Genomic DNA, 144,179 nt, shown 5'->3' with positions numbered 1-144,179 from the left:
CATTTGCTATTACCTGTCTTGTTAATAATAGCTAATCTAACAGGTGTGAGGTGGTATCTCATTGCAGTTTTGATTTGCATTTATCTAATAGCTAAAGAAGATGAGCATCTTTTCATATATCTGTTGGCCAATTGTATTTCTTCCTGGGAGAGTGTCTGTTCATATCCTCTTCCCATTTTTTTATTGGATTGTTTGTTTGTTGTTGAGTTTTATGAGTTCTTTGTATATTTTGGATATTAGGCCCTTATCTGAGCTGTTGTTTGAAAATATCATTTCCCATTTAGTTGGCTTTCTGTTTATTTTGTTATCAGTTTCTCTTGCTGAGCAAAAACTTCTTAGTCTGATGTAGTCCCATTCATTAATTTTTGCCTTCACTTCTCTTGCCTGTGGAGTCAAATTCATAAAATGCTCTTTAAAACCCAGGTCCATGAGTTGAGTACCTATGTCTTCTTCTATGTACTTAATTGTTTCAGGTCTTATGTTTAAATCTTTGATCCATTTGAGTTAATTTTAGTACAGGGGGAAAAACTGTAGTCCAGTTTCATTCTTTTGGATGTGGCTTTCCAGTTTTCCCAGCACCATTTATTGACGAGGCTTTCGTTTCTCCATTGTGTGTTGTTGGCCCCTTTATCAAAAATTATTTGACTATATATATGTGGATTTATTTCTGGACTTTCTATTCTGATCCATTGGTCTGAGTGTCTATTTTTCTGCCAATATCATGCTGTTTTGATTGTCGTGGCCCTATAATATAGTTTGAAGTCAGGTATTGTAATGCCCCCAGCTTCATTCTTTTTCTTTAGGATTGCTTTGGCTATTCGTGGTTTTTTATAGTTCCATATAAATCTGATGATTTTTTGCTCAATTTCTTTAAAAAGTGTCATTGGAATTTTGATGGGAATTGCATTAAATTTGTATATTGCTTTGGGTAATATGGCCATCTTGATTATATTTATTCTTCCTAACCAGGAACAAGGTATATTCTTCCATCTCATTATATCTTTTTCGATTTCCCTTAACAATTGTTTATAGTTTTCATTATATAAGTCCTTTACATTCTTTGTTATGTTTATTCCTAAGTATTTTATTTTTTTTTGTTGCAATCGTGAAGGGGATTATTCTTTTGAGTTCATTCTCAATTGTTTCATTGTTGGCATATAGAAAGGCTATTAACTTCTGTATGTTAATTTTATATCCTGCGACCTTACTGTATTGGCTTATTGTTTCTAGTAGTCTTTTTGTGGATTCTTTGGGGTTTTCGATGTATAGGATCATATCATCTGCAAAAAGTGATAGCTTTACTTCTTCTTTTCCGATATGGATGCTTTTTATTTCTTTGTCTTGTCTGATTGCTCAGGCTAGAACCTCTAGTACCACATTAAATAAGAGTGGAGACAGTGGACAACCCTGTATTGTTCCTGATTTAAGGGGAAAAGCCTTCAGTTTAGTGCCATTTAATATGATGTTAGCTGATGGTTTATCATATATGGCCTTTATCATGTTGAGATATTTTCCTTCTATACCCATTTTGTTGAGAGTGTTAAACATAAAATTGTGTTATATTTTAGCAAAAGCCTTTTCTGCATCTATTGATAAGATCATGTGGTTTTTGTTCTTTTTTTTCTTGATATGGTGTATTACGTTAACTGTTTTACGTATGTTGAACCATCCTTGAGATTCTGGGATGAATCCCACTTGATCATGATGTATTATCTTTTTAATATGTTGTTGTATTAGATTTTCTAGTATTTTGTTTAGTATTTTAGCATCTGTATTCATTAGACATATTGGTCTGTAGTTTTCTTTTTTTGTGCCATCCTTGCCTGGTTTTGGTATGAGGGTTATGTTGGCCTCGTAAAATGTGTTTGGAAGTGTTGCCTCTTCTTCAACATTTTGGAAGACTTTGAGTAGAATAGGAATCAAATCTTCTTTGAATGTTTGATAAAATTCGCTGGCATAGCCGTCAGGTCCTGAACTTTTATTTTGGGGGAGGTTTTTAATGGTTTTTCTATTTCTTCTCTACTAATAGGTCTGTTAATGCTTTCTGCTTCTTCTTGACTCAGTCTAGGAAGGTTGTATTGTTCTAGGAATTTATCCATTTCTTCTAGATTGTTGAATTTAGTGGCATAAAGTTTTTCATAGTATTCTACAATAATTCTTTTTATATCTACGGTGTCTGTAGTGATTTCTCCTCTTTCATTTTTGATTTTGTTTATATGAGTTCTTTCTCTTTTTTCCTTGGTAACTCTTGCCAAGGGTTTGTCAATTTTGTTGATCTTTTCAAAGAACCAACTCCTTGTTCTATTAATTTTTTCTATACTTTTTCTGTTATCTAATTCATTTATTTCTGCTCTGATTTTTATTATCTCCTTTCTTCGTCTGGTTTTGTGTGGTCTTTGTTCTTCTTTTTCTAGTTCCTTAAGGTTTGAAGTTAAGTGGTTCACTTGGGCTCTCTCTTGTTTGTCCATATATGCCTGAAGTGATATGAACTTCCCTCTTATCACAGCTTTTGCTGCATCCCATAGATTCTGATATGTCGTATTGTCATTTTCATTAGTCTATATATATCTTTTGATCTCTGCACTTATTTCTTCTTTGACCCATTCATTTTTTAAAAGTATGTTGTTTAGTTTCCACATTTTTGTGGGATTTTTTTCCTCTTTTTGCAGTTGAATTCTAGTTCAAGGCTTTATGATCAGAAAATATGCTTGGTATAACTTCGATTTTTCTGAATTTGCTGATGTTGTTTTTGTGGCCCAACATATGGTCAATTCTTGAGAATGATCCATGTACACTGGAGAAAAATGTATATTCAGTCACTTTGAGATGAAATGTCCTATAGATGTCTATCATATCCAGGTGCTCTAGTGTTTTGTTTAAGGCCACTATGTCTTTGTTGATTCTCTGTTTGGATGACCGATCTAGAGCTGTCAGCGGTGTATCGAGGTCTCCAAGTATGATTGTATTTTTGTCAGTTTTTTTTAAGGTAAAAAAGTAGCTATCTTATATATTTTGGTGCTCCTTGGTTTGGTGCATATATATTAAGAATTGTTATGTCTTTTTGATTCAGTGTCCCCTTAGCCATTTTGAAATGGCCATTTTTGTCTCTGAGTACTTTTGCTGTCTTGTAGTCAGCATTATCAGATATGAGTATCGCTACGACTGCTTTTTTTTTTTGGATGTTTTTTGCTTGGAGTATTGTTTTCCAACCTTTCACTTTGAATTTGTTTTTATCCTTGTTACTTAGATGAGTCTTCTGTAGGCAGCATACTATTGGATTTTCTTTTTTAATCCATTTTGCTACTCTGTGCCTTTTTATTGGTGAGTTTAATCCATTCACATTTAGTGTAATTATTGACACTTGTGAGTTCCCTATTGCCATTTTATATCTTGCTTTCTGTTAGTATTGTGTCTTGATTGATCCTTCTCTTTCATTTTTCTATCTTTTGTTTTTATTTGGTTGTATTCCATGCAACTTTCCTGTGTTGCTATCTTTTTTATCTCATGTGCTTCTTTGGTGGTTTTTTCAATGGTGGTTACCATAAAGTAATGAAAAGTGTTCCTACCCTCTTCATTGTAGCGAACTATTTTGTGAGTACTTTTGCACTCCATCGTCCTTTGCTACTGTTAAACTCCATCTTCTCCCCCACTTTCTTTTTGTTGTTGTCACAGTTTAAATTTTGTTTTATTGTGTTCTTCTTGGAGCTTTTACTTGAGGCTCTGTTTTTTTTTTTGTTGTTCTTCGTATCTGATTGGAGAACCCCCTTTAGTAGTTCCTGGAGTGGCGGTTTTCTGATGATAAATTCCCTCATCTTTTCTGTATCTGTGAATGTTTTTATTTCTCCTTCATATTTGAAGGATAGCTTTGATGGGTATAGTATTCGTGGCTGAAAGTTCCTCTCTTTCAGGACTTTAAATATTGGGGTCCACTCTCTTCTAGCTTGTAGAGTTTCTGCTGAGAAATCTTATGATAATCTAATGGGCCTTCCTTTATATATTGTATTCTTCTTTTCCCTTGATGCCATGAGAATTTTTTCTTTGCTGTTCGTTTGTGCCAATTTCATTATGATATGCCTTGGAGTAGCTTTGTTGGGCTTTCGTTTGCTTCTTGAACTTGAGGCTTTATTATTTGTTTGAGTATGTTCTCCATTCCATTTTCTCTCTCTTCTCCCTCTGATATACCTATTATTCTTATGTTATTCTTTCTAATGGAGTCAGATAATTCTTGTAGGTTATCTCATTTTTTTTAATTTTTGAGTTTCTTTCTTCTTCTCTCTTTAGTGCCTCAATTTGCTTGTCTTCTTTTTCACTAATCCTCTCTTTTATCTGGCCTGTTCTATTAGGTAAGCTTGTTACCTCATTTTTCAGCTCGTGAATTGAGTTTTTCATCTCTGTTTGATTTGTTTTTATAGTTTCAATTTCCTTGGACATATATTTGTGTTCATTGAGTTGTTTTCTGAGCTCCCTAAATTGCCTTTCTGTGTTTTCTTGTATATCTCTGAGTATTTTTAAGATTTCTATCTTGAATTCTCTGTCATTTAGCTCCAAGGTTTCCAATATATTAAATTTTTTCTCCATAGATTTTTCCTCATTTAGCTGTTTACCTCTCTTTCTTTTGTATCCATGATATTCAATTTTCTCTTCCTTAATGGCATCTGAGGGTGGTTTTGTTGACAGTATTAATGAGATTTAATAAAGAATAAAAAGTTAAAAAAATAAAAAATTGAAAAGAGTTGTTTTTTTAAAAAAAAATTAATAATGAAATAAAGAAAAATAAAATAAAATAAAAATTTATAAAAAGGAAATTATTCCCCCCCTCCTTTTTTTTCCTCTCTTTTCCTCTGTTCTCTTTCTTGAGAAAATCTTGTGGTGAACTGTGAATTATAACAAACAGTGCCTGTAATGGAGGGCCTGAATTTGAGAAAAGTAATAAATGGGCAAAAAAATAAATAAATAAAAAGAAAGAAAGAAAGAAAGAAAGAAAAAAGAAGGGGGTATGGAACCACAAAAAGCAAAGAAGGACAAAATTTGCATCAAGAATAAAATGATTTGCTTTTAGGTGTTGGTTGACTAAGAGTTATGATGAGAGGAATGAGAGGGAAACAGAAAAATGGGGGGACAAATTAAAAAATTACTATTGTATTTAGTGGAACAAGAACTAGATAGAATGGAGAGCCAGGGATGGGAGCACTGCTAGTGAGTTTAAAAGGTGAAGTAAAAACCCCCCAAAATAATACAAACATAAGTTTGAGTCCCAGATAAGATAATTTGTTTGTTATTGAGGTTTGAATGAGAGGAGACGTAAAAAAGAAAGGAAGAAACTAATGAAGAGAGGGAAAATAAAGAGAGATAGAGAAAAAAGAGGGAACCACTGAAAGAAGAAAAAAGAAAATAGAGGAGAGAGAGAGAGAGAGAGTTAAGGGATTTGAAGTGCAACCCTCATAGAGAGAAAGGAAGAGGAAAGAAATGATAATGGGAGATGTAACACTTATGGGTAGTGTAGTTCAAGGAGAGGAGAGAGTAAGACCAGCAGAGAGTTTAACGGCCAAATTGGAGGAGGAAAAAAAATATCAAGAATGAAGAGAAGCAAACGAACAAATATAATAAAATGGGATAGGTTATAAAGTCTGCAGATTATTCTTGATTTTGAGAGGTTATCTTCTTTCTTTTTCTTTTCTCTCCTTCTTCCTGTTTGGTGACTCTGTACCCCGGATTCTGCCCCTTTGGCATGCTCAGGTAGAGGTTTGCAGTTGATAAGTCTCTATGGCAATGTCATGTATTGTGCTTTAGTCTCGTTGGCAGTCGAGGCTCATTAGCATTTATAGGCTCTGACAGTGAGAGAATCCGTGTTCCTGGAGCCTCTCTCATAGTCTTTTCTTCCTCAATTAGTAGCCTGATAATCCAGCTATGGGGTTGCTGCTGCCTCTGCCTGGATAGTAATAGGCTCAAAGAGCTGGCAACTCCCCACTCTATTTCCACTCAGCACAGGGCTCTGGGTAAGGCTCAGTCAGTCAGAGCTGCTAGCATAATCAGGCGGAGTTTCCACCCACTCAAAGACCTCTGGCTCTGCCACTCTGTCCGGTAACACAGGCGGGCACCCACTCCCGGGGTGCTTGGAGGAAACTCTCACTCACTATCTGTGCGCACAGACCAGGATATCCGGCCGACAGTCTCTCGCTCTGAGTGAAACCCCCAACCACATGGAAAAGTTCCAGCGTCTGAATTGGCTCTCACTCCATCCCTGTGCGCGGCATTTGGAAGGGGCTGGGGTGGCCCAAGATTCCGCTTTGGCCCACACAAAGGCCCCTGACTCTGCCCCTCTGTGCGTACAAATATTTTCTACAATTGTCTTTCACTTTCTTGATGGCATGTTTCCATGGACAAGACTTTAATGTTGATGACATCCAATCAACTTTATTTATTTCCCTTTTTTATTATTATTAATTTTAATGCAGTGACATTGATATATCAGGGTACATATGTTCAGAGAAAACATCTCCAGATTATTTTGACATATGATTATGTTGCATACCCCTCACCCAAAGTCAAATAGTCTTCCGTCACCTTCTATCTGGTTTTCTTTGTGCCCCTCCCTTCCCCCATTCCCTCTCTCTCCTTCCTCGCCCTGCCCATCCCCATGATGATCATATTCTTGTCTATGTCTCTGAGTCTCATTTTTATGTCTCATCTATGTATGGATTCATATAATTCTTAGTTTTTCTGATTTACTTATTTCACTCCATATAATGTTATCAAGGTCCATCCTGTTATTGTAAATGATTCGATGTCATCATTTCTTAAGGTTGAGTAGTATTCCATAGTATATATGTACGAAAGGTTTTTAATCCACTCATCTACTGACGAACACTTAGGCTGTTTCCAGATCTTCGCTATTGTGAACATTGCTGCCATAAACATGAAGGTGCGTTTCTCCTTTTGGAACAGTTCTATGCTGTTCATAAAATATATTCCTAAAAGGGAGATAGCTGGGTCAAAAAGCAGTTCAATATTTAATTTTTAGGAAACTCTATACTGTTTTCCACAGTGGCTGCACCAGTCTGCTTTCCTACCAGCAGTGCAGGAGGGTTTCCTTTTCTAGTCATCCTTGCCAGCACTTATTCTGTGTTGTTTTGTTGATGAGCGCCATTCTGACCGGTGTGAGGTGATATCTCATTGTGGTTTTAATTTGCATTTCTCTAATGATTAATGATGTTTAGCATTTTTCCATATGCCCATTGGCCATCTGAATGTCCTCTTTGGAAAAGTGGCTGTCTATTTATTTCTTTTGCTCATTTTTTGATTGGAGTGTTGGTCTTCCTGGTGTTGAGTTTTACAAGTTCTTTATAAATTTTGGTTATTAACCCCTTATCAGACATATTGTCAAATAAATTATTCCATTGTGTAGTTTGCCTTTTTATTCTGTTCTTATTGTCTTTACTGTGCAAAAGCTTCTTAGTTTGATATAATCCCCTTTGTTTATCCTGTCTTTTATTTCACTTGCCCATGGAGATAAATCAGCAAATATATTGCTGTGAGAGATGTCAAAGAGCTTACTGTCTATGTTTTCTTCTAAGATGCTTATGTTTTCACAGCTTACATTTAAGTCTTTTATCCATTTTGAGTTTACTTTTGTGAATGATATAAGTGGTGGTCTAGTTTCATTTTTTTTGCAGGTAGCTGTCCAATTTTCCCAACACCATTTGTTAAAGAGACTGTCTTTGCTCCATTGTAGGCTCTTAACTCCTTTGTCAAATATCAGTTGTTCATAGAGCTGTGAGCTTATTTCTGGGTTTTCTGTTCTGTTCCATTGATCTATGAGCCTGTTCTTATGCCAGTACCAGGCTGTTTTGAGTACAATGGCCTTGTAGTATAACTTGATATCAGGAAGTGAGATACCTCCCTCTTTATTCTTTTTTAAGATTGCTGAGGCTGGCAGTGGTACGAGATGACGTCAGCATAATGGCGCGGTAGGAAGTGATACCAATAAATCTCCCCCAAAACTCAACAAGATCTTGAACCAGAAACAGAAAAATCTATCCTTGGAGCCTCCAGATGTTTCGCAATACACCCGAAGGTATGGTAGAGCAAAAAATTGGCTAAATATATAATCAAACCCCGAAGGAAATAGGGAGTAAGAAATGCTCCACTTTCTTCACTAAACTAAACAGGGTGGCTTTCACTGGGAACTGAGAATATAGAAACTGAGGTAGGCAAATGGGGTGAATAGATCCAGGCTGCGGCACATACGGCTGAACCAGGCTGTGGCACGGAGATCCAACCCGAGGAAAAACTGTGCCTGTGGCAACCCAGTCAATACAAGCTAAGACTCGAGCCAAACCCAGACAAAGAAAGACAAGCGGGGCAGCCATTTTCCCCAATCTCCTGGTCGGCGCATGCAGATAGTGTGTGAGAGATTCCTCCGACTGGCTCAGCAGTGGGCGCACGTGTTACCCCAGAGAGAGGAAGAGTCAGGGGACTTTGTGAGTCCAAAAGCGAAATCTCTGGGCCACCCCAGTGCCCTGAGGAAGCCGCACACAGGAAGAAAGCGAGAGCCAATTCCAACACTGCAACTTGTCCATGCAGGCAGGAGTTTCACTCAGAGGTTGAGGTGGCTGGCCTGATATCCTGGGCGGCGCACACAAAGAGAGGGCAAGAGATTCCTCTCAGCACCTCAGGAGTGGGAGCCCGTGTTGTCCCACAGAGAAGCACAGTCAGGGTCCTTTGTGTGGGCCAAAAGTGGAATCTCGGGCTACCGCAGCACCCTGAGGGACCTGCACACGGGGAGGGAGCGAGAGTCAATTCCAAAGCTGCAACTTGTCCGTGCAGGCAGGGGTTTCACTCTGAGGGTGAGACTTCCTGCCTGATATCCTGGTCTGCGCGCACAGATAGTGAGTGAGAGTTTCCTCCTAGTGTCTTGGCAGTGCGCGCCCTTGTTATCCCACAGAGGGGCAGAGTCAGGGACCTTTGTGTGGGCCAAAAGCGGAATCTCCAGCCTGCCCCAGTGCCCTGAAAAAGCCGCGCATGGGGAGGGAGCGAGAGCCAATTCCAACGCTGGAACTTTTCTGAGTGGGCAGGGATTTCACTCAGAGTGTGAGACTTCCGGCCTGACATCCTGGTCTACACACAGATAGTGAGTGAGAGTTTCTTCCAAGTGCCCTGGGAGTGGGTGCCCACTCATATTACCGGACAGAGTGGCAGAGCCAGAAGTCTTTGAGTGGGCGGAAGCCCCGCCTGATTATGCTAGCAGCTCTGACTGACTGAGCCTTACCCAGAGCCCTGTGCTGAGTGGGAATAGAGTAAGGAGTGGCCAGCTCTTTGAGCCTATTACTATCCAGGCAGAGGCAGCAGCAACCCCATAGCTGGATTATCAGGCTACTAATTGAGGAAGAAAAGACTAGGAGAGAGGCTCCAGGAACTGGAACTCTCTCACTGTCGGAGCCTATAAATGCTAATGAGCCTCGACTGCCAACGAGACTAAAGCACAATACATGACATCGCCATAGAGACTTATCAACTACAAACCTCTACCTGAGCATTCCAAAGGTGCAGAACCCAGAGTACAGAGTCACCAACGGAAGAGGGAGAGAAAAGAAAAAGCAAGAAGATAACCTCTCAAAATCAAGAATAATCCGCAAACTTTAAAACCTATCCCATTTTATTATATTTATTCATTTCTTTCTCGTATCTTCATTTTTGATTTTTTTTTCTCCTATTTGGTACTTTAACTCTCTGCTGGTCTCACTCTCTCCTCTCCTTGAACTACACTACTCATAAGTGTTACATCTCCCATTATCATTTCTTTCCTCTTCCTTTCTCTCTATGAGGGTTGCACTTCAAATCCCTTAACTCTCTCTCTCTCTCTCCTCTTTTTTCTTTTTTCTTCTTTTAGTGGTTCTCTCTTTTTTTCTCTCTCTCTTTCTTTTCCCCCTCTTCATTAGTTTCTTCTTTTTTTTTTACGTCTCCTCTCATTCACACCTCAATAACAAACAAATTATCTTATCTGAGACTCAAACTTATGTTTGTGGCATTTGGGGGGGGGGGTTTACTTCACCTTTTTAACTTACTAGCAGTGCTCCCATCCCTGGCTCTCCATTTTATCTAGTTCTTGTTCCACTAAATACAATAGTAATTTTTTAATTTGTCCCCCCATTTTCCTGTTTCCTTCTTATTCCTCTCATCATAACTCTTAGTCAACCAACAGCTAAAAGGAAATCATTTTATTCTTGACCCAAATTTTTTTCTTATTTTCTTTTTGTGGGTCCATACCCCCTTTTTTTCTGTTTGTTTTTTTTTCTGCCCCTTTATTACTTCTCCCCAATTCAGGCCCTCCAGTACAGGCATTGTTTGTTCTATTTAGTACAATATAAATCACAGTTCACCACAAGATTTTCTCAAGAAACAGGGGAGAGGAGAGGAGAGAAAAAAGAAGGAAGAAAATAATTTCCTTTTTTTTTTTTTACTTAATTATTTTTTTTAAAAAAAATCTCGATTTTTTATTTTTATTTTTTGAACTTTTTATTTTTTATTAAATCTCATTAATACTATCAACAAAATTACCCTCAGATGCCATTAAGGAAAATAAAATTGAATAATATGGATACAAAAGAAAGGTAACGCAGATAGATGAGGAAAAATCTATGGAGAAAATTTTTAATATATTGGAAATCTTAGAGTTAAACGACAGAGAATTTAAAATAGAAATCCTAAAAATACTCAGAGATATACAAGAAAACACAGAAAGGCAATTTAGGGAGCTCAGAAAACAACTCAATGAACACAAAGAATATATTTCCAAGGAAATTGAAACTAGAAAATGAATCAAACAGAGATGAAAAACTCAATTCACGAGCTGAAAAATGAGGTAACAAGCTTAGCTAATAGAACAGGCCAGATAGCACATAGGATTGGTGAAATAGAAGACAAGAAACTTGAGGCACAACAGAGAGAAGAAGAAAGAGACTCAAAAATTAAAAAAAATGAAATAGCCCTACAGGAATTATCTGACTCCATCAAAAAGAATAACATAAGAATAATAGGAATATAAGAGGGAGAAGAGAGAGAAAATGGAATGGAGAACATACTCAAATAATAGATGAGAATTTCCCAAGTCTGTGGAAATAACTAAAGTCTCAAATTTAAGAAGCAAACAGAACTCTAAGTTTCCTTAACCCCAACAACCCTACTCCAAGGCACATCATAATGAAATTGGCACAAACCAATGACAAAGAAAAAATACTCAAGGCAGCCAGGGAAATGAAAAATACAACATATAAAGGAAGGCCCATTAGATTATCATCAAATTTCTCAACAGAAACTCTACAAGCTAGAAGAGAGTGGATCCCAATATTTAAAGGCCTGAAAGAGAGAAACTTTCAAACATGAATACTATACCCATCAAAGCTATCCTTCAAATATGAAGGAGAAATAAAAACATTCACAAGTACAGAAAAGATGAGGGAATTTATCATCAGAAAACCCCCACTCCAGGAATTACTAAAGGGCGTTCTCCAATCAGATACAAAGAGCAAAAAAAAAAAAAAAAACAAAGCCACAAGTAAAAGATCCAAGAAGAGCACAATAAAACCAAATTTAAACTGTGACAACAACAAAATGAAAGGGGGAAGAGAGGATGGAGATTAAAAGTAGCAAAGGACAATGGAGTGCAGAAGTACTCACAAAATAATGCACTACAATGAACAGGGTAGGAACCCTTTTCATTACTTAAAGGTAACCACCATTGATAAAACCACCACAGAAGCACATGATTTAAAAAAGATAGCAACAGAGGAAAGATGTATGGAATACAACCAAATAAAAACAAAAGATAGAAAGATGAAAGAGAAGGATCAAACAAGACACAAAACTAACAGAAAGCAATATATAAAATGGCAATAGGAAACTCACAAGTGTCAAAAATTACACTAAATGTAAATGGATTAAACTCACCAATAAAAAGGCACAGAGTAGCAGAATGGATTAAAAAAGAAAATCCAGCCTGACCTGTGGTGGCGCAGTGGGATAAAGCGTCAACCTGGAACACTGAGGTTGCTGGTTCGAAACCCTGGGCTTGCCTGGTCAAGGCACATATGGGACTTGATGCTTCCTGCTCCTCCCCTTTCTCTCTCTCTTTCTCTAAAAATCAATAAATAAAATGTTTAAAAAAAAAAAAAAAGAAATTCCAAAAGTATGCCACCTACAAGAAAATCATCTAAGTAACAAGGATAAAAACAAATTCAACGTGAAAGGTCGGAAAACAATACTCCAAGCAAATAACCTCCAAAAAAAAGCAGACGTACCAATACTCATATCTGATAATGCTGATTACAAGATAGCAAAAGTACTCAGAGACAAAAATGGCCATTTCAAAATGGCTAAGGGGACACTGAATCAAGAAGACATAACAATTCTTAATATATATGCACCAAACCAAGGAGCAACAAAATATATAAGACAGCTACTTTTTGACCTTAAAACAAAAACTGACAAAAACACAATCATACTTGGAGACCTCAATACACCGCTGACGGCTCTAGATCGGTCATCCAAACAGAGAATCAACAAAGATATAGTGGTCTTAAACGAAATACTAGAGCACCTGGATATGATAGACATATACAGGACATTTCATCCCAAAGTGATTGAGTATGCATTTTTCTCCAGTGTACATGGATCATTCTCAAGAATTGACCATATGTTGGGCCACAAAAACAACATCAGCAAATTCAGAAAAATTGAAGTTGTACCAAGCATATTTTCTGATCATAAAGCCTTGAAGTAGAATTCAACTGCAAAAAAGAGGAAAAAAATCTCACAAAAATGTGGAAACTAAACAACATACTTTTAAAAAATGAATGGGTCAAAGAAGAAATAAGTGCAGAGATCAAAAGATATATACAGACTAATGAAAATGAAAATATGACATATCAGAATCCATGGGATGCAGGAAAAGCAGTGATAAGAGAGAAATTCATATCACTTCAGGCATATATAAATGAACAAACAAGAGAGAGCCCAAGTGAACCACTTAACTTCACACCTTAAGGAACTAAAAAAAGAACAAAGACAACCCAAAGCTAGCCGAAGAAAGAAGATAATAAAAATCAGAGCAGAAATAAATGAAATAGAGAACAGAAAAACTATAGATAAATTTAATAGAACCAGGTCCTGGTTCTTTGAAAAGATCAACAAAATTGACAAACCCTTGGCAAGACTTACCAAGGAAAAAAGAGAAAGAACTCATATAAACGAAATCCAAAATGAAAGACGAGAAATCGCCACGGACACCGTAGATATACAAAGAATTATTGTAGAATGCTATGAAAATCGTTATGCCACTTAATTCAACCACCTAGAAGAAATGGATAAATTCTTAGAAAAATACAACCATCCTAGATTGAGGCAAGAAGAAGCAGAAAGCATAAACAGACCTATTAGTAGAGAAGAAATAGAAAAAACCATTAAAACCTCCCCAAAAATAGAAGTCTAGGCCCAGACGGCTATACCAGCGAATTTTATCAAACATTCAAAGAAGACCTGGTTTCTATTCTACTGAAATTTTTCCAAAAAATTGAATAAGAAGCAATACTTCCAAACACATTTTATGAGCGCAACATAACCCTCATACCAAAACCAGGCAAGGATGGCATAAAAAAAGAAAACTACAGACCAATATCTCTAATGAATACAGATGTTAAAATACTAAACAAAATACAAGCAAATCGAATACAACACATTTTAAAAAAATAATACATCATGTTCAGGTGGGATTCATCTCAGAATCTCAAGGATGGTTCAACATATGTAAAACGGTAAACGTAATACACCATATCAACAAAACAAAGAAGAAAAACCACATGATCTTATTAATAGACCCAGAAAAGGCTTTTCATAAAATACAACACAATTTTATGTTTAAGACTCTCAACAAAATGGGTATAGAAGGAAAATATCTCAACTTGATAAAGGCCATATACGATAAACCATCAGCTAACATCATATTAAATGGCACTAAACTGAAGGCTTTTCCCCTTAAATCAGGAACAAGACAGGGTTGTCCACTCTCTCCACTCTTATTTAACGTGGTGCTAGAAGTTCTGGCCAGAGCAATCAGACAAGACAAAGAAATAAAAGGCATCCATATCGGAAAAGAAGAAGTAAAGGTATCACTTTTTGCAGATGATATGATCCTATACATCGAAAACCCCAAAGAATCCACAAAAAGACTACTAGAAACAATAAGCCAATACAGTAAGGTCGCAGGATACAAACTGAACATACAGAAGTCAATAGCCTTTCTATATGCCAACAATGAAACATTTGAGAACGAACTCAAAAGAATAATCCCCTTCATGATTGCAACAAAAAAATAAATTATTTAGGAATAAATATAACAAAGAATTTAAAGAACTTATATAATGAAAACTATAAACTATTGTTAAGGGAAATCGAAAAAAATATAATGAGATGGAAGAATATTCCTTGTTCTTGGTTAGGAAGAATAAATATAATCAAGATGACCATATTACCCAAAGCAATATACAAATTTAATGCAATTCCCATCAAAATTCCAATGACATTTTTTAAAGAAATGGAGCAAAAAATCATCAGATTTATATCAAACTATAAAAACCCCAAATATCAAAGCAATCCTAAAGAAAAAGAATGAATCTGGGGGCATTACAATACCTGACTTCAAACTATATTATAGGGCCATGACAATCAAAACAGCATGGTATTGGCAGAAAAATAGACACTCAGACCAATGAAACAGAATAAAAAACCCAGAAATAAAACCACATATATATAGTCAAATAATTTTTGATAAAGGGGCCAACAACATACAATGGAGAAATGAAAGCCTCTTCAATAAATGGTGCTGGGAAAACTGGAAAGCCACATGCAAAAGAGTGAAACTGGACTATAGTTTGTCCCCCTGTACTAAAATGAACTCAAAATGGGTCAAAGATCTAAACATAAGACCTGAAAAAATTAAGTACATAGAAGAAGACATAGGTACTCAACCCATGGACCTGGGTTTTAAAGAGCATTTTATGAATTTGACTCCAATGGCAAGAGAAGTGAAGGCAAAAATTAATGAATAGGACTACATCAGACTAAGAAGTTTTTGCTCAGCAAGAGAAACTGATAACAAAATAAACAGACAGCCAACTAAATGGGAAATAATATTTTCAAACAACAGCTCAGATAAGGGCCTAATATCCAAAATATACAAAGAACTCATAAAACTCAACAACAAACAAACAAACAAGCCAATAAAAAAATGGGAAGAGGACATGAACAGACACTTCTCCCAGGAAGAAATACAAATGGTCAACAGATATATGAAAAGATGCTCATCTTCTTTAGCTATTAGAGAAATGCAAAGCAAAACTGCAATGAGATACCACCTCACACCTGTTAGATTAGCTATTATTAACAAGACAGGTAATAGCAAATGTTGGAGAGGCTGTGGAGAATAAGGAACCCTCATCCACTGTTGGTGGGAATGTAAAGTAGTACAACCATTATGGAAGAAAGTATGGTGGTTCCTCAAAAAACTGCAAATAGAACTACCTTATGACCCAGCAATCCCTCTACTGGGTATATACCCCCAAAACTCAGAAACATTGATACGTAAAGACACATGCAGCCCCATGTTCATTGCAGCATTGTTCACAGTGTCCAGAACATGAAACAACCAAAAATCCCATCAATAGATGACTGGATAAAGAAGATGTGGCACATATACACAATGGAATACTACTCAGCCATAAGAAATAATGACATCAGATCATTTACAGCAAAATGATGGGATTTTGATAACATTATACAAAGTGAAATAAGTAAATCAGAAAAAACCAGTAACTGCATTATTCCATACGTAGGTGGGACATAAAAGTGAAACTAAGAGACATTGATAAGAGTGTGGTGGTTACGCGGGGAGGGGGGAGAGGGATAGGGAAAGGGGGAGGGGCACAAAGAAAACTAGATAGAAGTTGATAGATGACAATCTGACTTTGGGTGATGTGTATGCAACATAATTGAACGACAAGATAGCCTGGACTTGTTATCTTTGAATATATGTATCCTGATTTACTGATGTCACCCCATTAAAAAATAAAATTATTAAAAAAAGAAAAGATTGCTGAGGCTATTCGTGTTCTTTTTGGTTCCATATAAATTTTTGGAATATGTGATCTATATCTTAAAGTATGTAATTGGTAATTTAACTGCTATTGCATTGAATTTATAAATTGATTTGGTAATATAGACATTTGAATGATGTTTATTCTTCCTAAACATGAGCACAGTATATGCTTCCACTTGTTTGTATCTTTCTTGATTTTTTTTATCAATGTTTTATAATTTTTCAAGTACCCCTATTTAGTCTCCTTGGTTAAATGTACTCCTAGGTAATTTATTTTTTGGTTGTAATAGTGAAAGGGATTGTGTCCTTAATTTTTCTTTCTGACTGTTTATTGTTGCCTTATAAAAATGCCTCTGATTTCTGATCATTAATTTTATATCCTTCCACTTTGCTGAATTTGTTTATCAGGTCCAGTAGTTTTTTGACTGAGACTTTAGGGTTTTCTATATACAATATCCTATCATCTGCAAATAATGGTAGTTTTACTTCTTCTTTTCCAGCTTGAATGTCTTTTATTTCTTCTTCTTGTCTGATTGCTATGGCTAGAACTTCCAGTACTATGTTGAATAAGGGTGGTGAAAGGGGGCACCCTTGCCTTGTTCCTGATTTTAACGGGATTGCTTTTTATTTTTACCCATTGTGTATGATGTTGGCTGTGGGTTTGTCATAGATGGCTTTTATCATGTTGAGGTATGTTCCCTGTATTCCCACTTTGCTGAGAGCTTTGATCATTAATGGGTGCTGGATTTTATCAAATGCTTTTTCTGCATCTATTGAAAATGTCATGTGATTTTTCTCCTTTTTTTTGTTTATGTGATGAATCACATTGATTGATTTGCGAATATTGTACCAGTCTTGCCTCCCTAGAATAAATCCCACTTGATTATGGTGTATGATTTTTTTAATATATTGTTGGATTCAGTTGACTAATATTTTATTGAGGATTTTAGCATCTAGATATATCAGGGATATTGCGTATAATTTTATTTTTTTGTGTTGTCTTTGCCTGGTTTTGGAATCAGAATTGTGCTCGCCTCATAAAAGGAGCTTGGAAGTCTTCCTTCTTCTTCAGTTTTTTGAAAAAGCTTCAGAAGGATAGAAGTTAGTTCTTCTTTGAATATTTGGTAGAATTCACTTGTGAAGCCATCAGGCCCAGGACTTTTCTTTGTTGGGAGATTTTTGATAACTGTTTCAATCTCATTTAGTGTAATCGCTCTGTTTAGTTTTTAGGATTCTTCCAGGTTGATTTTTGAAAGATTGTATGTTTCAAGGAATTTGTCCATTTTATCTAGGTTGTCTAACTTTTTGGCATACAATTGTTCATAGTATTTTCTTACAATATTTTGTATTTCTGTTGTGTCAGTTGTTATTTCTCCACTCTCATTTCTAATTTTGTTTACTTGAGTCCTTTCTCTTTTTCTCTTGGTGAGTCTAGTTAAAGGTTCCTCAATCTTGTTTACTTTTTCAAAGAACAAGCTCATAGTTTCATTGATCCTCTGTATTGTTTCTTTAGCCTCTATTCATTTATTTCTGCTCTGATCTTTTTATTTCCTTCCTTCTACTACATTTGGGCTTTACTTGCTGTTCTTTTTCTAGTTCTTTTAGATACAGGGTTAAGTTGTTTATTTGAGCTTTTTCTAGCTTCTGAAAGTGTGCCTGTAGTGCTTTGAACTTCCCCCTCAGTACTGCTTTTGCTGTGTTTCATAAATTTTGAGTTGTTGTATGCTCAAGGTCATTTGTTTCTAGGAATTTTTTTATTTTTTCTTTGATCTCATTCTTAATCCATTTATTATTTAACAACCTGCTATATAGTTTCCATGTGTTTGAGAGTTTTTGAGCTTTTCTGTTGTGGTGGATTTCTAGTTTCATGCCATTGTAATCAGAGAAAGTGCTTGGTATGATTTCAATCTTCTTAAATTTTTTTTTTTAATTTTTCTGAAGCTGGAAACAGGGAGAGACAGTCAGACAGACTCCAGCATGCGCCCGACCGGGATACACCCGGCACGCCCATCAGGGGCGATGCTCTGCCCACCAGGGGGCGATGCTCTGCCCATCCTGGGCATTGCCATGTTGCGACCAGAGCCACTCTAGCGCCTGAGGCAGAGGCCACAGAGCCATCCCCAGTGCCCGGGCCATCTTTGCTCCAATGGAGCCTTGGCTGTGGGAGGGGAAGAGAGAGAAAGAGAGGAAAGTGCAGCGGAGGGGTGGAGAAGCAAATGGGCGCTTCTCCTGTGTGCCCTGGCCGGGAATTGAACCCGGGTCCTCCGCATGCTAGGCCGATGCTCTACCGCTGAGCCAACAGGCCAGGGCCTTCTTAAATTTTTTGAGACTACTTTTGTGCCGTAACATGTGATCTATCCTTGAAAATGTACCATGAGCACTTGAAAAGAATGTATTTTCTGCTGCTGTAGGGTTAAAGGTTCTGAAGATATCTATTAAATATTGAGTTGACCTAGTGTGTCCTTTAAGTCTGCTGTTTCTTTGTTAATTTTCTTTCTTGAAGATCTATCTAGTGATGCTAGTGGGATATTGAAATCCCTTACTATTATATATTGCTGTTGATCTTGCCCTTTATATCCATCAAAGTTTGCTTTATATATTTAGGTGCTCCTTATTAGGTGCATAGATATTTATAATAGTTCTATCTTCCTGTTGGATTACTCCCTTTATTATTATGTAGTGGCCTTCCTTATCTCTTACTATATCTTTTGTTTTAAAGTCCATTTTTTCTGATATAAGTATTGCTACCCCAGCTTTTTTTTCATTTCCATTTGCTTGAAATGGTTTTTTCCATCCTTTTACCTTCAATCTATGTGCATCTTTTGTTTTAAGGTGTGTCTCTTATACACAGCATATGTATGGGTCCTGTTTTCTTATTCATGCAGCTACCCTATGTCTTTTGATGGGATCCATCAAAAGACATAGGGTAGCTATGTCCATTTACATTTAAGGTTATTATTGATATGTAGTTGTTTATTGCCATTTTATTCTTTAAAGCTGCATTCCTTTTTGCTATATTCTTTTCCCACTTTGATCTGTTTACAATAGGCCCCTTAGCATTTCCTGCAGCATTAGTTTGCTTGTAATGAATTCCCTGAGTTTTTTGTTGTTGTTGTTGTTGTTGTTTTGTTTTTTGTTTTTTGTTTTTTTTTTTTTGTCTGGGAAGCTTTTTATTTCTCTTTCAATTTTAGTTGATAGCCTTGCTAGATAAAGTAGTCTTGGTTGTAGGTTCTTGTTCTGCATTACTTTGAATATTTCTTGCCATTGCCTTCTGGCCTCAAGTGTTTCTGTTGAGAAGTCAGAGTCATCCTTATGGGGGCTCCTTTGTAGGTGATAGCTTTTTTTTTCTCTAGCAGCTTTTAATATTTTTCTGTATCACTTAACTTTGGTATTTTAATTACGATGTGTCTTGGTGTAGGTTTCTTTGGATTTCTCTTTAATGAAGTTCTCTGTGCTTCTTGAACTTGTGAGAGTTTCTCCTGCATTAATTTAGAGAAGTTTTCAGCTATGATATGATTGAACAAAGTCTCTATCCCTTGTTCTTTCTCTTCTTCTTCAAGAACCCCTATGATGTGGATGTTATTTCTCTTCATGTTGTCACAAAGTTCTCTAAGAGTTTCCTCAGACTTTTAAGTCTCTTTTCTTTTTTCTTCTCTGCTGTCTTGCCTTCATTCAAGTTGTCCTCCAGCTCGCTCATTTGATCCTCAGCTCTCTCCATCCTGTTTTTAATTCCTTCCATTGTGGTCTTCATTTCTGATGTTGTATTTGTCATCTCTGACTGATTCTTTTTTCATATTTCAATATCCTTTTTTATACTTGCTATTTTTTTATTGAGGTGTTTTTAATGACCATCCATTGTTGTTTTAAGATATCTAAGCATCCTTACAATCGTTATTTTGAACTCCAGATCCGGAAGTTTTGTTATTTTAATATCACTCAGTTCATCTCCTGAAGATTTCTCTTGTGGTTTCATTTGGATTGCACTTCTTTGTCTGCTCATTATGTCTGTGTTTTGGGTGTTTTGTTTGTAGAGCTGGTTGAGTCTATGCTTGGTGTTGTCTGCCTCCAGTTTTCAATTGTGTTATTTCTAGGTCTTCTTGGGTTGGCATCAGCTATTATTTGTAATCCACTTTCAGATTTGGCCGCTTTGAAGTCTTGATTTGTTTGTTTTTTTAACAGGTGATAGTCTTGTTTATTGATCTCAGCAGGGGACTTCCTTTAAACTGTATTCAGGAATGTGGTGGGTGTAACCTGGGACTCTGAAGGCCTCTTCTACCAGATAATCTCTCTGGGGCAGGGTGTTTTCTCAGCTTCAGTAGGGGGAGGTGTATTTCAGATCTCCATGGTGACCTGAGTTACTGCCCTTCTCCCCACTTCTTGTTTTCAGCTGTGTTTTGTTGCGCTAATTAGAACTGGAGAGATGTCTAGAGATCTGTGATCTGGAAGCACCTTAGTCTTGTGTTATGTGGAAGGATCATCCCTCCCCCAGCCATGGCTGCCTCCAGCATTGGATGAGTCAGCTTCTCAGGTTGTCCCCTGCCTTCCTCTGCCTCTCACCATCTGTCTCTCTCTCTCCCCCCTTTCTTTTTGTAAGACAAGTTGGCCCTTTCAACACAGCTCATTCCCTGGTTGCCAGGCAAGTGGCTGTGAGCAGTATTTTTTGCTCTTTTCCTTGGAGTGAGAGCCCAGAAGGGGCTCATCCCCCCTCTGTTTCTGTAAGCAGGGGAGATTCAGGTGCTCCCTACCAGGTTTGTTGTGGCTTCTTCTTTGCTTCTTGGTTTTTGAGAGCTGTTCTTGGTAGTCCAGATTTGGTTTTTCATGATGGTTGTTCCTAAATTAGTTTGTAATCCAGTTTGGTGGTGTGAGCTGGGAGTTTGTGCATCTGCTTACTTTGCTGCCATCTTCAGATCTCCCAACCACTTACTTTAAAGAAATTGAAGAAGAAAAAAAGCATTTTATATTTTCCACACATTAGACATTCCAGTTCTTTTCATTCTGATGAGTAGAATTAAATTTTTTATCTGTTAACATTTTCTTTCTACTTTAAGAACTTCCTTTTAATACTTTTTACTGTGCTGGTCAGCTAGTGACAACGTCCTTTAGGTTTTGTTTAACTGATAATGTAACAGAGAGAAGTGAGATAATTAGCTTTGGTATTTAAAATCTCTGCACTCTATTGATTCACCTTTTATAACAAGCATATTTTAATATCATTATAAGACAAGGATTTAAAAGGACAAAACCATATTCAACTTCAACAAGGCTTGAATTTATTCTTTAAGGCAATCTTACCTTTATATTAGCATGTGACTGATTACAAAGAACACCATATCACTGATTCAAAAGAAGAAATGCACCCCCATGTTTATAGTTGCATTGTTCAGAATAGTGGACACTAGAAGCAGCCCACGTGTCCATCAGTGAATGAGTGGATCAAAAAGCTATGGTATATATATACAGTGGAATACTATGGGGCCATGAAAAAGAAGGAAATCTTATCTTTTGTGACAATATGGATGGACTTGGAAACTATTATGTTAAGTGAAATATGTAAGTCAGAAAAATAAAAATAAAATATATGATCTCACTCATTTGAGGAATCCAATAAACAATGTGAACTGAGGAATGGAATTGAGAGAGGAGGGATCAAAGGGACCAGAGGAAAAAAGACAGAGGGAAAGGGGATGATAGGATAAGATGAACCTGAAGGGAAGGAGGAAGGGAGCTGTTGGGAGAGAGGCAAGGGAGATATTGAGGAGAATATCGGGGAAGGGGGATGCATTTCAGGCAACACTAGAATCTATGTAAACACAATAAATTAAAATCAATAAAAAAGAAAAGAAATCACAATATTTTATGTTTAATATATTAATATCTTGCAGATTAGAAAGTTTTTTTGCCCTGTGTACTAAATATTAGCTATTTCTTGGAAACCCACTGATAGAACATATTCTGAATAAGAAACTCACTGAGGCATTTCTGAGAGGTACAAATAAAGTAAAAACAGAGGGAAAAAAACACATCCAAAAAATGAGGTCAATAATTCTATTATTATGACTACATGTGTGGAAAGATTTCAAACTAGTACAAATTTTTTACCTTACTATTCTTCACTGTCAAAATTTTCTTACATATATTTACTGAGAATTACAAAACTCTGAAATAATGTTGATTATACAGAGTTGTTTTTTGTTTACTCTTACAAAGAATAAGAGAAAGGGTACAGAGAAAAGTATTAAAAGCAGTATTAAATTATTATAAGCTCCCCAGACACTTGACAGTTATTTATGATGTTATTTAACTACATTAACAAATCACAGGCACTTTCTGTATTCATTCTGGAAGAAGAACGAGGAGAGCAATACAGTATTTATCATTTGAGATATTTGCAGTCCTAGGTAAACAACTAGTATTTCACAAAGTGAACTGTGTTTGAACAGACTGAGGTTTTTAATATAGGCAAAGAAAAATTTTTTTAAAGTGAATTCAATCCATAGAGCAATCCATCCATACATTATAATTTAGAAGAAAGAGTTATATTTATTGTGAATTGGAGGGTATGTTTTTTTCCATTCTTTATTATGATTGGATGATATATATATATATATATATATATATATATATATATATATATATATATATATATATATTGTCAGTGTGTATATTTTATCTGTAGTATAGCAGCACTGGACATGAAATCAAAGTACATAATTTTAAATCTTGCATTTTCTATTAACTAGTAGGAGAATCTTGAACAAATCATTAAAATATTTCTAAACCTGAGATTACTCACATAAAAAATGGTGACATAGTTAAGACTTTACTTATATGTAAGAGTAATGAGAGCTCAATATAAGGTCATATTGGTAAAAGTGGTCTATAAACTACAAAGGTCTGAACAAATATATTATCAGATTCTCAACCCTCATTGCACTATTCTCCACCTGTGCACTTGAAAAAAAACTACCTTATCTCCAGTGAGGTTTTCTATTGTGTGTGAACAAGCCACACTGCTACCCCCTTCCATAAAACTTGAAGGAGAGAAAGTGAAAGGAAGTCTGGGTAATATTTTTAACATGTAATATAATCAATAGATGAGGACATTCGAGTTTTTCATGAAAAGGATAATGGCTTGAGAACTCACCTTCCTCTTTCATCTTTACTGAAACCTAGCTCAGAACCTTTTCTTTTTCCTCAAGGTTGCCCAGTAGGCATATCTGATCATTTTTATCTTAAGTTTTTTGTACCTTCTAGTCTGTTCTCCACTCTGCCACCAGATATTATGATAAGATTATCCTATGTTTGTAAATATTTAATAACTCCCATATAATATAAAATGCACACTCTTCACCTTGTTTTAAATGGCTCATATTAACTCATCTCTCCAACTTCTGAAACTTCCATAGTGAGACTTACTCAGAGTCAAAATATCCAGAATTTATGTAAGAGGTCATTTATACAGTTTGTTTCTGTTTATAATCTGAAAAATTAAGAATATTTAAATGACTTACTAATGTCTGCTACTTTTAAACTCTTACTCTATGACAACAGTGAATTTTATGAGTTTCATACCAATGACATTTGAGTTAGCTATTATATTATTTCCAAGTGAGAAAACTGAAACATAATGGAATCAAATGGCAGAACTTAGAACATACATCTCAAGTAAGTAAGCAGTAGCTCAATGTGCTAGGTTCTTGAGCTCTATAATATTTCCCTCATATTTATTTTTAAATTATTATAGTCCTTGGGATTTTTTAAAATATAAAAGTCATATTTTCTGTAAGCAAACATACAAATAATTAAATTTCTTCACCACTGATAAAATTTTGTTGCATTTCCATCTAGTTATTATTAGTATTTGTAATTTTTTAAAATTATTATTAAATATAATTTTATGACACATTATTGTATTTATTTGGTATTACACTATTTTCCCATGTAATTAACTTTGTAATAATTAAATGCATATATACATACTACATCTTTATATAGTATTTAATTTATTTAATTGGTTTTCTTTGTCAAACATTTATATTTTAAGATTTTTGTGACATATTCTCAAATTATTCTTACTGTTTCATTACCTACCTTTCACAACAGTCACTGCAATTTGTCTCTTGATGCAGTCCTCACCCAAACTGGTTATATATTTTTTCTGACTACATTATCTTAATTAATTTTAATAATTTATATGAACTATTTCAATATTTTTATAAATTATTTTCCATTTCTACACTATCAATAAATTTCCAAACCACATTTAAATATTAAATATGAAATGTTTTTAACACATTTTTTATTTAGATATAACTTATATATCATAACATTCATCATTTGAAAGTATGCAATTCAGTGGTTTTTAGTATTTTCACAGACTGAAACCATCACCACTACTTAATTCAAGAACATTTTTATGAAAGGTGTCTTATACTCATTAACAGCTACTCCCATCCTCTCAGTTTCCAGTTCTTCTTAGTGACTAATCTACTTTCTGTCTCCATGATTTTGCACATTCTGTACATTTCATATAATGGAATTATACACTATAGGCTATGCTGGAAAAGATTAGCATGTCAGGTTAGGTTACTCAAATTTTGTGCATTCTCAAGAATAGCTTATTTTAAGACCTGGCCCTTAACCAGCTCATGTGAGCTGAGCTCTGAGCCTTTGAAAAGTTTAATGTGATAGAATATTTTTGTGTACCTGAGACTTTGGGCCATGTTGTTGCAGTCTGCCCAGAGAGTTTATTCTAACAATATAAATTTTCCTGGCGGTGGTCAGGAGTCTAAGTAGATACAGATAATGTGACTGACTCCCAGTAAAAACCCTGGACACCAAGGCTTTTATCAGCTTCCCTGGTGTCCATGTTTTGCATGTATTGTCACACATTGTTGCTGTGAAAATTAAGTGTATCTCATGTGACTTCACTAGGAGAATATACTTGAAAGCTTATACCTGGCCTCTCTCAAAGACTTCTCCCCACCCCATGCACCTTTTCCATTTTTTTAAAAAATGTAATTCCTTTTGGGAAGGTGATCCATAACCATGAGTAAAACAGCTTCTGGTTCCTATGAGTTTTTCTAGTAATCATCAAGCCTGAGGGTGGTCTTAGGCTGACACAGCGGTTTTTGGGGGGCTTCTTAGATTTAGCTTAATGCTATTGAGGTTTGTTTTTACCATAGCATGCATCAGTACTCCATTCCTTTTTATTGTTGACTAAAAAATATCCCATTTACATTTAAAACCTTAATATCAAAGTGTACTCTTTATAATGTGCTGAGTCCTCCTTTCTTTATGTTTGCATTAGCTTGACAGATCTTTAAATACCTTTAGAGATTCCAAGTCAGTAGTGTGTCTCTTATAAACAGCACATTGTTTCATCCCTTTTTGGACCCTAACTGATATGGATGTATATTGTTTACATGTTCTCTTTTCTTACAGAAGGTATGTTTTGCTCTTTTCTCATGTTATTTTATGCTTAACAGTTTGATTTCTAAAAATTTTTTATTGCTGATTCTTTTATTTGATATATAATTTTATTTATTTTAATTTTTTTACTCTGATAATTTAGAAGAAATATAATGCTGTATTTTATATATTTATAAGTATATATCCATATTTTTGAATTAGTAGATTTAAAAACCAAAACAATATATATTGTCTCCCTGTACATATTTATAAAGGTACTGTATTTCCCCAGGTATAAGACATAAATGTTTTCGAAAAATTTGGGGTCTAAAAACTGGGTACGTCTTATACAGTAGTTGTAGATTTTTTTTACTTGTATTTCCTACTTTTTTGCACAGATGAGTTGTATGAATTTTATGACGAATAAAACTTGAGTTCAATAGCTTTATGTAATTCATTTTTTAAAAAAATTCTAGCCTGACGGGACGGTGGCGCAGTGGATAGAGCATAAGACTGGGATGCGGAGACCCAGGTTCGAGACCCCGAGGTCGCCAGCTTGAGTGCAGGTGCATCTGGTTTGAGCAAAGCTCACCAGCTTGGACCCAAGGTCGCTGGCTCGAGCAAGGGGTTACTCAGTCTGCTGAAGGCCCACAGTCAAGGCACGTATGAGAAAGCAATCAATGAACAACTAAGGTGTTGCAATGCGCAATGAAAAACTAATGATTGATGCTTCCCATCTTTCTGTTCCTGTCTGTCTGTCCCTGTGTATCTCTCTCTCTCTCTGACTCTCTGTCTCTGTAAAAAAAAAAAATTCTAGGCCCCCAAATTAAGGTGCGTCTTATACATGGGATCGTCTTATACATGGGAAAAGATGTGTATGTATATATAGATATATACATACACTCTCTATATATGAATAAACTTCTTTTTGAGTTAGTGTTGATAATTTATATTTTTCCCAAGTTAAATTATTTTTTAATGTTTCCTTCAATATTTTAGGAATATGTAGGTTTTTTCCTTGATTAGACTTGCATAGGGGTCTATTTTATTTGTTTTATTATTGTTTTACTATAAAAATCTAATTTCTGGTCTGTTTTTGTTAAAAATATATTACATTATTTTCTCCTTTTATCTGTTATTCTTTCTTTCTTGTTTCCTTGTTTTATATGCTCTTTTTTCTAACTTCCTTAGTTCAATGCATATTTCTTTGAAGGTTGTAAATGTGCTTCATGACAGCTTTGTTTTCAGCCTCCTGACTATTGATACATAATAACCTTATTTGGGGGATTTTTCAAATAAGTGATATTTAAAATTTTAAATTTCCTCTTTGAACAAAGAGTTATAGAATATAATATGGGAAATAAAAGGCTTATTCTTTTTATAAATAGGGTTTTTAAAAACATCTTTTTCTTTAATTAATAGTTTGTTTTCTATGGTTAAAATACGCAATCTGCTCAATTTCTACTTTGTGAAACATAGAAATTTGTCAACATTTTAAGATCATCTGAGAATATTGTACATTCTGTAAGAGTCTTTTTCCTTTCTAACAATCTTTATTAATCAAGATAGTCTAAGTGCTTTAAAACTCAATAATGGTAGTAGCTGAACTGAAATAATAAAGTTTATTTCTTGTTCCTGCAACAGTCTAATGTGGCTTTTATTAGTCTGGTGATCTGCTCTATGAAATGACTCAGGGATCCAACTTCCTTTTCCCTCTCCAGGGCAGTATTATTTAAAGTGTGTAGCAGTCTACAGTTTTTTTTATCTGTCCTCAACAAGATAAGGTGCTCATAGAATAATATAAATCAATCACATTACTTACCAATATGGTTTAGTATGGTTGATGTATTAGTCATGTAAGACTTTCTCAATAAAAGAGGCAATGCCTGCTATAGAACCTTAAAGTCTTCTACCATATTCTCTACATCTTATTGAAAGACTAGAGGAAGCAGACAGAAAGAGAATTGTCAGGATTTTTTTATAGTAGCCAGGTGGCATGCATCATTCTACTCACATTTTATTGATCAAAATTCATATGACCTTATACAACTGTCAGGGAAGCTGGGGAAAATATAAGATAGTTGAGTATGCAGGAGAAAAGAAAAATTATTGTTAACATAGTAGTCTCTGCCACACCTCTTTTTGTATTTTCTATTTTCCATTTTCCCATAGAAACATCTGCAACACTTCTTATTCTCAATCACGTTATTAACTATGTATATATTCAATTTCTTCACACCCAAGCAATAAAGGTGACTTTCTATTAATATTCATTTGTAAGGCACAGTATTGGGCTTTGCCCTCTGTGTTTTCTTCATCTGACCTATAAATAAGAAATCTTGTTTTCTCAGTTTATTTATATGTTTTGAAATATGTTATTAAATTAGTTCCTGCCAACAGTAAATAACAGTACTTGCCTTGAAGACTGGCTTCCATTCTGATCATGTGTCATACTATTGCCATTGGTACATTTCAGAAACACAATGAACATAAAAATTAATGCTTGGCCAAGACTTTTTAATAGCACACATCAATCTTTTTAAACTTATAATTTCATCCTAATTTGTGTATTTAGTTTTACTCTACATAAAATTGTGTAGTTTAGACTTTTAGAGTTTGGGGGTTAAAAATTAGATTCCTTGATTTTTTTTCTTCGTGGGGCTATTTTTGTTTTACTCATTCTGACAAGTGATTTGATTTTTTCCCTCTTTATGACCCATATAAGTCTTGCACAGCAACATAAAAAATACATTTTCAAATATGTGATTCTTAAAGACTACCCAAATCTCCAAGCATATGAGTAAAGCCATCTTGCAGAACTGTTAACTCAGCTTAACATTAAAAATATATACATAAAGATTAGTGGTTCAAAAGATCTGTGGAAGCAAATCTATTGCATATATGTATTACATATATACTTATTGCATATCAGCATTGCAAGGGTAATTTCATTTCTAAGTTCAGTTCAAACAATTGTACATTGAACTTATGTTTGATTTTGCATTTTAAAAAATAATTGTAATTATTTGTTTGACCTGTTTTTTTGCAATGTAGTATGTTTTAAATTGGCTTGCTAAATTTGAGTAGCTTTGCCAATAATGCAGATTTTTGATTTGTGGCAGAAGAATATGTGTGATAGAAGCAGAACCCCACAGTTGGCTTCTAGAAAATGCAATAAAGTCACATATCTATATATTTGGAAAACCACAAGAAATACAGAGTAATTACTCTTTATAATTTATTTTATTTTATTATTTTTTACTCTATAGCATTTAAAAGACTGATACGTGATTACTTACTGTATGCTACACATTTTTTTTCATTTTTTTTCTTTTTCTGGAAAAATTGACTAGGATATCTATATTTGGGTGCCAATCACTGGTTCTTTGTTATTACTTATTAATCTTACTATCAGAAATAATTAGGCTTTTAAATGTCACATTAGATTTTTCTGATCGACAACAACATTTTCACTAAAATGAACTAATCTTAAAAATTTTGATTACAAAATTAAAAAGTATCTCAATTTGATTCCTGGTCAGGGCACACAGAAGAAGCAATCATCTGCTTCTCCACAACCCCTACTCTGTCTCCTCTCTCTCTCTCTCTTCCTCTCCCACAGCCATGACTCAGTTTGAACAAGTTAGCCCTGGGCACTGAGGATGGCTCCATTGCCTCGTGTCAGGTACTAAAATAGCTCATTGCTAAGCAACAGAGCAGTGGTCCCAAAAGAGCAGAGCATTGTCCTTAAGGAGTTTGGCAGGTGGATCCCGGTCAGGGAGCATGCAGGAATCTGTCTCTGCCTCCCTGTCTCTCACTGAAAAAAGAAATAAGAAGTATCCAAAGATAATATGATAGAAAAATGCAGTTATCCTATAATTAATAAATCTTTTATTTTCATCCTCATTATAAATAGTATAAGAAGAATACAGTATGTCAAAAATATCTATTTAAAAGTATTCCTATCTAAACAAGTTTCAGGAGAGTAGGAATTTTAAATCAGAATGTAAAAATTATCATCTTCAATGTAACCCACCTTACTCTTTACCTGATGCTCATTGTGTTCGTACTTATATCATCTTACTATATGCATTGATTTGCAATAAGAAAACGTTTCTTAAGAATTCCATTCTGGTCATAACAAACATCTAGCATGTATCAAGTCTTCTAGCATATATCAAATCAATACTCGAACTGTTGCTGGGCAGTGATGAAAATTAGATATCATGAAGAAATATTCCTTTTGTAGTAATCTGAAAATGTATTTTTACCTAGGGAAAAGAAAACAACAGATACTTTCAGAAACACCATGATTAGTTGGCAGAACCCAACCATTCATTAGATATGAACTAAACAAATAGAAAACCTGATTTTTAGCTGACTCATAATTGTAAATAAAAAGATAAAAAAAAAAAAAGATGCACTACTGATAAATCATATATTAATTGAACATAGGTGACTAATTGAAAAATGACCAACTTCAAGTTTCTACTTTGCCTTTTCTGAAATTCTAGCTCCTTACTTACAGTGTTGATATACTGATAAATAATTTAGTGATTAAGAAACAATTAAAATATTGGTTTAAGTCTTTATATTCTAAGTAAGAAGATCCTTTTTACATTAACAAATGTTCATATAGTCTAAGCAGGAGAGAATTATTATTTTGTTGTGTAGTAGAAAAGGCTAAGGAGATATTTATCTTATCACTTGATTTCACTAAACATTTGGTATTGGAAAGCCTTATCAGTCATTTGTATATATATATTTTTATTTTTGTTTTACTTTTTTCCATCTATAAAAAATACTCAATTTATAAGTGAAAGATATTAATTCCAGAATAGAAAGTGTATAATACTGTTTTAAAAAACTCCCAAACAGAAATTTCTATTACCTTTTTGTGCTCCAAAGGAAGCCCCGTGTACTCATATCTCAAAAGCCTCTTGGTACCAACTTGTGTTTTTAACAGGTAGAGAAAAACCAATAGTATATTTTCTTTTCTAAGGGAGTTTTTTATCTAATGTTTTCAATGTTTTTAGTTTCTTCTCAATATATGAACTGTTCTGTTTCTGAAAAATTAGTTTGGGCCAAATACTAAAGCAAGCATTTAATAAAGAAAGGTAAAATGGGTTTTAGTGTCATTAATTTTCTGTTTTCTTTTTCTTGGTAAAATGTATTTTCATTCAACAGATTTTAATAACCAATAGAATGTAAAGTCTTACCTTGTAATAGAAAAATGGGATACTAAGATGAATCAGAGATGATCCTTGTTTTGAAAATGATTAGCTCTAGTAGGTATAGCAATCAAAATATCCAGTACAGTGTTACACTAAGAAGACTTATCATTTAAAATATTATAAACACCACAAAACTGTTTCATGATTGTTCACTGGATATTTTGGTACTGCTGTGCTATGACTGAGCAGCTGTTGTGTAATGTATCTATAATAGCTTTGTTGTTATATGCATATGTGATGAAAAGAAACCTTACTCTTAAAATTGTTGCTAATAAATGAAGAAGAGATACACACCAGGTATACACAGAGCTAGAAAACTAAAAAGTGTAAATAGATTGCCAAATAATATGAAGTCAATTATGAAATGGAAAGTTGATAGAAGTGCTTTGAAAATATGCCAGGTTTCTATGGTGAATCATTCAATCTCTGAAAATCTGCGCATACTCTAGGGCTTTTACACAGGTTATTTACATAGATAAAAAAAAATTTGTCGTAGTATTTTATCATTTTCTTTTACTTAGAAATAATTTTCTATTCTGTGGAATGTGCAAGGTATGATTTCAGGACAATTAAAGTTCTTTGCCTCATTATTAGTGAATCCTGTAGACAGAACCATAAACAAATAGCCTAGTCCTCTGTGTGAGACAAGGATGTACATGTTTGATTAATGGTTGGCACCAATGACACCTGAAATCCAAACAGTTGGAGTCATACCTCAGGAAATGCTTCAAGGACATGAGAAAGCACCATTTGAAACAACACAGATGCTGATAACGGAGAAATAGTTACATCCTGGACAAAAACTGTGAGTAAAGCAAGTAACTGAATTTAAATAGAAACCAGAGGGCAGAATGCAGAGCAGGAAAGGGGCTAAAAAAGAACAAAAGCAATGGGCCTGGCAAGCAGCACCTGCTCTTATGAATCATCCTGTAGTTCTATCTCTTCCTCTCCTGAGTCTATCTGGCTAGTTCCTCTTCAGGTTACCTTCGTCAAAATGGAGGTCCCCAATCACTCTTGACTTTGAACTCTACACTTCCCTTATGTAACTGAAACATCCTTGTGGCTTGCTTATTTAAGCTTTCTTTCTTGCTCATTTCTTTATTTTTTTCATTGTTTTTTACTGGAAGATAAGATCCATATTTTTATCATTTTTTTAAAAAAAACAATCTATGGATTTGTTTTTTAAAACTGAATATGTATTTCTGGATAGTGGTATTTATACTGATAACATTTTACTTATTCAAGACTTTTTTATGAAGAGGGCTTACTACTGTGAGTCCCATAGGGCACAATGATCATGGTAGAATTACCAAGGTAATAGAAATCACAGTTCTTTATCAAGGTTTATGTTGGTGTCTTTCATGAGTTTACTCCTGTTTGAAGTGGAATATTCCTATTTAAGGTGTGAAAAAATCTACCTTGCTGAGAACTGAGATGATAGAATGACTACTTATAAAAAAAAATGCCTCAATATTGGAGAGGCTGTGGAGAAAAAGGAACCCTCATTCACTGTTGGTGGGAATGTAAAGTAGTACAACCATTATGAAAGAAAGTATGGTTTTTCTTCAAAAAACTGAAAATAGAACTACCTTATGACCCAGCAATCCCTCTACTGGGTATATACCCCCAAAACTCAGAAACATTAATACCTAAAGACACATGCAGCCCCATGTTCATTGCAGCATTGTTTACAGTGGCCAAGACATGGAAAAAAAACAAAAAGCCCTTCAATAGAAGACTGGATAAAGAAGATGTGGCACATATACACTATGGAATACTACTCAGCCATAAGAAATGATGATATCGGATCATTTACAACAAAATGGTGGGACCTTGATAACATTATACTGAGTGAAATAAGTAAATCAGAAAAAAACAAGAACTACATGATTCCATACATTGGTGAGACATAAAAACGAGACTAAGAGACATGGACAAGAGTGTGGTGGTTACCGGGGGTAGGGGAGCAGGGGGAGCATGGGAGGGAAGGAGAGAGAGGGGAAAAGAGAGGCGGAGGGTCACAAAGAAAACTAGATAGAGGGTGACGGAGGACAATCTGACTTTGGGTGATGGGTATGCAACATAATTGATTGACAAGATAACCTGGACATGTTTTTTTTGAACATATGTACCCTGATTTATTGATGTCACCCTAGTAAAATTAATTTTAAAAATTGCTTCATATCTATGTCATCAAAAAAGGGCTTTTTTGATTTTTAAATATGTTTCAAACATATTCCTCTGAAGTAGCTTGGATATGCATTTCCAAGTCCTCACAGAAAGTTTGTGTCAGAAGAAACAAAAGCACATGGTTCTACTAATGATGGCTGCTGAGGAAACAGACAGAATAAAGTTATTTTATAAGACTCTCAGCTGCGTCAGTGATTTGAAGACAGGAGAAAAGGCTTCAAGTAGTTGTTTGTTTTTTTCAGAAAGTAACAACAGAGAAATGTCCACATTGATATAAAATACAATCTTATGAAAAGACACAAAATTACAGATATTTGTATTACTTGTGAGCAATTATACAATACTGCTATGGTCTCTTGTCAGCCTTGTGAATTGAAAAAATGTGGCTTCTCTTTACAACAGAGTCAGGAAGAGAGGAGATAGTGTAAATCTGGCTAGGTGACAAAGCCCTTTCAGCAAGTCAGCTTTTGATAAGAGAGTTAAAGCTCATAGTCAAAATTTCTGAAATCAGTGAGGTGGACAAGCTTTAGGAAGACCCATAGTGACTTAGTTCTACCAGGATTACAGTTACTATGTGCTATTTTATTAATAGTAGTAAAGAATTTATGACTTATTTAACTAATTTTCAGAAAGCTTGTTATCTGTATTTTAATATATAAATCATTGAGTTTAAGTTATAATTTATTTTATTAGTTAGATATCACAGGTCATGTTCACCAAATGAATTCTTAACCACTTGATAATAATTCACTTTAACTGTAGTAACTGTAGCAAGGAGGGGAAAGATTACCTTCTAACTCCCCCAAACAAGGATGTGTAAAACCTAATGTATTTGTTTTAGTCTATTAAAAATACATTTTTTATTTTAAAATTTTTTTAAATGTTATTCTTTAGTTATACTTAACATACAATTTGTTATTAACTCACCAAAAATATATTTGAGTTTATGTCTTAGGCTCAGGGGTACAATAATAAACAGGCAAAACACAGTTTCTTTCCTTATAGAGAAAAGGAGGGAAAAACCCAAAATCATGATCGATTCTAAGAAGAAAAATTCATTAAGAATACATAGTTCTGCTTTTGATACCAGAAAAAGGGATTGGTGTTTCAACAATGGGTTGCAATAAGATGCAATTAAAAATTTGTAAGCAAAAGAGCAGAGTGGTAAGATTTGCAATTTAGAAAAACCTTGCTGGCTACAGTGTGGATAATAGACTAGAGGATGACAAGGGTGGAAGCAGGAATATCTTTTGTAGTTTTTCAGGCCTTTAATGATAATAACCTGGCCTGGGGTGATGATAGGTAATGAGAGAAATAAAGAGGTTCAAGAATATTTAAAAATAAATCAAGAAGATCTGGTAATTTTTTAGATGTGAGGGAAAAGAGGACTCAAGAGTGACACTCAGACCTTGGGCACCTGAGTAGATGGTTAATAAAGTATATTCAGTAAATAGTGAAATATATAATCTGAAAGCAAAAATACAGACAATGAAGTCACCAGCACAGAGATGGTGCTATGTACTTCTGTCTATAATTAATTAACAGCCTGGAAAGCAGCATAAATACTTTTAATGGTTGTTAATGGAAGAAGATGGAAAATTAATAGTAATCTCCTGGACTTCCAAACTAGATTTTCCTTTTTTGTTAGTTTCCAGGCAAATTGTTCATCACAGAATTAATTAATTTTATATTAATTTTAAAGTAAATTATTTAAAAATAATGAGAAAACTATGAAAACTATTAACTTTATTGTGTGTATACCCTAAGGAGACTATAAATCATATTAAAAGTATACTTAGTATATTTTTCATTTTTCATTTATTGAAACATAACATTTGAAAACAATGAATACTGTCAATCTTGTATGATTTGATCTTAGATAAATTCTAAATGAGAAATCATTAAGTATTCATACTAAAACCACACGTAGTCTCCATTAATTTAGGCTTAAGAGAATTTCATAACCAAATATAAGCAGTTCATTTGGGTCATTGAAAACAGTTATGACCCCTGGCCGGTTGGCTCAGTGGTAGAGCTTTGGCCTGGCGTGCAAAGGTCCCGGGTTCTATTCCCGGCCAGGGCACACAGTAGAAGTGCCCATCTGCTTCTCCACCCCTCCTCCTATCCTTCCTCTCTGTCTCTCTCTTCCCCTCCCGCAGCAAGGCTCCATTGGAGCAAAGATGGCCCGGGCACTGGGGATGGCTCCTTGGCCTCTGCCCCAGGCGCTAGAGTGGCTCTGGTCGCAGCAAAGCGATGCCCCAGAGGGGCAGAGCATCGCCCCCCTGGTGGGCAGAGCGTTGCCCCCTGGTGGGCATGCCGGGTGGATCCCGGTCCCGCGCATGTGGGAGTCTGTCTGACTGTCTCTCCCCGTTTCCAGCTTCAGAAAAAAAAAAAAATTAAATTAAATTAAAAAAAAAAAAAAAAAAAAGAAAACAGTTATGACAAAGCTATTTTAACTTTACCTGATTGAAAACTAGACTGGGCCAATAATAAGCAAGTTATATTTAACAAACTTTCAGATAAGGTTACTTAATTAATTTTAGTTTACTTACAATAAGTCCTTTCCTAACAGTTCACTTGACCTCATCTTCAGTTTGCTCATGACCTCCCAATGTGGGAGGTCTCTCCATGGACCCATATCTTTCTTCTGAACTTTAGACAAGTTGGGTAGGGTGATATTTTGAGATATAATTTAAAGATTTTCCCTAACATTTTCTTATAATGTTTGCTCTGCTATTAATTCAGTCATAATAATTCATTATTTCAGGGAAGGGAGGATGCAAGGGAAAGCCAAAGTAAATCATAAGGCTCTCAAATCAACAGTTTCTCTTTCTCTTTCTTGAGAGTATAGAGAAGAACTCAGAACAATAACAAATGGATTTGGAAAGATATATGATTAGTCAAAGGGCACAGGTTTTCCATTCTGGAGGCTAAATTAAGTGTTTTTTGGCTGGGAAAAGAGTGAGTTAGAAAAGCAGCAAAGGAAGTTGAGATATTGATGGATCTCTGAGACAGGGCTCGGTGCCTTCTTCTCCCCCATCTCCCCCCACACACACAAACCAGGACCAAGTCCCAAGCCAGGGTCTGGACTCTTGGAGCAGAGAGAGTCTGTTCTTCAGACCATTTCCAGACATATATTATTGTACATAAACTTACTAAAAGGAGACCTATATAATTTTATTAACCAATGTCACCCAAATAAATTCAATTTTTAAAAAAATATTTGACAATATTCCAAACAGAAAAAAATAAAAATCAATATTAATTAAAATAAGGAGATACTGACTCAAAGATTGACTTATGTACATTAAAAGTTAGACCAGGGAGCCCCAAAAGTACTCATGTGGACACAGACACTTGAAAAGTGACAGCACTGACAGTTTGAGGGAAGGACAGCCTTTGCAATAAAATTACTAGGTCCATTAAAATATCAATATTGGAAATTGGAGACTTCATTTCTTTCTCAAACCAAAATATCAATTCCAGGTGGATTACTGGCCTAGATGTAAAAGTTAAAACAATAAAAAGCCTTTAGAAGATAATATAAGAGAATATCTTCATGACCTTAAACCTAAAGCAAGAAAGGATGTTAGACAACATAAAAAACACTAAACATAAAGTACAATGGTACAACCCCAATTATGAAAATGACCCTGGTGTCCTCTAAAAAAGGCCCATGGTGTCTTCACAGGATTTTCCAGCTCACTGGGCACACAGCAGCAGTCACTGTGGGTGAGGACATCTTGAACAAAAAACACGCAGCTGTTATTCATATAGATTCTGTGGGACCTCTCGCCTGATCTCTTCATTCTCAGTAGTGAAGGCTGACTTTGTAGGTTTAGGGACAGAGGTAAAGGTTTCAAAACTTCAGGAGGAAAAAATCTAAAAGTCAAATGAAAAGAGAATTTAGGAAAGGGAAGACTAATTTTCTAAGATCTAGGAAGCCTATGTTTTATGCTGCTTCTGCTGATAGCTTAGAAAATGTCAATGTTTCTGGGCTTCATCCCAAATGAGGGATGATATGTCAATATATACTTGACTACTTAAGGATGTGATAAAGAGAAATGCAGTATTAAGGCTCTTAATTCTTCATAGAAAAAGACAATGTAAATCCAGCAATACCATGTTGAAAATGTGCTCTACCTTCTGTATACTTTTAGACATAAAGGTTATTAACATAATCCTTCCATCATCTAAGGGAGTTTATATCTACGTCATTTTACACAAATTGATTGCTCGAAGGAAGCCCCCAAAATCTGTACTTTGAGTGATTTCATTGAGAACCATTGTCTTACAACCATAATTTTGACAAAGTAAATTTGAAAATAGCATCTTTCTAAATTGGGCTAAAATTGAAGTTCAGTAAATAAAATTTGACAAAAATTTATTAAATTAATTCAGGGGTATTCAGTGTTGTATTGGAAGTCCTCATTAGTGTGATACAATAAAAAAATAAGTAAGGATAAAATGTTTAGAATTTCAGATGGTGTGATTTTATGTATATAAAATTTAAACTAATAATAACTAAATTACTAAAATTGGTGAGTTTTACAAGGTTGGTGAACACAAAACAATATTGGAAAAAACTACCTATATTTCTAATACTGGCAACAAACAGTTAAATTTGAAAAACAGTATTTTCCCAAGAGCATAACAACATGAATATTTAGGGATAAATCTCACAAACAATGTCCAAGAACTCTATGCAGAAAACTATAATCATCACTAAAATAAATTAAAAAATGTCTAAATAAATGAGGGAATATATATCTAAAAGATATGAAATCGATATCTTAAAAGAATAACTGCACCCCATGTCTATTGCAGCATTGCTTACAACTGCCAAGAGACTGAAACAACATAAGAGTTTGTTGACAGATGAATAAATAAAGAAGTTGTGGTATATATACATTATTTAGCTCTAAAAACAGAAAATCCTTTCTTGGTGACAACATGGATAAAACTTAAGGGCATTATGCTAAGTGAAACAAGTGAGATAGAAAAAGACAAATACTGTATAATCTCTCTTATATGTTGAATTTTAAGAAACTGAACTCATAGAAAGATAGGTACTAAAGTTATGGAATTTGGTCATAGAGAACATTTTATGAATTTGACTCGAAGGCAAAGGAAGTAAAGGCAGATTAGTGTTTTGATTCAGACACTTTCTTCAAATGAAATTTTATATGGAATCCCAATGTGTGAATGAGATAAAATGGCACCTCTCTGTAAGGAGTGTGCAGGAAGTCCTTGGCCACACCCCACACCCAGACCTTGTTGCACTGCTAGTGGTCTTTCCTCCAAGAAACCTCAGCAGTTTGCACTGCCCCATACATAACCCTCCCTGCCTGGGGAAGGAAGAAGTGAGGAGAGTGGGAAAATCAAAGAAACAAGGATGATTATGATAAGTCAATCATCTCCACTTGCTTAGAGATCTTCAAAACCAGCCTTTTATTTTTTTCAAGATCTAATTCAATATTTCCTTATTTGTGAGGGGAGGGGACATTTGATATCTATTGCTCCACAAAAAGTTATTCGCAAAATTTAGTGGTTTAAAAGGTAATAAATAACAAATATATCTTTTTCCTCAGTTTCTGTGGGTCAGGAATCTGGGTGCAGCTGAGCTGGACCCTCTAGCAAGGCCAGCATGAGGCTACAGACAAGGTGCTGTCACCTCATTTGGGCTGCAGCTACCTCAGGGCTCAGTTGGAAGAGGGTTCGCTTCCAAGCTCAGTTGTGGCATTGTGCGAAGATTAAATTTTTTTACAGCTTGTTAGACTAAGGGCCTCAATTTCTTTCTATTAGCTAGAGACCTTCAGTATCTTGTCACCTGGGTTACTCCCTACTTTACCTTACTCTTTAGGGAAGCTGGTTTTGCTCAGAGAAAGAGAACAGAGAGTAAGCAAGATAAAGTCAAAACCTTTGTGTTATACCCTCATCTCTGAAGTGACATACCACCACTATTGCTTTGTTTATTTTTAGAAAAGAATCACTGGGTCCAGCCCACACTCAAGAAGAGAGGATTACTCAAAAACACAGATACCAGGAGGCAGGAATCACTAAGGGGAGAGGGGCATTTTAGAGGTCCCTTACCATGAGGAGGAAAACATAAAAGTAGAAGCTACTTAAATTCACATAATTCCTAACATGCCTAACTTGTACAATAATACTTATAGTCTTTTTAGTACGTTCTTCTTTCTTGTTTTACAATCTAAAAATGTGCATGTTGGTGTTTCTTTTATCAAGTACTTTAATATGGAGTCCTTGTTCTGTGTGGTATCTACTTTTACTCTAGTGTTAAGAGATAAAATTTATTTTTGAAAGGAACCTATCTAGGATTTTCTTGCTTACAAGATTAATTGTAATTTTACTTCAATACAGATAGAAATATGCTTTACAGATATTATTAAAATCCTTGACCCTTTTCTGGAAGTACATGGAAAGCCTCAGGAAATTGCTGTCAAAAATGATCTCAAGTTAGTTTTGTGGCCAAAATGAAAAAAATACTCTGGCCTCTTTTTATGTCTGATAATCTACATCATTTTAATGTTTCTGAAGTTGAGTATAGAATATTGAAGTTGAGTACATTGAAGAAGTTTGTTCACCTGTCTGTATTCTTTACTAAACCATAAACTTCTGCAGGTCACCCTTGTGCCCAGAGTGCCCAGCACATCCACGTGTTCTGCAAGCATGTGTTGAATGAGTGATGTAGCAGTGGCTTCAAGGGAGCCACAGGAAAGTTCTGCCTAAATAACCATATTTACAAAGTTTTTGAAAGAAAAATATGTCTTTATGTGATAACATACTTCAGGGAATCATTCAAGGATAACAGGCAAGAATTCCAAAGAATCCTGGAATTCTAACATTAGCTCCGTTAGTTGGTCCAAAAGTATAAATGAAGTGCTCAGTTAGTATTTTCCAGAAGCTACTCTAATGAGTGACATGTTTTCTGTGATGGGGAACTTGGAATGAAATGTGAAGGCACCAAAAAGATGGAGCAAAGAGACTTTCATTCAATTGCTGCAGAAGCATTTTACTTAGTTTACTACTCATGTTATGGGAGTTGGGTGGATTTCCAAGATTCGGTTCCATCTGGAGAGCAAAGTTTTGACATATTAGAAGTGAGAAAGGAGAAGGAACTACAGGAAGGGAGCCTTAAGAAACTCAGAGCACAAATGTGTTAGTTCAATCAGTACCAAATCTGCTCTTTCCCCTTCTGTGGACCACTAGAGAGGGGTGGGGAAGAGGCTGTAACTGGAATTTCACCTCTGAAGTCTCTGATCTTATTTTTCATCCTGTGGCACCATCAACTTTCCTCAGCCCCTTGCCAGGTATTTTCTCTGTCTTTATTTTAAGTTACACGCTGCGAGGGGATGGATTATGGAACTGGCAGGAATGATCAGCAGTAGCTAAGCTTGGCTTAGCCCTCTAATCACCAACATCCCCCTTTCTCCTTCCATGACCACCTGCACACACAAAGTTCACTCCGAGGCACTCTAGTAACTAATCAGGTTAGAACTATGCATTTTTTTCTTTTTCTTTTCTTTTATTGCCTTCCTCCCTCTCTCCCTCCTTCCCTCCCTCCCTCCCTCCCTCCCTCCCTTCCTTCCTTCCTTCTTTCTTTCACAACAATTTTTGACAAGATTTCTTGAAGCAGTCAGATGCAATACATTATAATGACAATCTGTTAAACTCTCCCTGACTGACTGATTTAAATAACGCTTTCTTTCTTTTCTTCTCTCCCTGGGTGCCTCCTTTCCAGGGCTTACCACACTGCACCGTCCTCACTGATTTCTCTTTCTCTCTTCACTGGGTTTTGAGCACTTAGCACCTTGGTATATCAGATGTGCTAGGGGCTACTAAGCACTTAGTGTTATTCAACTAAAACATGCATAAGTGTATGGGGAAAAAATGAGGATTGAATTAGGAAAATTATTCTTTTTTTATTACAAATCAGCTTATTCACTAAATTGAGTGAGGAAAAAGTGGACCAGTATCTCTGGCTGGTCTCTTCAAGAAAATGTTAATAAGCAACTATTTCCAACTCCAATCCTTACCACCAGGCAGGTTTGGGAAAAATGCCAAAGGATTAAAATCTGTCACTTTCCAGCTGTGGACTCTATGGGTGGACTCTGATGACTTGTTATTTTGGAAGAGTGAATGCAAACTTACTTCCCCAAGCTAGGGTGACTGTGACTGTTTATTATTTGATAGAGGGAATCTTATAGTATTTACAGGCAGAAGGCTTATGTTCAAGCATAGTTTTTCCACTTTAGAGTCTTTTAATCTTGGTCAGTCCATTTAATTGTGTTCAAGTTTTCTTATTTGCATAATGGAAATAATAATAATAAGAACATCAACAAACACAACACTTGTGTTTCTTTTGTGATGCAGTTGTTATGAGAACCAAGGTAATGAAGTTTGTTTAATGACTTCCTAAACTGTAAAGTACAGTGCCCACATTTTCTGCCAAGAGACTCTTTGGGGAGCAAACAGAGGAAGTAAGGATTGATTGACAAGAGTGAGGATGAGATGTTAACACTTTTTCTCTTAGGAGAAGGACTTTCCAAAACCATAATACCTTTATAAACCAGAAAAGCACTCAAGTTCAGGTCTCCTTTCACATATGAATATGCTTTATCTTTATTTAATATTTCAAGATGGCGAAGTACAAATTCTGAGTAAACACAGCAAGCAAATTCTTATTTCTTGGGTCATTAATGAGTTTTGGCTTCTGTGAACCATTAAAGATCTTACAAAAGCTTTCCAAAGCTCGTGAGTGGAGAGAAATGATTTTAAAGAAATATTCCAAAATTCCTGCCAACATTCTTAAAAAAAAAAAAAGGACATTGCATATTTCTCTAGCAGTTGATGTATCACTTCAGTATGTGATATGCTAATCTTCCATGGCAGAACTTCACCGCTCAGTGTATGTGCAGTCCACTGAGCCACACAGATACTCTCTACATCACAGCTCAGTGTATATGCAGTCCACTAAGCCACACGGATACTCTCTACTTCACAGCTCAGTGTATGTGCAGTCCACTGAGCCACACAGATACTCTCTGCTTCACCACTCAGTGTATGTGCAGTCCTCTAAGCCACATGGATACTCTCTACTTCACAGCTCAGTGTATGTGCAGCCCACTGAGCCACACAGATATTCTCTTGCTGGAGGAACACTCCATCCCTAAGGTGCCAGCTTTCTCCTGGAAAGAAATTAGCACTCTTTCTTAGGCCTTATTTTTATTGTCTTGCCATAGACTCATTGCAAACAACTTGTCTGGAAAAGAAAATCAGGAGTGGGCTTTCCACGGGGAGAAAGACTTGAAACTCAAGAGGGGTGCTTTATGCTGGGAGAAGTGTATCTTGAACATATTTAGGCTAAACCACCTTTCTTTGACTTCTCCTCTCTGAAATATGGGAATGATAAGAAATTTCTTTTACTCAGGAAAACTTAGAGGTATTTGATGGACAAAATAGATGAAGGGCTTCAAAAGATATGAACTTCCAGTTATAAAATAAGTAAGTCATGGGGATGTAATGGACAGCATGGTGATTATAGTTAATAATACTCATTGTATATTTGAAAGTTGCTAATAGAGTAAAACTTAAAAGTTCTCAAGAATAAATTTTGTAACTGTTAGAATCCATCGGAGTCCGAAAAGACCAATGTATCAGGCTTATTGAAAGGAAGAAGGGAACACTGTCGGGCTGACTCGTAAGGGAGAGTCACATGCCAGGCACAGCCTGGGACCAGGCTTTAAGGGTTTTGGGGAGGGGGTTAGGAAGAGACATTTAGCCCATTGGCTGCTGGACGAAGAATGGTCTTTATGGAAGTTTGTCAGGACTTCTCGGCTTGTGACATCAGACATTCCGTTGCAGTTGGTCATTTGCTGGGAGCCCTGAAATGAGACTTACTGGCAGGGTTAAAGAAATAAAACCTAAGAGTGAGTATATATACTGATAAATGTTAGCTATTGTGCTAATCCTTTTGCAATATACACAAATAATGAGTCATTATGTTGGGCACCTGAAACAAATTAATATGTCAGTTATATCTCAATAAAACATGAGAGCTTGCCTGACCAGGTGGTGACGCAGTGGATAGAGCATCAGACTGGGACATGGAGGACCCAGGTCCAAAACTCTGAGGTTGCCAGCTTAAGTACAGGCTCATCTGGTTTGAGCAAGGCTCACTAGCTTGAGCCCAAGGTCACTGGCTTGGGCAAGGGGTCACTCACTCTGCTGTAGCCCCCCAGTCAAGGCACATATGAGAAAGCAATCAATGAACAGCTAAGGTACCACAATGAAGAATTGGTACTTCTCATCTCTCTCTCTGTCTGTCTGTCCCTATCTGTTCTTCTCTCTATTTCTCTCTGTCTCTGTCACAAAACAAACAAACAAACAAACAAAAATAACACGAGAGTTTAGTTAGCTCCAACTCACCCTAAGATAGCAGCAGCAACTGACCAGGGTCTCAATATCCTGAATCAACCATTATATACATCTCCCCTTCCTTCACAATGTTTAGCATAGTGGTGATTTTGTACCTTTGTGAATTTTTTTTACTTAATAGCTTAGGCTCCGGAGCCTAACTATGTAGATTAAAATTCTGACTCTACCTCAGCTGGGTGACCAAATAATTTACATTGCTATTTTCTCATCTGTAAAATGGGAATAATAATAGTCCCTACCTCACAGACCTGTGATGATTAAATATGTAGAGGAGATGACAAGTAGAGTCCTTATAGCAATGCCTTCCAACATAGTAATTGCTTAATAGTTGGTAGGTGTTTGTTTCTTTTGTTTTAGCTTTCACAACTTCAAGTTTTATGAGAGTAAGCATATCACTGCTTGTGATCCATCATAGTTTTGACAAAAAAAGACCCCTTTAGTAAATGTTTGTTAAGTAAATGTATAAACAACGTAATCCGTAAGATTTCATCCAGGTTTGTATGTATTCCATTTATGGAATAATTACAGAAAATAGAAAGCAAAATCAATATAAAAGGTTGATTGTGGAACACTTGACATTTTGTTAGGTTAGGTAGCTAGTTAGACATGAGCCAGGGCAGGCAAGGGGGTGGGTAATCTGTCCTCATGAATTCCTGCACATCTGCAGGGTCTAGATAAATCTTTAAGCAAGAACATGCCTCACCATACCAGACTTGTAGTCATGAGTTCCCTGATATGATATCTGCTGCATAGGAGTACAATGAAGACATAATCCAGAGGGAGAAGCTGGAGAAATTGAAAGCAGGAAAGTCCAGGAAGTCAAAGCCCATAATACCTAAGCTCTGTAGCTGATCAGAGAACTCGTTCTCACAAGTGAGCTGCCCACCCAGCCTTTCTGAGTGTGTCCCTGCACGACCAATAAACCCTCTCTTTGCTGCTGCACTTTGTCTTTTTTTTTTTGTATTTTTCTGAAGCTAGAAACGGGGAGAGACAGTCAGACAGACTCTCGCATGCGCCCGACTGGGATCCACCCAGCACGCCCACCGGGGGCGATGCTCTGCCCACCAGGGGGTGATGCTCTGCCCCTCCAGGACGTTGTGACCAGAGCCACTCTAGCGCCTGGGCCAGAGGCCAAGGAGCCATCCCCAGCGCGTGGACCATCTTTGCTCCAATGGAGCCTCGGCTGTGGGAGGGGAAGAGAGAGACAGAGAGGAAGGAGAGGGGGAGGGGTGGAGAAGCAGATGGGCACTTCTCCTGTGTGCCCTGGCCGGGAATCGAACCCAGGACTTCTGCACGCCAGGCCGATGCTCTACCACTGAGCCAACCGGCCAGGGCCTGCACTTTGTCTTTTGACTGAATTTTTTCCTTCAAGCAGACAGGAGCCAAGGTTTCATTGTTTCACTGATAACATCTTCACCTCAATCACTTCTTAGATTAATACAAGGCAAAATGAATGTTAAAAACTGTTGACTAAAGATAGTATTTCAAAGTATTCATACATATTTGTTAAATGTGTATTATAGCTAAATAAAATATATGTGGTTTTTTGGAGGTGGTATGAAAACTAGTAGAATATATTTTTAATATTGATACATGACATCTTTAGGATCTAGTACTTAAATTTTTTAAACTGTTAAGATCTACTCTCTAAGGAACTTTCAAATATACAGTACAGTATTGTTAACTATATTTGGTTTATAGCATTAAGGTTTATAGCAGCACGTGGTTTAGATTGGTCTTGCCTTAAACAGGCTTTGGTGACTTCTCAACAAAGAATTTTCTAGGATAACAACAGAAAAGACCATATTTATTATCATCAAATAAAAAATTGTGAGGTGATTTTTAAAAATCCATGGTTATAGCATCATTTTGAAGAGAAAGAGCTCTCAGACATGAAGGCTGAAGAAAATGTTAAAGTCAGTGTACTAGAACCATTGCACACAGTTCAAAATAAGTGATTAAACAATAGTGAGTCCTCAAAGGACCTATAAATGGATTATTTTATTTTTAAAGTTTTCACTGACAGTATCTCCTTTACAATGTGCTAGTTCTGTGAGCAAAAGTGATTGTATGAGCACATCATGCTATAGCGAAGGAAAGAAGTAGGCAGTTGGGACTTTTGGCTTTCTTGTGTATAACATTAGGGCTGGGAGCATATCTTTGAAAATTGTTTTATTTTTTATTTCCTTGATAATTCTTACATTTCTTAACAGGGGCAAAGTCTATTTTCTCAACAATTGAAATGAAGGCTTAAAATGAAAATACTCATTAACTTCCAGTTAAAGTATTAATAACTGGTGTGGTCACTTTCTCAATAGATTTAGATAGGAGATTCAAAAAATAGGAAAGTATTTTGGTGTAATAAAGTAGATTAAATATCAGAAAAAGGAGGTTGTTGACCTTAGAGACAAATGTCAATATAATTTTGGCCAACACAACCTCTGTTTAAACATTGACAATAAAGACATAAATGTTTTCTGAAAACAAACTCTTTGACAGAAGAGATCTTTTTTTTTCCCCTTGACTTTCCCTCTCACTTTATTATTTTTAATCCACATTACGGGAAATAAAACATAATATTTTTATGGCTCATCAAAAGTAGTTCAACTCTTTTGCGCCTACTATTTTTGGCAGAGATGAGAAACCTCCAAAAGCATAAATATTTTCATTGCATTATTGAAAGCAAATGAAAAATTATTGAAATGACAAGTCATAAATGTTTATTTACTCAATTAGAGGATAAATGAATCGATGGCTGAATAAAAGAGTGAGGAAGGAGGAAACAGATTCTCAGCTGGGGGAAGGCAAAGCTTTCCACATAGGCGGTCACAGAAAGAAGCACATTTGCAGAGAAGAATTGGAACACAAAGACTAAATGTAAGCATTATTTATTTCACAGTTTTCTTTGGAGCAATGGTGGTTTTTACTGGCATACAGGGTTTGGCTTATACTGATAGTTTTCCAGTTTCCAGATCAAGTCCTGAAATAGTTTTTTATTTAAACTCAGTGAACTAAATAATGGTGATAAAGAAGATGCCAAAGCTTAGGCACTGCACTAAATCTACATTCTCAAAGGTCACCAATTATTTCTTGATAAACACGTTAATTCACTTTTGTTAATTCCCATCCTCCTTGACCTTTTTTGTAAGAACTGACACTCTTGGATATCCTATCATTGAAGACATCTTGTAAAGCCAGTAGCCACAGCCACCATCACAGCAGCCTGACCCATGCTGGTTCGCATTAGATGCAGACAGATGGTAATGAAACAATGGAGCCAAGAACTGGTGGGCCATTAGCTTTAATCCTAGCTTGCACCTGGCAGGCAAGTAAAAACACACACTGGGCTCCAAAACCCACTCATTCAGTGCTCACAAAGCTACTGACTTATCCGACTTTCCTACAATCAAAGGTTTCTAGCTCACCAGCCTTCTTCTCCTCTGTTCCCCATCTCCTTCTCTCTGCACAAACTCTGCACAAACTGGCTGCTCCTTCAGCACTCTGCCATCTTGGCTGCTTCTCTCATCTCCTCCACGTGGCCTTTCTCTGCTCTCCTTCAGCATGGGCTCCTCCTAGAACATAATCACTCTTCTCCCGAACAATGTGATCTCTCTTCCTTTTAAAACCTTTTGGCATGAAAAGCCTCACCCAACATATATTATAATAATCACACCCATCCCAAGCAATCACTTGGGTGATGGGCTTCCACATGGACAGCACCATCTTTAACAAAGTGAGCATAATATAATATATATATTTTATTTGCCCAACACAGCTCCTGTAGTTTCTGCATCACTTCTGTTTCCTACTGATGGCTTCTCTTTCTAGGCTGTTCCCTAATAGTGTATATTGTTTTAGATTCAGTTTTTAATTCTGCTCTCTTTCATCACCTCGAGCTCCCAATTGCTCCAGCTTTTTCAGTCAGTCCCTCCAGATTAAAGGCTATATTTTCTTGTCCTTGGTCTGCCTCCTGAACTCCTACCCCACAATTTTGCATCTGGGACAAACATTTCTTTCTGGAGATTGCTCTGGTGATTTACATTCTATAATGAAATTCATTATATTTTATGCACTGGTTGCACCATTTGACTTGTCTTTTAAATGATGCTATAGAGACTATGCCTGTCCTAGTAGAATGAGCTGTATCTGGAGTGACCAGAAAATGGAAACTATGCTGGTGCTTGTGGGTTAATCCCGAAACAAGTAGAGACAAGAAGTCTGGCCAAACCAAATCCTACATCCTTATGATTCTGGAAGTTTTTGAATCAGCTTTAAAGTTTTGTTTTGCTTAGAATTTTTTGTTTGTTTGTTTGTTTTTGGAGATTTTTTTTGGGGTTGTGGGCAAATTAAGAAGTTGAGGGCATAGGCAGTAAGATAAGGACTCGACCATAGTAACTAAAATAAAAGACATGAGAGTCTAAGTTAAACAAATTACTTAGCTTCTCTGAATGCCATTCTTCTCATTAGGTAAAAATAATGATGCAACACTTAACTTGAAAGTTTTTTAGGGATTAAAAATAATACACATCAAACATCTGACACACAGTAGTGCTCAATATATACCAGCTTTATTAACATTACCACTGTCACTTGATATTTCTAGTTTGAACCTAAATTGTTTTTAGTTGTTTTCTCTAACCAACAGCCCCATGTCTAATCAGGGACTAACTCTGTCAATTCCACAGTCTTATTTGGATATTTTCACTGACTCCATCTTAAGGCAAGTCCAAAAATGCTCCAGCCAAAGCCATCCAGGGGTATAGTTACCCAAAGATTTACTTCCAATAGGACAACTTGGATTTATAATGATCCCCTACCCAAATGCACTGCCATGGCTTACCCCTGCTTCCAAGTATAATGTGTTATTGTCAGCATGGCACAAAGTCATGCACAATGTGGTCACATCCTAATTTTCTAGCCTAACAGAATTTTTCAACTCACTGTTTTATGATTTCTCTTTACTTGCTTCTGGCTCTATGCCTTTTATCACATTTCCCCCCAAACTTTTTCCTTCCTCTTTAGCTCTCAAATCCTAAGTACTTGTTAAGTCTCAGCTTAAATTACTTCTTTAAAAGCTTTTTCCAAATCACTGTGGTTCAACTGTCTGCCTCTGAATTTATAACATTTACTGTCTAAAGCATTTAGTTGGCAATTAGTCATCTATATCAGCTTTGTCAGTTTGTGGCTCATATTATTAATTAATGATCCTACCATCATTTTTGTTTGTCATGACAAATATAATATGTCACCCACATTGTTGATGCTTTTTTTGATTTAGGGACCAGTGAAGAACATACTGAATAAACTTTGGGGTCAATACTAAACTTTTGCATTTGTTCTTCATTCAATACATGTCTGTTTTAATGACCTAACCTATTTTAATGACCTAGGTATATCATTGGCTGTGGAATATCAAATAAATCAGATACGGGCTCAAGATATTATAGTTTAATGAGTAATATAAACAGACAAACAATTAGTTAAAAGGCAGCAGAAATCCCATTAAAGGCACATGCACAGAACCTATGGTATCACAGGGATAGTAGGGCTAACTTTGGGTGGAAGGCAAGGCCAGGGGAATCATCTCAGAGTAATTAACACTGAAGTTGCAGTGAAAGAATGAGCATGGGTTCTCCATATAGGAAGTCACTCAGGGAGAGTTTTATAGAAACAAGGGACAAGAAAAACATGCACATATATGGATCCCTGAGAACAGTGTGTAAGGCCAGTGCATGCTATTTGTATAGTAATGGGGTTCAGCTATAAGACTAAAGAGAAATGCCTTAAAACCAAATCATAGAGAAATTATATGCCAAGAACTTTGATCATTATCTAGAAGACAATGGTTCAGAGGAAGAAAACAATGAAGCATCTTAAATAGTGGAGGGAAATAATTAATTTCCATTTTAGGAAAATCACTTGTAGAAATGAGAGTGTGAGAGAGCCTGGAAAGAAGAAACATGATAGAAATAAATTTTAGTAGTCCAACAAGAGACCATGGTATTTGTAGTGCAAAGAAACCATCAAATTCAAAACTATTTAGTGGCAAATTTGGGGATCTTTGGGCACAGGTGAAGTGGAAAAATTCAGACTGACCAAATTTTTTAACCTGCAAATAAATGATAATGTTATTAGCCAAGAACAGGAAGAAAAAAAACCACCCTTAGGTCAATGTTTGTTTTGTAATATGCTTCTCTTCCACTTCTTTTAAAAGGCTATATGTAAACAGAGAAGACAAAGCTATCTGGGTGAAAAAGGAGGTACATTATGTTGTATTCACATCAACTCTTGGGAACAACAGGAAGCAATGATCAGTTAGGAAAAATGTATTAAGCATAAATATTTTATGAGGATTAGTACATATAGTCATTGATGGTAACATTATATTCTGGCAGTTCTAATTTTCAATTCCCTATTTTTAATTGAGACCAAATAATTTCATGGAATAAAAAGTAAACTTTTAGGAAAATTTCACAAATTACTGTAATATTATTATACCACACAATTACACAATTATACATTTTTACAATATTATTTTGAGGCTTATCCAGTTATTCTTTGAAAAGACCCATTTAAGCCACAGTTCACAATTAAAGAAGTATTTATCCATGAGTTACCCTTCATGTTAAGAAAAAAAAGTCAGCTTTAATATTTCAGATGCTACGGCAGTTGGGAGAGTTTTAGTTAGCTTAGTATTAGAACTACATTAGCAAGCAATTAAAAACATGGGAAGGGGTTAAGGAATTATCTAGTTCTATCCTTTTATTTAACAGATGAGGGAACTGAGAACTGTAGTTATTAACTGACACAAACAGGGGCAAAACTGGGTTTAAAACCACTGTCTAATCCCAGGTTTGATTCCCAGCCAGGGCACACAGGAGAAGCACCCATCTGCTTCTCCACTCTTTCCCTTCTCCTTTCTCTCTATCACTCTCTTCCCCTTCCACAGCCAAGGCTTCATTGGAGCAAAGTTGGCCCAGGTGCTGAGGATGGATCCAGGGCCTCTGCCTCAGGTGCTAGAATGGCTCCAGTTGAGGTGGAGCAACACCACCGAGGGGCCGAGCTTCGCCCCTTGGTGGAAATGACAAGTGGATCCCAGTCTGGCGCATGTGGGAGTCTGTCTGCCACTCCCCACTTCTCATTTCAAAAAAATACAAAAACAACAGCAACAACAAAAAAGTACTGTCTAATCCAGTGCAAGTTTCCTGACATCAATCTGACATACTCAAAAGTGAAAATAATTTCAGATCAAAACAAATATATTTCAGTTCCAGCTGTGACACTAACTGTGTGGTCAAAGACAAAGCATTTAATCATCATGTCACTTAACCTCCTTATCTGTAAGACAGGAATCATATTTTTTGTTTCACAGGATCATCATAAGGAGCAGATACAATGATGTATATAAAAACTCTGTGTAAACTATAAAACATTAAAAATATAAGAGGTTATGCTTGTAGAGTAAGTCTCTAGCTACAATTTAATGGAACAAATAGCATTTATTTAGGAACAGCTTTATGCCAGGATTTTTATGAATTCTATTTCATTTCATCCATGTTATCAACCCTTGAATAGATGGTATTTTGCAGTCTTACAGATAAAAAAGACAAGGAAGCTCAGAAAGGCTACATAACCTTCTTTAGATTGCACAGAAAGCAGAGGAGCCAGCACTGGAAATTATATTTGCTTGGTATAGACTTTTTTGTTACTACAAAATGTTTGTGGCAGTCATGACAAGGAAAACCACTCCACACATTTGGGATAGCTCGGATGAAGAAGAATGAAGACTAAGAGACATTAAAGGAGCCCCTTAGGCTGGAATGCTGGCATGAACTCTACTCCAGGCAAAAACAGATAATCCAGATAAGGCAGAAATATTTAATAAAAGTTTTTGTATCTCGGCCCTGGCTGGTTGGCTCAGCGGTGGAGCATCAGCCTGGCATGAGGGGGACCTGGGTTCAATTCCCAGCCAGGACACACAGGAGAAGCACCCATTTGCTTCTCCACCCACCACCCCCCCTCCTTCTTCTCTGTCTCTCTCTTCCCCTCCCGCAGCCAAGGCTCCATTGGAGCAAAGTGGCCCGGGCGCTGGGGATGGCTCCTTGGCCTCTGCCCCAGGCGCTAGAGTGGCTCTGGTCTCGGCACAGCAACGCCCCGGAGGGGTAGAGCATCGCCCCCTGGTGGGCAGAGCGTCGCCCCTGGTGGGCGTGCCGGGTGGATCCCGGTCGGGCGCATGCGGGAGTCTGTCTGTCTCTCCCCATTTCCAGCTTCAGAAAAATACAAAAAAAAAAAGTTTTTGTATCTCATGGTCAGAACTAGGGTTAGATGAAGTCTCAAGGGCACACAGGAAGGATAACAAGTTGGTCTCCTGGGTGGATTAATAATTGGTGTCCTTTCAAACTTTTATTCTTTAAATGTTTATTCAATAATTATAAATCCAGAAGCTAAAAGCTGTGTGGAGAAGGGAAAATGTAGATCCCAGGTGATGAGGATCAATCTCTCTTCTTTTGTCAAGAAAAACTGAAAGTTTGTCCCAAGTTTACACATCTCTGTAAGCAAAAGAAAAACAATGAAATTAACCAGAGCAGTTTAGATTTTAGAATTTTTGGGGTCAGCTATATATATTTCTATACATTGATATTTATATATATTTGTATACATATATATATTTATCATGTACAAGGATTAAGCACTTTATAAATGTTAACTCATTTATTCCTCATAATAATCCTAAATGGTAGATACTGTCATATTTCATTTTGCAGATGAGGAAACAAGTATAAAAGTTAGTGTTAACCTTTCCATTATGATACTTACCTCATCTACAAAACTGCTGTGAAGATTAAGTTGGACAATCCATAACATAATTTGTCTTAATAGTCTTACTATTGGGCAAACAAGTATGTTGGGTTTGCTCACCTTGTACTTTGCCTGATTGGTGCATAAGCATAGGGCAACACCACATGTGTATAGTCTAGGTAAGGTTGCAGGTGCTTGCTCTCAGGGCGGTAGATTGTAAATTGCAGATTGTCTGCCACCATTGGGAGGGGTCATTGCTTGCTATTGTTTGCTGGAGAAGGGGTTTCCCCCACCCCCACCTGTTTTGCTTATGAGTCCTGAGAGAGAGAGAGAGAGAGAGAGAGAGAGAGAGAGAGAGAGAAGTAGTCTTCCCTGCCTGCTTACACGTTTGCTGTTGCGGGACTCTAAGAAATAGAATGACCCACCATTTTCAGACTCCACAGTTCCTTTACCTTCTGCCCTAATCAAATGTGAACCTGCATAGCCACAATCACTGACCCTACACTAACCTATCATTTTCAACATTTTTAGTTTTATAGTTTTCTTTGAGAATCTGGTGATGTCATTCTTGGAAATAATTTCCATGAATTCATAGACCTCTGGAAGTTTATTTATGAGAATCAAGTTTAAAAAAGAGTGACTTGGAGAGACAAGATGGCGCTGGAGTAGGCGGACGTACCAGCATCTACCTCCCAGAACCAAAGTGGATTACAAACTAATTTTATGAACTATCAGCTGGAAAAACCAACTCTGGACTAAACTAAAAGGACTCTTCAACCAAGGAACGCTGAACAAGCCACACAGAGACTGGTAGGAAAAGCGGAAACGCGGAGAGGGTTGCCCAGCTCCTCAGAGCGAACGGCAGCAGGGAGAGACTCGCGTGGCGGGAAGTGAGTTTAGCAGAGGGGAAAGGGTCCTGAGCCCCAGGAACAAAGCCCCAGCCTGCAGCCCCAGAGCCCAGAAGAAGCGTAAGGAGAGTATTTAGCCAGAAACAAGTCAGGATACTGTTTGTGAGGGAGTCTGATTTCTCAGACCCAGGATCCTTCTTAAAGGGACCACGCAGAACATCTTTCTCACAAACACTCACCCGGGGCTCCTGGAGACGGAGGGAGAGGGGAGAGAACCACAGTAACAGGAAGAGAGTATAATCTAGGAGGCACAGGGAGAAACATTTTGGGAGATATCCACCCTAACCCCTGGGACGAGTCACTCCCCAAAGCTGAAGTGAATATTTCCCCCGGAAATAGCAATACCAGCAAAGGGAAGCAGGAGAGCAGCCAAACAAGCTCCCCCGCAGCATTCAGAGCAGAGTCGCATAGAAGGAGGGAGCTTTAGGGTCTACAGTAGTGAGTCTTAGGGTCCGAGCTGCAACGCCCCCACCCACGTGGCTGAGGGTGAGCCGGAGGGCAGGCGGCAGCGGGAGACAAAAGCACGGTTCTGCTGGCAGGGTTGGAAGCCGGCTGGACACCACTGGGCTCAGGTGTGAGCTCAATCTTGCCCGGCTAGGGAGAAGGGGGCATGCAAAAGCAGCCAAGCTCAGCTGCCGGCAGCCTGTAATCCAGCCTCAGGAGAAGGGTGGGAAACCCGGAAAGGGTAGAAACCAGCCCCAGGGCAAGGGCAGAGGAGCACATTCCTGCCCTGCTCATGCAGCCCAGGCTTGCGGTCTGACTTGGTAGCTGGCTCCTCCTGCGGGGGTGGAGCCAAAAGCCCAGAAAAGGCGGAGTTCTGCTATGGAGCTGAGCTTGGGCACGCAGCCCTGCCTGGTGGTAGAGCCAAGGCTAGCAGCTGTTCCTTGAGTGGGATCATCCGGCAAAGGCAGGGCGAAAGCTCGGAAACAGGCGGAGACCCGCAGCTGAGCAAAGGTGCTCGCCAGTGCCCTCAGGACCGAGCATAACGTCACACACGGGGGCGGGGCAAAGGCCAAGGCCACCAACCCTTGTGCACCCGAGCACGTGATCACAGCCACTCCTGTGAAGAGAAAATGCGGAGGCAGAGAAATACAACACAAATAAACCAAGAGAAATCCCCAGAAAAGGACCTAAGTGAATCAGATATAACCAAGTTATCAGATGCAGAGTTTAAAATAACGGTTGTTAGGATGCTCAAAGATATTAGAACCAACATAGATGGCCATTACAAAAACCTAAATAAAGAGATAACAAATATAAAAAAGGACATTGAAATAATAAAAAAGAATCAGACAGAAATGACAAATACAATATCTGAAATAAAGAATACAATGGAAGGAATTAAAAGCAGGATGGATGAAGCAGAGAATCAAATCAGTGAGTTAGAGGACACAATAAATAAAGGCACGGAAGCAGAGCAGAAAAAAGAAAAGAGACTCAAAAAGTCTGAGGAAACTTTAAGAGAGCTCTGTGACAACATGAAGAGAAATAACATCCGCATCATAGGGGTTCCTGAAGAAGAAGAGAAAGAACAAGGGATAGAGACTTTTTTCAAACAAATTATAGCGGAAAACTTCCCCCAATTAAGGCAGGAAAATGTCTCACATGTTCAGGAAGCACAGAGAACTCCATTAAGGAGAAACCCAAAGAAACCAACACCAAGACACATCATAATTAAATTACCAAAGCTAAATGATAAAGAGAAAATATTAAAAGCTGCGAGAGAAAAAAAGACTATCACCTACAAAGGAGCCCCCATAAGGATGACTTATGACTTCTCAACAGAAACACTTGAGGCCAGAAGGGAATGGCAAGAAATATCCAAAGTAATGCAGAACAAGAACCTACAACCAAGACTACTTTATCCAGCAAGGCTATCATTTAAAATTGAAGGAGAAATAAAAAGCTTTACAGACAAAAAAAACTCAAGGATTTCACTGCAACCAAACCAAGGCTGCAAGAAATGCTAAGGAACCTGTTGTAAACAGGTCAAAGGAAAAAAAGAATATAGCAAAAGAGAAAAACAGTTTTAAAGAAAAAAAATAGCAATAAAAAATTACATATCAGTAATAACCTTGAATGTTAATGGATTAAACGATCCAATCAAGAGACATAGGGTAGCTGCGTGGATAAGAAAACAGGACCCATACATATGCTGTCTACAAGAGACACACCTTAAATCAAAACATGCACACAGACTGAAGATAAAAGGATGGAAAAAAATATTTCACGCAAATAGAAATGAAAAAAAAGCTGGGGTAGCAATACTTATATCAGACAAAATGGACTTTAAAACAAAGACCATAGTTAGAGATAAAGAAGGTCACTACATAATGATAAAGGGAGCAATCCAAAAGGAAGATATAACCATTATAAATATCTACGCACCTAATATAGGAGCACCTAAATATATAAAGCAGACTTTGATAGACTTAAAGGACGAGATCAACAGCAATACTATAATAGTAGGAGATTTCAATACCCCATTAACATCATTAGATAGATCCTCAAGAAAGAAAATTAACAAAGAAACAGCAGACTTAAAGGACATATTAGATCAACTCGATCTAATAGATATCTTCAGAACCTTTCATCCTAAAGCAGCAGAATATACATTCTTTTCAAGCGCTCATGGTACATTCTCTAGAATAGACCACATGTTAGAACACAAAAGCGGACTCAACAAATTTAAGAAGATTGAAATCATATCGAGCAATTTCTCTGATCACAATGGCATTAAACTAGAAATCAACCACAATAGAAAAATTGAAAAACATTCAAACACTTGGAAACTAAATAGCACAATATTAAACAATGAATGGGTTAACATTGAGATCAAAGAAGAAATTTAAAAATTCCTAGAAACAAACGATAATGAGCATACATCAACTCAAAATTTATGGGACACAGCAAAAGCAGTCCTGAGAGGGAAGTTTATAGCATTACAGGCATACCTCAAGAAGCTAGAAAAAGCTCAAATAAACAACTTAACCCTGCATCTAAAAGAACTAGAAAAAGAACAGCAAGTAAAGCCCAGAGCTAGTAGAAGGAAGGAAATAATAAAGATCAGAGCAGAAATAAATGACATAGAGGCTAAAGAAACAATACAGAGGATCAATGAAACCAGGAGCTGGTTCTTTGAAAAGGTAAACAAGATCGATGAACCTTTAACAAGACTCACCAAGAAAAAAAGAGAGAGGACTCAAATAAATAAAATTAGAAACGAGAGTGGAGAAATAACAACTGACACAACAGAAATACAAAATATTGTAAGAAAATACTATGAAGAACTGTACGCCAAAAAACTAGACAACCTAGATGAAATGGACAAATTCCTTGAATCATATAATCTTCCAAAAATCAATCTGGAAGAATCAGAAAACCTAAACAGACCAATTACAACAAATGAGATAGAAACAGCTATCAAAAAACTCCCAAAAAAGAAAAGTCCTGGGCCTGATGACTTCACAAGTGAATTCTACCAAATATTCAAAAAAGAAATAACTCCTATCCTTCTCAAGCTATTTCAAAAAATTCAAGAGGAAGGAAGACTCCCAAACTCCTTTTATGAGGCGAGCATAATTCTGATTCCAAAACCAGGCAAAGACAACACAAAAAAAGAAAATTATAGGCCAATATCCCTGATGAACTTAGATGCAAAAATCCTCAACAAAATATTAGCAAACCAGATCCAGCAATATATGGAAAAAATCATACACAATGATCAAGTAGGATTTATTCTTGGGAGGCAAGGCTGGTACAATATTCGCAAATCAATCAATGTGATTCATCACATAAACAAAAGAAAGGAGAAAAACCACATGATAATTTCAATAGATTCAGAAAAGGCATTTGATAAAGTCCAGCACCCATTCATGATCTAAACTCTCAGCAAAGTGGGAATACAGGGAACATACCTCAACATGATAAAGGCCATCTATGACAAACCCACAGCCAACATCATACTCAATGGGCAAAAATTAAAAGCAATCCTCTTAAGATCAGGAACAAGGCAGGGGTGCCCCCTTTCACCACCCTTATTCAACATTGTTCTGGAAGTCCTCGCCACAGCAATCAGACAAGAAAAAGAAATAAAAGGCATCCAAATTGGAAAAGAAGAAGTAAACTATCATTATTTGCAGATGACATGATATTGTATATAGAAAACCCTAAAGTCTCAGTCAAAAAACTACTAGACCTGATCAAAGAATTTGGCAAGGTGGCAGGATATAAAATCAACACTCAGAAATCAGAGGCATTTTTATACACTAATAATGAACAGTCAGAAAGAGAAATCAGGGAATCAATCCCCTTTACCATTGCAACCAAGAAAATAAAGTACCTAGGAATAAATCTAACTAAGGAGATTAAAGACTTGTACTCGGAAAATTATAAAACATTGATAAAAGAAATCAGGGAAGACACGAATAAGTGGAGGCATATACCATGCTCATGGTTAGGAAGAATAAACATCATTAAAATGTCTATATTATCCAAAGCAATTTATAAATTCAATGCAATACCAATGAAAATACCAATGACTTACTTCAAAGACATTGAACACATATTCCAAAAATTTATATGGAACCAAAAAAGAACACAAATAGCCTCAGCAATCCTGAAAAGGAAGAAAAAAGTGGGAGGTATCACACTTCCAGATATCAAGTTATATTATAAGGCCATTGTACTCAAAACAGCATGGTACTGGCATAAGAACAGGCACATAGATCAATGGAACAGAACAGAGAACTCAGAAATAAACCCACAGCTCTATGGACAACTGATATTTGACAAAGGAGGTAAGACAAAACAATGGAGTAAAGACAGCCTCTTCAACAAATGGTGTTGGGAAAACTGGACAGCTACCTGTAAAAAAATGAAACTAGACCACCAACTTACACCACTAACAAAAATAAACTCAAAATGGATAAAAGAATTGAATGTAAGCCGTGAAAACATAAGCATCTTAGAAGAAAACATAGGCAGTAAGCTCTCTGACATCTCTCGCAGCAATATATTTGCTGATTTGTCTCCACAGGCAAGTGAAATAAAAGACAGGATAAACAAATGGGACTTTATCAAACTAAAAAGCTTCTGCACAGCTAAAGACAATAAGAACAGAATAAAAAGACAAACTACACAATGGGAGAACATATTTGACATAGCGTCTGACAAGGGGTTAATAACCAAAATTTATAAAGAACTTTTAAAACTTAATACCAGGAAGACAAACAATCCAATAAAAAAATGGGCAAAAGAAATGAATAGACACTTCTCCAAAGAGGACACACAGATGGCCAATAGGCATATGAAAAAATGTTCAACTTCACTAATGATTAGAGAAATGCAAATTAAAACCACAATGACATATCACCTCACACCAGTCAGAATGGCGCTCATCAATAAAAACAACACAGAATAAGTGCTGGCGAGGATGTGGAGAAAAGGGAACCCTCCTGCACTGCTGGTGGGAATGCAGACTGGTGCAGCCACTATGGAAAACAGTATGGAGATTCCTCAAGAAATTAAAAATCGAACTGCCTCTAGACCCAGCTATACCACTGTTAGGAATATAGCCCAAGAACACCATAGCACTGTTTGAAAAGAAGAAATGCACCCCCATGTTTATGGCAGCATTGTTCACAATAGCAAAGATTTGGAAACAGCCCAAGTGTCCATCAGAGGACGAGTGGATTAAAAAGCTTTGGTATATATATACTATGGAATACTACTCAGCCATAAGAAATGATGACATAGGATCTTTTACAACAACATGGATGGGCCTTGATAACATTATACTGAGTGAAAGAAGTAAATCAGAAAAAACTAAGAACTATATGTTTTCATACATAGGTGGGACATAAAGATGAGACTCAGAGACATGAACAACAGTGTTGGGGTTACAGGATGGGGGGAGGAGAGGGAGGGGGTTGGGGGGAGGGGAGGGTCACAAAGATCATGACTTTTCAGCATTTGCCATATTCCCCCCTTAATCTATAGACAGACAGCAAATATTTACGTATGGTGTTCCCACTACAAAGACTGCTGTCTTAGGGACAAATGCTGATAAACTACTTCAGCAGTTCCTCCCTCTTCAAAGACTTATATGTAAACATAGAGCTCCATGTTTCATAGGACATACTCAAGCTCACTCCATGCTCCCTGGAGCTTTAGCACAAGGGAATGCCCCCTCCCTTTTTTTTTTTTTTTTTTTTTTTTAGTATTTTTTCTTTTATTTATTTATTTTTTGTATATTTCTGAGGATGGGAATGGGGAGGCAGTCGGACAGGCTCCTGCATGCGCCTGACTGGGATCCATCGGGCATGCCTACCGGGGGGAATGCTCTGCCCATCTGGGATGTTGCTCTGTTACAACCCAAGCCATTCTAACAACTGGGGCGGAGGCTGTGGGGCCATCCTTAGTGCCCAGGGTGGATTTGCTCCGGTGGAGCCTTGGCTGCGGGCGGGAGGAGAGAAATGAAGAGGAAGGAGAGAAGGAGGAGTGGAGAGGTAGATGGGCGCTTCTCCTGTGTGCTCTGGCCAGGAATCGAACCCGGGAATCCTGCACACCAGGCCAATGACTCCGACGGGTCTACTATATCATGCTTTTTACTTAAAAAAAAAAATTTACATTTCTTTTGAATGCTGATGAACAGGAGACACCAAATCTTTTTCGCCTGCAAACTACTACCTTCTTTATTAGATCTAGCTAATAACACTGTTCTGTCTTTTTTCCAAACAGCTCCAGATATATGGAAAAGATTTATATAGGCGGATGGGGATCCTCAAACCCCTCAGCGAGATCTTCTGAGAATGGCTTTTAAGATACCTAGAGGCAGAAAAAGCCCAATAGAGATCAGGGGAACTACCAGCTTTTAGGATACACCCTTAAAGGCTCCAACGCCCCAAAGGGGTCTCATAGGATGCCATCTGGGTCCTGCTTCAATAGTGGAAAGGAAGGTCATTGAGCTAAAGCCTGCCAGGCTTACATGCCTCTGCTGCGAGGAAACAGGGACACTGGAAGGTGGGCTTCCCCCTCGCTCCTCTAAGGGAGGGTTCAGTCTCTTCCAGTCCTGCTCCAGCCACCTATGACCTAACCTTGCCCAGAAAGCTGGGGTTTGCCACTGAAGGCTGAAGGTGCCCAGGGCCGTCGGCCCCATCTACAACACTGTGGGCGAGCCTAGGGTATTTCTTCCAAGAAGCAGGTAAACTGATCTCATTCGCACAAGGGCCACTTAACTATGTTTTGCCTGAATAGTCAGGTTTTTTATTCTTCCCTCAAAGATCTCTGTTGTGGGTGTTGATAGTCCTATTTTCTGCTGCTTTGCTTAATATATAGTGTTTCCTTTATCCCTCCTACCTCAATGCCCCACTCATATTTCAGGCTTGGACCTACTCCTAATTTAGAGCTCTCTTTCCTCCTTTAGCCAACTTGTATTATGAATTTACCTTTGCCACCCAGCTTAGTGTATCCCAAGGTTTTCTTTACCAGGCCACAGTCACAGAGCTCCAGGAAAAAGCTACCTGGTCTCAACTCTCCAGGCAGAGGAGAACAGAAGCTTCATATCCACGCATGCTGCAAATGGCTTTTTCCAGTCTACCTGAATCATTACCAGCTAGAAGCAGCAGTCATTGGGACTTGGACATGAGCTGAAAAATATAGAATGGTGACAACAATTCCAGTGCCATGCGGACTTTTCCTGTGGGGAACTTTCCTGGACTCCTGCTCCCTGTGACAGCTCCTAACAGACTGAACTGTGGTTGGGTTGCATGTTTCAGGGATTTGGCATGGTGATGGGGCCAACTTGGACTTGGGGAACATGTTAAGGACACTACTCTTTTAGGGATTCTTGCTGTATTGGCCAAGAGTTTGCTTAAAGGCTTTTAATCACTGTAAAAAAAAAATAGAGGACTGGATGAAGAAGATGGGGCACATATACACCATGGTATATTATTCAGCTAGGAGAAATGGTGACATTGGATCACTTATAGAGGAATGGTGGAGTCTTGGTAGCATTGTGCGGGGTGAAATAAGCGAATCAGAAAAAAACAGGAACTGCAGGATTCCATACATTGGTGGGACATAAAAGCGAGACTAAGAGGCATGGACAGGAGTGTGGTGGCTATGGGGAGGTGGGGGGAGGGAAGGAGGGAGAGGGGGAGGGGGAGGGGTACAGAGAGAACTGGATGGAGGGTGGCGGAGGATGATCTCGCTTCGGGTGATGGGTATGCAACAGAACTAAATGACAAGATAACCTGGAAATGTTTTCTTTGAATGTATGTACCCTGATTTATTGATGTCACCCCATTCAAATAAAAATTTATTTAAAAAAAAAAAGAAAAGAAAAGAAATATGGTATACACCCCCCCCCAAAAAAAAAAGAGTGACTTAAAATTGGTTGGATCTCCCAAACCTCAGTCTCTTCCGAGCAGACTGAAAACACAGTGACATTTCCTAGCTACCAGTTTTCAAAGCTGAGAGATGTACATATAATTTAGGGATAAATTCCCCACCACTTTGGATTGCTAAATATGTGTTATTTGAAATCCTAGTTCAAATATTATTTAAAAGTATATATTCAGAGTTAAAAATGGAGCAAAGAAAATAAAGTTGGCCCAATTTGTTGGTCTTTTTGTAATCCAAAATACTCAAAAACTTGTTTGGAGTGGTTGGTGACATTTAGCCATACTGAGTTCCAAGAATCACACCTTATCAGCTTTCACTGATGCGCTTATGACTTCAATTATCTCTATGACCCTTTCTCATTAAAGCACATTGGGAGGCTCAAAGGATGGCACTGTGATAAGGTGCCAAGGAATTGCAAAAATTGTTAACATTAGTATTTTAAAAGGAAGAGTCAAGCCCCCTTATCCCACCTTTCTGAAAAGAAAAAAAAAACAGAGAAAGAGATTAAAGGGGCAAAAGTTAGTTAGTAACTAATCATAATTCTCTGGAAGGATAAAACTTATCTGAAAACTTCCTCTTCCCCATTCTTAAGATCCTTTAGGGCCCTGGCCGGTTGGCTCAGCGGTAGAGCGTCGGCCTGGCGTGCGGGGGACCCGGGTTCGATTCCCGGCCAGGGCACATAGAAGAAGTGCTCATTTGCTTCTCCACCCCCCCTCCTTCCTCTCTGTCTCTCTCTTCCCCTCCCGCAGCCAAGGCTCCATTGGAGCAAAGATGGCCCAGGCACTGGGGATGGCTCCTTGGCCTCTGCCCAAGGCGCTAGAGTGGCTCTGGTCGCGGCAGAGCAACGCCCCGGAGGGGCAGAGCATCGCCCCCTGGTGGGCAGAGCACTGCCCCTGGTGGGCGTGCTGGGTGGATCCTGGTCGGGCACATGCGGGAGTCTGTTTGACTGTCTCTCCCCATTTCCAGCTTCAGAAAAATACAAAAAAAAAGATCCTTTAGGAGACAATGTTTACATATCTTAATTAAAATTCCTACACTGATTCTAACTCTTCCTCCCCTCCTGGAGTCCTGAGAGTGACTATACCTCTAGACTAAGGGATCACGAGCCCACTCCCCTTGCTTGAAAAACCTGCATTCCGTAACATTTTATATGCTTTCTAATAATCATTCCTCTTGAAATTCTTTATATGTATAAAAACTTGTAAACTAAACAAGTGAGGGACTAGCTTATCAGGTTTCCTATACTAGCCCCAACACTTTTAGCAAAGGTATTTTCATTTAGCCTCTCTCCTTATCCTAAGCTAACTATTTTGTTGTGATGACAGGGATGGGGTAGACACTAGAAGATTTGGGAATGTCTTTGCCGGGTATGTATAATAATTATCACTACTGTGTTATCTCGTGGTGTTGATGTGTAAGAATGCTTTTTCCTTTTAATAGACCCTGTAGATAGATGTTGTAAGCTTCTTAGTAATTGACTATTGTACCATGCTCCCTCCTAACCCACCCCAACCAGTACTTGATTTTGTATAAAAGAAGGTCTAGAACAGTAAGAGGGCCTACATGATTTGGGATTGTGCCCCATGTAGCTATCTAGCTAATTAATAAACACCTCAAAAATTCATTTGGACTTGCTGTCTCTACATAACCTGCAGATTTAGGTACAGTACTTTACAACAGCACCATTTAGTACCATGTGAAGGAAAACCATTCCTCCAAGTTATAAACTTCACCACTTATACGGAAACATAAAAATTCTGACAAAGGTTGATAAAGTTTTTTGAAACCCTGTTGTGATTCAAATCAACAAGTTCAATAGAAAAGCTCTACTGAACAAATAACTGTGTGGCTCATAATAATTATTCATATTCTTAAGAGCAGAAGCACAAAAATCATATTGTTTACCATTGATTACTAAGACCAGAATGCAAGAAAGATAAGGGATTGTTACCTGTGTTTTGGTTTCCAGTTAATTGTTTCTCTAAAGAGAAGCAATTGTTCTTTAAATCAAATCCTTACCTTTCTATTTCATATTGATAGACAGGTCCAGTTATAATTAATGAACAACTAATAAAAATGTATAATTTAGCAATATTTTAAGTTTTTGTTACTTAAGAGTAGCTGTACAAATACTAATAAAATTATTTTAAAATTTAAAAACATATCTTATGGTAAAAAGTTATGTTAGATATAAGACATGCTAAAAATATTTGTTTAGTAAACCCAAAAATATTATAAAAGGAAGATGTGGATGGATGACGTCAGAGTAATGGCGCAGTAGGAAGTAATACCGATAAATCTCCCCAAAACTCAACAAGATCTTCAACCAGAAACAAAAAAACCTATCCTTGGAGCCTCCAGATGTTTCGCAATACACCCGAAGGTATGGTTGAGTGAAAAATTGGCTAAATATATAATCAAACCCCAAAGGAAATAGGGAGTAAGAAATGCTCCTCCTTCCTCACTAACCTAAATAGGGCTGCTTTCACTGGGAACTGAGAATATAGAAACTAAGGCGGGCAAAGCAGGTGAATAGATCCAGGCCGCGGCACAAACGGCAAAACCAGGCTGTGGCACGGAGATCCAAGCCAAGGGAAAACTGTGCCTGGGGAAACCCAGTCAATACAAGCTAAGACTCATGCCAAACCCAGACAAAGAAGGACAAGTGGGCAATGCTGCAATGAACATGGGGCTGTATGTGTCTTTATGTATCAATGTTTCTGAGTTTTGGGGGTATATACCTAGTAGAGGGATTGCTGGGTCATAAGGTAGTTCTATTTTCAGTTTTTTGAGGAACCACCATACTTTCTTCCATAATGGTTGTACTACTTTACATTCCCACCAACAGTGGATGAGGGTTCCTTTTTCTCCACAGCCTCTCCAACATTTGCTATTACCTGTCTTGTTAATAATAGCTCATCTAAGAGGTATGAGGTGGTATCTCATTGCAGTTTTAATTTCCATTTCTCTAATAACTAAAGAAGATGAGCATCTTTTCATATATCTGTTGGCCATTTGTATTTCTTCCTGGGAGAAGTGTCTGTTCATGTCCTCTTCTCATTTTTTTTATTGGATTGTTTGTTTGTTTGTTGTTGAGTTTTATGAGTTCTTGGTATATTTTGGATATTAGGCCCTTATCTGAGCTGTTGTTTAAAAATATCATTTCCCATTGTTCACAGTGGCCAGGACATGGAAACAACCAAAAAGCCCATCAATAGATGACTGGATAAAGAAGATGTAGCACATATACACTATGGAATACTACTCAGCCATAAGAAATGATGACATCGGATCATTTACAGCAAAATGGTGGGATCTTGATAACATTATATGAAGTGAAATAAGTAAAGCAGAAAAAAACCAGGAATTGCATTATATCATATGTAGGTGGGACATAAAAGTGAGACTAAGAGACATTCATAAGAGTGTGGTGGTTATGGGGGAAGGGGGGAGAGATAGAGGGAAAGGGGGAGGGGAGGGGCACAAAGAAAACTAGATAGAAGGTGACAGAGTACAATCTGATTTTGGGTGATTGGTATGCAACATAACTGAATGACAAGATAACCTGGACATGTTATCTTTGAATATATGTATCCTGATTTATTGATGTCACCCCATTAAAAAAATAAAATTACTATAAAAAAAAAAAGAAAGACAAGTGGGGCAGCCATTTTCCCTGATCTCCTGGTCGGCGCGCACAGATAGTGGGCGAGAGATTCCTTCGAAAGCCCTTGGAGTGGGCGCCCGTGTTATCCCACAGAGAGGCAGAGTCAGAGGCCTTTGTGTGGAACGAAAGTGGAATCTCCGGGCTGCCCCAGAGCCCTGAAAAAGCTGCATATGGGGAGGGAGTGAGAGCCAATTCAAATGCTACAAGTTTTCCGTGCGGGCAGGGGTTTCAATCAAACTGTGAGGCGGCCAGCCTGATATCCTGGTCAGCGCTCATGGAGAGTGGGCAAGAGATTCCTCCAAGCACCTCAGGAGTGAGTGCCTGTATTATCCCACAGAGGGGCAGAGTCAGAGGCCTCTGTGTGTGCCACCACAGTGCCCTGAAAAAGCCACACACGAGGAGGGAGTGAGAGCCAATTTCAATGCTGGAACTTTTACATGCGGGCGGAGGTTTCACTCAGAGGGTGAGGCAGCCGGTCTGATATCCTGGTCTGCAAACGCAGATAGTGAGCAAGAGATTCCTCTGAGAACCTCGGCAGTGGGAGCCTGCCCATGTAACCCCACAGAGAGGCAGAGTCAGGGGCTTTTGTGTGGGCCAAAAGAGGAATCTCCAGGCTGCCCCAGTGCCCTGGAAAAGCCACACACAGGTAGGGAGCAAGACCCAATTCCAAGTCTGGAACTTTTCCGTGCAGGTGGGGGTTTCACTCAGAGGGTGAGACTGCTGACCTGATATCCTGGTCTGTGCACAGATAGTGAGCGAGAGTTTCCTCCAAGTGCCCCGGAAGTGGGTGCCTGCCCATGCATGTTACCAGACAGAGTGGCAGAGCCAGAAGACTTTGAGTGGGCGGAAGCCCTGCCTGATTATGCTAGTAGCTCTGACTGACTGAGCCTTACCCAGAGCCCTGTGCTGAGTGGGAATAGAGTGGGGAGTGGCCAGTTTTTGAGCCTCTTACTATCCAGGTAGAGGTAGCAGCAACCCCATAGCTGGATTATCAGGCCACTAATGAGGAAGAAAAGACTAGAAGAGAGGCTCCAGGAACATGCACTCTCTCACTGTCGGAGCCTATAAATGATAATGAGCCTCGACTGCCAACGAGACTGAAACACAATACATGACATCGCCATAGAGACTTATCAACTGCAAACCTCTACCTGAGTGTGCCAAAGGGGCAGAACCCGGGGTACAGAGTCACCAAACAGGAAGAGGGAGAGAAAATAAAAAGCAAGAAGATAACCTCTCAAAATCAAGAGTAATCCGCAGACTTTATAACCTATCCCATTTTATTATATTTGTTCATTTGTTTCTCTTATCTTCATTCTTCATTCTTTTTTTCCTCCTGCAATTTGGTCATTTAACTCTCTTCCCGTCTTACTCTCTCCTCTCCTGGAAAAACACTACCCATAAGTGATAAATCTCAAATTATCTTTTCTTTCCTCTTCCTTTCTCTCTATGAGGGTTGCACTCCTAACTACTCTCTCTCTCTCTCTCTCCTCTTTTTTTCTTTTTTCTTCTTTTAGTGGGTCCCTTTCTCTCTCTCTCTCTCTCTCTCTCTCTCTCTCTCTTTTTTCTCCATCTATATTAGTTTCTTCCTTTCTCCTTTACGTCTCTTCTCATTCAAACCCCAATAATGAACAAATTCTCTTATCTGTGACTCAAACTTATGTTTGTGGCATTTTAGTGGGTTTTTACTTCACCTTTTTAACTCACTAGTAGTGTTCCCATCCTTGGCTCTCCATTTTATCTAGTTCTTGTTCCACTAAATACAATAGTAATTTTTTAATTTGTCCTCCCATTTTCCTATTTTCCTCTTCTTTCTCTCATAATAACTCTTAGTCATCCAACACCAAAAAGCAAATGATTTTATTCTTGTCCCAAATTTCTACCTTATTTGCTTTTAGTGAGTCCATACTCCCTTTTTTTTTTCTTTTTTTTTTTTTTTGGTCCTTTATTACTTCTCCCCAATTCAGGCCCTCCATTACAGGCATTGTTTGTTCTATTTAGTACAATATAATTCACAGTTCACCACAAGATTTTTTCAAGAAAGAGGGGAGAGGAGAGGAGAGGAAAAAAAAGGGGGGGAATAATTTCCTTTTTTAATTTTAATTTTATTTTAATTTTCTTTATTTAATTATTAATTTAAAAATAAAAAAACTCTTCAATTTTTTATTTATTTAACTTTTTATTCTTTATTAAAATTCATTAATAATATCAAAAAAAACCACCCTCAGATGCCATGAAGGAAGAAAAAAATCGAATACCATGGATACAAAAGAAAGAGAGGTAACACAGATAGATGAGGAAAAATCTATGGAGAAAAAAATTAATATATTGAAAACCCTGGAGTTAAACGACAGAGAATTTAAAATAGAAATCCTAAAAATACTCAGAGATATACAAGAAAACACAGAAAGGCAATTTAGGGAGCTCAGAAAACAACTCAATGAACACAAAGAATATATTTCCAAGGAAATTGAAACTATAAAAACAAATCAAACAGAGATGAAAAACTCAGTTCATGAGCTGAAAAACGAGGTAACAAGCTTAGATAATAGAAAAGGCCAGATAGAAGATAGAATTAGTGAAATAGAAGACAAGTAACTTGAGGCACAACAGAGAGAAGAAGAAAGAGACTCAAAAATTTAAAAAAATGAGAAAGCCTTACAGGAATTATCTGACTCCATCAAAAAGAATAACAAGAATAATAAGTATATCAGAGGGAGAAGAGAGAGAAAATGGAATGGAGAACATACTGAAACAAATAATAGATGAGAACTTCCCAAGTCTGTGGAAAGAACTAAAGCCTCAATTTCAAGAAGCAAACAGAACTCCAAGTTTTATTAACCCCAACAAACCTACTCCAAGGCACATCATAATGAAATTGGCACAAACCAATGGCAAAGAAAAAATTCTCAAGGCAGCCAGAGAAAAGAAGAATACAACATATAAAGAAAGGCCCATTAGATTATCATCCTATTTCTCAACAGAAACTCTACAATCTAGAAGAGAGTGGACCCCAATATTTAAAGTTCTGAAAGAGAGGAACTTTCAGCCACGAATACTGTACCCATCAAAGCTATCCTTCAAATATGAAGAAGAAATAAAAACATTCACAGATACAGAAAACATGACGGAATTTATCATCAGAAAAACACCATTCCAGGAATTAATAAAGGGGGTTCTCCAATCAGATACAAAGAACAAATAAAACAAAGCCACAAGTAAAAGCTCCAAGAAGAACACAATAAAACCAAATTTAAACTGTGACAACAACAAAAAGAAAGGGGGGGGGGAGAGGATGGACAATAACAGTAGCAAAGGATGATGGAGTGCAAAAGTACTCACAAAATAGTGCATTACAATGAACAGGGTGGGAACCCTTTCCATTACTTAAAGTTAACCACCATTGAAAAAACCACCACAGAAGCACATGATTTAAAAAAGATAGCAACAGAGGAAAGATGTATGGAATACAACCAAATAAAAGGAAAAAATAGAAAATCTAAAGAGAAGGATCTAACAACATACAAAACTAACAGAAAGCAATCTGTAAAATGGAAATAGGGAACTCACAAGTGTCAATAATTACACTAAATGTAAACAGATTAAACTCACCAATAAAAAGGCACAGAGTAGCAGAATGGATTAAAAAAGAAAATCCAACTGTGTACTGCCTACAAGAAACTCATCTAAGCAACAAGGATAAAAACAAATTCAAAGTGAAAGGCTGGAAAACAATACTCCAAGCAAATAACATCCCAAAACAAGCAGGCGTAGCAATACTCATATCTGATAATGCTGATTACAAGACAGCAAATTACTGGGAGACAAAAATGGCCATTTCATAATGGCTAAGGGGACAGTGAATCAAGAAGACATAACAATTCTTAATGTATATGCACCAAACCAAGGAGCACCAAAATAAAAAAGACAGCTACTTTTTGACCTTAAACAAAAACTGACAAAAATACAATCATACTTGGAGACCTCAATACACCGCTGACGGCTCTAGATCGGTCATCCAAACAGAGAATCAACAAAGATATAGTGGCCTTAAACAAAACAGTAGAGCACCTGGATATGATAGACATCTACAGGACATTTCAACCCAAAGTGACTGAGTATACATTTTTCTCCAGTGTACATGGATCATTCTCAAGAATGGACCATATGTTGGGCCACAAAAACAACATCAGCAAATTCAGAAAAATCAAAGTTGTACCAACCATATTTTCTGATCACAAAGCCTTGAAACTGGAATTCAACTGCAAAAAAAGAGGAAAAAACACACAAAAATGTGGAAACTAAACAACAGGCTTTTAAAAAATGAATGGGTTAAAGAAGAAAAAAGTGCAGAGATCAAAATATATATACAGACTAAAGAAAATGACAATACAACATATCAGAATTAATGGGATGAAGCAAAAGCAGTGATAATAGGGAAGTTCATATCACTTCAGGCATATATGAACAAACAAGAGAAAGCCCAAGTGAACGACTTAACTTCACACATTAAGGAACTAGAAAAAGAAGAACAAAGACAACACAAAACCAGCCTAAGAATGGAGATTATAAAAATCAGAGCAGAAATAAATGAAATAGACAACAGAAAAACTATAGAAAAAATTAATAGAACAAGGAGTTGGTTCTTTGAAAAGATCAACAAAATTGACAAACCCTTGGCAAGACTTACCAAGGAAAAAAGAGAAAGAACTCATATAAACAAAATCCAAAATGAAAGAGGAGAAATCACCACGGACACCGTAGATATACAAAGAATTATTGTAGAATGCTATGAAAATCGTTATGCCACTAAATTCAACAACCTAGAAGAAATGGACAAATTATTAGAACAATACAACCATCCTAGACTGAGTCAAGAAGAAGCAGAAAGCCTAAACAGACTTATTAGTAGAGAATAAATAGAAAAAAAACATTAAAAACCTCCCCAAAAATAGGCCCTGGCCAGTTGGCTCAGTGGTAGAGCATCGGCCTGGCTTGCGGGGGACCCGGGTTCGATTCCCGACCAGGGCACATAGGAGAAGAACCCATTTGCTTCTCCACCCCCCCTCCTTCCTCTCTGTCTCTTTCTTCCCCTTCCGCTGCCAAGGCTCCTTTGCAGCAAAGATGGCCTGCGTGCTGGGGATGGTTCCTTGGCCTCTGCCCAGGCGCTAGATTGGCTCTGGTCGCGGCAGAGCGACGCCTCGGAGGGACAGAGCACTGGTGGGTAGAGCGTCGCCACTGGTGGGCGTGCCGGGTGGATCCCGGTCGGGCGCATGCGGGAGTCTCTCTGACTGTCTCTCCCTGTTTCCAGCTTCAGAAAAATACAAAAAAAAAAAACCTCCCCAAAAATAAAAGTCCAGGCCCTGATGGTTATACCAGCAAATTTTATGAAACATTCAAAGAAAACTTGATTCCTATTCTACTGAAAGTCTTCCAAAAAATTGAAAAAGAAGCAATACTTCTAAACACATTTCATGAGCCCGCAGAACCCTCATGCCAAAACCAGGCAAGGACTGCACAAAAAAAGAAAACTACAGACCAATATCTCTAATGAACACAGATGCTAAAATACTAAACAAAATACTAGCAAATCAAATACAACAATATATTAAAAAAATAATACATCCTGATCAGGTGGGATTCAACCCAGAATATCAAGGATGGTTCAACATACGTAAAACGGTTACCGTCATACACCATATCAACAAAACAAAAAACAGAAACCACATGATCTTATCAATAGATGCAGAAAAGGCTTTCGATAACATACAACACAATTTTATGTTTAAGACTCTCAACAAAATGGGTATAGAAGGAAAATATCTCAACATGATAAAGGCCATATATGATAAACCATCAGTTAACATCATATTAAATGGCACTAAACTGAAAGCTTTCCCCCTTAAATCAGGAACAAGACAGGGTTGTCCACTCTCTCCACTCTTATTTAATATGATACCAGAGGTTCTAGCCAGAACAATCAGACAAGACAAAGAAATAAAAGGCATCCATATCGGAAAAGAAGAAGTAAAGGTATCACTTTTTGCAGATGATATGATCCTATACATCGAAAACCCCAAAGAATCCACAAAAAGACTACTAGAAACAATAAGCCAATACAGTAAGGTCGCAGGATACCAAATTAACATACAGAAGTCAATAGCCTTTCCATATGCCAACAATGAAACATTTGAGAACAAACTCAAAAGAATAATCCCCTTCACGATTGCAACAAAAAAAAATAAAATAGCTAGGAATAAACATAACAAAGAATGTAAAGAACTTATATAATGAAAACTATAAACCATTGCTAAGGAAAATCAAAAAAGATATAATGAGATGGAAGAATATACCTTGTTCTTGGTTAGGAAGAATAAATATAATCAAGATGGCCATATTACCCAAAGCAATATACAAATTTAATGCAATTCCCATCAAAATTACAATGACATTTTTTAAAGAAATGGAGCAAAAAAATCATCAGATTTATAAGGAACTATAAAAAAAAAACCCAAATAGCCAAAGCAATCCTAAAGAAAAAGAATGAAGCTGGGGGCATTATAATACCTAACTTCAAACTATATTATAGGGCCACGACAATCAAAACAGCATGGTATTGGCAGAAAAATAGACACTCAAACCCATGGAACAGAATAGAAAGTCCAGAAATAAAACCACATATATATAGTCAAATAATTTTTGATAAAGGGGCCAACAACACACAATGGAGAAACGAAAGCCTCTTCTATAAATGGTGCTAGGAAAACTGGAAAGCCACATGCAAAAAAATGAAACTGGACTACAGTTTTCCCCCTGTACTAAAATTAACTCAAAATGGATCAAAGATCTAAACATAAGACCTGAAACAATTAAGTGCATAGAAGAAGACATAGGTACTAAACTCATGGACCTGGGTTTTAAAGAGCATTTTATGAATTTGACTCCAAAGGCAAGGGAAGTGAAGGCAAAAATTAATGAATGGGACTACATCAGACTAAGAAATTTTTGCTCAGCAAGAGAAACAGATAACAAAATAAACAGAAAGCCAACTAAATGGGAAATGATATTTTCAAACAACAGCTCCGATAAGGGCCTAATATCCAAAATATAACAAGAACTTATCAAACTCAACAACAAACATACAAATAATCCAATAAAAAAATGGGAAGAGGACATGAGCAGACACTTCTCCCAGGAAGAAATACAAATGGCCAACAGATATATGAAAAGATGCTTATCTTCTTTAGTTATTAGAGAAACGCAAATTAAAACTGCAATGAGATACCACCTCAGACCTCTTAGATTAGCTATTATTAACAAGACAGGAAAGCAAATGTTGGAGAGGCTGTGGAGAAAAAGGAACCCTCATCCACTGTTGGTGGGAATGTAAAGTAGTACAACCATTATGGAAGAAAGTATGGTGGTTCCTCAAAAAACTGAAAATAGAACTACCTTATGACCCAGCAATCACTCTACTGGGTATATACCCCAAAAACTCAGAAACATTGATATGCAAGGACACATGCAGCCCCATGTTTATTGCAGCATTGTTCACAGTGGCCAGGACATGGAAACAACCAAAAAGCCCATCAGTTGATGACTGGATAGAGAAGATGTGGCACATATACACTATGAAATACTACTCAGCCATAAGAAATGATGACATCGGATCATTTACAGCAAAATGGTGGGATCTTGATAACATTATACGAAGCGAAATAAGTAAATCAGAAAAAAACAGGAACTGCATTAATCCATACATAGATAGGACATAATAGTAACACTATGAGACATTGACAAGAATGTGGTGTTTATGGGGGGAGGGGGGAGAGTGAGAGGGAAACGGGGAGGGGAGGAGCACAAACAAAACTAGATGGAAGGTGACAGAGGACAATCTGACTTTGGGTGATGGGTATGCAACATAATTGAACGACAAGATAGCCTGGACTTGTTATCTTTGAATATATGTATCCTGATTTATTGATGTCACCCCATTAAAAAAATAAATTATTAAAGAAAAAAAAGGAAGAGGTAATCTGAACATTAAAAAAGTTGATGTAAGCCAGTGAACTCAGCAATAGCGAAAGTCTGTGTGTGTATAAACTGGTAACAAGGCCCCATTCTTTACTGCCTGAGACAATTTTACCTATTAACCATGTGATCCCCTAGTCAAACATGTTATACTAATTTCAATTATATTTCTAAATTAAGGTTTGGTCAATTCAAAAAGAGATTCATACTGATTTATAAGCATCAATATCTATGCATCAGGGAGTGTGGAGAGACAAATTAACTCAACTATTTCTTAGTGGAAATTAGCAGCTTTTGTTCCAATTAAAATCTTTTAAGAGGCCCGGCAGTAGAGCCAAGGCTAGCAGCTGTCACTTGAATGGGCTCCTCCTGCAAGGGCAGGGCGAAAGGTCGGAAACAGGCAGAGACCCACATTGAGCAAAGGTGCTCGCCAGTGCCCTCAGGACCGAGCATAACATCAAACACGGGGGCGGGGCAAAGGCCAAGGCCACCAATCCTTGTACATCCGAGCGAATGATCACAGCCACTTTTGCGAAGAGAAAATACAGAGGCAGAGAAATACAACACAAATAAACCAAGAGAAATTCCCAGAAAAGGACCTAAGTGAATCAGATATAACCAAGTTATCAGATGCAGAGTTTAAAAAAAACGATTGTTAGGATGCTCAATGATATTAGAACAACCATAGATGGCCATTACAAAAACCTAAATAAAGAGATAACAAATACAAAAAAGGACATTGAAATAATAAAAAAGAATCAGTCAGATATGACAAATAAAATATCTGAAATAAAGAACACAATGGAAGGAATTAAAAGCAGGATGAATGAATCAGAGAATCGAATCAGTGAGTTAGAGGACACGATAAATAAAGGCACAGAAGCAGAGCAGAAAAAAGAAAAGAGACTCAAAAAGTCTGAGGAAACTCTAAGAGAGCTCTGTGACAACATGAAGAGAAATAACATCTGCATCATAGGGGTTCCTGAAGAAGAAGAGAAAGAACAAGGGATAGAGACTTTGTTCAAACATATCATAGTGGAAAACTTCCCCCAATTAAGGCAGGAAAACATTTCACATGTTCAGGAAGCACGGAGAACTCCATAAAGGAGAAATCCAAAGAAACCAACACCAAGAAACATCATAATTAAAATACCAAAGTTAAATAATAAAGAGAAGATATTAAAGGCTGCTAGAGAAAAAAAGACTATTACCTACAAAGAAGCCCCCATAAGGTTGACTCCTGACTTCTCAACAGAAACACTTGAGGCTGGAAGGGAATGGCAAGAAATATTCAAAGTAATGCAGAACAAGAACCTACAACCAAGACTATTTTATCCAGCAAAGCTATCATTTAAAATTGAAGGAGAAATAAAAAGCTTTACAGACAAAAAAAACTCAAGGAATTCACTGCAACCAAACCAAGGCTGCAAGAAATGCTAAGGGACCTGTTGTAAACAGATCAAAAGAAAAAAAGAATATAGCAAAAGAGGAAAACAATTTTAAAGAAAAAAATGGCAATAAACAATTACATATCAGTAATAACCTTAAATGTTAATGGATTAAATGATCCGATCAAGAGACATAGGGTAGCTGCGTGGATAAGAAAACAGGACCCATACATATGCTGTCTACAGGAGACACAGCTTAAATCAAAAGATGCACACAGACTGAAGATAAAAGGATGAAAAAAAAATATTTCACGCAAATGGAAATAAAAAAAAAGCTGGGGTAGCAATACTTATATCAGACAAAATGGACTTTAAAACAAAGACCATAGTTAGAGATAAAGATGGTCATTACATAATGATAAAGGGAGCAATCCAAAAGGAAGATATAACCATTATAAATATCTACACACCTAATATAGGAGCACCTAAATATATAAAGCAGACATTGATGGACATAAAGGGCAAGATCAACAGCAATACTATAATAGTAGGGGATTTCAATACCCCATTAACATCATTAGATAGATCCTCAAGAAAGAAAATTAACAAAGAAACAGCAGACTTATAGGACATATTAGATCAACTCGATTTAATAGATATCTTCAGAACCTTTCACCCTAAAACAGCAGAATATACATTCTTTTCAAGCACTTATGGTACATTCTCTAGAGTAGACCACGTGTTAGGGCACAAAAGCGGTCTCAACAAATTTAAGAAGATTGAAATCATATCGAGCACTTTCTCTGATCAAAATGGCATTAAACTAGAAATCAACCACAATAGAAAAATTGAAAAACATTCAAACACTTGGAAACTAAACAGCATGTTATTAAATAACAAATGGGTTAACATTGAGATCAAAGAAGAAATAAAAAAATTCCTAGAAACAAATGATAATGAGCATACATCAACTCAAAATTTATGGGACACAGCAAAAGCAGTCCTGAGAGGGAAGTTTATAGCATTACAGGCATACCTCAAGAAGCTAGAAAAAGCTCAAATAAAAAAAATTAACCCTGCATCTAAAAGAACTAGAAAAAGAACAGCAAGTAAAGCCCAGAGCTAGCAGAAGGAAGGAAATAATAAAGATCAGAGCAGAAATAAATGACATAGAGACTAAAGAAACAATACAGAGGATCAATGAAACCAGGAGCTGGTTCTTTGAAAAGGTAAACAAGATCGATGAACCTTTAACGAGACTCACCAAGAAAAAAAGAGAGAGGACTCAAATAAATAAAATTAGAAATGAGAGTGGAGAAATAACAATTGACACAACAGAAATACATAATATTGTAAGAAAATACTATGAAGAACTGTACGCCAAAAAACTAGACAACCTAGATGAAATGGACAAATTCCTTGAATCATATAATCTTCCAAAAATCAATCTGGAAGAATCAGAAAACCTAAACAGACCAATTACAACAAATGAGATTGAAACAGCTATCAAAAAACTCCCAAAAAAGAAAAGTCCTGGGCCTGATGGCTTCACAAGTGAATTCTACCAAATATTCAAAGAAGAACTAACGCCTATCCTTCTCAAGCTATTTCAAAAAATTCAAGAGGAAGGAAGACTCCCAAACTCCTTTTATGAGGCGAGCATAATTCTGATTCCAAAACCAGGCAAAGACAACACACAAAAAGAAAATTATAGGCCAATATCCCTGATGAACTTAGATGCAAAAATCCTCAACAAAATATTAGCAAACCGGATCCAGCAATATATGAAAAAAATCATACACCATGATCAAGTGGGATTTATTCTTCGGAGGCAAGGCTGGTACAATATTTGCAAATCAATCAATGTGATTCATCACATAAACAAAAGAAAGGAGAAAAACCACATGATAATTCCAATACATGCAGAAAAAGCATTTGATAAAATACATCACCCATTCATGATCAAAACTCTCAGCAAATTGGGAATACAGGGAACATACCTCAACATGATAAAGGCCATCTATGACAAACCCACAGCCAACATCATACTCAATGGGCAAAAATTAAAAGCAATCCCCTTAAGATCAGGAACAAGGCAGGGGTGCCCCCTTTCACCACTCCTATTCAACATTGTTCTGGAAGTCCTAGTCACAGCATTCAGACAAGAAAAAGAAATAAAAGGCATTCAAATTGGAAAAGAAGAAGTAAAACTATCATTATTTGCAGATGACATGATATTGTATATAGAAAAACCCTAAAATCTCAGTCAAAAAACTACTAGACCTGATAAATGAATTCAGCAAGGTGGCAGGATATAAAATCAATAGTCAGAAATGAGAGGCATTTTTATACACTAATAATGAACTGTCAGAAAGAGAAATCAAGGAATCAATCCCCTTTACCATTGCAACCAAAAAAATAAAATACCTAGAAATAAATCTAACCAAGAAGATTAAAGTCTTGTACTCAGAGAATTATAAAACATTGATAAATAAATCTGGGAAGATATGAATAAGTGGAGGCATATACCATGCTCATGGTTAGGAAGAATAAACATCATTAAAATGTCTATATTACCCAAAGCAATTTATAAATTCAATGCAATACCAATTAAAATACCAATGACTTACTTCAAAGATAGAGAACACATATTCCAAAAATTTATATGGAACCAAAAGAGAACACAAATAGCCTCAGCAATCTTGAAAAGGAAGAATAAAGCTGGAGGTATCACACTTCCGGATATCAAGTTATATTATAAGGCCATTGTACTCAAAACAGCATGGTATTGGCATAGGAACAGGCACATAGATCAATGGAACAGAACAGAGAACCCAGAAATAAACCCACAGCTCTATGGACAACTGATATTTGACAAAGGAGGTAAGACAAAACAATTTAGTAAAGGCAGCCTCTTCAACAAATGGTGTTGGGAAAATTGGACAGCAACCTGCAAAAAAATTAAAATAGACCACCACTTACACCACTCACAAAAATAAACTCAAAATGGATAAAAGACTTAAATGTAAGTCGTGAAACCATAAGCATCTTAGAAGAAAACATAGGCAGTAAGCTCTCTGACATCTCTCGCAGCAATATATTTGCTGATTTGTCTCCACAGGCAAGTGAAATAAAAGACAGGATAAACAAATGGGACTTTATCAAACTAAAAAGCTTTTGCACAGCTAAAGACAATAAGAACAGAATAAAAAGACAAACTACACAATGGGAGAATATATTTGACATTGCATCTGATAAGGGGTTAATAACCAAAATTTATAAAGAACTTGTAAAACTTAATACCAGAAAGACAAACAATCCAATAAAAAAATGGGCAAAAGAAATGAATAGACACTTCTCCAAAGAGGACACACAGATGGCCAATAGGCATATGAAAAAATGTTCAACTTCACTAATGATTAGAGAAATGCAAATTAAAACCACAATGAGATATCACCTCACACCAGTCAGAATGGCGCTCATCAATAAAAACAACACAGAATAAGTGCTGGCGAGGATGTGGAGAAAAGGGAACCCTCCTGCACTGCTGGTGGGAATGCAGACTGCTGCAGCCACTGTGGAAAACAGTATGGAGATTCCTCAAGAAAATAAAAATCGAACTGCCTTTTGACCCAGCTATACCACTGTTAGGAATATATCCCAAGAACACCATAGCACTGTTTGAAAAGAAGAAATGCACCCCCATGTTTATGGCAGTATTGTTCACAATAGCAAAGATCTGGAAACAGCCCAAGTGTCCATCAGAGGACGAGTGGACTAAAAAGCTTTGGTATATATATATATATATATATATATATATATATATATATATATATATATATATATATATATACTATGGAATACTACTCAGCCATAAGAAATGATGACATAGGATCTTTTACAACAACATGGATGGGCCTTGATAACATTATACTGAGCGAAAGAAGTAAATCAGAAAAAACTAAGAACTATATGATTCCATACATAGGTGGGACATAAAGATGAGACTCAGAGACATGGACAACAGGGTTGGGGTTACAGGGTGGGGGAGGAGAGAGAGGGGGTTGGAGGAGGGGAGGGGCACAAAGATCATGGCTTTAAAGAAAAAAAACTTTTAAGAAATACTGTGAATTTAGTAAGTTCCATGTCATACCTCACAGTTAGCCAAAACTATAAACCTTTTATGTTGTGAGGTTTTTTTCATGCTCTTTGACCCTTGGGAGTGAGTTTTTAAAAAAAATAAAATTAGTTCCAGTTCCAGTTTTATTAACTTAAAACCATGTTAGTTTGATAACCAATTTATGGAACCAAGAAGAATATACATTTAGTTTAAATTTAAAAAACATACATTTAGTTTAAGTCTAAAGGTATACATGTACAATCACACTCTGGATGGTCAGGAGGCACAGGATGTACATGAACATTCATACTACTTAATTGGACATTGACAGTCAATGAGATTTTATATATATATAAAGTATTTTTGACCTTTGAAGGAAAAGTCACTGTGTAATACCGAGCTGAAAATTATATTAGGATAATTATTTTTTAAAAAGGTATTTTTTGCCTGACTAGGTGGTAGCACGGTGGATAGAGTGTAAACCTGAAATGCTGAGGACCCTGATTCAAAACCCCAAGGTCGCTGGCATGAACACAGGTTCATCTGAATTGATTGCAGGGTCACCGGCTTGAGCATGGGATCATAGACATGACCCCATGGTTGCTGGCTTGAGCCACAAGGTCACTGGCTTAAAGCCTAAGTTCACTGGCTTGAGCCCAAAGTCACTGGTTTGAGCAAAGGGTCACTGGCTCAGCTGGAGCCCTTGGTCAAAGCACATATGAGAAATAATCAATGAACTACTAAAGTGCTGCAACTACAAGTTGATGCTTCTCATCTTTCTCCCTTATTGTCTCTCTCTTGCTTAAAAAAAAAAAAAAGTTAGTCCAACAGCAAATTATAGAAATTGCCACATATATGATATAAGCCACAAATTCAACATTCAAATAACCAGGGAAATGTGTCAACTCACTCTACAATCTCCCCAAACAAAAGCTAACTCTAATTTCCTACTGTAGTTAATAAAAGCAAGACTGACCTGACCAAGTGGTGGCACAGTGGATAGAGCATTGGCCTGGAATGCAGAGGACCCAGGTTCAAGACCCTGAGGTCACTGGCTTGAATGCAGTTTCATCCATCTTGAGCACAGACTCACAAGCTTGAGTGCAGGGTTGCTGGCTTGAGCATGGGATCATAGACCCCATGACCATATACCCCATGGTCACTTGCTTGAGCCCAAGGTTGCTGGCTTGAGCAAGGGGTCACTCGCTCTACTAGAGCCCCGTCAAGGCACATATGAGGAAAGCAATCAATGAACAACTAAAAGCATAGCAACTACCAGTTGATGTTCTCATCTCTTTCCCTTCCTGTCTGTCTGTCTCTCTCTCTCTTTCTCTCTAACAACAACAAAAAAAGGGTATTTTTTTCCTTACATCATATGATAAAACCAAAAGTTATAAAGAATAAATTTGCTCAATCAAAGAATGCCTTAGATTCTCTAATATATACATATTAGTGCTATCTCTTTGCTAATATATTCATGGGACTAAATAGATTTGTCCATTTATTCATCCATTTGTTTATTCATATAATACATATTTTCTTGTCACAAATACTTAATATACAAATATTCAGCTGAATTGTGTATGCAGCTACAGGCAATACTTAAGTGACTGGGCGTGGCTGTTTTAATAAAACTTTATTTACAAAACCAGACAACTAATTGCCTGCTGGCCATAGTTTGCAAGCCTTGTTTTAAATAAGTAGATGCTTATGTTCTGTGTATAATACAGATTTGTTCAAAACGTGTAGCCTGTGGTCAACATGTTTACAATCTCTTTGGAAGAAAAAAACTTTTAATTTTTAAAGTAATTAGTTGACAGGTACAATTATTGGCAGAAAATGAGAATACTTTGAAAAAGTTTTTTTTAAAACATGAATAACAAGGTGCTCTTCTTTTTCTAACATTCTCACTATATTTTATGTAAAACTAGCTCCCTCTAGTGATGAAAATTATGTTTTTCACCAAGAATGAAAGGCTTTCTTGAGTAGTAAATAAAATCCTTTGGAATTGAATCTCGATATATACACCCAAGGAGATCAACTTTTATAGCAAAGACTATAAAAATATTAATAACCTCTCAGGTTATTTTCAACAGTCTTTCTTAGTTTAACACTATTTCAAAAACATGGTAATATGGGGAATGACCTTTGTGTTATCCAATTCTACTTCTCTTTGCTCCCAGAAAAGGCAGGCCCAGACAGCTGAATCAACTCTTTCACAGTCTATAGGAATCAGTTTAAAGTAAAGATATGAATTATTAAAATGCTAATTTCTAAATGTAGACATAAATACAGTTACTTTTATCAGAATGTTGAACATTCAATTGTTTCCTTCGCTATCACTGTGGATGAAAACTTCAACGTGTAACTTTTTTTTTTTTTTGTTTTGTTTTTATAAATTTTTATTAATGTTAATGGGATGACATTAATAATTCAGGGTACATATATTCAAAGAAAACATGTCTAGGTTATCTTGTCATTAAATTATGTTGCATACCCCTCGCCCAGAGTCAGATTGTCCTCCGTCACCCTCTATCTAGTTTTCTCTGTGCCCCTCCCCCTCCCCCTAAATCTCTCCCTCCCTCCCTCCTGTGTCCTCCCTCCCCCCACCCCTGGTAACCACCACACTCTTGTCCATGTCTCTTAGTCTCGTTTTTATGTTCCACCAATGTATGGAATCATGTAGTTCTTGTTTTTTTCTGATTTACTTATTTCACTCCGTATAATGTTATCAAGATCCCACCATTTTGCTATAAATGTTCTAATGTCATCATTTCTTATGGCTGAGTAGTATTCCATAGTGTATATGTGCCACATCTTCTTTATCCAATCTTCTATTGAAGGGCTTTTTGGTTGTTTCCATGTCTTGGCCACTGTGAACAGTGCTGATATCAAAATAAACAGACAGCCAACTAAATGGGAACTGATATTTTCAAACGACAGCTCAGATAAGGACCTAATATCCAAAATTTACAAAGAACTCATAAAACTCAACAACAAACAAACAAACAATCCAATAAAAAAATGGGAAGAGGGCATGAACAGACACTTCTCCCAGGAAGAAATACAAATGGCCAACAGATATATGAAAAGATGCTCAGCTTCATTAGTTATTAGAGAAATGCAAATCAAAACTACAATGAGATACCACCTCACCCCTGTTAGATTAGCTATTATCAACAAGATGGGTAATAACAAATGTTGGAGAGGCTGTGGAGAAAAAGGAACCCTCATACACTGTTGGTGGGAATGTAAAGTAGTACAACCACTATGGAGGAAATTATGGTGGTTCCTCAAAAAACTGCAAATAGAACTACCTTATGACTCAACGTGTAACTTTAGCAATGTAACACATAAGACAGGTGTTGAGAAATGGACTCCTCACTGGAACCCCTTATGTTCCACTGTGGTTGGTATGATGTAAACCTACAGTTGGCAATTTTTTATGCAAAAAAGGGCCAAATAGAAAATATTTTTAACTTTCCAGGCCAGATGATCTCTTACAACTGTTCTACTCTATTGCAGTCTGAGAGCAGCCATAGTGACACAGACGTGAATGAATGTGGCTATGTTCTGTTAAAAAAAAAAGATAAACTAATGGCTCTGAAAAGTTGACTCAAGTGGAGCCATTGTAAAATGAAGCCAGAGCAGTCATTCCAGAGGAACTGTTTGCATGTTTTTCTCCTTCAAACTTTGGAATGTTTGAAGAGGAAAAAATAACTTTTGTACTGTGCAAAAACAATATTGTTTTATAAAAAACTGTTTGCAAAACTTACAAGAGAAAGCAAACCTCCTGACCACAAGGACTGATGATTATAGACTCTCATGCTGAACTAACCATGTATAAGTAAAGAGTAACGCAGCTTGTTGCTCCAATGGATTATTTCTTCTATTCATGTAATTATTCCCTTTCTTTTCTCATAAAAACCCCTTGACATCACTCTATAATTGGGACACTACCTAAGTTTCTATCTGAAACTGCGCTTTCTAAATGAAAAATTTTTTAAATCTGAAATAAATGCTTATTGCCTTCCCTTTTGTATTTTTAGTTTTAGGTTAATAACGCTTACATAAATAAAATAAACATGTGTAAGAATTTTATTCTACTTTTATGAGGAAAAAAGGAGAAACTACCTATAGTTCAAAGGAAAAGTCAAGAAGCACTAATTTATATGAAGTAGACAGGGGACAAAGGGAGGTGGAAGAAGGTATAGGGAGATAAAAGGAGATGGACAGAGAATTGGCTTGGGGTGGTGAACACACAAAATGGGTGTGCATAAGATGTATTGTAGAACTGTGCACCTAAAAGCTGTATAATTTTGTTAACCAGAATTACCCTCAGTAAATTCAGTTTAAACAAAAGAAAGCAACACTTTATTTTCACAAAAAAATGGGAAGTGAATTGATACTCTACTGGACAAGACAGAATTTGCATATGTACCAGTTACCTTCAACTTGCAGAGAGTTACAAAGTACTCAAAAATAAATAAACAAACAAACAAATAAATAAATAAAATAAAACTCTGGAATCTGATCACCCAAAAAAGATGAGCAGTATATAGACAATGTATAGTTTTCAATTGCGCACACTTTCTCTCTACAGCTTTAATATATATTTGTAGACACCAAAATTTGAATTTTATATAATTTTCATTTGTCACAAAATATTATAGTTCCTTTGATATTTTTTTTTTTACTTTAAAAAATTTTTAAACTATTCCAAGTTTATAGCTAATAAAAAAACAAGGAGTGTACTGGATTTCAGCTGTGGCTGGTAGTTTGGTAATCTTTGGACCTCTGTTGTAAAAATTACATTTTCTCAAATGCAAAAAGATGAAGTAAGTCATAAAACAAGTAAATGTATAAAAAAACAAACCATACAAACTTTGTGCATAGATTTGATTTTTAGAAGCATGTTATGTTTTAAAAACTCAAAAAAGAAGCCACATAAATTAAAGAAGAAAAAGAGGAAAACCAAATTATAGAGTACAATCAGAGCAAGTAAGTCTAACTCAATTTTAAATGAATAACATAATCAAACTGAAAAGAAGGGAGAGGAGAAAGAGTTAACTTAAGTAACATTTGGAAACAGTAATTTGATTATATAACTTGAAAATAAAGATTGAAAAAACTATGTATAATCTATATTGAATTTTAATTATTAAGTGTGTTTTTCACAGTGTTACAATTTAACAGTTCTGAAAATATTTAATGTATATTTTAAGATTGAGAAAATAAGTATATTATGTATGATAAGACTGAGGTTTCTCTTTGTCAGAGGAAAAGGGGAAGGATGGAATAAACGTTTTTACATTGAATAACAATTTATCAGATAACTCATAGCTTTTAATATATATGGGTAGTTTTATATATTATAGATGCACATATAATATAGATATAGATAGATATATAGATATGGATGATATAGATGATAGATATAGATAGATATAGGTTGTTGAGTGTGTGTATGTGTTTCCTAATCTTTGCTGAAAGGACTTAGTACAATGACACTCTAGTAGTAATGAGCACCTGCATTTTGATTTCTGCATACCAGTCTACCCTAAAAGGAGCTATTCCTTGGAGGAATGGCTGAGTCCAGGATATGGCTAGTAAAACAAAAGTGGAGCCTGTAAACACATTTTTGTGTCAGAAAGTAAGGAGTAAGGTAATATCAAAATAATAATAAAAATAATAATAATAATAATAATAGCAACATATAAAAAAAAGTCTAAAAGAATTGCCACTTGCTAGTATGGGACAAGTTGAGCAAAAGAAAAAAATAAAATTTGATGATTATTAAAAATTGTGATCACTTAACAGCATAGGAATCTATTAGTTCATACAAATACAAACAAACAAATAAATGTGTAATTTTGAGGGGAAAGAAACCTCTACCATACAGTAGAATGCCAACTAGTAAATCTAAATGTAATGATAGAATGAGGGCCCTGGCCGGTTGGCTCAGAGGTAGAGCGTCGGCCTGTTGTGCAGGAGTCCTGGGTTCTATTCCCGGCCAGGGCACACAGGAGAAGTGCCCATCTGCTTCTCCACCCCTCCCCCTCTCCTTCCTCTCTGTCTCTCTCTTCCCCTCCCACAGCCAAGGCTCCATTGGAGCAAAGTTGGCCTGGGCCCTGAGGATGGCTCTGTGGCCTCTGCCTCAGGCACTAGAATGGCTCTGGTTGCAGCAGAGCGACGCCCCTGATGGGAAGAGCATCGCCCCCTGGTGGGCATGCCGGGTGGATCCCGGTCGGGCGCATGCGGGAGTCTGACTGCCTCACCATTTCCAGCTTCAGAAAAATACAAAAAGGAAAAAAAAAAGAATAAGAAAAGCATCATTTGTCAAACATCATGATAATAATTGATTCAAGCAAGAATCATCACTGTATACTAAACTAGTGAAAAAAATTACATAATAAGGAGGAAATTTACACAGTCATAAAATATCACTTTATAAATGACTAGTTACAAATAGAAAAATAACAACTATAGCAGAGAAACTTGGGAAGACACCACCTTAACCAAATGGTCAAAGTTAACATTACCAGAAATGAGACCAATAGATACATGAATTTCTTGATTGGATGCATTGAGAAGAACACAGTAACATTTCTCTAGTATTCTTGCCAAAAATGTATAACTTGAATCTTATCATAAGGAAACATTAAACAAGCTCAAATTAAAGAATATTCTACAAAATAGTTGCTCTTCATTCCTCAAAGATGTTAATGTCACGAAAGACTGAAAAACTGTTCTAGACTGAAGGAGGTTAAAAAGAAATGGAAATTTTTAATACTAAATTCAATCCTGGAGAACAAAATTATTTTTTTTATTTTGCTAATAAATGAATTTTTTAATAAAACATGAAAACTGAATAAGTCTATACATCAATAATAATTTCCCAATTTTGGTGACTTGTATTAACATTAAAAGATACACTTATTTATAAAGAAGGAGGCACTATTGTACAATTTATTCTCAAAAAGGACAGAAAAAATGTTACATATATATATACATGCACATATATATGTATACATATACACACGTACATATATGAAGTGAAAGAAGGGGAGAGAAAATGAGAAAGCAAGTATGGTAAGTTAGTATTTGATTCTGAGTGAAATAATATGACAATAGTTTTAAATAACTTATCTAATTCTTTTTCTAAAGTATGAAAACATTTATTAAAATTTTGTTAAAGTTCTTTATGAATTAGTTGGAATATTTCTAGCTGCAAATTAACAGATATCCTGAATTGATTAAAGTATAGTGCAAAGAGCAGTTTTTTTTCAAACTCATAAACCAAAAATTCCAGAGGAAGAGTAAGTAGATCCAGAGTTGGCTGATCCAGGACACATTCTAGTTCGTCGTTAACATCCTTATTTTTGCTATTGCAGTTCCAGGCAGCATCGGCTTCCGCAGACCTAGATCACAGTGTCCCCAAAAGATTTCCTTTAAAGATCATCGTTGAGGAATGTGTCACACACATATGCTGATCACTTCCAAAGAAAATGGAATTATCACTATTAGTCTGGACCAAAATTAATGTCTGAGTCTAAGGATGCAAATATGAAACCCATAACTTCCCAGCACCGCTATTCTATTAACAAGAAAGAAGTAGGAAAATGGATAGGGTTAGGTGAATCTCTTTGAAAACCCCTTAAGTCATCCATAAAAATTAATATTCATCATTGTGTTTATCCTGTACAAACCTCAACTCAATTTGGTTTGTTTTCTCGTTTCTTAGCAACGAAACTGGTTAATTCCACACTGGATGCAACAGTTGCCTTTAAACTAAGGGCATGTCATAAAAATCATAATACCCTTGGCTGGAGGTCTGGGTTTGCTGGGGGAAGGGATAGTGATTGTTTATTTGCTTGCTTGCCTTACTAATGACAAAGTAATTAATTCATTAAAATTAAATTCTGCATGATATTACTCTGCCCTTTTCTATTTTAACAGATTGGGATTTTACTTCAAATTAGTAAGCATAAGGGGCTGTGGTGTGACCAGTCTTGGGTCAGGAAAGAGCAGGAGAGAATTGCTAAGGAGGTGATACCTAAATTGAGTGCTGAAGGATGAATACAATTTAGGAGGCCTGGGTAATCAATAGTTGTCAAGGTCAAGATGAGGCTCAAGATGCAATATTAGGGAGATTGATTATGGAGTTCAAGGTCACAGTAGTAGGGATCTGAACTTTTTATTTTTTTATTTGAGAAAGAAGAAATCATTGATGTTTTTAATGTAAAGTAGAACTATGATCAAATGTGTGCTTTAAAAGAAGCATTCTGACTTTAGTGGGGGAAATGAAATAGATAAAAGGGGTATTTTTTATCTATTTCAGGCTGTTATAATAAAATGCTAGATGGCTTACATAATAGACATTTATTTCTTACAGTTTTGGAGGCTGGAAAGTCCAAAGCTAATATGCCAGCAGATTCAGTTTCTGGTGAGAACACTCTAGCTTGCAGATGGCTGCCTTCTCACTATGTCCTCAAATGGTTGGAGACACTGAGCTCTGGTGTCTCTTTCACTTCTTGTGAAGAAACCAATCCCATCACAGGGACCCATTCATAACCTCATAACCTCATCTAATGTAATTACCTCCCAAAGGTTCCATCTCCACCTACCAGTTACATTGGTGGGTAGGGCTTCAATGTATGAATTTTGGAAGGGACACAGTTCAGTTCACAGCAGAAGGCAAGACCAGAAAACAAGACATCTGTTTGGAAACTATATATTCAGGTGAGAACCACAGCAGCCCAAACTAATGAAACTGCTATAGTGATGAAGAGCAGGTGGGACTCATAAGAAAAAGTTACCAAGAATTTAGCAATTTATTAGAATGTCAGAGTAAGATTCAGCAATGAGTACTTTTTAAACAGTGAAAGGTTTAAATGCTTTAACTACTTATGGGAAGGTTCTAATTTGAGAGAGAAATTAAGGTAAAAGAAAGCTACTGGATGACACAGTGAAGGTCATTGGAAGTTTGGGCATGTGTGGGTCCAGAACCTGGTGGAGGGTTTAGGGATTTAGCCTTAGACAGCAGTGATGAAAGGAAAGAATAAAAGGATAAAAGGGGTTGCAGCTTAGTTTGTAGGTACAATAGTGGGTGTTCATTCATTCATTCATTCTGTAAACATTTTTAAAGCATTTAGGATATGTTGAGCACAGTTGTAGAAGCTGAGGATATACCAGGGAACAAAAATACTTTTTGTAACTTAAGCTTGCAAACTAATAGGGAGACACAGACATTAAACAAAATAAATGAAGGGGGAGGAGCAAGGAACATCAACTCCCATATGTGCCTTGACCAGGCAAGCCCAGGGTTTCGAACTGGCAACCTCAGTGTTCCAGGTAAACTCTTTATCCCACTGCGCCACCACGGGTCAGGCCTTATATCATTAGTTTCAAAGTTGTCCACACCAAATATTTCAGATCAAGTTGATTAATGTTTGATTTCCTATTTCTCTGTTTTTTCATCAAATGACAGTAGCATTGATAAGGCGTGAGATGAAAAGTGATCAGATAACAGCAGTAACAGAATACGCTAATCAGGCCTCAAGTAATAAATGCATGATTATATTTGAAAACGGAGGTCATCAGGCAAAACGAGGAAAGCTGGCTTTTAAGAATGTTGAACCTGAAAATACAAAGAGATATTCTTTCTGGCAGTTTTTAAATTGATACTTATTCTTAGGTTTATTTATTTTTTCTAAAAACATAACTATTTTCAGTGATTTTTAAAAAAAGTTTAGTATGTGTAATGCAACCTTAAGTACATAAATATACTGCCCTTTAAGATATTTGGTCAGCCTATTGTGGATTCAATTATCTGGGATGTGCTTTGTTTCTTCTAATTATATTAAAGAAGGGAACTAATTCATGGTATCTTATGAATTCTAGTCAACTTGATTACTGACAAAGACATTCAAAGAGAAAATATTAAAAATAGAACTTTTAGTTCAGAGAATAAATAAAAAATGGAAAAATACTCAGAAAAAAACATTGCTTTATATTAGAATATAAAGTTCCCATTCAATTCTCATATCTGGTTTAAACAGGCTTTTTCCCTCCTAATCTCCCTCCCTTACTCTCTTATTTTCTGCATAGAGCCTCTGCACAGTTTTATTTTAAATGATGTTTTTGGGTAAAATATGAATTTAAAGGGCTATCACATGCCATTTTATTTTGAAAATGGTGAATCTATCTACGGTTCAGAAGGGTTTTTATAAATGATAGAAAGTTCATGGACAAACAGTGCTTAAATGGCCATTTTAGTAAATCAATCAAAATAAGACTGCTTTTTTTTTTTTAAATAAAAACAATGAGTGGCAATGTGAAAGTCCAGAAAAGTGGTTTCCAATAAAGTCCTTTGTAGATGTCATCTTCTAAATTTTCTAGTAGTGATTCTGGACTGCCAGTCATCTGCTGTGAGACTCAAAGTGAAAGGGGGCAAAGTGAACAAACAGGATGTTTTAGAAAGGGAGTATGGTAAATATTTCTATGAGAGAAAAGTCTGGAAATATAAAGTTTATTAGAATCACCCTCAGACTCTAGAAAAGGTGTAGATTAATCTTTAGAAAATTCCATTGAGAAGAAAAATAAAATTTCAACAAAGGTTTTACTTATTGCTTAAAATTCAACAGACACAAATAAATATTAATTTATTGTCTTTATTCTAATAATGTTTTTTAAAAATGAACCAGTACTTGTCAACTAAACAAGAAATATTAGAGGTTTTTTAGATTAATCATTTCTTCTCATTCCTTCCATTTCTAATGAGTCCATATATTCCCTGTCCATTTTAATTCCCTAACATTGCTAAAATCTACTGCAGCCTCTTTATTCTCATGTTTTGGTGTAGGCTATCTTTATTATCTGCCTAGATATAGCAATTTCATTCTATATCATTTGCTTAGTATTAGTCTTTGTACCTTGCAATTTATTTGCCACATGATCAGCAAAATAATTTCCTGAAAAACACAAATAAGATCATATTATAATTCTGATTAAAACATTCAACTAAATTCTTTACATAGCATGTAAGTCTCCTGGTATTTGGCCTTTTTCTCTCTCCAATTTCATTCTCCATTACTCTGCCCTCCCATATATCCTCTGCTGTCATATTAAACTATTTATAGTATTCCCTCTCAAAAATGTTCTTTCATCATTTCATGCATTTATACATACTGTTCCCTTTACTTAGAATTGTCTTCTCCCAACCTCTCCTAGTTAACTCCCATCTACTCTTCAAGACCCACTCAATTATTTCTTCCTCCTGGAAACCTTCTCTGGACCTTCCCACCTGACATACTCCTTTGTTTCTGTAACTTGGGCAAATGTGTTTTATTGCTCATTACAATGAATTGCAATGACTTATTTATATGTTTATCTCTCTTCCCAGACTGGATTTCCAGAAGCCATGCCTTTTCATCTTTATATGTGGGCACCTTTTGCTTACTCACTGGTGTTGCATGAATGACTGAATGAATTAATAACCAATATTCTAAAGATGCTGATACAAGAGGTATTTAGATATTTGTCCAAATATAATGAATGAATCCAGGGTAGATCCAGAAATAGATTCTGGTGCCTCCCACTTTTTTCTATTCCTCAGATGCCTAGACCAAGATTCACTGTTTTATTAACAAGGGAACATGGAAGGATTTTACTTTTTCTTACATAAAATTACCCACCATGGACTCTATCAATTATACACCATTGTTTGGCTTTTACAAGAAAAAAAAAGGTCTTAATGCTCTAGTTGCATTTTTTGGGAACACTCTTTCATTCTAGGCACTATACCCAGAATAGATTCCAGCAGCACTGGTATTTGAATAAGGGAACTAAACTAAAAATGTCATAAGTAATTCAAAAGAGAATTGATGTCAACTATCAATTGATGCCTAACTTTCTTCTTACTGTCTTCTAAAGTAGCAGATTAAACATTCTTTATTGCCATAAATTAAAGATTTGTCTAGATATTTTGGCTAAGATATTCCTTCAGCTTTCAAGTCCAGAAAACAACAAAACCATATACTTAAAAGTGGTAGTTTGCCATCTCCATGAGTAATTAAACATGTTTAAATTTTTTTTGCATAATGTAGTAAAATTCTAAAGTAACTGACTTTGAGCAATTTTTTTTTTGTATTTTTCTGAAGCTGGAAATGGGGAGAGACAGTCAGACAGACTCCCGCATCCGCCCGACCGGGATCCACCCGGCACGCCCACCAGGGGCGACGCTCTGCCCACCATGGGCAATGTTCTGCCCCTCCGGGGCGTCGCTCTGTTGCGACCAGAGCCACTCCAGCGCCTGGGGCAGAGGCCAAGGAGCCATCCCCAATGCCCGGGCCATCTTTGCTCCAATGGAGCCTTGGCTGCGGGAGGGGAAGAGAGAGACAGAGAGGAAGGAGAGGGGGAGGGGTGGAGAAGCAGATGGGCGCTTCTCCTGGGTGCCCTGGCCGGGAATCGAACCTGGGACTTCTGCACGCCAGGCTGATGCTCTACCACTGAGCCAACCAGCCAGGGCTGACTTTGAGCAATTTTTTATTCAAAAAATATTTGTCTGAATTCTTTACAGAAGCTCTCAAGAAGCATTTATCATGTGAGTCCTGTTCTTTGGACCATGTATTATAAGGTAGCAAAATTCATTTCTTCTTCTCATGAGTATAATTTAGAAGACCTTATAAACCCAGAGAAAAAAGTTAAACATTTGAATAAGTAAAAAAAAAAATTACAAGGATTATTAGCAACCTTTATAAGCTTTACAAATCTGCATCTCCTTGAGATTTGCCTCAATGTATTCAAAAGAAACACACATCTCATTTTTGATAGCCTTGGAAAATAATGTTATTCTTTGATTAAGTTTTCTTGTCAAAATAACACAGGATAACACAGTGCATTACAAAATTTCCCAAATAGATTCTTTTGATATTTCAGATTCACTCTAGAAGTTTCACTTTCATGGCAGCCCTTTGTTCACAATCCATTAAATCTCCGTCTCACCATATTTTCTTCATCCACTCTTTGTTCTCTGCCTCCCATCCTCTGCTCCTCACATTCACAGCCCATGACCCTCCCCACTGAATAGAGCTTCATGGAGGTACATCAATTATTTGATCTGATTGCTTATCATGAAAAGAGCAGCTCTTCTGAAATTCAGGTGAATAAAATCCCCCACTCTGTGAAATATCACAATACAAAATATGACTGAATAAGTAAAAAATAAAATAGACCAATGAAATTCACTTTTGTAAAATTGCTCAAGTAAAATGTTGAAGAAAGACTTTGGGGAAGAAGAGAGAATCTGATCAGGTACAGAAAGAGAAATAAGATATAGGTAAGATAAGATGACTAGAGGGGGCCATTGTAGGTGAGAAGATTTTATGAGTAATATCACTTGAACTAGGAATGAATGTGGAGTTGGGTAGACAATTTATTCTGAGGGTTGAAGAATTTGAGAAAGATAGTTGTGATAGACAATACTGAAAAGTTAGCTGTAAATCTAGAATGCCTAAGACATTTACAATTCTGTGATTTTTTTTTATTTTATGATTCTTAGATCATACACAATCATTGCAGGTATTCTGTTGCTAAGTGACAAAATGAAGATAATATAGTAAAGGAGGAATTGAAGAAGAGACCCATAAGAGAGGAATATCCTATAAGTGAGTGATGTGTGCTCAGGCATAAAATAATGAAAGACAGCTGGAAAATATGGATAGAAATGTGAAAGAAATAGTTTCTGTCTTTTTATTTTTTCACTCACACTGATGGTTTTACAAAAAAAAATAACTCAGCAGTCTTATTTGGGAAACACATTGTCAACAATAATTATTTAAGTCATTCATTCTGATAAGGACCTAGATAATAAAAGGATAAACTTATCTATTTTATTTTATTATTTTATTTTATTTTATTTATTTATAAATTTTTGGCACTCTCATTCTTACCTAAGAAAGAAACAAGAGCCATAGAATGACCTGATAATTGTGCACATATTTTTTTACATTTCCAAGTTTTTTTGATATAGAAAAGCTAATAATATTTTGAGGCAGACATTAAGCCAGTTTTCAAACTACAAATTATTTCTAATAAATCATTTGTAGTGAATTAAAATGTTACAGCTCAAGTATTTGTGTAATATCTGAGAATATTCTATCTATTTTTTAAATTTAAAGCTATGTTTTTCAACAGTCTAGTAATTTGGGCAAAATAATAAATCATGATTTTCTATATATTTCAATTCTGTGTCATTCTCAAACAGGCCAGCCCAGGTATTATGAATATCCTTAAAACACTATGCAATTCAATAGTACCCTTACTATGACACATGCTAAATATATTTTAAATATTTTGATTAAAAGTCTTAAAAGAATTTATTTTATTTATCTGAGCATTTCCTTATAATGCATTATTGGTTTAATGATCAATAATGCAGTAATTAAGCATCACTCCAGTGTCATACAAAAGGGAAATATTTTACTTTCAACTAGAAAGCATTTAACTTCGTCAGATGTGAGGGGGTATGCATATGCATGCATGAGGAGAAAGACAGATTAAGGAGAATTTTAGATTCTTTTTCAAATTGATGTCATTTAGTCCACTTATAGAATAAAATATGGAGTACCTGGAGGTCTTATGCTCAGCTGGTCATGGGAGAGTGCTAAGCACCATCAAATCACCTGCTTGCTCTATCATAACTGAACAAAAATCATGTGCTTCACTTTGCATGAAAGAAATAAAAGCACATGCTGGTCAAAATTATCGTAGAATACCAAATCTACTTCATAATATCTCAAGATGTTAAGAGTAAAATGATAATGTGTAACAGAACTATCTTGTGATATAATTATTTTAATCTTTGCAGTGCTATTATAAAATATTTCAATTTTGTCAAAGTACTTTCTGCAACTTAAAATTCTTTTTCAGCCAGCTTTTAACATTTCTATTAAACTGTTTCACATTCATTGCCGGCAGTGTCCTCTTGGGTCTGTGGAAATGCAGTAGGTGGACAGGATCATATTTAACAACCCTGTTCTCCTTGAAAATAAAAGCTAAATTAACACAGATGTGATTCTGAATTCTTGACAATGAGAATACTTTGCAGACAAGTATTCCTTTCACACAATTTTAATAACTGCATGCCTCCCAATTAACTTTTATGACTTAAAGAAATGAAGAATATAGGATTCTTATTTTCAAGACAAAAACACTAAATCATCTCATCATCTAAAAGAATTCATGTCAGTAACTACAAAAAGTGCAAGCCAGATTTTTGGACACCTAGAGTCTGCTAGAGAAAGTAATGCCCCTGATCCAGTTCAATCATTTTGATAAGGATCACTGCATGATACTAAATTTATATTTGGGAAGGCTGGGTAACATAATAAAGCATAAAATTTACTAACCACAGGGAACTCTTGGAAGGAAATTGTAATTATGTTGGGCTCCTATGCTAAGTTGAGGTATTAAGGGAAACTATAGACGCATTCTCCCAGAGCAATGAAATAAAACATGAAACTATACTTGAAATTCCTGGGTGGTGGGTTACAGTCTCCAAAGCAAGATTTTCTGCTACAAGGGTACTGTCCCTATGATGCATAGATTGGGATGTTCTGGTGCAGCTTCTACAGAGTTCTGGGTCCATTAGCAGCCTTAGTCATGTCTCCTATACATCTCCAATGCCTATGCCAGGTTATCTCAACTTCATAGCACACTTATTAAGCTATATAATTAAAAAGAAAAAAATAAGCCCTGGCAGGTTTGCTCAGTGGTACAGCATCGGCCTGGCATGTGGAAGTCCTAGGTTCAATTACCGGCCAGGGCACACAGGAGAAGCAGATTGGGTGCTTCTCCACACTTTCCCCTCTCCTTTTTATCTGTCTCTCTCTTCCCCTCTTGCAGCCAAGGCTCCATTGGAGCAAAATTGGCCTGGGTGGTGAGGATGGCTCCATGGCCTCTGCCTCAGGCGCTAGAATGGCTACAGTTATAATGGAGCAATGACCCAGATGGGCAGAGCTTTGCCCCCTGGTGGACACGTGGGGTGAATCTCTCCTGGGTGCATGCAGGAGTCTGTCTGTCTCCCCCGCTTGTCACTTCAGAAAATACAAAAAAAAAAAAAAAAAGGAAGAAATAGTAAACATTTTCTAGTAATGAAGAGGCTTAGAATTAAATGTAAAGGCAACTAAATTCATGATCATGTTCACTCAGAAAGATTGCCAGTAAAATCAGTAAAAACTAAAAACCTTATTAAATGAATTTTTTCAATCAGCCATATTGAAATCTACTGAAAGAACCAAAGATAGTATTTTAAATACTAGATAGTCCTTACTATTTATATGGTAGTAAATATTAAGACCCCAAAATAACCTTTAACAATATGGAAGAATTATTTATTGGACTATTCATTTGTATGTCTCAAGTACAGCTTAGGAGCATTGAAAATATAAGATGAGAAGGGCCATGCTGCTGGTACAGAAAGGTATCTTGGTAATAAAATGTATGGGAAGTACATTACCATTGGTAGGGCCTTCCTAGTGTTCGGTCCTACATGAGACCCAGAGACTAGGCGGCCCAAAATTGGATATTTCACCAACTCAGGGAGAAAGGGATTCAGAAGAATATTTGTGGATTTAAAGAAAATGAAAAAAAAATTTTGCACTTCGCTCAAGGCCAGGTTTAATTTTTCTTATCACTGTGTTTCCTTCTATGGCTGACTAAACTGAGCAATCTATATCACCATTCACGCAAGAAGCAAGCTGCTTGAAGGGCTCTAGAGATATAGAAGTCCTACATTTATCTTTTCATCAACCACAAGTCATCTTTTACAAAATGCTCTCCTTTCTGTTCATTTCATAAGAGGGTAATAGCAGAGTGACAGAGTACTCCAGGAAGAGTTACTGGAAATGAAAAACAGATTTGAAGAATAAGGGCATGAGGATGGCTCTTCAGTCTTACTATGAAGAACAGGGCTAGAAATAGCTCTTAGACTGCAGAGAACTTCGTCTGCCTCTTCTCAAAAGAAAATAGCACAGAATTCTCACCAAACCAGAGGACTGCACAATGCTTAAACTGGTTTTACCTGGCAGCCCACATGGCCCACTTGCACCCCTCCAGCTCTTGCAACCAAGGACATCAATCTACCCAGACTGATGGGTGAATTGATCAATATTCTAAAATTATTTTCTCCTCATTCTTAATCATCCCCAAACTCACACATCATCAAAACTACAATTTCTGCAGTGCATCTTAACTAGGTTAAGAGAGAAAGATGAATAAACAAGTCTATTGTATAAGAATGGCTGCCAATGGTACAGAGTAAACAAAAGATATTCTTTATTTTTGATATTTCAGGGAGTAGGTTTACTCTGTGGAGGGCAAGCGGGGAGTGTACAAGTGGATAGCTATGGGCTATATACCTAAGACTTTAGACACAAGAATGGTTTTCTATTCTACAAAATCTCCCACCATTCATCTTGCTTACTTATTGAATGAAAGTACATATCTGAAAGCTATGGTTTTTTTCTCCTCTTTCTCTTTCCAGAAAGGCCTTACTTAAGTAGATTACTCAGGGTAGTAAATTTAATGACACAGATTTTTAGAAGGGAGAAAGCTAACTAGGAATCTTCAGAGAGACTTCAGATTAGCCTTCTTTTTGTTTAGTCCCATTCTTTGCAGCAAAATTATGTGAGAAAATTGTTTTGGCAAAGTAAAAACCTTTTTAAATATTTAAGTTAGCTGCTTGCCATTTATTCCCAGTAACTATAGAACAAAATATAACTAAAATAGATATAATAATTAAACTTTGAGTTTATTTGGTCACAATACTAAACTTCCTTTATATAATCAGATCTAAATTTGTTTCTATTGAATGGATTTCTAATCAAAGCCTGAGAAGTTTAAAATATAAACATGGAATATGATTCTAAATCCAAAAGTAATTTGGCTACTTGGAATTTAGATTATATTTTCCCACAAAATTGGTGTTCAAGCAGAGAGAACTCCCTAATTGCCTTGACCCAATACAGAGAGAAAATTCAGTGTCTAAGGAGAGACTTAAGAGGCTTGAACCTGGTGTCTAGAAGAAATTACAAAAGGTCTAAGAGAGCAAACAGATTAAAGACCTAAGGACCATGGAACATAACTGCAGATCTGGTGAGTAGGAATGACTTTACATAATGAAAGCCTCAGAATCTTTATGATATGACAAGCTTTGGTTAGGTTCAGTAAGAACCTAGAATTCTGGATTTAGGCATGTGATGTGTCAGGGTGCGAAAACCCCACATGCTTCTGAACAGTGAACATAGGTGCAACCTGGTTTTTGTGAACTTGAGGCCAGTGTCAGTTGGTAGTTCAGAGTAATAAGCTTTTTGGTTAGGGAGTATGAACAAAGCATTAGTGAAAAAAGTATGAAATTGATGGGCTCACAGTAAATACTTGCGTATCTGTTAGGATTACTTTATAACTAATTTATACTATGTTAATATAATATGGAAGCTAACCATTAACCTAGGTACTGTGCCATATTGCCCATTGATAAAATAGACTTATTGACAATGCACAGAATCAATTATTCATATTTGTACCTATTCTTCAAAGGCTTATGTGATTGTACCCATCTTGTTGTCTAGTTGTGCTAAAATACAAATTAGTCAGAAATCAATTTACAGACTAAATTATATATTTTATGATTTATTACAAAATTCTGAAGTAGAAATGGAATAATTTAAGTTAATTTAGTTTTTTCAGGAGAAGTAGATAGGCATTCATTATAGCAAGGGTATATTTGAACTCTTCACAAGTTACTCTCACTTGAGTAATAAGATAATAATCCCGCATAATAATTTTGTAGTGTAATAAATTCCAAGAAAGATACTGGAAAATAGTTTTTCATTTCCTTTAATGTGTTAAATTTTCTGAGGTATTAATTTTTAATGCTGAATATAGTTTTCAAGAAATTCAAATACCATTAAAGTCTAAATTAACATGATAGTTTCCTTCCTTTGGGAAAAAAATCCTTTGTTATTGAAAACCTGCTTACTCTGTTTCTCTTATTAAATATGAATACTTTATTTTTTTAACCTAATGAGTTATCTAACTTGTTTTACCTGTTTTTTTAGGTGTTGAATTGTGCTTCCCCCAAAAAAATATATTTTGATGTCCTAACCCCAAGTACCTTAAAATGTGACCTTATTTAAAAATAGGGTCTTTCTAGATACAGTCAAGTTAAGATAAGGTCATTAGGGTGCATCCTAGTCCACAAGACTAGGGGTCCTTGTTAAAAGGAAAAATTTGGGCACAGAAATGGGCATGCAAAGAGGGACAAAAAAGTAAAGAGACAGGAAAATGTCATATGAAAACAGGACTGAAGGGTTGAATCTGCAAGCCAAGGAACAACAAAGATTTCCAGCAAACCATCAGAAGCTGGAAAGAGGCAAGAAAGGATTCCCCTATAGGTCTCAGAGAAACAGCCCTGCCAAATCTTTGATTTGAACTTTTAGCCTTCAGAACCATGAGACAACCTTGTTGAGGCAGCCTTAAGAAACTAGTACAGTAGTCAAGATTTCTGTCAACTAAAGAATGCTTCTCTATACCTTTCATAGCAAATACAGCAAATCCACACATTCCATTACTTCCGGAAAGGAGCCCAAACACAATATCCATCTGTGAGCTGTCAACTCTCACCCTCTGCCTTTCTGACATTTTCCCCCATAGAGTTGCAACACAATCAAGTAACCAAGGAGGAACACATAACAAACAAAACCAGGTTGCCAAAGACAAACTTAAAATTATCTTGAAAGGACAAACACTCAATTCTCTAGAGATTCTTGAGGACCACATTGTGTAACATATCCAATGGATAATAACTATGAAGAGGAAACACAAAAAAATAACTCAGAGAAACAATTTTTACAGTTTCAAAAGTAAATAAATGCTTACATGGTATTTTTTAACTTTATCTGTGTTTCAGTTTTTCACATAGATAATATAGTCATGTTTTATTGTATAATTAAAAAGCAATTTAAAAAGAATGAATAAAACTTACAGCCTTGTTGAGAATTATAATTTTCCACATTTAGTTAAAGATTAACTTAAGAGAACATTCTATTAGCGGATTGGCCACATAAATTATCTGTTAATTGAAGAAGAGAGAAAAATACAAAATGTACACCAGGAGTCCCTAGCCATCATTACTTATTTAAAAGAGCATCAAAATTATATGTTATCTTGTTGCCAACTAGGTATATCAATATTGAGGTATTGAGTTCTCATCTCCCCATTTGAGAGGTTATGTGGACTTTATCTACTCTCACCACCAATTTCATATTGCCTTTCTCCACACTGGGGCTGAAACAACATTCTGAGATGCATAAATAGATTACACTAAAAAAACTCTTTCTCATGAAGCAGAACCAAGGTTGTCTTTAAAAGGTCACTTCCTAGTATGTCCCCTGGAACTCCAACTCTCCACACTTGCCTCCATGCCATGAGGAAGGGACCAGACTTTCCTGTCCCATCTGATAAAAGCAGTGGCCAGTCTCCCAAAACTTCTCTATTCAACCCCTATATTTCCCTCTGGGTCCTAAACTATGCCAAAACTTTATTTTGGGAGAACATCTGGCACCTGTCACTACAGGCCTGGGGCTTCAGGGTGGGAATAAGAACAGGAATTATATGCTTACATTTTATTAGAAACAGTATGTCTGCTCGTCTCTCTCTCACTTCCTCTCTCTCTCCTTACTCTTGGCTTCTTTCATCTTCTATATTACTGTATAATAAAGCCTGAATGCTCCTTATTGCAAACCAAGGAAGGTAAAGAAAATAAGAGAACTAAGACCAGGACTAAATCTAGTCCTTTATCAACTGGATCAAGACAGGCAAGGGGTGAAGATTGAAAAATGTAACAATGGTGGAGCACTTGGAAAGACATGGCATGCAAAGAGAGAACCCAAATTTAAAGAACACAATTTAAGAAAGTCATTGGTACCTAGTAGGGAGTTAAGAGTCCTAGGAAATGGGCAGAAACCAGGGTTGGGTAATCTTCAGGAAGGCACTGTTAGTCATTCCCCAATTGTCTATCCACAGAGAATTAGAGTTCCAGGTACCAAAATTGGGTTCAAGGACACAGCTCCAGGCTGTGTATAAAGAGAACTACAGTCCAGGGAAGAGAGAATGACAAAAACATAGGACCAGGAACCAGATAAGAAGCTCACATCTGAAAAATAAGACAAAAGGTACAGGAAGAATAGCAATTAGAGGAACAGCACAGGTAAGAAACCTTTGCTGAGGCACTTAGTTTTGAAAATGAATCTGATCATTGGCAGAGTGGCTGGGAGTGGTCCATAACAAGATTCCCATGTCACTGGGTTAAGAAGTGTTGAGGCCCTGGCCAGTTGGCTCAGTGGGAGAGTGTTGGCCCAGTGTGTGGAAGTCCAGGTCCAATTCCCAACCAGGGCACACAGGAGAAGCGCTCATCTGCTTCTCCACCGTTCTCTTTCTCCTTTCTTTCTATCTCTCTCCTCCCGCATCCAAGGCTCCATTAAAGCAAAGTTGGCTCGGGCACTGAGGATGGCTTCATGGCCTTGCCTCAGGCACTAGAATGGTTCCGGTTTCAATGAAGCAATGCCCCACATGGGCAAAGCATCACTCCCTAGTGGGCATGCTGGGTGGATTCCAGTCAGGCACATGCAAGAGTCTGTCTCTCTGCCTTTCTGCTTCTCACTTCAGAAAAATACAAAAAAAAAAAAAAATTGCTGAGTCTCGCCAGATTTGAGATGGAGAGACTGAGGTGGTTAATTCTCACCCATGATTGGCTCAACACAGAAATTGGGATGAGATGGAGCTTGTAGAAAAACACACTAATTGCAATGTAGAGAAATAGAAATATAGGCAATGGTATGTTTGGAGATTGATACTACATTTAGAAGATACCGCATGAGGATAATTTTTTTTTTCTGAAATTGGAAACGGGGAGGCAGTCAGACAGACTCCCGCATGCGCCCGACCAGGATCCCATGCCCACCAGGGGGTGATGCTCTGCCCATCTGGGGCGTTGCAACCAGAGCTACTCTAGCGCCTGAGACAGAGGCCACAGAGCCATCCTCAGTGCCTGGGCCAACTTTGCTCCAATGGAGCTTTGGCTGCGGGAAGGGAAGAGAAAGACAGAGAGGAAGGAGAGGGGAAGGGGTGGAGAAGCAGATGGGTGCTTCTCCTGTGTGCCCTGGCTGGGAATTGAACCCAGGACTCCTGCATGCCAGGCCAATGCTCTACCGCTGAGCCAACTGGCCAGGGCTTAATTTTTTAATATTAAAAATGTTTTAATTATCAGTTAAAGTTACTCATATTATGACATAAAACTTCTCTCAAGTATCAATTGTCTGATTTATTATCAAGTGTAATGGTGGGCTTTGTCTCATCCATTCCTTCTAGTTTAGTCTTTTATTTATAGTATAATACCAGGCAAGTTTTCTCATCTCACTCCTTTATGGTACTTCTCTTTTTTAAAACTCTGTTGCTTGGTGGTATGTTTTACCTTTTATTTGAGCCTCTCACAGGAGTACCCAGATGACTGTCTCCTATAGCAACAATGTAATCACCATTCAAGACTCAGCCACCACATTACTCTGAAAGTTGGAACTAAAGGAAAGGCTTTTGTTTTGCCACTCATTTAAAAAGAATTTTGGCCTAATAAAATCTTGGTTAAAATTAAAATCTGGATAATATATACTTTGCTTAAATTATTCCATACCAAACAAAATTTTATGAGTCAATTTTTTCTTTCCAATCACCCATAGAACATTGTAGGACAAACATGACAGATTCTACTCATGATCACCTCTCTTCTTCCTATCTATATCCAGTTATTCACCCAAAAAGCTCTGCAGTTTCTCTTCTTTTTCCTTAACACTCAGTGCCTAGCTGCAGCTTTCCCCATCACTCATGTGACCTTATCACTCCTGACTAGCTTCCCTACTTTCAGTTTATTACAATTTTAATCCACACATATTCTGTTTATCTTTCCAAATTAAATGCATATTTCCTCTCTTAAATATTGACTAACTTCTGGTTGTCTACAAGACCAAAAGGATACTTCTTTTAGTGTGGCACAAAAAAATAATCTATAATCTAGTGTTAGCCAACTTATTTTTTCTTTTTTTATATAAATTATTATTAATGTTAATGGGGTGACATCAATAAATCAGGGTACATATATTTAAGGAAAACATGCCCATGTTATCTTGTCATTCAATTATGTTGCATACCCATCGCCCAGAGTCAGATTGTCCTCCATCACCTTCTATCTAGTTTTCTTTGTGCCCCTCCCCCTCTCCCTTGCCCTCTCCCTCCTTCCTTCCCATGCCCTCCCTCCCCCCCCCCCCCGTCCCCAGTAACGACCACACTCTTGTCCATGTCTCTTAGTCACGTTTTTATGTCCCACCAATGTATGGAGTCATGTACTTCTTGGTTTTTTCTGATTTCTTTATTTCACTCCGTATAATGTTATCAAGATCCCACCATTTTGTTGTAAATGATCTGATGTCATCATTTCTTATGGCTGAGTAGTATTCCATAGAGCATATGTGCCACATCTTCTTTATTCAGTCTTCTATTGACGGGCTTTTTGGTAGTTTCCATGTCCTGGCCACTGTGAGCAATGCTGCAATAAACATGGGGCTGCATGTGTCTTTATGTATAAATGTTTCTGAGTTTTTGAGGTATATACCAGAGGGATTGCTGGGTCATAAGGTAGTTCTATTTTCAGTTTTATGAGGAACCACCATACTTTCTTCTATAATGGTTTTACTACTTTACAGTCCCACCAACAGTGAATGAGGGTTACATTTTCTCCACAGCCTCTCCAACACTTGCAATTACCTGTCTTGTTGATAATAGTTAATCTAACAGGTGTGAGGTGGTATCTCATTGCAATTTTGATTTGCATTTCTCTAATAACTAATGAAGATGAGCATCTTTTAATATGTCTGTTGGACATTTGTATTTCTTCCTGGGAGAAGTGTCTGTTCATGTCCTCTTCCCATCTTTTTATTGGATTGTTTGTTTGTTTGTTGTTAAGTTTTATGAGTTCTTGGTATATTTTGGATATTAGGCCCTTATCTGAGCTGTTGCTTGAAAATAACATTTCCCATTTAGTTGGCTGTCTGTTTATTTTGTTGTCAGTTTCTTTTGCTGAGCAAAACCTTTTTAATCTGATGTAGTCCCATTCATTTATGTTTGCCTTCACTTCTCTTGCCTGTGGAGTCAAATTCATAAAATGCTCTTTAAAACCAAGGTCCATGAGTTTAGTACCTATGTCTTCTTCTATGTACTTTATTGTTTCAGGTCTTATATTTAGGTCTTTGATCCATTTTGAATTAATTTTAGTACACAGGGACAAGCTGTAGTCAAGTTTGATTCTTTTGCATGTGGCTTTCCAGTTTTCCCAGCACCATTTGTTGAAGAGGCTTTCTTTTCTCCATTGTGTGTTGTTGGCCCCTTTATCAAAAATTATTTGACCATGTATATATGGTTTTATTTCTGGACTTTCTATTCTGTTCCATTGGTCTGAGAGTCTGTTTTTCTGCCAATACCATGCTATTTTGATTGTCGTGGCCCTATAATATAGTTTGAAGTCAGGTATTGTAATGCCCTCTGCTTCTTTCTTCTTTCTCAGGATTGCTTTGGCTATTTGGAGTTTTTTATAGTTCCATATAAATCTGATGATTTTTTGTTCCATTTCTTTAAAAAATGTCATAGAAATTTTGATGGGAATTGAATTAAATTTATAAATTGCTTTGGATAATATGGCCATTTTGATTATATTTATTCTTCCTATCCAAGAACAAAGAATATTTTTCCATCTCATTTTGTCTTTTAAATTTCTCTTAACAATGTTTTGTAGTTTTCGTTATATAGGTCGTTTACATTCTTTGTTATGTTTATTCCTAGGTATTTTTTTTGTTGTTGCAATCGTGAAGGAGATTGTTTTTTTGAGTTCATTTTCTAATATTTTATTGTTGGCATATAAAAAGGTTATAGACTTTTGTATGTTAATTTTGTATCCTGTGACCTTACTGTATTGGTTTATTGTTTCTAGTAATCTTTTTGTGGAGTCTTTCGGGTTTTCGATGTATAGGATCATATCATCTACAAAAAGTGATACCTTTACTTCTTCTTTTTCGATATGGATGCCTTTTATTTCTTTGTCTTGTCTGATTGCTCTGGCCAGAACTTCTAGCACCATGTTAAATAAGAGTGGAGAGAGTGGACAACCCTGTCTTGTTCCTGATTTAAGGTGGAAAGTTTTCAGTTTTATGCCATTTAATATGATGTTGGCTGATGGTTTATCATATATGGCCTTTATCATGTTGAGATATTTTTCTTCTATACCCATTTTGTTGAGAGTTTTAAACATAAAGTTGTGTTGTATTTTATCAAATGCCTTTTCTGCATCTATTGATAAGATCATGTGATTTTTGTTCTTTGTTTTTTTGATATGGTGTATTACGTTAACTGTTTTGCGTATGTTGAACCATCCTTGAGATTCTGGGATGAATCCCACTTGATCATGATGTATTATTTTTTTAATATGTTGTTGTATTCGATTTGCCAGTATTTTGTTTAGTAGTTTAGCATCTTTATTTATTAGAGATATTGGTCTGTAGTTTTCTTTTTTTGTGTTGTCCTTGCCAGGTTTCGGTATGAGGGATATGTTGACCTCATAAAATGTATTTGGAAGTATTGCTTCTTCTTCAATTTTTTGGAAGACTTTCAGTAGAATAGGAACCAAGTCTTCTTTATATGTTCGATAGAATTCACTAGAATAACCGTCTGGACCTTGCCTTTTATTTTTGGGGATGTTTTTAATAATTTTTTCTATTTCCTCCCTGCTAATTGGTCTGTTTAGGCTTTCTGCTTCTTCATGACTCAGTTTAGGAAGGTTGTATTGTTCTAGAAATTTAACCATTTTTTCTAGATTGTTGAATTTGTTGGCATATAGTTTTTCATAATATTTTACAATAATTCTTTATATATCTATGATGTCTGTGGTGATTTCTCCTCTTTCATTTTGGATTTTGTTTATATGAGTCTTTTCTCATTTTTCCTTGGTGAGTCTTGCCAAGGGTTTGTCAATTTTGTTGATCTTTTCGAAGAACCAGCTCCTTGTTCTATTAATTTTTTCTATAGTTTTTCTGTTCTCTATTTCATTTATTTCTGCTCTGATTTTTATTATTTCCTTTCTTGTGCTGGTTTTGGGTTGTCTTTGTTCTTCTTTTTCTAGTTCCTTAAGGTGTGAAGTTAAGTGGTTCACTTGGGCTCTCTCTTGTTCATATAGGCCTGAAGTAATATGAACTTTCCTCTTATTACTGCTTTTGCTGCATCCCAGAGATTCTGATATGTCATATTGCCATTTTCATTTGTCTGTATATATCTTTTGATCTCTGCGCTTATTTCTTCTTTGACCCATTTATTTTTTAAAAGTCTGTTGTTTAGTTTCCACATTTTTGTGGGTTATTTCCCTCTATTTTGCAGTTGGATTCTAGTTTCAAGACTTTATGATCAGAAAATATGCTTGGTATAATTTCAATTTTTCTGAACTTGCTGATGTTATCTTTGTGGCCTAATATATAGTCAATTCTTGAAAATGTTCCATGTACACTAGAGAAAAATGTATACTCTGTCGCTTTGGGATGAAGTGTCCTGTAGATGTCTATCATATCTAGGTGCTCCAGTGTTTTATTTAAGGCCAATATATCTTTATTGATTCTCTTTTTGGATGTCTGATCTAGAGCCATCAGCAGTGTATTGAGGTCTCCAAGTATAATTGTATTTTTGTCAGTTTTGTTTTTAGGTCAATAAGTATCTGTCATATATTTTGGTGCTCCTTGGTTTGGTGCATATATATTAAGGATTGTTATGTCTTCTTGATTCAGTGTCCCCTTAATCATTATGAAATGACCATTGTTGTCTCTGAGTAATTTTTCTGTCTTGTAATCAGCATTATTAGATATGAGTATTTCTACTCCTGCTTTTTTTTTTTTTGGATGTTATTTGCCTGGAATATTGTTTTCCAGCCTTTCACTTTGAATTTGTTTTTATCCTTGTTGCTTAGATGTGTGTCTTGTAGGCAGCATATAGTTCGATTTTCTTTTTTAATCCATTCTGCTACTCTGTGTCTTTTTATTGGTAAGTTTAATCCATTTATATTTAGTGTAATTATTGACACTTGTGGGTTCCCTATTGTCATTTTATAAATTGCTTTCTGTTAGTTTTGTATCTTGTTTGATTCTTCTCTTCTGTTCTTCTATCATTTGTTTTTGTTTGTTTGTGTTCCATACTTTTTTCTTCTGTTGCTACCTTTTTAAAGTCATGTGTTTCTGTGGTGGTTTTTTCAAGTGTGGTTACCATTAAGTAATGAAAAGGGTACCTACCATATTCATTGTAGTACCATATCTTATGAGTGTTTCTGTGCTTCATTGTCCTTTGCTACTTTTAATCTCTGTCCTCTGTCCTATTTTTTCTGATACTTCTTTGATGTGAACTATTCTGGTCACATCAAAATACTTGTTGGATCTCAATTTTGGTATGCTATGACTTTGTTTAGATAAACTTTTCTTGCTGAGAACTCTTCTTCCCTTTTTTCTTCTTTTTGCAAACTCCTCAAAGTCCAGATCAAATGGCACTTCCTCTGAGATGCCTACCATGTTCTCTTCATTTCCTTTTCCCTCCTTCATGCAAATTTAGCCAACTTTTGTGTTTCCATCACTTTTTGTAGAGCTTTTCTATAGTATTTACCATATCACATAAGTTATATTTCATACTTCTACTTCCTCCACTACCCCAGCTTCTGAAATTTATGAAACGTACCTCATTTATATATGAAGGTTTAATATTTAAAATATTCCCAGTACTTGCTCAGTACTCAATATGTATTAATTAAATGAATAAAATAAATTAATTCACATAAAACTTAATGCCATGTTGTGAGAGCATTGTTCCTTTACCTTGTTCTCATTCATATTTAAACAAATTGAGCGGGAGTTTCACAAACATGAAGACAAAAACTTTTCATGATCTTCCATTGAGACAGCTATCTTAACAGCAATCTAGAAGCTGCCCAAATACATACAGTTAGTCTGCAGGAGGTCAAATAGAATCAAACAGATTATAACAGGTCTTCAATAAAGGGTGCCAAACTTATACAGTATTTCTGGAATCATTTATATTCTTCTTTGCTTTGTGTCAATTTTTCATGTTATTTTCTTTCAAATAACCTTGAACTGGTATGTCCATGGCAATCAGAGCTGTGTATAAAGTCTAAGAAAATGTCACTGATTCTCTCCTTGGATTTTAAGAATCACTTTTATATGATGTTATATGTCTAAATTATTAAAAATTTTTTCCTTTAAAAGTCTCTTTGAAAGAAGACTTTCTAATATGGATATTATTTCTTATAAAAGCACAAAACTTACACAGTGGAGATTTTACACTTACAGTAGATAACCTATTAAATGCAATCACTTACAGGCTTCAGTGTCTTATGTAAAAAAAATACTTCAAATTTTCAATAGTTTTTGTCAAATTATCCAATTTAATTGCACTATCTTGCAGAAACAAATGATGAAGCAGTCTTGATTTGAAAAGGGGTAATGGAGATTCTTTTCATATATACACACACACACACATGTACACACACACATACACACCTTATGTATATACCTTACAGGTGTATACATATTTATATTTAAAAGGCATGTACATATATAAATATTTATGTATTTATATGAAATTTACCACACAGCAGTCTCATAATTTATCACAATAGCCTGCAATGTCAAATTCATTGGCCACTACTTAACAAGTAAATTATGTCTGCTTATTATTAATAAAACTTAAAAATTTAACATTTCAAAAATCTGAAGCCCATCTGGAAATAAAAACAGCCTAATGGTAATCATGAAATAAGCCTATTAAAATGGTTTATTGTAGATGGAGTTATTGTAGATGTACTCCACATCTGCTTCTAATAATTTTTCAAAGAAACTATTCCTGGGGCAGGGGTTGTATTTGTGGTATTTGGTATGGGTCACTTAATATGGCCAGAGAGGCTAGGTTTTCTCCAAAAGACTGCTAGTTTTTATAGATTAAATGGAATTTTTACCCACCTTACAGTTTTCACCAGCTTAAAGAGATAATTGAAAAATAAAATTGTGTATATTAAAGGGTACAGTATAATGATTTGGTATACATACATTGTGAAATGATAACCATGATCAAGTTAACTAACACATCTAAAACCTAACATAGTTACTGTTTTTGTGCATGTGATAAAAATGCTTAATATCTTTTCTTTTATCAATTTTATGTATACAACACAGTAGTATTAACTATGATCACTATGCTATAGTATATACATTAAATCTCCATAACTTATTCCTCTTATAATAAAGTTTGTACCCTTTGACCAATGTTTCCCAATTTTCCCCAACCCCAGCCCCTGGCAACCAGCATTCTACTTTCTGTTTTTGAGTTCAACTTCTTTCTTTTCTTTTTTTAATACTCTACATATAATTGAGATCATATAGCAAGTGTCTTTTCTGTCTGGTTTATTTCACTTAGCCTGATGCTTCCAGTTTCATCAATGTTGTTGGAAATGGCAGAATTTTCTTTTTTATGGCTGAATAATATTCCACTATAATATATACAGTATATCACATTTTTATCCATTCATCTGTCAATGGACACTTAGATAGTGTCCATATCTTGACTGTTGTGAATAAAGCTACTAGTTACATATTTGAAAAATATTAAAATGTGTTTCTGTTATTAGAAGAAATTCATATAAATTCTGTTATATGAATTTGTGTTCTCTCCTAGAACCTTAATTAATGAAGCCATCAAATTAGAGGCCTCTCATGGAAGGCAAGTTTGATGGGTAATGAAAAATCTACATTCCTGGGATAATTTATAGGCTAAAAAAATATGTCATCAGACCTTTGCTTTTCTCAAGGAAGAATATTACTTAGAATGGCAGTCATTGTTAATATTATCGAAACATCTTTCAAATAGTGTTAAACAAAATTGCACCATTTCATAAAGGAGAAACTTGTCTCAATTTCAACTTCATTAATCAAATTCGTAGTGAAATTCCAGTCTGCTATCCGGTTACTTATTTTTCCTTCCTTCCTTCCTTCCTTCCTTCCTTCCTTCCTTCCTTCCTCCCTCCCTTCCTTCCTTCCTTCCTTTCCCAGTCCTGTAGTACAAATGAGGATGCAGTAGACTTGCCATTAAACTATCTTAAAAGTCTGGCTGAGCTCTGAATTTAGAGGCATCCATGTGAAGAGGGAGAAGATCTCAGCCCATGTCACCCCTTCTAGACCAGCTATCTCAGGTCAGCTTGCACAGGGGCTGGAACCTTCACCCACCACCATGCTGGTGGGAAATGTGGTGTGTGAGAGTAACCCAGCATGTACAGAGGAGTAGAAAAAAGGCTGAGAAAGCTGATGTTTTCCCAAGCATACCAAATTACTACACAATAGGCTGCAATTTAACATTGAAAGCAAAGGAAAGTGACTAAACAATTCACTAACTTGCTGTATAAAGATTATTTCCTTTAATAACACAAGTTTAGTGTTGTACTTAAAAAAAAAAGAAGGGAGACATGGTGGGAGGAGAGATAGTGCTTGTCATTGCCATCATGACTGAGTATATTATCAAATTTTTTCTATTGTCTTTCATATTAAATATTAATTACTCATTGTTTGTTTAATATAGTCAGATGCCATGCATTGTTAGAAAAACATCATTTTTCTTCATCTGACTTTCCCATGGGTGCAGGAGACACCTCAGAGCCCAGGTAGCCTTTGGTTTGTTTGCTGATCTACATAGCACAGCTATCTTTTCTATAGCTAAAAAAGTTTTGTTTTTCCACTTTATATTAAAAAAATCCCCAAACTATATTTTGTATATTTGAGAATAACTTAAAAATAAAGCCAATCTGAAGCCTGAAATATTTACAACAGATTTTTTAGAATGTTCTCGCTGAATGGCTCTGACACTAGAAATTTAATTAACTGGAAAAAAACCACCACCTAACTGCACATTAAAGGGAGGAGAGGAAGAAACTCAGTTATTATGTGTTTCAGCATTCTGACCTTTCCAGACATTTATTGTGTGGTCTTAAAAGATCTCTACACATTCTGTAAGAAAAATAAAGAGTAGTAAACACCAGTCCCTTGAGATTAGATCTGAGTCCTAATTATATTTGTCAAAAGTTGTGCATATAGATCTTTTTTTGATTTTTGACTAAAGTTAAAATAAATTTACCCAGTTATGAGGATATTCATATATGGAAATATATGCTATTTGCTGATAGTACATTTCACAGTTAAGATAATATAAGACTAAGTATGAGAAAAAGTAAATCTACAAACAAGCAATAAGGAACTTGTCATCTAAGGACATGTAGAGAAATGACTAGGACATTAGTCTAGATGCATGAATAGTTAGCAAATGAGAACTAAGTACTAAGAACAAAGGGGAGATTCTTGATTTTGGAAAGCCCCACAAGTAAACAATTGAGCATAGAAAAATGAAGGCACTCATTCCTTTTACCAGTGGTACAGAGGGAAAATAGACTCTGTTTTGCAAAGGTTTATATGCATTCATATAAGAAAGTGTTAAAATTGGTTGCCAAAAGAAAAGATGTTCAGAACAAAACTGGGTTGTTGGGTATGATAGCTATACTTGATATTAATGAATGCTTAATAAATGCCAAGTGCTATTGTTTACATGTGTTAGCTAAATACATTGCCACAATAAATATTGGAGGTAACATTATTACCTCCATTTTACAGAGCAGGAAACAAGCACAGAGAAGTTAGTGATGCTTCCAAGACCACATCACCAGTTGACAGAGCAAGGATGAAAACTCAGGCAGACTGCTCCTGCTCCCACATTTTATACTTAGCACTGCACATCTATGGAATATTTCAGTAGTCAAGATACTTAGCTAGACAGACCATAGGTCAGACCTTAAGGTAAACCTTATGTATCCATCAGGCATCTTCTCATTTAAGAAGGAAAACATGAAGTCAAACTTCATTTGAAAATTTGTAGCAATGCCATTTTCCCCCTATATTTTCCAAGTTTTTACAATGGAGAATTTAATTAATTTTATAAACAGAGAAAGAAATTTTTTCTTTATCCCAAATACTGAAAGTGCTGACTAATATTTTGGGTGTCATTTTTCCTTAAAATAGCATATAGGAGGATGACGTCAGCGTAATGGCGCGGTAGGAAGCGATACCAATAAATCTCCCCCAAAACTCAACAAGATCTTTAACCAGAAACAGAAAAACCTATCCTTGGAGCCTCCAGATGTTTTGCAATACACCTGAAGGTATGGTCGAGCGAAAAATTGGCTAAATATATAATCAAACCCCGAAGGAAATAGGGAGTAAGAAATGCTCTGCTTTCCTCACTAACCTTAACAGGGCAGCTTTCATTGGGAACTGAGAATATAGAAACTGAGGCTGGTAAAGGGAGTGAATAGATCCAGGCCATGGCACAAATGGCCGAACCAGGCTGTGGCATGGAGATCCAAGCCAAGGAAAAACTGTTCCTGTGGCAACCCGGGCAATACAAGCTAACACTCCTGCCAAACCCAGACAAAGAAAGACAAGAAGGGCAGCCATTTTCCCTGATCTCTGGGTGGGCACACGCAGATAGTGGGCGAGAGATTCCTCCGACTGCCTCAGCAGTGGGATCCCGTGTTATCCCACAGAGAGGCAGAGTCAGAGCCTTTGTGTGGGCCGAAAGCGTAATCTCCAGGCCGCTCCAGCGCCCTGAGGGAGCCGCACACAGGGACAGAGCAAGAACCAATTCCAACGCTGCAACTTTTCCATGCGGGAGGGGTTTCACTCAGAAGGTGAGGCGGCTGGCATGATAATCTGGTCTGCGCGCATAGATACTGAGCGAGAGTTTTCTCCGAGTGCCTTGGCAGTGTGCGCCCGTGTTATCCCACAAAGAGGCAGAGTAAGGGGCTTTTGTGTGGGCCAAAAGCGAAATCTCGAGCCGCCCCAGCACCCTGAGGGAGCCGTGCACCGGGAGGATGAGAGAACCAATTCCAAGGCTGCAACTTTTCCGTGCTGGAGAGGGTTTCACTCAGAGGGTGAGACTTCCGGCCTGATGTTCTGGTCTGCGTGCACAGATAGTGAGTGAGAGTTTCCTCCAAGTGCCACAGGAGTGGGTGCCTGCCCATGCATGTTACCAGACAGAGTGGCAGAGCCAGAGGTCTTTGAGTGGGCAGAAGCCCAGCCTGATTACGCTAGCAGCTCTGACTGACTGAGCCTTACCCAGAGCCCTGTGCTGAGTAGGAATAGAGTGGGGAGTGGCCAGCTCTTTGAGCCTCTCCAGGCAGAGGCAGCAGCAACCCCATAGCTGGATTATCAGGCTACTAATTGAGGAAGGAAAGACTAGGAGAGAGGCTCCAGGAACACGGACTCTCTCACTGTCAGAGCCTATAAATGCTAATGAGCCTCAACTGCCAACGAGACTGAAGCACAATACATGACATCGCCATAGAGACTTATCAACTGCAAACCTCTACCTGAGTGTGCCAAAGGGGCAGAACCCAGGGTACAGAGTCCCCAAACAGAAAGAGGGAGAGAAAAGAAAAAGCAAGAAGATAACCTCTCAAAATCAAGAGTAATCCACAGACTTTATAACCTATCCCATTTTATTATATTTGTTCATTTGTTTCTCTTATCTTCATTCTTGATATATTTTTTTCCTCCTCCAATTTGGTCGATTAACTCTCTGTCGGTCTTACTCTCTCCTCTCCTTGAACTACACTGCCCATAAGTGTTATATCCCCCAATATCTTTTCTTTCCTCTTCCTTTCTCTCTATGAGGGTTGCACTCCAAAACCCTTAACTCTCTCTCTCTCTTCTTTTTTCTTTTATCTTCTTTTAGTGGTACCCTCTTTTTTTCTCTCTCTCTCTTTCTTTTCTCCCTCTATATTAGTTTCTTCCTTTCCCCTTTACGTCTCCTCTCATTCAAACCTCAATAACGAACAAATTATCTTTTCTGGGACTCAAACTTATGTTTGTAGATTTTGGGGGGGGGTTTACTTCACCTTTTTAACTCACTAGCAGTGCTCCCATCCCTGGCTCTCCATTTTATCTAGTTCTTGTTCCACTAAACACAATAGTAATTTTTTTAATTTGTCCCCCATTTTTCTGTTTCCCTCTTATTCCTCTCATCATAACTCTTAGTCAACCAACACCTAAAAGCAAATCATTTTATTCTTGACCCAAATTTTTTCCTTATTTGCTTTTTGTGGGTCCATACCACCTTTTTTTCTGTTGTTTTTCTATGGTTTTTTTTTTTTGCCCCTTTATTACTTCTCCCCAATTCAGGCCCTCCAGTACAGGCATTGTTTGTTCTATTTAGTACAATATAACTCACAGTTCACCACAAGATTTTTCTCAAGAAAGAGCGGAAAGGACAGGAAAAAAGGAGGGGAGGAATAATTTCCTTTTTTTTTAAATTTTTTATTTTATTTAATTTTTCTTTATTTAGTTATTTTTTTAAAAAAAATTCAATTTTTTATTTTTATTTTTAAACTTTTTATTCTTTATTAAATCTCATTAATACTATCAACAAAACTACCCTCAGATGCCATTAAGGAAGAGAAAATCAAATACCATGGATACAAAGAAAGAGAGGTAACACAGATAGATGAGGAAAAATCTATGGAGAAAAAAATTAATATATTGGAAACCATAAAGTTACACGACAGAGAATTTAAAATAGAAATCCTAAAAATACTCAGAGATATACAAGAAAACACAGAAAGGCAATTTAGGGAGCTCAGAAAACAACTCAGTGAACATGAAGAATATATTTCCAAGGAAATTGAAACTCTAAAAACAAATCAAACAGAGATGAAAAACTCAATACACGAGCTGAAAAATGAGGTAACAAGCTTAAATAATAGAACAGGCCAGATAGAAAGTAGAATTAGTGAAATAGAAGACAAAGAACTTGAGGCACAACAGAGAGAAAAAGAAAGAGACTCAAAAATTTAAAAAAATGGGATAGCACTACAGGAATTATCTGACTCCATCAAAAAGAATAACATAAGAATAATAGGTATATCAGAGGGAGAAGAGAGAGAAAATGGAATGGAGAACATACTCAAACAAATAATAGACGAGAACTTCTCAAGCCTGTGGAAAGAACTAAAGCCTCAAATTCAAGAAGCAAACAGAACTCCAAGTTTTATTAACCCCAAGAAAGCTACTCCAAGGCACATCATAATGAAATTGGCACAAACCAACGCCAAAGAAAAAATTCTCAAAGCAGCCAGGGAAAAGAAGAATACAACATATAAAGAAAGGCCCATTAGATTATCATCAGATTTCTCACCAGAAGACAGTGGACCCCAATATTTAAAGTCCTGAGAGAGAGGAACTTTCAGCCATGAATACTATACCCATCAAAGCTATCCTTCAAATATGAAGGAGAAATAAAAACATTCACAGATACAGAAAAGATGAGGGAATTTATCATCAGAAAATCCCCATTCCTGGAATTATTAAAGGGGTTCTCCAATCAGATACAAAGAACAACAACAACAAAAAAAAACAAAGCCACAAGTAAAAGCTCCAAGAAGAACACAATAAAACAAAATTTAAACTGTGACAACAACCAAAAGAAAGGGGGGGGGGGGAGAGGATGGAGATAAACAGTAGCAAAGGACAATGGAGTTCAAAAGTAATCACAAAATAGTGCACTACAATAAACAGGGTAGGAACCCTTTTCATTACTTAAAGTTAACCACCATTGAAAAAACCACCACAGAAGCACATGAGATAAAAAAGATAGCAACAGAGGAAAGATGTATGGAATACAACCAAATAAAAAAAAAGATAGAAAGATGAAAGAGAAGGATCAAACAAGACACAAAACTATCAGAAAGCAATATATAAAATGGCAATAGGGAACTCAAAAGTGTCAATAATTACACTAAATATAAATGGATTAAACTCACCAATAAAAAGGCACAGAGTAGCAGAATGGATTAAAAAAGAAAATCCAACTGTATGCTGCCTACAAGAAACTCATCTAAGTAACAAGGATAAAAACAAATTCAAAGTGAAAGGCTGGAAAATATTACTCCAAGCAAATAACATCCAAAAAAAAGCAGGCGTAGCAATACTCATATCTCATAATGCTGAATACAAGACAGCAAAAATACTCAGAGACAAAAATGGCCATTTCATAATGGCTAAGAGGACACTGAATCAAGAAGACATAACAATTCTTAATATATATGCTCCAAACCAAGAAGCACCAAAATATATAAGACAGCTACTTATTGACCTTAAAACAAAAACTGACAAAAATACAATCATACTTGGAGACCTCAATACACCACTGACGGCTTTAGATCGGTCATCCAAACAGAGAATCAACAAAGATATAGTGGCCTTAAACAAAACACTAGAGCACCTGGATATGATAGACATCTACAGGACTTTCATCCCAAAGTGACTCAGTATACATTTTTCTCCAGTGTACATGGATCATTCTCAAGAATTGACCATATGTTGGGCCACAAAAACAACATCAGCAAATTCAGAAAAATTGAAGTTGTACCAAGCATATTTTCTGATCATAAAGCCTTGAAACTAGAATTCAACTGCAAAAAAGAGGAAAAAAATCCCACAAAAATGTGGAAACTAAACAACATACTTTTAAAAAATGAATGGTTCAAAGAAAAAATAATTGCAGAGATCAAAAGATTTATATAGACAAATGAAAATGACAATATGACATATCAGAATCTATGGGATGTAGCAAAAGCAGTGATAAGAGGGAAGTTCATATCACTTCCGGCCTATATGAACAAAAAAGAGAGAGCCCAAGTGAACCACTTAACTTCACACCTTAAGGAACTAGAAAAAAAGAACAAAGACAACCTAAAACCAGCCAAAGAAAGGAGATAATAAAAATCAGAGCAGAAATAAATGAAATAGAAAACAGAAAAACTATAGAAAAAATTAATAGAACAAGGAGCTGGTTCTTTGAATAGATCCACAAAATTGACAAACCCTTGGCAAGACTTACCAAGGAAAAAAGAGAAAGAACTCATATAAACTAAATCCAAAATGAAAGAGGAGAAATTACCACAGACACCGTAGATATACAAAGAATTATTGTAGAATACTATGAAAAACTTTATGCCACTAAATTCAACAACCTAGAAAAAATGGATAAATTCTTAGAACAATACAACCTTCCTAGACTGAGTCAAAAAGAAACAGAAAGCCTAAACAGACCTATTAGTAAAGAAGAAACAAAAAGAAACATTAAAAACCTCCCCAAAAATAAAAGTCCAAGCCCAGATGGCTATACCAGCAAATTTTATCAAACATTCAAAGAAGACTTGGTTCCTATTCTACTGAAAGTCTTCCAAAAAATTGAAGAAGAAGAAATACTACCAAACACATTTTATGAGGCCAACATAACCCTCATACCAAAACCAGGCAAGGATGGCACAAAAAAAGAAAACTACAGACCAATATCTCTAATGAATACAGATGCTAAAATACTAAACAAAATACTAGCAAATCGAATACAACAACATTTAAAAAAAATAATGCATCATGATCAAGTGAGATTCATCCCAGAATCTCAAGGATGGTTCAACATACGTAAAACGGTTAATGTAATACACCATATCAACAAAACAAAGAACAAAAACCATATGATCTTATTAATAGATGCAGAAAAGGCTTTCGATAAAATACAACACAATTTTATGTTTAAGACTCTAAACAAAATGGGTATAGAAGGAAAATATCTCAACATGATAAAGGCCATATATGATAAACCATCAGCTAACATCATATTAAATGGCACAAAACTGAAGACTTTCTCCCTTAAATCTGGAACAAGACAGGGTTGTCCACTCTCTCCACTCTTATTTAACGTGGTGCTAGAAGTTCTGGCCAGAGCAATCAGACAAGACAAAGAAATAAAAGGCATCCATATCGGAAAAGAAGTAAAGGTATCACTTTTTGCAGATGATATGATCCTATACATCGAAAACCCCAAAGAATCCACAAAAAAGACTACTAGAAACAATAAGCCAATACAGTAAGGTCGCAGGATACAAAATTAATATACAGAAGTCAATAGCCTTTCTATATGCCAACAATGAAACAACTGATAACGAACTCAAAAGAATAATCCCCTTCACGATTGCAACAAAAAAAAAAATAAAATACCTAGGAATAAATATAACAAAGAATGTAAAGGACTTATATCATGAAAATTATAAACCATTGTTAAGGGAAATCGAAAAAGATATAATGAGATGGAAGAATATTCCTTGTTCTTGGTTAGGAAGAATAAATATAATCAAGATGGCCATATTACCCAAAGCAATATACAAATTTAATGCAATTCCCATCAAAATTCCAATGACATTTTTTAAAGAAATGGAACAAAAAATCATCAGATTTATATGGAACTATAAAAAATCCTGAATAGCCAAAGCAATCCTAAAGAAAAAGAATGAAGCTGGGGGCATTACAATACCTGACTTCAAACTATATTATAGGGCCACAACAATCAAAACAGCATGGTATTGGCAGAAAAGTAGACATTCAGACCAATGGAACAGAGTAGAAAACCCAGAAATAAAGCCACATATATATAGTCAAATAATTTTTGATAAAGGGGCCAACAACACACAATGGAGAAAAGAAAGCCTCTTCAATAAATGGTGCTGGGAATACTGAAAAGCCACATGCAAAAGAATGAAACTGGACTACAGTTTTCCCCCTGTACTAAAATTAACTCAAAATGGATCAAAGATCTAAACATAAGACCTGAAACAATTAAGTGCATAGAAGAAGACATAGGTACTCAACTCATGGACCTGGGTTTTAAAGAGCATTTTATGAATTTGACTCCACAGGCAAGAGAAGTGAAGGCAAAAATTAATGAATGGGACTACATCAGACTAAGAAGTTTTTGCTCAGCAAGAGAAACTGATAACAAAATATACAGACAGCCAACGAAATGGGAAATGATATTTTCAAACAGCAGCTCAGATAAGGGCCTAATATCCAAAATATACAAAGAACTCATAAAACTCAACAACAAACAAACAAGCAATCCTATAAAAAATATAGAAAGAGGACATGAACAGACACTTCTCCCAAAAAGAAATACAGATGGCCAACAGATATATGAAAAGATGCTCATTTTCTTTAGTTATTAGAGAAATGCAAATCAAAACTACAATGAGATAGCACCTCACACCAGTTAGATTAACTATTATTAACAAGACAGGTAATAGCAAATGTTGGAGAGGCTGTGGAGAAAATGGAACCCTCATACACTGTTGGTGGGAATGTAAAGTAGTAAAACCATTATGGAAGAAAATATGGTGGTTCCTCAAAAAACTGAAAATAGAACTACCTTATGACCCAGCAATCCCTCTACTGGGTATATACCCCCAAAACTCAGAAACATTGATACGTAAAGACACATGCAGCCCCATGTTCATTGCAGCATTGTTCACAGTGGCCAGGACATGGAAACAACCAAAAAGCCCATCAATAGATGACTGGATAAAGAAGATGTGGCACATATACACTATGGAATACTACTCAGCCATAAGAAATGATGACATCGGATCATTTACAGCAAAATGGTGCGATCTTGATAACATTATATGAAGTGAAATAAGTAAATCAGAAAAAACCAGGAACTGCATTATTCCATACGTAGGTGGGACATAAAAGTGAAACTAAGAGACATTGATAAGAGTATGGTGGTTACGGGGGGGGGTGGGGGGAAAGGGAAAGGGAAAGGGGGAGGGGCACAAAGAAAACTAGATAGAAGGTGACAGAGGACAATCTGACTTTGGGTGATGGGTATGCAACATAATTGAACAACAAGATAACCTGGACATGTTATCTTTGAATATATGTATCCTGATTTATTGATGTCACCCCATTAAAAAAATAAAATTATAATTAAAAAATAGCATATAGATCACATAATTTTAATACAGGTTCAATTCTAATTCTGATAATTGGTGATTACAGGAGGCCTTTATATGTATGGAGAAATTAAAACTTTAATGACATAAAATAAAGATAAATATCTACATAAATATATTCCAGTTTATATATGTGGCACAAAACCCCTTAAAAACTGCACCATTAAAGTAGATATTACTTTAACATTTTGACACTGAAACTATGAATATTGTTACATACATACACAATTACTTTAATATAGTTTTAATCCCCCCACCCTATACGCAGAACTGATACAGAACAATCTCATTTACAAGAGATGAATAGTGAAAAACAAAGATATTAGAACTTAGATCTCCTTACTCCCAATTCATTACACCATGTATACAGCATTAGTATCAAAAAGCTTTTATATAGTGTCATTATTGTCTGAAATGGTATTTGAGAAAAATACATAAAGAGCAACAAACAGCTGGACTTCAGTTTTCTGAGATAGTGCTGCTATTGCCCGATGAGACAGGGCAGCCAGGATGAACGCACACGTGAACCTTCCCAAACACCCGCAGGAACAGCAAGAAAACACAGACATGAGAGAGAAACTCAGAATTCAGTGATTCTTAGACTGGACCTTTTTCTTACTTTCTATTGTCGTGAACTTCTCCTGCAAATGAAAGAGAAAGATGATTTTTCACTATTCTTCAAATTTATTTCAACTTCCTTATAAGGATGCCTCAAATTTATTTCAACTTCCTTATAAGGATGCCTCAAATCAAGTAAGATATGGCACTTAGCTTGAACTAGAAACTTCCTTAGCCAAAGTCTGCATGGATTTAGAAGGGGAAATTGGTGAAGAGAGAAGTGGGTCTAACTTTCAGGGTTGTGCACACAAAATTATTATAAAGCCATGTACTATCTCAAGACTAACTCTAAAGAATAAACTTTTAGATTCCACATAAAAGTAAGATGATATGATATTTGTATTTCTCTGTCTGGCATATTTCACTTAGTATAATAGTCTCCAGGTCCACTCATGCCATCACAAAAGGTAAAATTTCCTTCTTTTTCATGGTTGCATAGTATTTCATTGTGTATATGTACCACTGCTTTTTAATCCAGTCAGCCACTAGTGGACACTTGGACTGTTTCCAGATCTTGGCTATTGTAAACAATGTTGCAATAAACATGGGGTGCATATCACCTTTTGAATCAGTGATTTTGTGTTCTTAAGATGTATTTCTAATGGTGGAATAGCTGGGTCAAAAGGCAGCTCCATTTTTAATTTTTTGAGGAAATTCTATTCTGCTTTCCACAGTGGTTGCACAAATATGCATTCCCACCAACAGTGCAGGAGGGTTCCCTTTTCTCCACACCCTCTCCAGTACTTATTGTGTGTTGATTTGTTAAGGAGTGCCATTCTGACAGGTGTGATGTGGTATCTCATTGTGCTTTTAATTTGCATTTCTTTGATGATAAGTGATGTTGAACATTTTTTCATATGCTATTGGCCATCTGTATGTCCTCTTTAAAGAAGTGTTTGTTCAGTTCTTTTGCCAATTTTTTAATTGGATTTTTTACCTTTCTGTTGTTGAGTTTTAGAAATTCTTTATAAATTTTGGTTACTAACCCCTTATCAGATGTATTGGTGAATATATTCCCAATAACTCACACCTATTGTGTGAGTTGTCTTTTTATTTTGTTCATGCTGTCTTTTGCTGTACAAAAGCTTTTTATTTGATATAGTCCCATTTGTTTATTTTGTCCTTCATTTAACTTGCCCATGTAGATATATCAGCAAATATACAAGAGATTTCAGAGTTTACTGCCTGTGTTTTCTTCCAAGATTAAAAGTTTATGGTTTTATGACTTACATTTAAGTCTTTTATCCATTTTGAGTTTATTTTTGTGAATGGTGTAAGTTGGTAATCTAGTTTCATTTTTTTGCATCTACCTGTCCAATTTTCCCAACACCATTTGTTAAAGAGACTGTCTTCACTCCATTGCATGCTCTTATCTCCTTTGTCAAATATCAATTGACCATAAAGGTGTGGGTTTATTTTAGGTTCTCTGTTCTATTCCACTGATCTGTATGCCTGTTCTTATGCCAGTACCAACCTGTTTTGAGTACAATGGCCTTGTAGTATAACTTGATATTAGGAAGTGTAATACCACCCACTTTATTTTTCATTTTCTAGATTGCTGAGGCTATTTGTGTTTTCTTTTTCTTTTTTGGTTTCATATAACTTTTTGGAATATTTGTTCTATATTTTTGAAGTATGCATTAGTATTTTGATAGAAATTACATTGAATTTATAGATTGCTTTGGGTAATATATACATTTTAATGATATTTATTCTTTCTACCCATGAACATGATATATGCTTCCACTTGTTTGTATCTTCTTCAATTTTTTTAATCAATGTTTTATTATTTTCTGAGTACAAGTCCTTTACCTCCTTTGTTAAATTTACTCCTAGGTACTTTATTTATTTTGTTGCAATACTGAAGAGGATTTTTTTCTTAATTTCTGATTCAGACATTTTTTATGGGTGTATAAAAATGCCACTATATGTGGAATCTAAGGAACAAAGTGAACTGAGAAACAAAATAGAGGCAGAAGTGGGTTCACAGGGATCAGAGGGACAGCTGTCAGAGGGAAGGGGAATGAGAGGATGGGATCAGAGAAAGTGAAGGAATTATTAAAATTATATATACATAACACAGAGATACAGATAACAGGATAGCAAATCCTCTAGGTAAGGTGTTGGGAGTTAGGGGGAGGGGCAAAAGGGGTATAAATAGGGACATGGGTGAGGAGGGGAAGGTGTTATATTCAATGGGACACTTGAATCCATGTTAACACAATAAATTAAAATTAATTTTTAAAAATCATGATAAAACTTGTGCTATCTCAAGACTAACTCTAAAGAATAAACTTTTATAAAATTTAATGTATATTTAGCCTTGTTCACATAGAAACAGATTTCACAAATTCTCTTTAAGTTACTTTGTATTCCATGATAATAACAACTTCTATTCATAATATTCACAGGGCTACTGTGAAAAAAGATGAAAGAAGGGAACATGAAAATTCATCATTTTCCTAAAGACCAGTGATCTTTCTTCTCTCAAGTGTCTGTCTGTAGAACTTGTGGTTCTTTAATATGAACTGACTAATGTATATAGTACTCTTTCTTTTATATCAAGGTGCAATGGAGCTCTTGGTGTAAGGCATACCAGGATAGGTAACCCCCTCTGGCCCTGCACTTGACCTCTTACAGAGATTATGCATCAATGTTGAGGATTCCAGCTCTGACTATCAAACATACCTTTGCCACAAAGAACCTGCAGAGAACACAAGATAAGAGACATGGTGCTGTTTATTATATATGATGTGTTGACCTGAACAGAAGAGAAAATGAATGCAAACCCAAACCCTGAGGTCAGTTTAATATCCTCTGAGATAACCATTGATAAAAATGCAAGATGTTACAGAGCAGGAACAGCATTCTTCAGGGAAACAAAGAGGAGAAGAATGCAGTTCATTGAAAGTTTACAATATCAATTCATGTTTATCCTGATCCTTCTGAGTTCACCTCCTCATTCCTCAGTCACTGGCCCTTTTTGAAGCTCCTTCAACACAATCATCTCTTGAGAGGATGACAACATTATTTCTGAATCACTGAGAAGAATCTAGTTTGGTTCCATTTTGTTTTATTATATAAGGCCAATTTATAGAATTATGCTTATATTACACATTTTCCTCTGATGAGCCATAATTTGCTGATCTATTATGATTATAGAGTAATCACATTTGCTGCTTCTACTGCAAATGATTAGTGCTGGCTTTGTAATACAATACAGTGCTATGATGGTCTTAAAACCACATTCATTATTAATCAAGGATGGTCATGTGCCTGGATGAATCTTTCAAAAGCATAAATAATCTACCAAGATTTGCCAAGGAGTGATTTTGTTTCCTCCATTGTTAGAATTATTTACTTGAAGAATTTTTGAAAGATGCAATTTTCTTCATTTTAAAAAAGATCCTTTATTCTCCCTCATGAGCCACAATTTTATAAATTACCTTCCTTTATTGGTAAAAACAGATCTAAGATGGCTTATTACCTTCCTCTGTACTGAGTAATATGTGTAGTTTATGCCTCTAAATGATTAAAAAATGGAAAAAAAAGCTTCATCTGTAGGCAGACTGATCAAGAATTAGTGTAGTGTATATACTACTGAAACGACTAGAGGACACACATGAGATACTGTCTATTATTATAATTGTCTTTTGCCATACAATGAGAATTTAATGTGAGTTAAAGTAAAACAAAACAAAAAACTCAAATCTTTTCTAGTTAAGTAAATTATGGTTTCAGAGACTAATTTTTGAATGGCAGGCTGAGTCCACATTGTAAGGACAGATGTGGTTTCTGGCAAATACTAGTTGCTTTCTAGGCAAACTGCTCTTCCAGGGAAGTTGCTGTGTGATGTTCTCTGCAGAAAAGTCTTTTAGTTAACAATTTATAGACCAATAATAATGAGGGCTCTGAGCCTCTTTAGGCATTTTATAGAATCACATTCTTCTTAAGGTAAAAAACCATAATAATGTGTTCTGTGATGATCTGAGTTAAAATAACTGAAAGTAACAAATGAGAAAACAAGAAAAACAAATAAAAACTCACAGACACAGACAACAGTATGGAGGTATCCAGAGGGAAGGGGTGGCAGCAGTAAAGGGTAAAAGGGGCCAAATATATGCTGACAGAAGATGATTTGACTTTGGGTGGTGGATACACACTGTGTGTTACTCATTATAATTTTATGTTCTGCTAGCATTTTGAGAATATCTATTGAAAAAACTTAATGTTCACCACTCTTCCAATCCCATTAACATTAAGAAAATTTCTGCATTTGCTAAAAATAAAAATCCTAACTTCTGCCACTCTTCACTAGAACAAGAGGAGATACATCAGAATAAATAGAACAGGATAGAATTGCCATAAACATACTATGTATTGGGAAGGGCGATAAGATAGCAATGGAGTAGGTGGATATACCAATTTCCACCTCTCAGAACGAAAGTGGATTACACCTTAATTTTAAGAATAATCATCTGGAAACACCAACTTTGTACTAAACTAAGAGGATGCTTTAATCAAGGATCACTGAAGAAGCCACACTGAGACTGGCAGGAAAAGCAGAAATGCAGAAAGGGACCAGCTCCTGGGAGTGAATGGCAGCCAGGAGGGACTCTTGTGGTGGGAAGTGAGTTAAGTGGAGAGGGGAGAGTCTTGGACCCCAGGAATGAAGCCCCAGCTTGCAGCCCCAGAGCCTAGAAGAGACACACAGACAGTATTTAGCTGCAAAACAAGCCAGAATACTGTTTGCAAGAAAAAGATAGACTTCTCAGACCCAGGATTCTTAAAGGGACCGTGCAGAAAACCTCTTTCACAACCACTCACCAGGGGCTCCAGAATATGGGGAGAGATGAGAGAACTGGAGTAGCAGGAAGAGAGAGTAATCTAGGAGGCACAGGGAGAAACACTTTGAGGGACAGCCACCCTAACCTCTGGGCTGAGTCACTCCCTAAATCTAAAGTGAATATTTTTTCTGGACCCAGCAATACCAGCAAAGGGAAAGAGGTCACCAGCCAAACAGAAGCTCTCATGCTACAATCAGAGCAAAGAATTGCTTAGAAGCAGGGAGCCATCATGGATACAGTATTGAGTGGGAAGGTCTGAGCTGCATCATCCCCCCCACACACACACACTAACACTGCTGAGTGCTCATGGGAGTCCTGGAGGTGGTGAGACACAGAAGCATGGTCCTCTCAGCAGGGGCAGAAGCCAGGGGCTGGCTGTGCCTGTGGCCCGGGCATGAGCAATGTCCATCCCAGCTGGGGCAGAGGCTGAAGGTGGCCACAGTGGCAGAAGGGGTTCACAAAAGCAGTGTGACCTACAGCTGCTGGTTGGATGAGCAAAGTGGTCCTGCCTTCTGTCCTACCTGCAGGGGCAAGGTGAAGCTGGGAACTGGCTAAGACCCACAGCTGAGCATGGGAACACAGCCCTGCCCTCAGGGGCAGGGTAAAGGCCAAGGCTTGCCAAGGCTTGTAGCACAGATGCAGGAGTAAAGTCCCACCCTAAGGGGTGGGGTGGAGACAGGGGTCTGGCCAGGGATTGCAAACCAGGCACAGAGAGCATACACCTGCCCTCAAGAGAGGTGTAGAGGCAGAGGTGAGGTGGAAACAGCAGTGACTGCAGTAGTGGGCCAGCACCAGCAACACTGTGCCTCAACATCTGAGGCAGCAGCAGAGGGGGTGGTGGGCCTGAAGACAGACCACACATAGGAAACACAGAGGCCACACCCATCAGACTTCTGTAGCCACACCCTTCTTATACACAGACAGGATGGGAAGGCAGAAAAATGCAACCCAAATGAATCAAGAGAAATCCCCAGAAAAAGATTTGAATGAGTCAGAAATAACCAAATTACCAGATGCAGAGTTTAAAATAATGATTGTTAGGATGCTCAAAGATCTTAAAACAACAATAGATGGACATAACAAGCACCTAAATAAAGAGATAGAAAGCATAAAAAAGGACATTGAAAAATTAAAAAGTATCAGTCAGAAATGACAAATACAATATCAGAAATGAAGACCACAATGGAAGGAATTAAAAGCTGGATAAATGAAGCTGAAGATCAAATCAGCAAGTTAGAGGACAAGATAAATGAAAGCATGGAAGCTGAGCAGCAGAAAGAAAAGAGGCTCAAAAAGTCTGAGGAAACTCTAAGAAAGCTCTGTAGCAATATAAAGAGAACTAACATGTGCATCATAGGAGTTCCTGAAGGAGAAGAGAAAGAACCTGGGATAGAGAACCTGATGGAAGGAATCATAGCTGAAAACTTCACTAAATTGATGAAGGAAAAAGTCACACAAGTTCAAGAAGCACAGAGAGTTCCATTAAGGATGAACCCAAAAAGACCAACACCAAGACACATTATAATTAAAATACAAAAATTAACAGATAAAGAAAAAATACTAAAAGCTGTAAGAGAAAAGCAGTCTGTTATCTACAGAGGAGCCCACATAAGGATGACATCTGACTTTTTAACAAAAACATTAAAGGCTGGAAGGAAATGGCAAAAAAATTGTAATGCAAAACAAGAGCCTGCAACCAAGACTTCTCTGTCCAGCAAGGCTATCATATAAAATTGAAGGAGAAATAAAAAGCTTCCCAGACAAAAACAAAACAAAACAAAACCCTCAAATAATTCATTACAACCAAACCAATGCTACAAGAAATGATAAGAGGCCTGCTGTAAACAGAAAAAGGGAGGCAAATCTATGAAAAAAGGACTGTAGATTTAAAGAATAAAATAGCAATAAACAACTATGTATCAATCCTAACCTTAAATAAAAATGGATTAAGTGCTCCAATTGAAAGACATAGGGTAGCTGCATGGATAAGAAAACAGGGAGACTCAGAGACATGAACAAGAATGTGACGGTAACAGGGGTTGGGGTGGGGAGGGGGTAAGGAAAGAGAAAGAGGGGGTGGGGGGAGGGGAGAGGCACAAGAAAAACCAAATAGAAGGTGATGGAAGACAATTTGACTTTTGGTGAGGGGTATGCAACACAATCAAATGTCAAAATAATCTGGAGATGCTTTCATGAAACATATGTACTCTGATTTATCAATGTCACTGCACTAAAATTAATAAAAATAAGATAAAAAAAGAAAACAGGACTCATTCATATCCTGTCTACAAGAGACACACCTCAAAACAAAAGATACATAGACTGAAAGTAAAGGGATAGAAACAATATTTTATGCAAATAAAAATGAAAAAAAAAAGCTGGGGCAACAATACTTATATGTGAGAAAACAGACTTTAAAACAAAGGTTATGGTAAGTAATAAAGAAGGTCACTATGTGATGATAAAGGGAGCAATCCAACAGGAAGATGAAACCATTATAAATATCTATGCACCTAATATAAAAGCAACTAAATATATAGAGCAAATTTTGATGGACATAAAAGATGAGATCAACAGCAATACTATAATAGTAGAGGATTTTAATACCCCACTAATATCACTGAATAAATCCTTAAAAAAGAAAATTAACAAAGAAACAGCAGACTTAAGAGACACACTAGATCAATTGGATTTAATAGATATCTTCAGAACCTTTCACCCTAAAACATCAGAATATACATTTTTTTTCAAGTGCTTATGGTACATTCTCTAGGATAGACCATATGCTAGGACACAAAATGAGTCCCTACAAATTTAAGAAGATTAAAATCATACCAAGCATTTTCTCACATCACAATGGTATGAAACTAGAAATCAGCTATAATAGAAAAACTAAAAAGTGCTCAAACACTTGGAAACTAAACAGCATATTATTAAATAACAAATGAGTTACCAATGAGATCAAGGAAGAAAAAAAAATTCTTTGAAACAAATGAAAACAAACATACAACAACTCAAAATTTATGGAACACAGCAAAACAGTCCTGAGATGGTAGTTCATAGCACTAGAGGCATACCTTAAGAAGCTAGAAAAAGCTGAAATAAACTATTTAAACCTGTATTTAAAAAAAAACTAGAAAAAGAACAGCAAGTAAAACCCAGAGGAAGTAGAAGGAAGGAAATAATAAAGATCAGAGAGGAAATAAATAACATAGAGGCTAAAGAAACAATACAGAGGATCAATGAAACCAAGAGCTGATTCTTTGAAAAGGAAAACAAAATTGATGAACCTTTAACCAGACTCACCAAGAAAAATAAAGAGAGGACTCAAATAAATAAAATTAGAAATGAGAGAGGGAAAGTAACATCTGACACAGCAGAAATACAAAAGATTGTAAGAAAATACTATGAAGAACTGTATGCCATAAAATTAGACAACTTAGGTGAAATGGACAAATTACTCAAAATAAATAAACTTTTAAAAATGAATATAGAAAAATCAGAAGACCTAAAAAGACGGATTTCATCAAATGAGATTGAAACAGTTATCAAAAAACTCTCAACAAACAAATGTCCTTGACCGGATTGCTTCACAGGTGAATTTTACTAAATAATCAAAGAAGAACTAATGCCTATCCTTCTCAAGCTATTTCAAAAAATTTAAGAGGAGGGAAGACTTCCAAATTCCTTTTATGAGGCAAGTATAATACTGATTCCAAAACCAGGCAAAGAAACTACAAAGAAAGACAACTATAGACCAATATTCCTGGTCAACTTAGATGCTAAAATTCTCAACAACATATTAGCAAACTGGATCCAGCAATACATTAAAAAATTCATACATCATGATTAGGTGGGATTTATTCTAGGGAGACAAGGCTGGTACAATATCTGCAAATCAATCAATGTGATTCAACACATAAACAAAAGAAAGGATAGAAATCACATGATAATATCAATAGATGCAGAAAAAGCATTTGATAAAATTGAGCACCCATTTATAATCAAAACTCTCAGCAAAGTGGGAATACAGGGATCATATATCAACATGATAAAGGTCATCTATGACAAACCCACAGTCAACATCATAATCAATGGGCAAAAATTAAAAAAAAAAAAATCCCTTAAGATCAGGAATAAGGCAGGGTTGCCCTGTTTACCACTCTTATTCAACATAGTTCTGGAAGTCCTAGCCACAGCAATCAGACAACAAGAAGAAATAAAAGGCATCTAAATTGGAAAAGAAGAAGTAAAACTATCCTTATTTGCAGATGATATGATATTGTATATAGAAAACCCTAAAGTCTCTGTCAAAAAGCTACTAAACCTGATAATTGAATTCAGCCAAGTGGCAGAATATTAAATGAATATTCAGAAATCAGTGGCATTTTTATACACCAATAATGAACTGTCTGAAAGAGAAATTAAGAAAACAATCCACTCACTATTGCAACAACAAAAAATAAAGTACCTAAGAGTAAATTTAACCAAGGAGGTTAAAGACTTGTACTCGGAAAATTATAAAACATGATAAAAGAAATCAAGAAAGATACAAACTAGTGGAAGCATATACCATGTTCATGGCTAGGAAGAATAAACATCATTAAAATGTTTATATTACCCAAAGCAATCTATACTCAATGCAATTCCTATTAAAATACCAATGACAGGCCCTGGCCAGTTGGCTCAGCGGTAGAGCATCGGCCTGGCGTGCGGGGGACCTGGGTTCGATTCCCGGCCAGGGCACACGGGAGAAGCGCCCATTTGCTTCTCCACCCCCACCCCCTCCTTCCTCTCTGTCTCTCTCTTCCCCTCCCACAGCCAAGGCTCCATTGGAGCAAAGATGGCCTGGGCGCTGGGGATGGCTCCTTGGCCTCTGCCCCAGGCACTAGAGTGGCTCTGGTCATGGCAGAGCGACGCCCCAGAGGGGCAGAGCATCACCCCCTGGTGGGCAGAGCATCACCCCTGGTGGGCGTGCCAGTTGGATCCAGGTCGGGCGCATGTGGGAGTCTGTCTGACTGTCTCTCCCTGTTTCCAGCTTCAGAAAAATACAAAAAAAAAAAATACCAATGACATACTTCAAAGATATAGAACAAATATCCCAAAAATTTATATGGAACCAGAAAAGAATACGAATAGCCTCAGCAATCTTGAAAAGGAAGAATAAAGTGGGGAGTATCACACTTCCTGTTATATTACAAGGTCATCGTACTCAAAACAGCCTGGTACTGGCATAAGAACAGGCATACAGATGAATGGAACAGAACAGAGAACCCATAAATTAACCCACACTTATATGGACAAGAGCATGCAATGAAGTAAAGACAGTCTCTTTAATAAATGGTGTTGGAAAAATTGGACAGGTATTTGCAAGAAAATGAAACTGGATCACCAACTTACACCATTCACAAAAGTAAACTCAAAATAGATAAAAGACTTAAATGTAAGTCATGAAACCATAAACATCTTGGAAGAAAACATAGGTGGTAAACTATCCAATATCTCTCGTAGTAATTTATCTTCACAGGCAAGTGAAATAAAGGACAGGATGAGCAAATGGATCTATAGCAAACTGAAAAGCTTTTGCACAGCAAAAGACACCATGAACAAAATAAAAAAACAATCCACACAATGGGAGAATATATTCACCAATACATGTGATAAGGGGTTAATAACCAAAATTTATAAAGAACTTCTAAAACTCAACACCAGGAAGATAAATAATCCAATCAAAAAATGGGCAAAAGAAATGAATAGACACTTCTCCAAAGAGGACATACAGATGGCCAATAGCATATAAAAAAAAATGCTCAGCATTACTAATCATCAAAGAAATGCAAATTAAAAGCACAATGAGATATCACCTCCCACCTGTCAGAATGGCACTCCTTAACAAATCAACACACAGTAAGTGCTGGCAAAGATGTGGAGAAAAGGGAACCCTCTTGTACTGCTAGTAGGAAGGCAGACTTATGCAGCCACTGTAGAAAACAGTATAGAGATTCCTCAAAAAATTAAAAATGGAATTGCCCTTTGACCCAGCTATCCTACTTTGAAGTTATATCCTAAAAATACCAAATCACCGATTCAAAAGAAAAAAATGCACCCTATTTTTATTTCAGCATTGTATACAGTAGCCAAGATCTGGAAACAGCCCAAGTGTCTGTCAGTGGACGAGTAGATTAAAAAGCAGTGGTACATATACACAACGGAATACTATGTGGCTATGAGGAAGAAAGAAATCTTACTATTTGTGACAACATGGATGGACCTGGAAAATATTATGCTAAGTGAAATAAGCCAGGAGAGAAAGAAAGATACCATATGAACTCACTCATTTGAGGAATCCAATGAACAATATGAAGTGAGCAACGGAACAGAGGCAGAAACAGGATCAAAGTGACCAGAGGGAAAGCAGTCAGAGGGAAAGTAGAAGAGAAGATTGGATCAGAGAAGAGAAAGAGATTAATGAAATTATATATACACAACACAGCATTATAGAGAACAGGAGAGCAAATCTTGGAGGGAAAGGGGGAAGGCATTGGGGGGAGGGGCATGGGGGGCTGAGGAGAAGTAAGGGAATGGGAGGAGATATATTCGGTGGGACACCTGAATCTGTGTAAACACTAATTAATATCATAATTTAAAAAAATAAATAAAAAACATACTATATGTATTTACTGAAGTTTCAAGTGTGTAGCTATTAAATTTTTTTCCTCTGTATATGGATGTGGTTTCTATTTGAGTTCTCATCTCCACCTGAAGGTAGGAAAAATAATGTAATCACACTTGTAAGCAAACTTTTCAACTTTACTCAGATATTCAAGTTTGAAATTCAGTCATAGAGAATTTTTTGTGAGTCTGATTCTCAGCCATAATTGTATTCCAGTGGTTCTCAAAGTGACGCCCTAGAAAATTTCCAGGTGTGCCCTATGGTATTCCAGAGAAATATATTCCTGTTGGAGACCAAAATACCAACAGGGTTTTTGGAGTTTAGATTTTTGGGGGACAGGGGTGTGGGGAATTGGCTGTAAGCTGACAGTCTGCCCAATGCCCCAACTCACTTGCCTGATTAGGTTGCAAAAGGCTGTTAAGCTATGGTGCTGGATTGTTTACACTACCCCCATGTTCCCTGGAAAGACTGGAGGCAAGTTTCATATATCCTTTGTTTGGTATAAAGTTAAGATGGTATGTATGGTGGGGATTTTCTGCACTTGGTAAAATTCTTGGGTTGCCTTGGAAACGTGATCAGAGACAATTGATTTGCTAATGGCCTCCCTTTGCCCTATAAATAAAGCAAGATACAGTTTTGGGGTGTACTTTGTTCTTGCCAGCAGCAATTACAGGTCCATCCCAATCCCGTATTTTCCTAGTTCTGCGTATTTTCTTAATTTTGCACTGTTCCCACTCGGGACTAGGAATTACTAGCTGTGCTGTTTCACGGCATGTGCCCAGATATAAAAATAAATATAGTTACTATGATTATACCATTTTGTTATGGAAATACCATTCTTTTTGTTAATACATCATTATTATATTTATTATTAACACATAATTATATTATTTTTTGATAAATACACCCAAATAAAATAGATAGATTTCTCAAAAAGAAGCATGATATTGAAGAATCTGATTCTGGAAATGAGCAAAAGTTAAGTGTAACTAAAATAGGACTTAAGGCTGATGGGCAGAATTTAATTTATAGCATTTTCCATCACTTAACACTGAACAATTCAAATGGATTAGAAACCCATTCATGGAAGCTTCAAGTGATTTTGGTTTAACATTAACAGAAGAAGAACTGGCAGCTATATCCACTGATGGTGGATTGATGATTAAACATAAGGAATTGTCTCTCGAAGCCTTTTGGATTTCTATAAAAGCAGAATATGTGGCAATATCTTTAAAAAGCTTTGAGCATTTTACTACAATTTTCAACATTTTATTTATGTGAATTAGGATTTTCTAACCTCAACACAACAGAAAAGAGAGGAATTCTTCAATGTATTGACAGGGAAATGAGAGTTTGCCTTTAAAATATATGCCCAAACATTGAAGAAATTGCTAGGACACATCAGGCTCATGTTTCTCATAAACACAAGAATGAAAAAACTTAACACATTTGTGCCAGGACCTGCTGAATTTACTAAATCCTAATAAGAATGTATCTATATATATAAAAAGATTATTTTTTTGTCATTTTTAAATTTTTTAACCCCTCTTTTTTATGAATTCTAAAAAGCATAACTCAAAAAATGTAACATAAAAATTTTTTTAATGTCAGAGTAAATTTAATTTTGTCATATTTATTTCATTTAATTACCATAAAAGCATGCTTGGACTTTATAGTTTTTCTTTAATATTTGACTTAATTATTATAACATATTTCTCAGAAATTTTTATATGGTGCACCTACAATTATTTGTAGGACTTTAAATGCACCCCGATTTCAAAAAGTTTGAGAACTACTGGTGTATTCAGTAATACAAAGTTAATGGGAAATGTGACTCATTTCTGTCTTACTCTTTTCCCCCTACAGTCCATGGCACCCCATCTGTAACCTCTCAGAACCTTTTTACCTTACAGTGAGCAGTGTTAATTCTAGGCCACTTCTGGCCTCCAGAAAACATTTGTCTGTTCAATTAGCTCTATACCGGATTAGGACTCTCTGAGGCTGCCCTCAGGCCTGTATTTATGCACTCATGGAGCCCAGTCTACTCTATCACTCACTATGGAAAAGAAACAGATAGGAAGAAGGCACTTGTCCCTTTAACAGATCTATTAATCTTTATTTTAGTCTGAAGAGGAGGATGGAGCAGCCCCCTCCTCCATTCAACATTAAACACATATGCCAGCATCAAGCTCTTTCTCTTAGAGATTTGTCATCTTTCTTTCCAGCTCAGAGGACTCCTACATATTTGAAGGACAAAGAAAAAACTGGTTTGCCAGATCTGGTCTGTGGGGCAGCTGTGTTAGGCTTGCTCACTGGTTTACCAGCTGCAAGCCCTTTGCCTGATAAGTGTGTGAGCACATGGCTGTGTCACATGTGTGTGGCCTATATAAGGCTATGGGTGCATGCACTCAGAAGGATTGTGAATGGTGGATTGCCTGCCCACTATGGTGAGGGGCATTCTTGCTGTTTCTTTGCCTGAGAAGCAGTTTTCCCTGCCTGTGTGCTTATCCACTATTGTGAGACTTTATTAATTAAACGGCCCAATGCTTTCCAGCTCTGCAGTTTTTCTACTATCTATCCGAATCCAGTGTAAAACTGCCTCGGTCACTGGCATTACACCATCTCCAAGCAAATCTTTCCTAGATTATTCATTTTGACTTTATAAGCCAATAATGTGGCTTCTGTTAGTTGCTGATTTTGCATTCCTTCTAAAAAACAGAGGCTCCCATCTGTGAGCTCAGATGACAATGATCATCAGGTGAAGATAAAGGGAAATAACAGAATGCTGCCCACCTGTGTGTCACTGCAGTAGCTGCCTACAAGGGATGCCAGCTACTTGTCAACTGTACTGACCTTCCTCTCTAGCTGTTCATGAGTCAGTGCTCCCCAAGGCAATCAGACACCAACTCACTATTAGTTAAAAAACACACAGACCTTAGTTCTCTAAATGGAGAGAGCCCTCTGGAAAAAAAATAACAACAACACCTCTTTAATAGGTCTCATTGAACCTACAAACCTGAAGGTTTCCACTGGAAATGGTCCCAGACCCACCATCCCATGGGCTGGCTCAGGTTTATGCTGCAGGGTTTATGCTGCAGGTGTCATTCCAATGCTGGAAGTGGGGAAGCAGGGAAATGAGCTACTGGATGGATGTCAGGTGCTAGAGAAGGCTTGCATAGGCTATAATGCATCTGTAGAGAGGTCACAAGCAGGCACTAGCAGTCACAAGTGGGCGAGGGGGGCTTCAGTGAGCCTGGTGGATAGGAAACGAGATCAGATGCCATGATTATGTTTTTATCTCTTTCCATTTCACTGGTCAGAAAAGACTCTTAGAATGAGTGAATGAATGAATGAATGCCCAGAATAAATGCCAGTTTTTTTGTTTTGTTTTGTTTTTTGTATTTTTCTGAAGCTGGAAATGGGGAGAGACAGTCAGACAGACTCCCGCATGCACCCGACCGGGATCCACCCGGCACGCCCACCAGGGGGCGATGCTCTGCCCACCAGGGGACAATGCTCTGCCCCTCCAGGGCATCGCTCTGCTGCGACCAGAGCCACTCTAGCGCCTGGGGCAGAGGCCAAGGAGCCATCCCCAGCACCCGGGCCATCTTTGCTCCAATGGAGCCTTAGCTGCGGGAAGGGAAGAGAGAGACAGAGAGGAAGGATAGGGGGGAGGGGTGGAGAAGCAGATGGGCGCTTCTCCTGTGTGCCCTGGCCAGGAATCGAACCCGGGACTTCTGCATGCCAGGCCAACACTCTACCACTGAGCCAACTGGCCAGGGCCCAATGCCAGTTTTTTGATAGCTACTCAGTATTCACACATAGCCTTCAACAATATTTAAACTTTCAAATGAAACAGAAACACGTTCCTACCTACTTAATGAAACTATGTCTTATATAAAATACCCATACCCTCATAATCTCCTAAGAAAGGAAGACCCAAAATTCCATAAGTTGCTGTTTCAATCTTGGGGTAATGTTTGCTTATCTTCCAGTAAAGCCACAATTTATCTTTGATATCATTGAACTTAAAGATACCTAGCTTCACAACTACCAATATACCTTATATTAAATAGTAGGAGAAAAGGTAATGAGAAAGCTTAGTTAATATATACAAATATCAAATATGTATCATAGTAAATCAAGAAAAATATATGCATGCATAGCTACTCTAATTCTCACTTTTGCACTTGATTACAATGTTGCAGTTACTAATTATAACATTGTTTTTCTGTATCTATCCCATGTTCTCTTTTCTCTCTGTCAGTCCCATGGTCGACAATTGCTCTTTATGATTCATACCTTAATGCTAAAGGAACTTAGCTCTTAGTTGTCTTCTCTGTGTCACTATAGTCTTACCTAGCTTTTACTTCTGGGTATGGCCGCACTAAAAGGCATTCTAAGAAGGGTAGTTTCTAGGACTAGATTTTCTAGCTCCCATTATGTAGCACAAACATTATTACTATTCTATAATCAGTACCACAATTCCCAGCTAATACAGTCAATTCCTTTTTTACCTGTTAGCTGGGTGCTCCAAGTGGCCAGATAGCAGTATTAACTGTTCAATAGAACCAATATTATGTTTCTTCAGGTAACCTTATATTATTTGTTAACTAACATCTCTAAGTCAACAAAATATAAAGTTATATAACTAGAAGTAATTCTGTAAGACATTCATAATAATAGTCATGTAAAAAGTCACAACCACTCCTACCCTTTGGATCAAGATCCATAACTTCAGGCTAAGGAAAAAACACCATCATATACTGGTAGTTATATGAGCAAGTTAATTGAGAGCATATATTACATCCTATAGGAATGAAACTCATCATCAAACACATTGTTATCCAACTAACTACATAACTGAGTCTTTAATAGGCCTTTCCTATGTTCTAAAGCTATTCACTGCTGTATGAAAAAGACAATGTCAAAACAGAGAATCCTTTGTTAAAATATGAAATACCCTGGTGTCAAATAAAGGATTTAAGTCTGTGGACTATTCTAAAATTTATATAGAATGGCTCAGGCCCTGGAATAGCCTAATCAATCATGGAAAAGAAGAATAAACTGGAAAAAAATCACTTCACTTGATACTATGTTCTATTATATACTTATAAACAGTGTGATATTAGCAGAGGGATAGGCACATAAGTAAATAGAACAGAATGGAGAATCCAAAAATAGACTTATACAAGTATAGCCAGGCAATTTCTGACAAAAGTGCAAAAGCAATTCAATGGAAGAATAGCCCTTTCAAATGGTACTGAAACAACTAGACATCTACAGGCAAAAAAAAAAAAAAAGTAGCAAAAATTAAGTAAACCTTTATTAAATTAAAGGCAAAAATAAACTTAAAAAAGCAAAAATAAACTAAATCTAATTAAATTAACCTTTTACAAAAATTAACTAAAAATAGATCACAGGATTAAATGTACAATAAACTATAAAATTTTTAGAAAAATAACACAGGAAAAACCTTTGGTATCTAGTGTCTAAGCTGAGTTTTTAGAACTGATACCTAAAGAATGGTCTACCAAAGAAAAATATTAATCAGCTTTCATCAAAATTAAAAGTATTTGCTCTATGAAACAGCCTCTATAATAAAAAGAGCAGTTATATTCTGAGAGAAGTATTTTCAAACAACATATACAACAAAGGGCAAATATACAGAACTCTCAAAATATAAATATAAAGAAGTCTCAAAATTCAACAGTTAAAAAAAGAAGAAACAAATCATTTAATAATGTCCAAAAGACATGAATAGACATTTTAGTGAGTAGGCACAAAAAGATACTCAACATCACTAGCCATTAGGGAAATATAAATTAAAACCATATTGACATATCACTATAAAACTATCAAAATGGTAAAAAATAAAAAGTAATAACACCAAAAGCTGTGGAGGATGTAAGAAACTAGGTTACTCATCCTTTTTAATTTTTAATTTTTGACAGAGACAGAGAGAGAGTCAAAAAGAGGGACCAGACAGGCAGGAAAGGAGAGAGATGAGAAGCATTAATTATTCATTGCATCACCTTAGTTGTTCACTACTCATGCCTTTCTAATGAAATGAAATGATACAGCCTCTCTGGAAAACATTCTGGAAGTTTCCTATAACATTAAACATGCGATGTCCATGTGACCCAACAATTGCATTCTTGGGCATTATTCTCAGAGAAATGAAAATTAATTTTACATAACATAAATAGAAATACTCACAGTCTTGACCTGGAAGTAATCCAGATGTCTTTCAATAGTTGAATGGTCAAACTGTGATCCACTCATACCATCAGTAAAAAGGAATAAACTCTGATACATGCCACAACTTGGAGAAACTGCAAGCGATTTATGCTTAGTGTGAAGAGACAGTCCCAGAAGGTCAAATGAGGTATCATTTCATTTATATTACATTGTTGAAATAAAATTTTAGTAATGGAGAAGAGATTAGTGGTGTCAGTATTCAGAGATACAGGTATATAAGAGAGATGGGTCTTCTATAAAAGGGCATCTATAAAAGGGCAACATAAGGGATTCTTGTTCTGGTAAAAATATAGTCAAAATACAATTATATCTTGACTATATCAATGCCAAAGTCCTAATTGTGATGGTACTAATGACAAGAGCATGAGAAGCAAGAAAAGCAAATTTATATCTAGAGTAAATATCTATTTCAGGGAAGCTAAATTACTTCTCTCTCCATGAAAGAGAGGTAAAGTGCAATCAATGTATAGCAGATGGTTGGCTGGTACTCCTAGGGCAATGGAACCATTTTGGAGGCTCAATATTAGACTCTGCAGTAGAAGGTTAGGCATTCTGCAGGGATGTTATTTACGTTAGCCTTTGTGAAGGGAAATTTCTATTGTCAAGGTTGTGTGAAACTTCCATTCTTCCTTTATTTATGAGTCTATTGAGCAAGCATTGCAATTTAAAAAGCAAGCACTGACTCACCCAGGTTATGCATCCTGTCTACCTCATTCCAAACCCTCTCTGCAGTGGGCACTCCTTGCTATATCCTGCTCTCTTTTTCTTTCTTTTTATTAGCATTTACATTTTTTAAACCTTCTGTATATCATTTATTTTTTTTTTGAGTCACTTCTATACTCATCCAATGGGAATTCTTTTATTTTCTTTTTTTTTTTTACTCAATCTGACATTCTCAAATTTTAATAAGAAAACTTTACTCATTCTATTAGAGTGAGTTAGCAAAAGAAACTATGCTAACATGGCTTGTATACCAACTATGTCCAAAAACAACATGTTTGCAGGAGTCTAAAAATTATGCCTAAATACTTACAAACAATTTAATGACTATAGCATGCCTAAATATAAAGATAATTTTTTTAAAAAAATGCTAGCTACTAGGTTTGTTGTTTATTTTTAAATAACAAAATATAGTTATAGTGTTTAATATATTGCATATATTAAAAGTATTTCAAGATAAATATGGCTTTATATTTGTTATCTTTGCAATCTTCTAAAATCATTCACAAATTAATTTCTGTAAGAAAGCAGAAAGAACCATTGCCAAACTCCTCTTATGAATGAGAAAACTGAGATAAGTAAACAATAGGAGGTTTGTCTAAGGCTCAGGAGTGATTTCTTGGCTGTACCTTAATATGAGAAGTGATTAGCATAAAAAATGGTATGAAACTGGAAAGGATCCCAAAGGATTGAGTGTACAGAAAAAAAAAAGGAACTCAAAGAAAAAAAACTAAGCCTTGGAATATTGTGAAATTTAGGCATCAAGTTGCTGATAAGCAGCAGGCAATGGAGGCTATGGAGGGGCATGTCAAGACCTACCTCCTGAAGGCACGTGTAGAAAGTGCTTGAAGAAGATCAACTATGTGAAGCATTAAGATGAGGCTGAAAACCAACCAGTGGATTTCCTAATGTGAAAGTCTTTGACAATTTAGTGGGGGAGGCTTATTTCCTCACTACCAAATACCTTCGTAAAGGAGACACATACATCACCTACATAACAGCTAGATTGCTTATGCATCCTCTAAAGAAAGCTAGTCACAATTTCAGATAAAATATAGAGGTGTGGTTGTGATAACGAAAATAGCAACTCTGGACTGAGGTTTTACTCTGGCACTGAGTTAGGCATTGAGAAGGTATTAACCTTGTTGACATGATGATTATTGCCCATCAGTTTACAGTTGAAGAGATTACTCCTGGTTGTCTATGAAGAAACTGAGGTTTACAGAAATTAAATGATTTTCCCAAGTCGTTCAGTTAATAAGCAGTGAAGCCAAAATATGAATTTGATTTTTCTTGATCTCAAAGCTTACATATTTCACTATACCACAATTATATATATTGACAGAGATATACATCTAGTCCAATGTATGTGTCATTACAACAGTAATTCCAAGAAAAATGAACAGGATGAAAAGAAAAAGTTGGAAGGAAAATTATATGCTAGACTAGCCAAATCCAGCAGGGAAACCTATCTCCAAACTAAATAGTCATTGTTGCTGTCTAAAATCCCTGGATATTTGGAAGAAAAAATAGGTACCTATATAACCAGCTTAGGTATCTCTCTATAGCATCATTAGGAGAACTATTTCAGCTAATAAAAGAAAGACAATCTTACTTCCATAAATTTAAACATAGGGCTCTCAAATTCTTAGATTATTAAAGATGCCAGATGTTCCACTAATTATTATCAGAAGTCAGAACATTTATCAATAAATCAGTGTGCATTTTTTTTTACCCTGCATCTATCTGTATAGGAATGGGACTGGGTTTTGTATAATTTAAAAATCTCTGCCTGTATATCTCTCTAATATATACTCCCTCTATATAGAATAATCAAAATAAATATTTAAAATATTCTAAATATGTATTTAGACAGAGATAATACTGAGAGAAATTTATTGAGAGATTCAGCAATTAAAGCTATTTCACCACTGCTGAGAATCTTACAGATGCATTAGTCATTTCTTCATTCTAATCTTGCTACCAATTCACTGATTACTATTATTTTGCAGAGTTTATTTGTTTTCCTTTTTTATAAATTTTTATTAATTTTAATGGGGTGACATTAATAAATCAGGGTACATATGTTCAAAGAAAACATCTCGAGGTTATCTTGTCATTCAATTATGTTGTATACCCATAACCCAAAGCCAAATTGTCCTCTGTCACCTTCTATCTGGTTTTCTTTGTGCCCCTCCCCTCTCCCCTCTCCCTCTTTTTCCTCCCTCCCCCCCATAACCACTACACTTTTCTCCATGTCTCTTAGTTTTATTTCTATGTTACACCTATGTGTGGAATCATGCAGTTCTTATTTTTTTCTGATTTACTTATATCACTCAGTATAATGTTATCTAGATCGATCCATTTTGTTGTAAATGATCCAATGTTATCATTTCTTATGGCTGAGTAGTATTCCATAGTTTATATGTACCACATATTCTTTATCCAGTCATCTATTGAAAGGCTTTTTGGCTGTTTCCATGTCTTGGCCACTGTGAACAATGCTGCAATGAACATGGGGCTACATGTGTCTTTACATATCAATGTTTCTGAGCTCTGGGGTATATATCCAGTAGAGTGATTGCTGGGTCATATGGTAGTTCCTTTTCAGTTTTTTTGAGGAACAACCATACTTTATTCCATAATGATTGTATTACTTTACATTCCCACCAACAGTGGATGAGGGTTCCTTTTTCTCTACAGCCTCTCCAACACTTGCTATTACTTGTCTTGTTGATAATAGCCAATCTAACAGGTGTGACTTGGTATCTCATTGTAGTTTTGATTTGCATTTCTCTAATAACTAAGGAAAATGAGCATATTTTTATATATCTGTTGGCCATTTGTATTTCCTCCTGGGAGAAGTGTCTGTTCATGTCCTCTTCCCATTTTTTTATTGGATTGTTTGTTTATTTATTGTTGAGTTTTATGAGTTCTTTTTATATTTTGGATATTAGGCCCTTATCTGAGCTGTTGTTTGAAAATATCATTTCCCATTTAGTTGGCTATCTGTTTATTTTGTTGTCAGTTTCTTTTCCTGAGCAAAAACTTCTTAGTCTGATGTGGTCCCATTCATTTATCTTTGTCTTCACTTCTCTTGCCTTTGGAGTCAAATTAATAAAATGCTCTTTAAAACCAAGGTCCATGAGTTTAGTACCTATGTTTTCTTCTATGTACTTTATTGTTTCAGGTCTTATATTTAGGTCTTTGATCCATTTTGAATTTTAGTACAAGAGGACAAACTGTAGTCGAGTTTCATTCTTTTGCATGTGGCCTTCCAGTTTTCCCAGCACCATTTGTTGAAGAGGCTTTCTTTTCTCCATTGTGTGTTGTTGGCCACTTTATTGAAAATTATTTGACCATATATATGTGGTTTTATTTCTGGACTTTCTATTCTGTTCCATTGGCCTGAGTGTCTATTTTTCTGCCAATACCATGCTGTTTTGATTGTCATGGCTCTATAATATAATTTGAAGTCAGGTATTGTGATGCTCCCAGCTTCATTCTTTTTCCTTAGGATTGCTTTGGCTATTCGAGGTTTTTTTATAGTTCCATATAAATCTGATGATTTTTTATTCCATTTCTTTAAAAAATGTCATAGGAATTTTGATGGGAATTGCATTAAATTTGTATATTGCTTTGGATAATATGGTCATTTTGATTATATTTATTCTTCCTATCCAAAAACAGGGAATATTTTTCATTTCATTGTATCTTTTTTGATTTCTCTTAACAATGCTTTCTAGTTTTGTTATGTAGTTTTTTTACATTCTCTGTTATGTTTATTCCTAGGTATTTTATTTTTTTGTTGTTGCAACCATGAAGGGAATTATTTTTTTTGAGTTTGTTTTCTCATGTTTCATTGTTGGCATATAGAAAGGCTATGGACTTTTGTATATTAATTTTGTATCCTGGACCTTACTGTATTGGTTTATTGTTTCTAATAATCTTTTTGTGGAGTCTTTGGGGTTTTCAATGTATAGGATCATATCATCTGCAAAAAGTGAAATTTTTACTTCTTCTTTTCCAATATGGATGCCTTTTATTTCTTTATCTTATCTGATTGCTTGGGTTAGAACTTCTAACACCATGTTAAATAAGAGTGAAGAGAGTGGAAAACCCTGTCTTGTTACTGATTAAGAGGGAAAGTCCTTTATGCCATTTAATATGATGTTAGCTGATGGTTTATCATATATGGCCTTTATCATGTTGAGATATTTTTCTTCTATACCCATATTGTTGAGTGTTTTAAACATAAAATTGTGTTGTACTTTATTGAGTGCCTTTTCTGCATCTATTGATAAGATCATGTGGTTTTTGTTCTTTGTATTGTTGATATGCTGTATTACGTTTACCATTTTACATATGTTGAACCATCCTTGAGATTCTGGGATGAATCCCACTTGATCATGATGTATTATTTTTTTAATATGTTGTTGTATTCGATTTGCTAGTATTTTGTTTAGTATTTTAGTATCTGTATTCATTAGAGATACTGGTTTGTAGTTTGCTTTTTTTGTGATGTTCTTGCCAGGTTTCAGTATAAGGGTTATGTTGGCCTCATAAAATGTATTTGGAAGTATTGCTTCTTCTTCAATTTCTTGGAAGACTTTGAGCAGATTAGGAACCAAGTCTTCTTTGAATGTTTGATCGAATTCAATAGTATAGCCATATGGGCCTGGACTTTTATTTTTGGGGAGGTTTTTAATAGTTTTTTCTATTATCTCCCTGCTTATTGGTTTGCTTAGGCTTTCTGCTTCTTCATTGCTCAGTCTAGGACAGTTGTATTGTTCTAGGAATTTATCCATTTCTTCTAGATTGTTGAATTTGGTGGTATATAGTTTTTCATAGTATTCTACAATAATTCTTTGTATATCTTTGATATCTGTGGTGATTTCTCCTCTTTCATTTGGATTTTGTTTATATGACTCCTTTCTCTTTCTTCTTTGGTTAGTCTTGCCAAGAGTTTATAAATTTTATTGATCTTTTCAAAGAACCAGCTCCTTGTTTTATTAATTTTTTTATAGGTTTTCTGTTCTCTATTTCATTTATTTCTGCCCCGATTTTTATTATTTCCTTTCTTCGGCTGGTTTTGGGTTGTCTTTGTTCTTCTTTTTCTAGTTCTTTAAGGTGTGAATTTAAGTGGTTTACTTGGGTTCTCTCTTGTTTGTTCATGTGGACCTGAAGTGATATGAACTTCCTTCTTATTACTGCTTTTGCTGCATTCCATAGATTCTGATATGTTGTATTGTCATTTTTATTTGTCTGTATATATCTTTTGATCTCTGTCCTTATTTCTTCTTTGACCAACTCATTTTTCAAAAGTATGTTGTTTAGTTTCCACATTTTTGTGGGTTTTTTTAACCTTTATTTGCAGTTGGATTCTAGTTTCAAGGCTTTATGATCAGAAAATATGCTTGGTATAATTTCAATTTTTCTGAATTTGCTGATATTATTTTTGTGGCCCAACATATGGTCAATTCTTGACAATGTTCCATGTACACTTGAGAAAAATGTATACTCTGTCACTCTGGGATGAAATGTCCTGTAGATGTTTATCATATCCAATTGCTCTAGTGTTTTTGTTTAAGGCCAGTATTTCTTTATTAATTTTCTGTTTGTATGAACGATCTAGAGCCATCAGTGTTGTATTGAGGTCTCCAAGTATGATTGTATTTTTGTCAGTTTTTGTTTTTAGGTCAATAAGTAGCTGTCATATATTTTGGTGCTCCTTGGTTTGGTGCATATATTTTAAGAAGTGTTATGTCTATTTGATTCAGTGTCCCCTTAATCACTATAAAATGACCATTTTTGTCTCTGATTACTTTTGTTGTCTTGTAGTCAGCATTGTTAGATATGAATATTGCAACACCTACTTTTTTTTGGATGTTATTTGCTTGGAGTATTGTTTTCCAGACTTTCACTTTGAATTTGTTTTTATCCTTGTTGCTTATATGTGTTTCTTGTAGGCAGCACAGAGTTGGACTTTCTCTTTTAATCCATTCTGCTACTCTGTGTCTTTTTATTGGTGAGTTTAATCTGTTTATATTTAGCGTAATTATCAACAATTGAGGGTTCGCTATTGCCATTTTATATATTGCTTTCTGTTAGTTTTGTATCTTGTTTGATTCTTCTTTTTGTTTTTCTATCATTTGTTTTTATTTGTTTGTATTTCATACTTCTTTCCTCTGTTGCTACATTTTTTAAGTCATGT

At 36.3% G+C, this 144,179-nt stretch overlaps 1 non-coding gene across 1 annotated transcript; it reads left to right on the top strand.

The window, feature by feature from the left end:
- The first annotated feature begins 84,704 nt into the window (after positions 1-84,704).
- TRNAN-GUU (transfer RNA asparagine (anticodon GUU)) lies at positions 84,705-84,780 on the top strand. The gene has a single exon. It is a non-coding gene; the product is annotated as a tRNA-Asn (tRNA).
- The last annotated feature ends 59,399 nt before the right edge of the window (positions 84,781-144,179 follow it).

Source organism: Saccopteryx leptura, chromosome 2, assembly GCF_036850995.1.
Source record: "Saccopteryx leptura isolate mSacLep1 chromosome 2, mSacLep1_pri_phased_curated, whole genome shotgun sequence".
Taxonomy (NCBI): Eukaryota; Metazoa; Chordata; class Mammalia; order Chiroptera; family Emballonuridae; genus Saccopteryx; species Saccopteryx leptura.
Note: the sequence above shows the minus strand (reverse complement) of the source record. Positions and strands in the feature narration are given on the sequence as shown.